The following is a 144,179-nucleotide window of genomic DNA, read 5'->3' on the forward strand; positions in this document are numbered from 1 at the left end:
CAGCAACCCTCCTTGTGTGTCATGACAAGTAAAATTGTCTCCAACACTGCCAAAATCCCCTGGGGGCCAAAACTGCCACCAGTTGAGAACTACTGATCTAAAGTAATTTTTCTCTGTTTTAAGCAAACAAACAAAAAAAAAAACAGTTGTGGTGGAGTAGATTCCAACTCATGGTGACCCCATGTGCTGCAGCATAGGACTGTGCTCCATAGGGTTTTCAGGGCTGTAACCTTTAGAAAGCCACACCTTTCTTCTGAGGCATTGCTGGGTGGCTTTGAACCAACAACCTTTCAACTAGCAGCCAAATGCTTATCCATCTGCACCCACACAGGGATGCCTATTCCCTATTTTAGTGCCTAAGTAATTAAAAATTAATATTTCCTGTACTCATATGCACAGAGAATCATGTAAGCACAAAGATAGGCCATCTATATCAGTCCAACGGGTCCTGAGACAGTGGATACAGACAATCAAAATTCTTAGGAATATAATTATTCCACTTAACAGAATTGACACTACAGATTCCAGGAGATGCTTACAGAATCTAGAAATTTTAAAAAAGTCAGTTTACCAGGGATGAAAGTCATCCGTGACCTTGATCTTCATCTTTCACTTCAGTCTCTCTTTTCCTTCATAAACTTCAAACATGATCACGGATTTCAAAGAAAGAATTATTTCTGAGGAGTTGGAAACATACACATAAATACTCTGCTGAAGCTTGAAGCTGAGAATTGCAAGATTCAGCAAAGTTGGCATCGCTTCTGGATAGTTGGCCCAGACCCAAGAACAAGGTGCTATTAGGCAGCATCTTATAAAGAATGGATCACCAGGCAGCAGCAAGCTGTCCTAGTGTTATTTTCCTGAATTCACATTCAGCTTGGCAAGCCTTCATCAGAGCTCTCCAAGCTAGTGAGCCTAATTTACGTCTCTCCTTCTTCCTTAGAATAGTGAATTGTATGACATCTTTGAAACCCAACATTAGGTACAGTCCCCAACTTGACCTAACCCTACTTTCCAACACTTTCTAACTTTCTAATCCGGAAATTCCCTGTTTAAATGTCTTTGCACATGCTGCCTTTTCGTCCAAACTCCATTTCCTGTTCATCTCTGTGGTCAAAATCCTGTCCTACCTTACTCAGTACAAACTCTGCCTTCTCCAAGGAACACTTACTGACTCCCTACCCGACACAAAAAACCATTGCAACTTCTGCTTTCTCATAGTACCAACCACAGACTGTGTTTGTGAAAATATCTCCATTTCCCACTGTATTTTAAATTCTATAGGGACAAATACCGTATTTTGTTAATATCAGCAAGTCCCATTGTTTCCAAAACCACAACAGATGCTCTATACATTAGTGTTGAATTGAATTGGAATGTCACCCTTTCAAGACGAAAAGGCACTACAGCAGCCACGTTTGATTCATTCATTTATTTCCTTCCCTCCTCGGGATTATAAACAGAAAAGAAATTTCCACCGTTGTTCAAAATGAAAGAAAGGAAGTATGATTAGTAGTTGGATTTTAGAGATGTTTGGAAGAAACGGAGAATGAGAAATAATAAACAAATAATCTCGGAGGTAAGGTTTTTTCTTATCTTCAATCAAAGCCACCACTTCACATGATGATGTCTTAAAATGAGTACTTCTTAGTTTATAAGGGTAATATAAATTAAGATAATATATATTAATACATAATAAGATAATTAACTTCTTATCACTATTTCATTCTCTTAAGTAGCTAGGCACTTGTGCAATAAGATTCTATGATTCCTCATCCCAGTCTATTACTTTGTATACTTCCTGTTATATTTTATTATGCATTTTGCCAATTTTAACACTCCATGTAGGTTATATCTAAAAAATATCACTGATTTTCCTATATGTTAATAAAAGCAATTGGGAAATTTTCCACCTGATGTAACTATAGGGTAAGCTATCCATACCTCCATAAAGTCTCTAAGCTTGTGGAAATGTGAGGGTTATTTTAATAGAGAAATAAATAAAGGAGAAGGGTTCCATAATATTTAGTTAGTATTGAGAGAAGTTACGGTATGAAAAAAATGAAAATAAGAGCGTAGTCGCATTGGAGACAGTAGATGAAACATTATAGAATGCTTAATTAATGCTATAACAAAGAGATATAGAGAGAAACCAGGTTTTAAAAGGGGAAGGATAAAAGTTAAAAAATCCCATCACAAAGATTAAAAATACTTTTTCAAACTGCAGGTAGAAAATATCAAAACTCTGACGGCACTGGGTTTATGATATAATACTACTAAAGAGGTGGTACTGGGATATTTAGCAGATAATGAATGAATAGCACACCCCATCTATTTGAATTTAGATTTCTAAAACATAAAATAACTTGTTAATGTTAAGGAAACATTAAAATTTATTTCTGGACCCCTTAGATTAAGGGTTAGATTAAGGGTGGCATCTCTGTAAGTAGTAGAAAGAAATATTAAACAATGTTTTAGTAAGTTAAATTCAGGCGAAGTCAAAACAACTTCACTTCTGATTAACCACCCTGAAAATGACTTTGATAACAATTGTAATTTCTTATTTTTCATCTGATCACTGAAGACACCAGTGACATGTTTTACCCAATGTGCAAAAAGCAGGGTGTAAATAAAAAAGGTGTTATGTATCTTTTTGCCATACTGCTGCTGCTTCAATTTCCTCCTTCTTTTCCTTTTTTTTTTTTTGAGCTACTGACTTTTGAAATTATTGGCTCTAATGGTCTCTATAAGGAGGCCTGGTGGTACAGTGGTTAAAGTGATTGACCACTAACCAAAGGGTCGGTGGTTCGAAAACACCAACAGCCCTGCAGAAGAAAAACGTGGCAGTCTGTTTCTGCAGAGATTTACAGTCTTGGAAACCCTGTGGGGTTGCTATGAGTCAGAATTGACTAGACAGCAATGGGTTTTATGCCTCATGCATGTATATTAATCCATATGTATACATACAATATTTTAAATGCCTCTTTGGTATTACTAGAACTTGTGTAATATTTTCCAAAAAGCCAATTGATAATCCTATCAGTGCGCTATGTGCAAAATGCATGATCTAGAGGATTTGAATAAAGTCTATATGTTTGCTTTTGGGTGAGAACGAAGGGTTCACTAAAAAATTTTAATGACCCATAGTATTTTTTTTTTTTGGAGACTGTATCACCAACGTGGTGAAATTTTTTAATAGATGGCAGTGGGTAATTAAGGATAATTTTGACAGAGACACAATATTTATGATTTTTGTTTGTTTGTTTTCCATTTTCTTGGGGACTACAATGAGTCCTGTTCTCTGCATTTCAAAGAATTTACTACCAAGTCATAAACCATTAACATACAATGCAAAATATATGATGTGACTATCAATTTAAAGGGGAAAACATCTTAGTAGCATACTTTTTCAAGTGATAAATTTCAGACACTAGAGAGGTAAGATATTAAATATGGTAAGATTGCTGACTTCACAAAATGTGAATTCACTCACAGGGTTTGGACTTTCAGTTCAAATCTGGGTTTAAGGCTTCCCAACTCTTCACTTTGGATAAACTGTTTTTTCTCCGAGCTTCAGATTCCTTAGCTCTGTAGTGTCTTGCAAGTTTGTTAAAGTTCTCTGTCATTTTGAAAGCTCTTTACAAACATAAATTATATGTATTAATTTAGGCTTATGAATTATTCTATCAGTTGGCCAGACTGATGCTGTAAACTCTTAGGGAAGCAAGTAAAATTTTCAAGTAAGCAACACTGAATGCCAAGTTTTTAAACAAATATCATGGTAATCTATATATGGCAAACAAAAGGAGGGTTCCAAATTTGGTTCTTTTTTGTTTTCAATCTTTAAAAAAACAATGAAATAATCTGAGTTATGTAACTTCAGGAAACTAGAATTTTAAAATATAAATCATAATAAAATGTATTTAATTAGAATTTTATAAATAATTTAATGTGGATAGGAAAAAGGGAGTAGGGAGCCATTACAAGTTGTTCCTCTACAAGTAAAATGTTCACTTTGTAAGACAATAAATAGAATATCCAGTTTCCACCAACAGGTGATAAGTCAACCTGAGTGATACACAATTTATAAAAGCTCACTGAAATATTCCCCCACTTGATTAACCTTTGCACATAAAATACCCATTGCTATATAAAATAATCTAACAAAACTAATTTTTTTTGTATGAAAGGGGGAAATTGCATGAAGCTGCAACCTCCCTTCCCCCACCTTTAAGAACACTGGGAATTCAATCACTACTGTAGAATGAGTTATCCAGAATTGTTAGTGTCTAAAATGAACAGAAAATGATACATTTCCTTGGTGAACGATGTGCAACCATCTTCAAAACCATGTAATAAAGAATTTGAAGATGGTCCATTAATTTGCTGATCTATATCTGTGTGCCATATTGATGCAATTGTGACCTTTAAGAATCCATTTGCTTCGCATTCTACAAAGAACTATTCTCTACGGCTGTCAAATAATTTTATCTCACAGGCACGCGTACTTAAAAAAAATGTAACTTGAGGGACTTTAATATTTCATTGACAGGAAGTAAGTCTGGAATATGTGTTCCATTCATGACTCCCTCCTAACTGAAAAACGGCCAGGTTAGGTCCTTTATTTAAAAACTCAGTATTACCTCAACATTGGTCAGATGCTTCTCGAATCAAAGGAAAGAAATAGCAGGGTCTACCGTCATTTGAAACCACTGAATAGCATGTTAGACAAATGGTTGTCGCTATATTTAAAAGCGAAATTATAGTGTCAATGCAACATAAAGCAAATTCCTATATTAGTGTATATCACCTAGGCACAAACTATGAGTTCTCTGAAGGCAAAATACAATCGGCATAGTTCTTTGTCATCCTTGTATAACACCTAACACCTAAGTGGTGCTCAAGGAATAAAACAAACACATCAGCAAATAAGTAAGCAAACAATTGAACAAGTAGGCCATTTAGTCTACTCCGATAAGCCCATTCCATAAAGATCTTAAAAGTGGGAATGCAATGTACCCTTCATGATTTATGCTGTGCTGTCAGAAGAAAAAGAAACAAAAACTTAACAGGCAGATTATGTTGTTTGGAATTTGAGAGAAGCCACTCAACAGTGAGGTTGCAGAAATATGGAATATGTGGGTAACTGAGAAAAAATGCAAACAACCAAATCCAATTTATAAAGAGTAATGTGGAAACCCTGGAGGCGTGCTGGTTAAGAGCTTGTCTGCAAACCAAAAGGTTGGCAGTTTGAATCCACCAGGCGCTTCTTGGAAACCCTATGGGGCAGTTCTATTCTGCCCTATAGGGTCACTATGAGTCAGAATCGACTCGAAGGCGGTGGGTTTTTACAGGTTTAAAGTGTACTAAAGCTTACCTATTTGTCTCTCCCACCAGATTGTGACCCAGGCATCATCGCTTGTTTATTGTTTACTCCTTGGGCATTATAGTTCAGGACGAACACAAAGGAGGAATTCAGTAGATGCTTGTTGAATGAGTAAAGAGGTTTACGATTTTAAAATGTCAATGGTAAACATATGTTTACTTTAAAATACCTGTATGAATGTTTGCTTTCACCAGTCATGCAGGATTATGAGTGCTCTTTTACACTGACTTTTAGGAAGTCCTTTGGGATGGTGTACCACAATATCTTCAAACCGGCTGTAAATATTAAAAGCTACTTTTTTTTTTTACCAGTATTATTTGACTATGAACCCATGGTAATTATTTGACTAGCCAACTTATCCAAATTATCAGAAAGACTGTTAACCCATTCCTGTTGAAAGACAGTGACATTATTTTTAATTTCTTTTTTTATCTCGTTTTTACTGATAAGCAGATAACTCGAAAAAAGCAGTTGTGAATTTTCAGTCTCTTTTCCAAAATACAGGCAGTCCCCAGGTTACGAAGGAGTTCTATTCCTAAATCTGTCTTTAAGTCCAATTTGTACGTAAGTCAGAACAGTAGGTGTGGTTCATATCTAACACGAGTTAGTCAAATGTTTGTCTTAGCATATAGTGTAGAGTGTACCCATCTATGCACAAAAAACATTAAAGAAACACTTCTAGATACACTAAAACATCTTTAACATAATAATACAGTAATTATAATAATGTTTCAATACACATTGCAAAGTAAATCCTATTTGTTACTATGAACCATTGTATGTACCTTGAATTTTTAATATAATTGGTTTTATGGGAGCTGGTTTGTAATTATGAGTTGTGGGTAAGTATGACGTTCGTAACCCGGGGACTGGCTATAATTATGATCAGGGTCCCTATGGTATGCAGCACCGTGTAACACATCACTTCTGCGTTAATGAATGCAAGGGAAGGCAACGCCACTATTAGTAATAGCTTTTTATTCGGAGTCCTCATATTCCAGATAGGTCACATTAAACACAGCCATTAAACAACAGCATTGAGATAAATCCATACAATGTATGCTGCTTTTGTTGTTGTCCTTGTTCAGCAATTGCTTGGTGCAGCTAAGAACTTTATGGAGTGATGGGACTGATGAATGGAAATAGCCAACCTGCAAAACACTGGGGCCAGGGAAGTCAGACTTTAATCAGGTCTCATTCAGTTATGTTTCAAATCAACACATCTTGATAGCCAAAACTCTCATTTGAATTAACGCTCTGATAAATGCTGTCTGTTGTCAAAAGAATATAATTAGGCAATAATGAGTGGGTGTTCCATATGCCAGACCTCAGTCTACCTGTTGACCATAGCAACTTCTACTCCGTTAAGCAACAAACAGCTTTTAACCTGGCTCTAATAAAGCATACTGCTCTATGACTACATGAATTTTGTTTATGGTGCCATTTTTTAATTAAATTGACCAGTGCCTAGAACCTTTAAAGAAAGTCATGTTTTACAAGATCTCAGTTAATTTTGGAAAATGAAACCAGTCAATTTCCCAACCAGGAATTCCATCAACTTATGGAGTACTGAGTCAATCTTTGCATATCATCTGCAATGTGGATAAGTATGTCAGGGTAAGAAATAACATGAAAGTATTCTTTGAAATCACACGATATGTCTCTTTAATGTTTACTTTGGTATAGGTATAACTATCAACGACTAGCACTACTTTTAAATGATGAAAAGATTTTTCATCATTAACATTTGATGAAAAGACTTTTTTGTTACTAAAAAAATTTTTTAAGGGTTCGTCAGTAAACAATTGCTGGAATTTTGGGTATCTGATTAAAATTTCCACAAATTGATTCTTTTTGTGTGTGTGTGATTGAACTCAGTTATTTAAAGACTTAAAAGACAAAGTACTATTAAATTACTCATTTTGGGTGTATGGGTTCTTTTTAGGGGATGTGATTTAAGACCAATATTTTCATTTAAGACAAATCAGGCTGAAACCACTACAAATCTCACTGTTTGATCATGCATCACCCACTGGGGCAAGTTGCTCCCTACAAGTGTGATTTTGGCATCTCATAAGACCTCCTTGGAAGCCAAGCACCAGAGGTCTGTGATAAAGGCAGTTGCCAGCCAAATGAATCAAAGCAAGATTCCCTCAACTCAACAATAAAAGCTTAAGAATCCTGACTGCTGAATTGCCACCATTTTGTAAATAAATAATAATCACTACTAAATACAGGTAATGTGTTAAACAGCTAACTCTAGTAAATCACCGGTAACAGAGAGCCTAAAGGTAAATCCCTCACACATTGGCACAACCAATTCTTAAAATCAGATGGTGTTTTAATGTCTTCAGACAGATAGAATAAACTGAACAACTGGTTACTCATCATTAAGGATGCTGTAAAAAATAAACCCTACTCTCTTAGTTCATTTCATTTACACGCTGCCTTAGATTTTACTAAGTGGCTATCCATCTAGTAAGAGAGAGGCAACACTTGGTAAGACTAAATGGAAATCAGTTTTCCACCAAATTTCAGCTATCAAACTAAATCAACCTGTAGTCTCCTGGCAAAAGTAACATCATATAATAACAGAGACAACACATGTCAGATACATAAATTGTCCAAAATATAGACAGTCAGTTAGGTTTCACATGTACAAGATCCCTTCTTTTCTACTTCAAACATTTACAAATAATAAAACCAAGAGTGGAGCTTTGGAAAGGCTGTTACTAGGAACCAAATACAGTTCTCAAGAGAGTAAGGCTGATGGGAGTTGTCCACTCTTCCCTCTCAAAGCAGTGTTGCAAGCGAGGTACAGTCTAAAATCTTGACTGCATTTGACAGAAATTATTTGCAGTAGATATTTTGGAGCTTTGAAATTACAAAACTTAATTCACTTCAATGTTTGTTTCTGTTTTTGCTTTTGTTTTTCATAGAAGGATTTTATGACATTTACACTGTTTCTACACTGACTTGGTGGCCAGAAAAGAAGGCACAGAATTTTCCACCAGTTTGCAAATAATGCATTTCCCTGCTCCGGTGCACAAACAGCCTTTATTTAACTCAGCACCACATTCTCTAGGTATGGGCTCGAAACCGTTTGTCATGAAGCTGTAAAATGCCAAAAAATTTTAAACGCTGAAGGAAAATGTCAATCAAGGCATTTCCCCATCTGCTGCTACTTCTGCAAGTGCTAATTTTATTTTTTCCAATTCCTGAAATTTGAGGTTTCCTAGCCTCATATGGAAGTAAGTTTGAAACTTGCTAAATGTCACAGAAAAGGTGCCACCAAAGGAAAGAAAAGAAGGTGTATTGTTCTCAAAGGACGCCAATAAAAAGAGGCAGAAGAGCATTGAGAAACAGGAAAAACCATTTTGTTAAGACCCAGACTTCTTGAAAAACACTACACAATGCAAGTAAACAGTGCTGGAACCACACATGCATTAAAGCATTTTTCATGTTCTTGAAATATAATGAGAACACACATCTTGAACCACTTAAGATACTCTTGCAAATTAATCCAGGGTTTATGATATCTACATAGGCAGAAGCTGTGTGTGCTGTGGAAAAAACAGGAGGAAGTTTCAGGTACTGGTACAAATGTAATTCTGGTGATTTAGCATGACTTTAATAAAAGCTTCTATAAGGACTTGCACATAACCATGACTGACGGATGTCTTTTTTGACCTTTCAGTTAGCTCCATCAGCTCACTCAAACACATTTTGAACAGATTATGTACTGTAGTACTTGGTAGACTATACATTAAACAAGAGACTTTGCTCTGAGGCACTGCTTCCCACACTCCATGGGGAAAAGGAAGCAGGAAAAAACAAAACTCATAGAGTTCGACAGCTACCGAGGCAACACTTGCCATTTACAATATAAGCCCAAAGATTTTTGCAACACAACTATATATTAATTTAATAAAATACACAATATAGCTCTTATACACTCAACAATTTGGCTCATATGCACAGAATCTGCAATAAATCAATAAAAATATGTCATTTGATGTAAACACATTGAGTCTTCTTACATTAGCACATTTAAATGGTCATGTGATTTGTATATGTCTAAGATAGTTTCACTTTCCTGAGCTATTTTAGTGTCCACAAATGAATTAAAAAACATTAATCATGGTAATTTTCTCTATTACCATTCAATGGTAACTGTGTTTCAAAAATTATTCTATGTCAAGTTTAAAACATAGCCATCATTTATACCTTTGTTGGACACTAAAATGCTAAGTAGGCATTTTAAACCTTTACAATTTCTTCTTCTCCTTTAATGAAGTGAATTAATCTATGTGTGTGCAGGACAAAATGGACTCTATCTTTTTACATTTAACTTTTATACGACATGAGGTGCCTTACAAATGACCGAGAATTTTTTTTTTCCTTTTTTTGACTAATGATACGGAATGTTCTTTGTGTTTCTATGTGTGGCAGGTAACTTTATACAGAAATGTTTACCAGGAATATGTGTTAATGTTTGGTGTAGCTTGGACTACTGCAAGGTCTTTTGGGACTTTCAGTAGAAGCCTGTGATGACTGCTAGAAACCCACCACAGATCACAAGTTTTGACCCTGCTTTGTATGGGGTTTATAGGTAAACAGTTAAGTCAGCATAAATCACGGAGGACAGTCTTAGAGTGATCAGAAATACTTCAATTCTCACACCGCATACCTTCCTAACAGATTGTCAAAAGGTAACTTGCCTCCTCATCCTCCTTTCTTCTTCTTTCTTTTTTCTTCTCATTTTTTTTTTTTTTTCTTTCCTCTTTAGGCATCGTTAACTCTGTCCTAAGATAAGTTTGGTCAAAACAAACCCATTGTTATCTCTGAAAAAGAAACAGCAGTGAAAACAACATACTTGTGGGCACTTCAGATGTTCACTAAAAGCCTTAAAGCAGCATTGGTCTTTCTTCATCCCTGTGAAACGGGTTGTCACCAGGAGGGATCATTTTTAAATCAACAGAAGAGACAAGAAAATGCCAATGCCTTTTTTTTTTTTCCCCTCACTTTCTTACAGCCACGGGGTCATTTCCCCGGCAGTCCTGCAAAAGTTTATCAATTTCTCTCACGACTTCCTCGGCGTCCACCGACTCTCTGCCCGGATCCCTGTTGGGGTGGTCGAGCTGCTCAAGAACAGCACCCATCTCACTGGAATCCCGGCTGGCTCTGGAATGCACATCCGCGAAGACCCTTGCCATCTGATCAGACGCCATCAAGGGAGGGTCTCTTGGTTGCTTACTGGGTGACAGATACTGACTGTCAGTGGGCAAGTACTGGCTGCTTGCTTCGGCCAGGGCTCCGGGTTTCGCTTCACAACCCTCCAGAGAGCCTTTTGTTGAGGTGCAAGGCTCAATGCATGCCTTGGTCGGGCTGCTGGATGCTGAGGGAACCTCTTGGAGGAGAGGGCTCAGGGCACGTTTGGCTTTTAAATAAGGTTTAACATTGGCAATGAGAATAGTGTGCTCTCGCTTGTCTTTTCCAAATGTACAAAAAGTCTTTTTCCCAGTGGGATTCACAGTTTCGTAAGTCTCAGTCTCCACATTAGCTTCCACTGTGGGTACAAAGAGATTTGTGCGGTAATCTGCATTTTCAGCCTGATTGGCTGCAGGGAACTGTGGCATCCAACACCTGTCAGAATGACCAAGCACTCGGCATTCATCTGTGCAATTAACACACTCTTCTTGTTCTGCAAAACAAAAGAGGAAACAGCAAATCCAATCATTAGGGTTTCCTTGAAATTTCTGCGGAGGCTGTGATCAGCTCTCAGTGGGCTTGCTTGACCTCTGGGCTCTTAATTAAAAAGGAAAAGAAAACAATAATTAAAACATTTCAGGATGGTTGCATAAACCTGCTGGTTGAGACAATGGTTTTATTTAAGTCTATTCTCCAGATACTAGCGAATTCCCTTAGCCCAGGAAGAAGTAAAAAGTGGCCACTGGAGACTCATTCTCAGCGGAATAGAGCACCACTGTAAACTAATCTCCTGGGGACATCGGTTAGCCTTTGTTCTTTATAAACCATCCTGGAAACAGCGAACTTCAGACAGGGTTACCGGGATTAATTTTTCAAATCAAATAACAGGGCACAAACTGGATTGCAAACTTTCTTAACAATTCCTAAATTGCTTTTTTTTTTTTTTTTTTTAACTCCCCATGTTTTATCCCTCTTTGGCTTGTAATTATTATTTTGGTGACAGTCATGAAATACAAGGTTTCCTTAAAAAGCCTGCTTTTCCTGCTGAGAATGGCAAATGAAATTTCCTATCAGAATGTATTATGAATAAGCTTGACAGAATGTGCACATTGCTATTTTATTAGATATGCGTCTGGATGAGGCAATCAGCTTTCTTCACTTCTGCTTTTTTGTTTTTGGTATAAGTAGGTGAAAATGGGTTTATTTCAACAGATATAGTTCAGAATGAATGACAAATCCTGATTTTCTATTTTAAAGGATAATGCTTTCTGTGAGAATTTTTACTTCTCTCCTTTGCCACTAGGCATATAGAGAATCTAAATAAAATGTTCTTTAATGATCCCTATTTCAAAGATGCTGAACAAGGACATATGAAAGAAAATTCCTTCATTATGACAGCAGCTGCATACTCCCATCGACCCCAATATTTTAAAGTGTAACTTTTTTAGCTACCTTTTCGAAGTTGTCCCTTTTGTGCATGAATGGCTGCTTCCCTTGTGTGTAATGATTCTTTTTAAATCCAGACCCATTTTTCAAGAGAGGATATTTACAATTTACCTCTATGTGATGGGAATAGAATTCCCCAGGCACTGAGGAACCCTGGGGGTTGCCTTTTAATTGATGCTAGGTGATCCCTACAAAATGTATAATGTCCTGTGCAGCCAAAAAAAAGTCCACATAAATTATATGGAAAATAGAAAATAACAAATACAACAAAAACAAATACAACAGCATTGATAAATTTATACAGTGACTTTACAAAGTCATACATAAATCTGAGTTTATGTTTAAAACACATAAGTCATTCCTCATCCAAACACACACACACACACACACATAAAATCTGTCGTAGGTCAAAGGGTTTTATCATAAAATAATTTCCTATGAGACTATAGTTGTTTTTTTTTTTTTTAAAGGAATCAACATGGTGTCTTGACAAAAGAAGAATATTGTGATATTTCATAGCATCTATCACTCACACTTGTGAAATGTGAGTGTTGAGGTAGCCTGCCTCAATTTTAATTTTGTTATGTTTTTAAAAATATGTGTTCCTATAAGCGAATGAAATACATTAAGTGTATTATAAATACAGGCAAGAACGCTGAATTGTAGTCTCAGATTGAACTATGCACTCACAGACTCAAATACCATCCATGACTTCAAAGGTTGTTGATGCTAGACAGATAGACAGACACAAAGAGCAGGAGCCGCAGAAAAGCTAGGCTTACAAAATTTTCTAGTGAGCCCATATGGATTTAAAGAAAGAAAGCTGAGGTTAAAGAAACAAAAAAAGAGTGCCAGGGAAGTTTAATACAAGGTATCTGTTTTTCTTACTTACCTTGAATGGGAATCAGAAATGTTATGTCTTTCTTTATGTCAGTAAATGTTAGAAAAAATGTAATATTTATCTTTTCAATCAATGACTTTTCTTCTTAAAAAGACTATAAAAAATTGTGCTTTCTATTTCACTTGGTAATGCATTGGCATAGTTTAGAGCTGTGATTTTTTAAAAAATTCATTTGTACCCCACAGACTCACTTTGAAATAAGCTGACAGAGTTTTATATTCCAATATTGACTGACCTTCCATTTCAACCATTTGGAGAGCCTACCGCTGAATGGATTCAATATGAATTGAAGGGGAGAAAGAGAATAATGCAGATGTATGTAAGTGTAAATCAACCTAGAACTTAAAATCACCAATGTAAAATATACTTCGCTGCTGAAAATTCTGATGCTTTTTACTTCTCTCCTTTTTGTAACAACCTAGGGAGCAAATTTTGAGTGTTGACTATGATACATTGTAAGTTGTTCACCTTGTGATTAGACTATAATTTTGAAGGCAGCCGTTCACAGACAGTGGAGAAAATCGAATAGACACTTGTGTCTGAGCTGCAGAAACTATGTGCACAAAGTGAACTATAACTGCCAAGGGTCAAATTGGAATTGATGAGAGAGTGGAATCATTTTTGTTAAATAAATAGATGAATTGGTAAGTATATAAAAGTGACATAGGTGATATACAATGGGTGACTAGCTAGAGAAAAAATTAGGCAAATTGAAGAAAACAAAAAAAAAGAAAAATTGGGAATAAGGAAAGCAAAAGGAATGAAGGATGGAAGAAAGAAAGAAAAGAAAGAAGGGAGGGAGGGAAGGAGGAAGAAAGGGCTGGCCCACAAACAAGGGTTTAAGAGAAGGAGAGTTGTATTAGTAGAAGTTCTGCCATTGGCAGCTTCTATTAAAAAAAAAAAAAAAAGCCCCCAAATAAGTATATACCCTAAGAATAACAGTGTTGAGTATTTTTTCAATTCCTGGAGCTGTAGGAACCCACCACCATCAAGTCGATGCCAACTCATAGTGACCCCGTATGATTTCTGAGGCTGTAAATTTCTAGGGAAGCAGACTGCCACATCTTTCTCCTGGGAAGCCTCTGGTGATTTCGAACCGCCAGCCTTTGGGTGAGCAGTCAATCGCTTTAACCACTGTGCAACCAGGGCTCTGAGGCAGGTAGTAAACTTTCTGCACCTTACCCACTCACTACAAACCCACTGCCGTCAAGTCGATCCTGACTTAGAGAGAACAAATTCCAGAATAGGTGCATTGAATTACAAGATATAGAAATGAAAAGGAAGCAAATTATCTAGAAGGCCACTATTTACATAAACTAGATATTTGTATCAGAAAACAACTTTGAAGACCCTGAGCAGAAGAAATCAAAGCAAAAACCAGTGACCATAGATTGACTTCTTTCTTTTAGATCAACCTAGGAGAACCAAGAAATTATTTACTCTGATTTTCATCTTTCCTTCAATAAAACATGATCAGCCTCTCACAGGATGCACCTCTTAGCACGAAATATGGTGAAATCCAAATGGCACATGGATGGGAGAAACTGAAAGGTAAGCACTGTTTATATTGCAGAGAAAAAAAAAAATTTAAAATTCAACAGCTGAAACTCTGGACAGTTCTGCTTATAGGAAAAGTTAATATTAATTCACCCCTGAAACATGCCGTGTAAAATTTCAGCATTTACTAGCCTTGCATGGACACAGGAATGCAAAGTTTATATATATTTTTTCTCCTCGGCATTCAGATGGGTGTAGGATGCATAGATATGACCACGGAGGGCTTTACTCTGAGTCCAGCTCCACACATGTCACGTACACACCAAGCGAGAATTCTGTAAGTCCGTTAACACCTCCAAATAAGAAATGGATTTGTGAATTCCGCTTCAAGTTGATTTTCTCATTTTTCAATTAATCTGAGTGTGTAACAGTAAAGTTTAAATGACACTTCTATAATATACCATTCTAAGTTCCTTACTTAAAGTCATTTAAAGCTTATAGCAATGTTATAAATACCATCTCCGCTCTGTAGAAAAGGCAACTGAGGCATGAAGCAATTAAGTGATTTGCTCAAGGCCATATACTCAGTGTTTGGCAAAGCAGGTTTTGAACTCAGACCACAATAGTTCCGCTATCCTATACTGATTCTCTGACCGATCAATTGCAAAAAAAAATGTGTATTTCATGATATAACTTTTCAACTTTTTTTCCTATTTGTCAAACGTCATTCTATAAATTTGAGCATACCCCCTTTGCAGAATGAGAAAATCATAATCTATGAATATTGGTAATAAAAGATAAACCATTTGCCTCCCTTTAAATTATCACTCGGGAAGACTTTATAAAATATTTTTGCCCCATTTCCTCCTCCTTCAATACACGGGAAGTCACAATCACTAAAGGTAGATCAATAGCAGTTGTCATGGCAAAAAGACATAAAATCATCTCCTCCCGGTCATATATGGGTACAATTTCTCTCACATAAACAAACAAAATAGAGTGTTGTGCTTTGCCGTCCTTAGTAAACGACTAGAATTTTGTTCTATACTTTCATCACAGATGCTGTCCTAAGATGCTCATGGTAGATATATTAAATAATAATACCCGAAGTATGGCAAAACAAAAAACCGTGAATGACTGAACTTATTAGGGAGAAAATAAGTTAACCTAAATATTACACTTCAGAGAATTTTCAGAATTCTGACCTTTAAGGGAATTATCTTCATGCTGCACTTGAGGTAAAACATTATATATTTTAATAGGTTGCTCTTCTTTCTACTTCTTCCCCTATTTTTTTTTTTTCTCTTGAAGGAAAATAGCTTGATTTTTTTTTCCCTTTCTGCTTATAAAAGAAGTATTTGTTAAGCATCTAAGTTTTTAAAAAAAATGTTTGATTCCCTGAAGGTCCATGGGACAATTAGATACCACATCTGACTATGACACAAGCCCCAAAGGAAAGTATCTAAACACGATAACCCTATTTGGAGCCCTTGTGGTGTAGTGGTCAAGAGACAGTCTGTTAACCAAAACGTCGGCAGTTAAAATCCTCCAGCTGCACTTGGAAACTCTATGGGGCAGTTCTACTCTGTCCTATAGGGTTGCTATGAGTCGAAATTGACTTGATGGCAGTGGGTTGGATTTTTGGTTTATAAAGTCACATCTGACTATTACACAGGCCCCAGAGGAAAGTATCTAAACACAATAACCCTATTTAGTTTGATGTATATGATATTTTTGAAACAGGTATAAATGAGTACAGTATTTTCAGTTTAGCTGTACCATTAACCAACCACTCAGCCACATGCACACACAGATGTGTGTAAGTGTTGTTTGTTTAACAGATGCCCAGTTAATCTTAGCTAATACTTGCTGATTTAAATAAGCATTTTGTTTTCAAATTTTAATCTTAAAAAAAAAAAAAAAAATCACCGCCGAGTTGATTCCAACTCATAGCGACCTTACAGGACAGAGTAGATCTGCCCCATAGAGTTAATTTTAATCTTATACAGGTAATTCTCAGCACTTCTCACCCATCACTGAAATGGCTATGCACTCCTAATGATATAATATTTTGGTGCCCTGGCAGCAGAGTGGTTAAGAGCTCAGCTGTTAACAAAAAGGGTGGGAGTTCAAATCCACCAGCTCCTCCTTGGAAACCCTATGGGGCAGTTCTGCTCTTTTCCATAGGGTCCCTATGAGTCAGAATCAACTTGACTGCAGTGGATTTGGGTTTTTTTAGTTTGGTGTATATATTTTACATATATATATAATTGCCAGTGGAAGACATCACGTTTGGCGAAGTAGAGGACCAAAGAGGATGTGGGAGATCCTCAGTGAGACGGACTGACATAATAACTGCAACAATGGACTCGAACACACCGGAGACAGCAAGGATGGGGCAGGACCAGGCACGACAAGGCAATGTTTCTTTCTGTTGTACAGAAAGTCACCATGACTTGGAGCTGAATCAATGGCAGCTAACAGCAACAACATATATATATATATGTTTATACGTAAAATTTACATATAAATATATATGTGTGTGCATATATGAATTTTCAGATATGTAAATCACACAGAGAATTGAGCTTTCTCCAGGACACAATGCATTCCTGAAAATTATACATCAAATTAACATAAGAGAAATAAATGTGAACCAATAATATGCAGAGGAAAGTTTTATACTCTTAATATGAGGTAGTATAAATATATATAAATTATGTATGTATACGTATACATCTTTTTAATTATAAGCCGCAATAAAATTGTTATCTTCTCTTTTACCATACCACCTCTGGTGTAAAATCTATGATTAGATCAACGTCTTTACTATTTCTGATTTCATAATTTTATACAATTTAAATTGATTGGGAGGCAAAGCTGCCTGAAATCTTCATATGCACATTGGCCGATATATCTGAAAGCTCTTTTTTTTTTAAACCTAGAGTAAGCAGTTTAATAATTTAGTCTTACAGATGTTAGCTAAGCAATTATTCTGTGCCAAAATATAGGAAATACGTCATTGTGGAAGAAACCCTGGTAGTGTAGTGGTTAAGGACTCTGGCTGCTAAGCAAAAGGTTGGCAGTTTGAATCCACCAGGTGCTCCTTGGAAACCCTAAGGGGCAGTTCTACTCTGTTCTATAGGATTCCTATGAGTCGGAATCAACTTGACAGCAATGGGTGGGTTATGTCATTGTGGAATTATTCTAAGTAATATATTTGTGTGGAAAATAAATAAGTAAAACATCAAATTATCTGCCCTTAAATTACTGGATTTTAGCAATCTTCTGCTAAGGTTACCATAATTTAATTTTTACAATGTGATTTTAATTCTGTGGTGTAGCTGTATTGTTAGGAGTGCATAGCCATTTCAGTGATGGGTGAGAAGTGCGAAGAACTACCAGGTATAAGACTAAAATCTGAAAGCAAAATGTTTTTTTTAAATCATCAAATATTAGCTAAGATGAAGTGGGCCTCTGTTGGGCATAGTTATCTTGGAAAAGTCCAAGGAAGTCCCTGTGGGCTATGCTTCCGCAGCATTCACAGAAAAGGGAACACGGCAAGGAACCAGCTCATAAAGTCTCTTCATAGAAAACCTACCTCTTTATTCTACTATGGCATGCTCTCAGGCAGGAATTTTACACAAAGCAGAAGTTTAAGCTTGTCTTCTCTGTCTCCAAAGAACTATATGGCACCACTCAAAGAGAGCTACTTGGCAACTAATTTGATACCACTAAGGGAAATGTTAGAAAACATAAAAGGATTTCCCCCTAAGGGGAGGATTTGCCTGCTGCCTAGGGAGCCCACATATTTGTAATCTGAAAACATGCATATAATTTCTAGCATAAGAGTTTCATATATGCATCTGGTATCTGCTTCTGATTTGATTTTTCTGTAATGAAGAAATAAATGTCTGTCATAGATATTTGAATACCAAGTCCATAACAGGGTATCAGGGAGGAAGTTCTAACGTGCTGTGCCCATGAAAAAAGGATATTTGAGAGGGAGTTTTTCCACTTCCTGACTGTCAACAAAATGGTTTGATTTCTGCTTCAAACAGGAATAGTGCTCTTCTATTTAGTGTTGTGGTGAATACTGTTTCTAACAGCATCTTAAAATTAGAGTTGTTTCTGAGTAGACAACTCTATAAATGGAAGTCCATTTTTTATTTGTTCTCATTTTTCTTTTTTATTTCTAATTTGCCTTCTTTCACCAATGTGAGCTTTCATAACACCTAATTAGCTGTCTGGAAAAGCAGAGAGCAGGCACCCATCTCTATTTATGGCCAGCACAAGTGTTCTGTAGACTAATTCTAGAAGATCTAAGCTAAGCGCCCATCACAGATCCTCCACCTGCCGGCAAACCATGGCAAGTCAAGACCTTTGACCAGCAATTTATGTGTAGGTTGGGTTTAGTTCTCTACTGAGAGGTTTTAATGGTGTCAAAATAGCTTGCTTTCACTGACTTTTTCTTTTTTCAATACACATGCTTACAAACACACACACACCTCTATGAGCAATAAAAGTTATAATTTATTCCAATATATTCTATGATATTAGATTTAAAAAATCAATAATAAAGTAGAATTCCAACAAAGTCCAACAAACTTCTAATAAGATGGATTTTTCCTTCGGGAAGTTGACATAGTTTGCAATACCTCGTGAACTGACGCTTCTCTAACATAAACAGCTCTGTCTTTTCTTGGTGATGTTGATTGTTATTCACTTACTTAACTTTACCATCCTATAAAGCCCTAACACTTGAGTGAGTCATTCCATATAAATGACAGTTTTACAGTCTATACTTATACAGATTGTTTCTATTTATGACTTCTTTGTCCCATTTACTAGTATTTTAAAAATAAACCCTCTGATTTCTGTCAATTATGACAGGAATAAAACTTTCACTTTCAATATTCTTTTTAAAGACAGTGCTGGAAAGCTGTCTCAAAAATATTTTTTCTCGTACCAGAAAAAAAAAAAAAAAAAGGTATTCTAAAGTTACAATTTCTATTACGTGCATTTTTTTTTTTTTCTTGCTTGTGTTCACATGACTGCCTGGCTTGATTTTAGCAATATTTTCAATATGCTGGTTGTAGCCTTAAATCAGGGAAGAAGTAAGGGAAAATATGACCAGATTAGTCATTTTATTCTATTTCATGATCTTTCACCTATTGTACTGTATTTTCTGTGATTCTTACTTGTGTATGGGGATCTATGTTGGTTTACTAACTATGCAACTGATTTACAGACATAGATGTAAATGTAGGATGTTGTTTGCTTCTTTTATTTCTTTTATGCATGGAGAAAATGTATTTGGTTACAATACCCTCACTCCTTGAGGGTGCTCATTTATATGTTGGCAATGATATAATGACGAGACGCTAGACTTAGGGCTCTAGGAACTCCAGGATTGTTTCCTAATAATCAGCCCAAGGGAATGATAACTTAGAGACACAGTTCACATAATAAAAATACTATGCAAGAAACATGAGCCTTTGCAGGTGGATGGACTGCTCACCTGGCTTCTAGATTTTTACTTTAGTTGTGAAATGTCATTCTGTCTGCTTTTGATAGGAAGAGAGCACATTTGCGAGAGGAAGTTATTATATAATACTATCAAATAGTTAAACCGTGACAGCTTAGAAGCACCAGTCCTATAGTGTGCACCTGCATTGCACAATGCTCCTGAAGGCATTGCCACGGTTGTATTCAGACACCAGAAACCATTGGCCTATATCATGTTCCAGTGAATCCAATCACAGCTGGGTATTTGGAGCTGCTTGAAGCATTTGCACTTGCTGCTCAGTGCACCTGCACGCCTTCAGGGATGGTTCTTAGTGTTTGTGACCCTTTGGACAGGGTAAAACATCTACCTGAGTGGAATTTTCTAGCATAGATATTAACAACACATAGCTAATGATTTGAGATGAAGAGAACGTAAAGTCAAATTAAATTGAAACCTACTAAAAAACGAAAGCAAAAGGGCGCAGAGAATTTGATGTGGAAGCATTAGAACCATAGAAAAATGAGAATCCAAAGTATGCATTGGGAATCCATGGTGCAAATATTATTGTGCTGCATGGCACACTGCTCTGAGATTAACATTCAAAATTTAGCTGTCCCCTCTGCAATCCCATCCTGGAGCCACCACCATCACCTGGAGCAGCAACAGATGCTTGGAAGTGAAGGTACACCTAAATGGGACATCTCCTTCCTAGTAGGTAGCCTGGGGAGAACTGGCTAATGGAGTTCAATACTGCACTAATGGAACAAGCTTTGTATTTTCTTTGACAAAGGGATTCTGATAGAACCTCTCAAGGAAAAAAAACAAAACAAAAAAAAGAAATACAACCAAAATGCTGCACCAGAGTAAAGACAGATCAAATTCTGTGGGAGTGTTAGACTCATATGGTTCGGAATTACTTTAAAGAAGTTGTATTCAATCCTTCATGGCGTCCTGGGTGGTATAAATGGTTAAGCACTAATTCCAAAAAATCAGCCATTGAAAACCCTGTGGAGCACAGTTGTGTTCTGACACGTGGGGTCATCATAAGTTGGAACTGACTCAACAGCCACTGGTGTTAGTACTGGTATGCCACATGAATATCAAGTAGCAGAAATATAGAGAAAAGTGTAGACTGTAATATTGTAAAAAGGCTTCATTTAAGAGATGGCACTTGATCTGGAATTCAAAAGATGATCAGGATTTCAACAGATAGTGGAGGGCTGGGGAGGATACTGCAGGTGAAGGGATTTAGAAAGAGAAAAAATACGATGCAGGAATGTGCACTCCACAGAGCTGTAAGAGACTAGCTTTACAGACCAAAACACATACATTGCAATGCCATAAAATAAAATAATAACGGAACACTAATACAGAGATTTGAGTAGTTTTTATGTCTCAGAAGGCTTTTGAATTATTCAGGTGCTTAATCAGAAAGGCATTGGACAACATACAAAACTGAAATGAGCTAAAGGGAAATATTTCCAAAACAGCATTATTTCTAGAGTTTTGGTAACAACCAGGATAACTGTCCACCAGAGCCAAATAGGGCCTGGCACGATTCACTGGCACATGCTAGCCAGAAAACTTGCCTTTCAGCTTGCATCTCACCACACTTGTCCTGAACTACACAGTGTCTTAGCGTATTTTGATTCAAAAAGCATTTTATATTACCAGTATAAATCCTGCATTTTATACTTTCACATTAGAAAAATATTTCTTATTTCTACTTCCACTTCATCTCTCTTCTCTATCTCTTTAATGTTTTATTATTATTATTAGCCAACCATAATATTGCGTAGGATCACATGCCTACAAGATTACAGGATGATGCTTTTAGGGAGCAGAAGAAGCAGGGTCTGGAAGAAAGGAGATTTTTACAGGGATCTAGGAGAGAGGTAATAAATACTACAAGGCAATGAGAAGGACCACAAATAAGGTAGATGCTGAATCTAGAAACTTTTCAAATATAATACTGGATAATAAGAATAAATAATTAGGGAAATTTACTGAAAAAATTTCTCTATTACACACAGAAAGCAATGTTCTTTGATGGTTACCAGGGATGCGACAGGAAGGGAGGGCAAATAATAAATGTCTCGATAGTAGACACTTATTATTTTGGTGATGGAAGAGACAATACCCAATATAAGTGAAGTCTGCACAACTTGACCAAGATAAATGATGACAATAATAAGTACATAAGGGACAGTTTTGGTAAATGCTGTAACATATATAATTTTGCAACAATAGTAATAACTACCAAAAAATAAGTTTGTGTTTCTATAAGTAGATATGTATGCATATATGTGTATAGGAAGGCATATGTGAGTATATGGGTGTGTATGTATAAGCGTATTTGTAGGCATATGTAGATACTTGTTTGTGTGTGCCATATATATATTTGTATATATAATCCACTGAGCCAATTCCGACTCGTAGAAACCCAAAAGGACAGAGTAGAACTCCCCCATAGGGTTTCCAAGGAGTGCCTGGTAGATTTGAACTGCCAAACTTTTGGTTAGCAGCAGTAGCACTTAACCACTACACCATCAGGGTTTCCAAATAAAGCACATAGACTGCACAAATAAGTATACTTCCTAGACATAACTAAACACTTCATGGGTTTGGTTTACTAGGTTTGAAGGCTTAGGACCATAGTCTCGGGGGACAATTCCGTCAATTACATAACATAGTTCATAAAGATATTGTTCTACATTCTAGTTTGGTGAGTAGCATCTGGGGTCTTACAAGCCTGTGAGCAATCATCTAAGATACAACTATTGGTCTGTACTTGACTGGTGCAAAAGAGAAAGAAGGAAATCAAAGCCTCAAAGAAGAAATTATTCTACAGAACTAATAGCTCACACAAGCCATGGCCTCATCTATCCTGAGACCAGAAGGACTACATGGTGCCTGGCTACCACCAATGACCATTCTGACTAGGGACATAATAGATGGTTCCAGACAGAATGGGAGAAAAAATGTACAACAAACCTCAAATTCCTAAAAATGACTAGGTTAACTGGACCGATAGAGATTAGAGGGCACCCTGAGACTATTCCCCTGAAATACTCTTTAAACTTGGAACTGAACACACTCCTGGAGGTCATCTTTCATGTAAATAATTGATTGGCTCATAAAATAAACAGTATCGCCCATGAGTACTATGCTCTTATAATTTTCTATGTGAGAATAAGCGTTCAATATTTACCATAAAGGGAAGATGAGAAGGTAAGGGGGCATGGGCAGAGAAGCTAGATAATGGAAACAGAACAACCTCGATGGAAATAATGAGAATGCTGACACATTGTGGAAAATATAATCAATGTCACTGAACAATATGTATAGAGATTGTTAAATGGGAACCTAATTTGCTGTGTAAACTTTCACCAAAAATACAATTTAAAAAAATTTGTTCTCCAAAAAAAGTATTTCTACTTTGGAAAATGGCAATGCCGTTATTTCTCCCTTGAATTACATGTTCTGATATTACTCCCTAGTCCTTATTATTATTAATCTGTTTGCCCCGTTGAAATTCTGAGGCCCCTTGAGGAAAAAGACAATAGGGTTTTTCTTTAGTGCCACATCTGTGAGTATGCAGAACACCCATAGTATACCATATTTTTTCACAAATAACGCTCCCACACAAAAAACATGGGGCATAGCGCACTTACCAAAACAGCACAGGGGGTGTGGTTGGCAAAAACATACAACACGTGAGTTATTTGTGTAAAAATGCTGTACATTTCTGCTTTTGAAGACAATGTTGTCATTAAAGTAAAAGATAATTAAATTTAAAAAGTACTGAATACTATTGGTAATGTACAATAGAAATGACAATTCCTTACACATCATTGCCTTCAGAACCACTCATTTGTGAGTTTATAATGTCAGTTTTCAGATTCATCTCAGGACTTAAACAAAGTTATGCATAATGGCTCCCTATTCCTGAGAGATAGACACTCTCTAGAGTAACATCAGATCCATCTGCTAAATACCATGTTTCTATAAAAACCCAAAGTTCACCATTTAATACTGGGGATACCATTTTTAGATAATAAATAAATTCTGCCTGACATATATTCCATTCAAACATGGAGGTCAGAATATTTTGTCCTTTGAGAATTTTTTAAACTGGTGACACTATCATTGAAATCAAAGCTTATATTTAAATAATCACCTCCTTATAATTTTAAATTACGGAAAACAGTTAACTATCCTGAAAATCTGCATTTTGGCTTCTATACATTTCTTCTTTCCTGGGTTTCTCATTTTGTCCTTTTTTCTTCTACTGCATTATTATGCCAAATGTGGCAGTTTCTCTTTTTTTACTTTAAGTTAGCTGCCTCTCTATCTTGCACCTTACCTGACGTCTATAATCAACATACGAATTAACTAATGAGTCCTTTTTAGTGTTTTGAAAGGGTTAATGCAGCTTCCAAAAGAGCCTGATTTATATGCAGTGAGAAACCTATGCTCTGGCACGCAATAGTTAGCAAAAGCTGTTTGGTTTACGAGGACAAATTTAAAATTCTAGCAACTTAAATAATACTGTGAATCTCAGACCCAAGACTATTTAAATATGCTACTACTCTTCATTTTTCAGGAGGATGCTTTCCTTATGCTTGTATTGCCTCTGTAAGCTAACCCCAGCTCTGATAATGACACCGTTTTTTGATGGCATGGATAAATACATCTAGAATTCAAGTCATTCTCCTAGCAAAGTGCTAATCCTGTAAGGAAGGTCAATGAAAACATGCCTATTAAGTCAAACTCTTTGCATGAAGCAAGCAAAATAGTCTTCTTACTGCTTCTTCTCTCACGCCTGCTATCTGATTTCTAGTGGGCTGTGTATCTGTTTAACAGTTTAAATCCTGTTGTTCTTCTGTTTCTAGCACTTGTTCCTTTTCAATTGCTAGAGATCAGTAAACAGAATCGGTGTCATCTTTAGCATTCTCAGAAAATAGAGTTAATTCAGATGCAGCTAATCCTCTAGTGCTTATTATTTAGTCATCAATGCCTGCCAACAGTATTTGGGAATCCCAGAAGATGATTTTTAAGAAAAAAGATTAATATTTTTATATTCTGAATTGCATTCTGGATGCCAAGAGCTATTCATTAAATTCATAGAACCTTGCTCTATAGATAGATCTAAAGTTTCAATTAAGTTATCTTAAATTAGATGGACATGGTTCCAAAAAAACAGATGTATGTCTTGATCAGATCAGCATTTTGAAAAATATAATATTTTTAAAGAAAGAATAATACAAAATATGTATTCTTTTAAGATTTAAAGGAATGGGGACTATATATTAAATCATAATTCTACTGAAATGATTCTTACAAAAATAACTTACATTATAAAAACTTAAAAATAAACAAAATAAAACTAAATGTCCTCAATGCATGCATGCCTGGGCATGCACGAATGATGATAAATATGCAAATACATATATTTTCACCAAAAATTTTAATTCTGGGGCTTACCCTCCTGTGAAAATGAAGTCTTTCGGAGAGAACTATTATAATTGATAGTGTTCCACAGAGAACTTTAGAATAAAATACAGGTGGTTTGAATCTAAATAATTTGAAGATAAACAATTTTTATTACCCACCTGCTGACACTATGGCTATTATTGCTGCTATTATTATAGACGGTTAAAACAAATAAAGGACATGGAAAGGAAAGATGATTGACATTTTTAAATAAAACTTGTTCTTGGAATTACTTCCCTAAAACCATTCTGTTCTTATTGCCTTTAGTGTGTTGTAAATTTATTGGAGGCTGATGTTTTTTATCTTCCGTGATTGGGTCATCCCAAGAATGAAAATTTAAGCAAAATCAATACGCTCAATATCCATGTTCTAGAGTAAATATACGGAAGTGTTTCTTGTAATAGGTTTTACTGGCAATGACAAGCCATTTGTCTAGTAACTGCTTTAATATTTTGTAATCATTAGAACACAGTGAAGCAATGAAGAAATTGGGAAAGCAGTCAGGAAATTCACATACAGAAAGATAGCAGATGTGACCCTCTGAATCCCCTGCTATATAATCAAACTGAGAGTCAAAAAGCTACTAGAGAAGGCTATTCCCAAATCAGGGCAAGGATAAAAATGTGTTTTTAAAGGATATGGACGTGGTTCCATACATAATGCAGTATATACATCAAATGTGTCTACAGTAGAGTCTTAAATACTCTCTTATCTTAGGGAGTGCTTTCTGTGATTCAGTTGATAAACACCACCACCCAGAATAAAGAACAGAGGATAAAAATGAAGTGCATTTCCCAGGAGTAATTTTAACAGAGAAATAATTATAAATATATGAGCACTTGTTATTTTATTTTCAGACTCACAATCTGACTCTAATCTAAATAAGAAATTCATATTGGCATGACTGGGAGAAGTCATTAGGACAGTCTCTTTGAACCGAGGCGTGCTGCATTTTAGTTTTTGCTTTTAAAAATATGTATGATTAATTATAGAAAGAAGTGATCCTTTGTGCTGTTAAAGCTATTTTGAAGTCACTGTTTAAAAATTTCCATGGTCATTACCAAAAAAGGATACGATCTGAACTACTCAATTTGCTATTCAAAGCCCTCCATAATCTGACATTAATATTCATTTTAATTTCTTTCTCCATTAAAAAAACCCATTACTCTTATAAAAATCCATCCTTCTAGATGAAAAACTAGTGCGGGGTCCTTAATGCCCACAGTGTATCCAGTGTACTTCCTCGTATGACTCCTTATTAATCCAATTTTTCTCTTTCAAACCTGCCTCTCTTTTACTTTTCTTTGGATGATCTTTTAATCCTAAACGTTCTGCTCTGCAAAGTTCACCATGACTATCAATAGCATTCATTCATTTGTTTAGTAATCAATCAGTCAGTAACTATTTAACAGCTACCTTTCAATGGTGCTTGTTAAACGCGCTTAGCACGTTTCAGAAAACGTGCTAAGCATTGACAATTGTTAGTTATTGTTAGATGCCATCGAGTGGTTCAGACTCATAGCGATCCTATGTACAACAGAAATAAGCAGTGCCCGGTCCTGTGCCATCCGCACAATCATTGCTATGTTTGAACCCATAGTTGGTAAGACACAGTTCTCACCTATTACTTGTTCTCAGTTTTGTAGTGATTTTTATCAGCTTTAATTATTTTAAAACTTCAACTCCAATAATGACAGTATTGCTTGAGTGATTATAGTTTTGTACCTGGCACTGAAATTGTCCTTACATCAAATAAGACAGGAGATTGGATGAGACTGCCTAATCAATATCTATATTGTTTTCCAAAGAAAAAATATAACAAAAAACGTAAGTGCAAACCTATTGTATCTTCTTTAAAAAGACACACACAAAAAGGTAGCTGTTCATGTCTATATAACCAGAAAATACATTTCTAGGCCGTTCTAGCATAAAAGAAAAAATAAACTTAAATTCTATCAAGTCAATGTTTATACATCTGCTTTCACAGCAAATCTCTTTGTAATCTCTAGGAAAATAGCAGCAATTTTCTAACTAAACCCTAAAATTCCTTTAGGTGAATTACGATTATATAAATCAATCGGAGACTATAGAACCTTCTACAGGCCACATAATTGGGATCAAAAAGTCTCTGCTCAAAATAGAGAACAAAGTTGATTTTTGAGAAAGCATCACACCAGCCTTAATTTTTTCACGTCCTGATGAGTTTGTTCTCTGGCCTAAAATTAGCCAGTATTAAAATCCCAGGTGCAATCAGAAATGGAATAAAATTTAACTATTTGATTTGATTAAAGTTTAATAAGACATTTATTTTGATGTTAATTTATTGAGATAAAAAATATATGATTACAAAGGAAAATTATCTAGCAAATTGTTATAAATGTGAGCACTATTCTAAGTCTTATTGCAAAATGGAAAAATTATTAGATTAGTAGTCTCTGGCAAATAGAAATTTTCTATCTAGGTTTCTTTTCTTTTTGGTCATGGTTGTTTTGTTGTTAAAAACAAATACGTCTGCACATAATTTTCTATAACACCGCAAATATAAATGATGCATGTGAGATTTAGCATTTATATACAAAACACATATTCTCACATATATAATTTATTGTATTGATCTACTTATTACCCATAAAACATGAAAAGGGTTGTATCTACATAAACCATATATTTGGGAAGCAACAGGGATTTCAGCCAAAAGAAAAATATATGGTTATTCTGATTATTTTATAACACCCATAAAAAAATGAGTATATGATATGTTTGTAAAGAAAATAATTATCTTACAATAAAATAATGAAAAACAGAAATACACAAATAGAAAAGGATTATATTAAGTTAGCTCTAACAACTCAGTTCTCAATTGAAGAGTTTTATTACAGCATATATGTCAATAGAAAGTATTGACAAACTTCACTATCTTGATACGTTAAATAAAGAAAATATAAAATTTTTGAAAAATCAGGATATTTCCAGTTTTGTCAGATAACTATCAACAAAAAATACAACTAAAAAGCAAGCATGCATATACTTATGCATATACCTTTTGTAAACATGATACACACACACACGCACGATGAAAATGAATGGAAGGTTCCCGTCTCACTTAATTAATGACAAAAATCTTCTAGGACCATTTAGTGGTTATGAAAATAAAGGCCTAATACACCTGACAACAGCTCCTGGTTTTCCTGGTGCTCGATCACAACTCCCTGGCAGCTCAGTGTTTCAAATTGGTAAATGGCCCTAGATAAGCACAGGTGCGTGTGTATTTACGTGCACATGTGTCAGTGAACGTCCTCATGTACATGTGCAGAAACAAAAACAAATGTCAGCCAGAGAGATATATCTTTCAGAACACAGGGAATATCATATAAAATTCACATTCTGAAAGCAAAACAACTTATGATTACATGTCATCTTTGAATTTAATTTTTACAGAGTTCAACAATAAAACTTTTTTAAAACTGATCAAAATTTTGAGTGTAAAGTCACAACTACTTAAGGACAACAGTGAAAAAATGTATACAAATGTGTACGTGTGTGTAATCAAACTGTCCACCTAACCCCCCCCAAAATGAAGGACAATTATAATTTTCCTAACTCTGGCATTATCTGTTTAAGGCGTTCATAGGTACTTTTTTCTCCAATTTCCATTCATTTCCACAACAAAAAATAATTCAGCTTATTCTCTTTTTCCGGCATAAATAAACGAACACCGATTAAATTAACAGTAATTCTTAGATTGCTATAACATACATGTGTATTTTTGAAGCACAGCAACAACTTGATATAATCATTTTCTCCATTGACTTGTGTTTCCCTGAAGTAGACATTAAACTGTCCAGAAACAAATGAAATCTCTCAAATACATTCAGATGATCCAGAGACTTGGCCTGTATATGATATAACGCGGTGAGTTAAATTTCACCTAAGGTTGATAATCCTTCTGCCTTTCACTTACTCGAGTTATCTCAAAGGTCAATGTGTTCTCACAGATTATTTAAACTATATCCCAAAATAGACATTAGAGTATACTGGCCAAATTTATCAAATTTAGAGAACTCTGGTGTTGAGCTCACCGACTATTGTGATTAATACGTATTTGATTCTGCTTTGCCTTTAGGAATCCATATTAGGGTAATGTGTGGAGATTTTAAAAGTAATTTTTAAAGATGTATTTAATGTATTACCACAAAATTACATTTATCTAAATGGAGGGTGGCCATCCAAAAGGAAAGAGGAATTTGGTGAATCCAGTTTCTCAGATGAAACATAGTCCTTCAGATTAAAACACCCACAATTTACACCAAAAGGAAATAATCAAGTCTACCTTCCCTGTACCAGCCCCCTTTCCATTACATCAATTTCTTCCTTAGATTTTTCTAAATTATCCTCAAAGAGAAATAAAGTGGTAGATTTTTTTTTATATTAAATATTTCAGAGTTGAGCTACTTAAACTCACTTAAGAATAATAAATCTGGAAGCCCCTGGTATAAATGAATATTTAGAGTCTCTTTTTCAATCCTTAACAATTCACAACTATTCCTGAAATACTGGTAGCATCAATGCAGATGTAACAGGGTAAATTATATTTTTTAATAATTCCCTCGACATTTAAGATCACCTGCCCTTGAAAACAAAATGCATTTAAAATCTTCAATGTTCTTACTTACTATGCTATTTCCCTTTGAAAAAATAAAGTCTCTAAGTTCTTCATGGCATCTGTTTGTATAGTCTTTCGAGTGTCATCATCTAACAAGTAAAATGCGGATCACAGAGAAGAAAGCTAGCAGACGAAGAAATTGCTCACCTGGAGGAAGCAGCTCAACAGACTGAAGTCTACTTGTGATGGTGTGTAGGGTGAGGATAGCAAAGGAAAGCAAAGTCGGGAATGCTTGAAAAATAAAACATTTTTAGTTAACAAATAGAAAAAGCCAAAGTGGGAAGAAAAAAAAAAGAGGGGGAGGGCCAATTGAATCATGAATTCTTCTCTCTACTGATATCAATTTTTATATTAAAATCTCCTAAGAATGATCAATCCCTAAAAAACATGGTTGTTTATATTTCCCCGAACATATAAGGTATAGTGTTATTGGAAGAAAATCAGTTTTTTGGGTATTTCAGTTTGAGTTAGAAACAACATAAAGTATGAATCCCTAAGTTAGTGGGGAAAGTACTCTGCTGATGATGATGCATTCATTTATCCTGAATAAAAGAAATAGCTTTCTGCAATAGTTCATAGAAGATGTAAATAAGCAATGAAAGTTTACAGAGCAAATAGGCTTCCCATTCAACAATTCATACACAGCTCGATTCATGACATTGGCTGCAGTCCCCTCAATGGTGTCAGCACTCTCTCCTCTTCCTCCTTGGGTTCCGTGTTTCCATTCTCCCAGCTCTCCTGCCCCTTCCTGCCTTCTGGACTATACTTTTAGGCAAATGCTGCCCTTTTTTTCTCCTACTGTTGATTGTTCTGAGGTGCACCTTCCTCACAGACATTATTGTACTCTTATAGGCCTGTCTATTGTTTGGCTGAGAGGTGTTCTCTGGGAGTGGGTTCAGTTCCAAGTCTGAAGAGTATCTAACCCCCATAGTCTAATAGTCTCTGTCAGACCAGTAAATTTGCACTTTTTTATGAATTTGAATTTTGTTCTACATTTTTCTTCCGCTCTGTCCAGGATCTTCTATGCTGCTCCTGGTCAGAGAGGTTGGTAGTGGTAGCTGGGAGCCATTTAATTCTTCTGGTCTCATACTAGTGGAGGCTGTGGTTCACGTGGTCCATTAGACCTTTGAACTGTTTCTTGAGTCTTTGGTTTTCTTCATTCTTCTTTGGTCCATACAGGAAGAGACCAATAGTTGGATCTTAAAAGCTTGCAGGCTTTTAAGACCCTAGTCGCTACTCACCAAGGTAGGATGTAGAACATTGTCTTTATGAACTATGTTATTCCAATTCACCTAGATGTCCCCCAAAGCCATCATCCTAAGCCCTCAAGTCCAGTGCTTCCGTCCCTTGAGATGTTTGGTTACAGCTAAGAAGTTTTCATGACCATGCCCCCGTGTGCTCTATCATATACATGAATATATTTGTAGTATATAAAAATACACATGTAGAAATGTTCACCCTCAAACTTAAACACACTTGTGGATGTACTCCCAGGTGCCATCCCACATATGTTCACCTTACATGTCTGCCTATGTATCTACTTATAAATTATTCTCTGTTATTACTGTTGCTACAGGATTGTATATATAATAGTGTTTATCATTGTTGCCTATTACTCTTACATAGCTTCTAGCGTCTTCCTTTTGCCCTGGTCATGTTGTGCTTTCTCCCTATTGCATTTTGCCGTTCCCTTTACTAAAGTTAATACATGTCTACTATCTAGTTAGTGATTTTCCTTCCTTTCCCCCTCCCAACCTTGACTTTTTATAATAATGGTCTCATGCAACATTTGTCCTTTTATAATTGATTCATTTCACTCAGCATAAAGTCCTCCATGTTTATCCATGTTTCCAGATGTTTTGCAGATTTATCATTATTTTTTAACATTGTGAAGTATTCCATTGTGTGTATGTACCACAGTTTGTTTATCCATACTTCCACTGATGGACACTTAGGTTGTTTCCATATTTTTGCTATTATGAATAATGCTGCAATGAACATGGGTATGCATATGTCCATTTGTGTCACAGCTCTTATTTCTCTAGGATATTTACCTAGAAGTGAGATTGCTGGATCGTATGGTATTTCTATTTCTAGCTTTTTAGGAAAGGGCCATAACATTTTCCACAGTGGTTGTACCATTTTATATTCTAATCTCCCCACAACCTTGCTAGCATTTGTTGTTTTTTCCTTTTTTAAATCATTGCTATTATTATGGGGTGAGATGGTAGCTCATTGTAGTTTTGATTTGCATCTCTCTAATGGAAACTCTGGTGGCATAGTGGTTAAGTGCTATGGCTGCTAACCAAAGTGTCGGCAGTTTGAATCCGCCAGGTGCTGCTTGGAAACTATGGGGCAGTTCTCCTCTGTCCTATAGTGTTGCTATGAGTCTGAATCAACTCGACGGCACTGGGTTTGGTTTTTTTGGTTCAACGGCTAATGATCAAAAGCATCTCTTCATGCATTTGTTGGCCTCCTGAATATTTTCTTTGGTGAAGTGTCTGTTCATGCCCTTTGCCCATTTTTTTTTTAATTAGATTGTTTGTTTTCTCATTGTTGAGGTGTTGAAGTTTTCTATAAATTTTAGAGATTAGTCCTTTGTTGGATATACTATTAATAATTTTTTTTTCCAAAGTCTATGGGTTCTCTTACTCTTTTAATCAAGTCTTTTGATGTGCATAAGTATTTAATTTTTAGAAAGTCCCAGTTGTCTAGTTTATCTTCTTCTGTTTGTTCATTTTTAATTATTCTTGATAGTCTTGATAGCCCACATTTTAGGCTCTTAGGCTTGCCCCTATTTTTTCTTCCATGATCTTTATAGTTTTAAGTTTTACATTTAGATCTTTGGTCCATCTTCATGTAGTTTTTGGGTGTGGCGTGAGGTAAGGATCCTGTTTCATTTTTCTGCAAATGGATATCCAGTTTTGCCCACCATTTGTTAAAGAGACTATCTCTCCCCTATTTAATAGATTTCAACCCTTTGTCAAAGATCAACTGTCCATAGCTGGATGGATTTACTTCTGAGTTCTTAATTCTGTTCTATTGGTTTTATGTTTCGGTTGTTGTACCAGTACCAAGCTGTTTTGCCTAACAGTAGGTTCTGAGATGAGGAAGTGTGAGGCTTCCTACTTTGTTCTTCTTCAATAACGCTCTAGCTGAGCAAAACAGTGGCTGGCAGTGTGAGTGTGGGTCTCTGTTTGTTGGTTGTGGTTGTAGGCGGCAGCTGAGGGTGAGATGGGCAGGACAACTACTCTTGAGTATATCTGACCCTGGATTCTAGTGGGAGGGTGGGTCCAGGCAGGCAAGTAACCATGTGCCTGTGTGGGGTGCTCCCTACTACTAGGCCAGCGTGGACAAGGGCCCGTGGGTGACCACGTGTGCATGCGATGCACTCCCCATGGCTTGGGCCCAGCAGGTGGGGGCCAGTGAGTGACAGGGTGTGGATAGGCCAGTCCCCTCGGCTTGGCCCAGATGGGTCGAGGTTAGTGGGTAACCTGATGCATGCACAGGGGTCTCCCTGCCAGTTGGTCTGGGTGGGTGGGGGCCAGCTGGCAACCAGGTGTAAGCATGGGGCTTCTCCACAGCCTGGGCCAGGAGGGTAGGGGCTGGCAATCAGTCATGTGCGAGGTGCTCCCCTCTGCTCGAGTCAGGTGGATGAGGTGAGGAAGGGTTGCAGGCAAGGCTGGAATTGTGGGGAGGGGAGACTCATGCCTCAATAGGTGGGGAGACAGGGGTAGGAGGTCCTTGTGCTGCTAGTCACCAGGGAGGAGGATGGTTGGGGAGCCTGCTCCTCTGGTCACTGGTTGATGGTACCAGGGCACCTTCTGGTGGCTGCAGCCAGCAATCAGACATGGTCCTGATACAGTGTACGGGTGCGGGGGTGCTACCCAGAGTCTACTCAGGTGAGGGATCTCTTGCTGACGCTCCAGGTGTACCACTTCACATGCACCACCCACCTTAATAGTCAGGAACCACCGCTGGTGAGCAGTCCTGCTTCCAGATCTCTTCACCCTCCCCTTCTGTGGGCTTCAAGATCTCTGGAGCTCTTGCCCTCCTTGTACTTTTTCCCCTTAGATCCTTTTATGTTCTGCTCACTTGGTTCACTCCAGACATGTCTACAAACTTTCTCTGTCTCCTAGTGGGAAAGCAGTGAAGTTGCCCTCCTGTGCTCCTCTCCCAGGATCACTGCTGGGTTTGCCTCAAGATGTGTACATTGTACCAGGCCAGCTGGCTGGGCACCTCTGTTCCATAGCTTTCCTCGTTCGCTGTTCACATTCATTTCTTTTTTCCAATCAGTGTTTGATCTGATTCTTTATCCTTTCATTTGATGCTCAGGGTTCCAGGACTGTCATCTGAATCTATTTCCCTTAGTTTCTGGGGTCTTTGCTATAGACGGGGTGCATGGTGCATCTGACTAGTCTGCCATCTTGGCCCATCAACAACTACCCCTTTACCTGATAAGACATTTATCTAATACAAAATTAAGAAACATAGTTAAGTATTTTCTTATGAACCCTCCAGCTTAGGTACATCATGGATTTGCAAAACTTGATTAACCTTTAAAATTAAAAAAAGAAAGAACATTTTGTTTTGCATTAATGTTATCAAAGTGTGCAATAATTATGAGATATCGATTCATGTCTAAAAGCCTTGCCAAAAAAATGCCTGCTGGTGAGCAAGAGGAGCTTTATTTTTAAAATAGTTTAATTTTCTTATTTCAGCCTTTAATCAACATCTGTTGTTTCCCCTTCCCCGGAAAGTAAATATGCAGGATTCCAATGTAAAACAGGTTGAATCGTTAATAACAGGCAGCTTAAATACTTTTTTGCACTGTTGCTTTGCAGATGTTTCTTTCATTTTTTTGTTTCCCCCTAGCTTTATGTTTAATTTGTGCATGTTTCTCTCCTATCCTTAAAGTATACTCCCACAACAGATGGAAACACCTGAAAAGAAGTCTGCCTCAGGCTCATGTTTAAACGATACTATTGTGATATTTAACAAAGCAAAGAGAAGACAAAACATACAGAGTATTTGTTGAGGGAAAGAAAAAATAATTAATCTGTATGTCACCTTGTTACAATGCTGTTCTTCTGAAGGGACACTGTCGTTCTCACCAGACATATGAGGAAAAGCTTTTAGTCTGCAATTTTCATTTATTTTTATTCTTACAAGACTCATTTGTCTTCTCTGCATTAGACACAATACTCTTAAATTTTCTATCCTACCAGCAATTGGATTTTTTTTCAATCCACTGACCATTTTAGTATGTAAAAGGTACTTTGCATGCACATATTAATCTGAACCCCATAATCAATATCTAACATATTTTAGATGTATACAAAATATCTCGTAGTTTTTAAATAGTACAATCAGAGTCACAAAGTGCAGAATGCTTTTGTTCAAATAAAATATATCCGATCCAAATTGGAAAGAAAACGGCTGACAAAAAATAAACTTCAAAATATAAAATACCCAGGTAGCATTAAAATGTTGTTGAAAACAACAATGGGGCAAATTGGAAAGTAGGTTAGGGAAACTTAAGACAAGATTAAAATGACTAAACTAATTTTTTATCTGATATGATGGCTCATAAATAAGCTAAACTTGGCAAAAGGGATAAGTACATATGCAAGTAAAACTGGTGTCACTGACTATAAGACTCGACTGAAAGCACCCAGTAAATGTGCGTGTGTGTGCATTTGCGTGTGTGTATTTGCATATTATACACACACGAATACATAAGAGTGTTCCAAATCATATTATTTTGAAATAGAACATTTTCTCAAAATGCCTGCAGATTAATAGCTCTTCAGTCTTTCATTCTAAAGACTGTTGAGGCTTCTCTTTTCAGTTTGTATTATGCTTGATTTTTACGCGTAGTAATCACATTTTTTGTACTATCTGCATGGGCGACTTTGCTTGTACTTTCCACATATACAGGTTATTACACAAAATGTTTAACTTTAGGTATGGGCATGGGTATTTGGATTAACGGTCAAGAATAATCTCTTATAAAGGGGAAGCATATCTGTGTATTTGTCAATATGGCGTCAAACATGTGTGTATTCTTAGAAACTTAAGGTGGATGGATGATTCCAATCCACAGACAGCATTATCGAAAAGCATACATTACTACATTTTTCTGCTTTTTGAGAGAAGGAATGCTTCAACATTAAAAATATTCCATTTTCATGCATTTATTGATAGATGTTTCACTACATTTTTCATCTAATTGAAAAAACAAAGCAGAAACACATTTTGCCAAAATATACTGTACATTAGCAATAGCTGTATGCATGATTAACAAAGACATTTTAAAGCCAATTTAGCACCCATACATATACACATGCACACGCTGTTCCTTTTGGGTGCTATGTCTAAATATATAAATATTAAATCACAATTTTTCTCTGATATTCTTCCTAGATGAAAGAAAACAGAAGTTGGGGGGGGAGGGTTGGGGAGATTAGATGTTAAATAATTTGTCAAATCTCTTAACTGGTCCATTATGAAACTGCCTAAGAAGATCGGAAAAAAAAAAAAAAAAAAAGCCTACATTATACAATACTATAATCAGTATAGGTTGTTGCTCATCCATGCACCCTTAGCAAATCAACAGCTTAAGACTGATCCAGCCAACTTAAATAACATTCAGCAAAGTGATTGAGCCTAATGGTGTGTAAAAATGTACAACAATATCTTAAACACAAATGAAAGAAAATAATCTCTTAGAGTTTTGTGATATTGTTCACAGCAGAATCTTTCCTTTCTGTTATTTCAGTTTATTTGAATGACAAATCAATGCAGGCTGTATTGCAGTATAGTAAATTACACCCTGCTCTTTTTCTTTCAAATACTGTCTTCCAAGTACTGTGCCTACATCTTAGGTTTCAGAGGTTCTTGGTGAGAATTTGAGTCACCTCGCCAGTCATTTCAATAGGGAACAGCTATGAAGTTAAACTTTTTTCTGATATTTGGCTATTAACAATTATGTCGACTTTGAAAAATGATGCAAGTTAGCTATCAAAAAAAATTATATTATCAGAACTATGAAAGGGAAAAAAAAGGCTTGGTACATTTTTGGTTGTCTATAATAATTTCTGTTGGATTCTAAACTGTTTTAGTGAATGGATTTTGTAATCTGTAATGCGTACCGAAAAGTCATGAAGGCATAATAAGTCATGTAATCATCATTATCCTTGACGATGGCTAACGAGAGAGGAAAATCATTTAAACCTTTTTATTTTGATGTCAAAACAAAACGGCAGGCTGACAGGTACAGGCTGGGTTGTGATTAAATTTCAGAGACTACAAACTTACATAGCTGAATTCTCATTCATTTTAGACTTGAAATCAGAGGACAGGTATCTAAGAGTATAAAAATATCCAACCAAGTCAGAAATAAATCCTACTGAAAATGTCTCTGTGAATTTCTCTAACTTAACAACAGTAACAATGATGGTAAAAAGGAAAAGATAAATCAACTGTCTTATTATGACAGAAAGCAAATATCACTAGTGGGCTATGCATGCAAAAATACTGAGCTAATACATATTCCGCAATTACAGAGTTGTGTTTGGACAGTTTATTCATTACTCTGACTCTGGGAATTCAAAACGTGTTTTTGAACATAAAAAGGTCAAGGAGAAATAGATTCTTAGTTTAGTTTACAAAAACCTGCTAAACTCATAAGGTGGCTGAACTAGAGTACTTGGAATATTAGTACTGGCTTTAATTTAAAGTCCTAGCAATAAGCACCAATAAAACATAATAAGAAGTGAAGAGGAACTGAGCTAGCTGCCTCCTTCTAGGACATAGAAGTGATTCTATAAAGATACATGAAATAGGAGTTTGTTTTTGCTCCCACCTCCAATCTCCCTTCCTTTTCATCTTCCCTCCAATTAACCCTCCATCTCACACCCCTCAATTTATTAAACTTTCTTTGAATATCGCCTTGGCTTATTTGCTACTCCCAAAAGTTCTCTATGTCCACAAATTGCCTATAGGCTTTTCCTGTCTAAAGAAAACTTTCTGTAATGTTAAGCTTTTCATATATGGCATATGTTGTGCCTAAAGGCAAGCCGATTAAATCATATCCAAATTCATGTGACTTGATAAACCCATAACCAGTAAACAAGTTTCTGTTGAATCAGTTCCAAATCCTGGCGACCCCATGCGTGTAAATAGGACTGAGCACCATAGGGTTTTCAGTGGCTGATTTTTCAGGGGTGTTCTGCCAGACCTTTCTTCTGAGGTGACTCGGGGTAGGCTTGAACTAGCAACCTGTTTATTAGCAGCTGAGGGTATTAGCTCTTCACACCACCATGGACAACAATTCCATAATTCTCTCAGAATTTACAGAAAAAAAAAAGACTCTTCCTTTGAACTTTGTTATGCTCTTTTTGACCAAAGACAGCCTGTCTTAAAAAAGGGGGAAACATTTATTAAAACCAGTTCACTCTCTGATTTGTGAACTCTTAGAAACAGGCATAATTGGGAATGCTGACAGGCTCCCAGGTGACAATGGCCACACTGCTTCTTTCCCCGCAAAAGCATTTGCTTCTCACGTTTTGATTTTTAAGTATCCATGATTTTACTGTTTTATAATTTTAATATTTGTGTGTGTGTTCTTGTGTGCATGCACTTGTTGGCCGTGTGCACATGTGCACGGATGTGTCTGGTTTGATTTTGTTTTTACACCACCAGTTCATTTTTATTAAAATTTCACAAATCAGAGAGTGAACTGGTTTTAATAAATGTTTCCCCCTTTTTTAAGACAGGCTGTCTTTGGCCAAAAAGAGCATAACAAAGTTCAAAGGAAGAGTCTTTTTTTTTCTGTAAATTCTGAGAGAATTATGGAATTGTTGTTCATGGTGGTGTGAAGAGCTAATACCCTCAGCTGCTAATAAACAGGTTGCTAGTTCAAGCCTACCCCGAGTCACCTCAGAAGAAAGGTCTGGCAGAACACTCCTGAAAAATCAGCCACTGAAAACCCTATAGTGCTCAGTCCTATTTACACACATGGGGTCGCCAGGATTTCTAAGAGTTACTCCCTTCTTCTCATGCTTCTGAACTCAGAGTCAGCAGCAGGGATTCAGAATGTGGCAAAAGCCATGAGGGCTGGAGGATGTTCTTCTGTGTATGTGGGTCATTTATAAATCAGAAGGTGCCTGTTTTGCCACGTGCAGCTATGCGCAGCACTGCTGAACGCTTCCAAGACTCAGAGAGAGCGCAGCAAAGGCAAACAGAGAGCGGCCATATCAGCCTTTGACTCTTAACTACCTGCTTTGTTTGGGGAATTGAAAATGTTAACCTCTAGCGCTCCACTCTTAACAAATCTACAAATTGTTTGGCAGTTAGAATACTTGGGGCAGGCAAGGATTAAATTTGTCATAAATTTAAATAAAGTCTCACTTAATCCCTGCTCTGTTATTACCTGTGTTCTGAGTCAACTCTCTTAATTTCTCTGTTCTTTCACTTTCTTATCTGCAGAGTGGGGATAATTAATATGGATAAAATATCATAGACTTCTCACAGGGGTTAAATGAGTACACGTGTGTAAAGCATTTAAAAGAGTCCATGTACAGCACTAACATTATAATGTGAGGGCAGGATTGGCAAATCAAGACAAAGTTAAATAAAATTTGAACACAAACTTAATTTGAATGTGGAGACTCTTGCATGTGAAAGTCATCCATATCGGAGCTCTTTGCTTTAGCATTGGGGTCCCCAGGTAGTGCACGCAGTTGACCAACCTGGCTGCTAACCAAAAGGCTGGAGTTTCAGGTCCACCCAGAGAAGCCTCAGAAGAAAGGCCTGGAGATCTATTTCTGAAAAATCAGCTATTGAAAACCTCATGGAGCAACGTTCTACCCTGACACATGTGGGGCCACCATGTTTAGGAGTTGCTTCCAGTGCATCTGGGCTGGTCGTTTAGCATCACAAAGCAAAACATACGCCTGTTGTTTTTAGTAGGCTATATATAATATTTGTCACCCCAAATTTAAGCATATAATAAGTCCATTCATCACAGAAATGATCTAGAGGTAAAGAGTAGTGTATTTATTATTTTGTCACCCCAAATTTAAGCATATAATGAGTCACTTACATAAAATTATCTTTTTAATTTACACTGAAGTGGAAAGGTCATAAATACACTACTCATTACCTCTAGATCATTTCTGTGATGAATGGAATCAGAATTTCATCAATTTCAATGCTTCTCTAACAGAGGAATCTGTGCAAGGGTACACAAAACCAAATATAAACATGGCACATTTCCCTGGAGGATAAAATCACTAAACAAATAATAAAATTGTAAAACAGAAAGCAAAATCATGGGTATTTAAAAATTAAAACATGAGAATCAAATACCTCTAGCTGCCATTGCAGGGCCCATAGGTACCATTTTCTCTCTCTGCCTTTAGAGATCTTTTAGTGGAAAAATCTGAGCAATACCGGAGAGGTAAAGGGATTTGACCTGGGGTCACCCTGCAATTTAGCAGCAGATGGGGGATTAAAATGTCTTTCTCATGTCTACCATACCAGTTGTTGTCTAGTCAACTCTGACTCGTGGCGACCCCAGGCGTGCCAGAGTAGAAATGTACGCCGTAGCATTTTCGATGGCTGATTTTTCTGAAGAGGATCTCCAGGTCCTTCTTCTGCAGCACCTGAGTGAACTCTAGCTCTCCAACCTTTCTGTTAGCAGCCCAGTGCATAAACCCTTTGCACCACGCAGGGACTCTAATGTCTACCACTGCCCATATCTTCAATTTATGCAACAAATAAAACAGAGAGAGGAAAGCAATAAAGGGAACACTGTGCCAACATGATAATTTAATAAACTATGGAAAGTGATGCTAGTTTTTGTTTCTCTGATTTTTTAATAAACTAATTCTGTTTTTGACAATTACTTTTCCACCATATCTTAATACTTTAAGGGACTAATGAGACAAATTTATTTATAGCCTGAATTTGTATTCATTGTTTACATGCGGCTTATTGATGCTCATAGAAATGGTGACACAGAAAAAAAGTACTTCATATTTTCCTCTTAATCGAACACTGTCCAAAGAACTCTCTTTTCAGAATTGTTTGTTCTGAACTTTTCTTAGCATCTAGTTCATGTATTCACGTGTATGACTGACTGCTCACATACTTAGTGACAGTTATATTAAAGTTTTTATTTTGTATTTTTCCAAAAGCATTTGAATATATCAACCTAACTCCAAACAAAGCAAACAAGATACTCCCACAATCCTGCCCTCCCTTAAATCAAACATATCCATCTAAGCACCTTTCCTTGTGACATTGTTCATAGGAATAAGCGATCTTTGTATCATTTGACTCTCACAGCAGATCTACTTATGTGAGACAATTTATATTTTAGGGATGAGAGGAATTTTAGAGATTATGCAATAAAACATCTTTATTTTTCAGATCAGAAAATTGAGACCCAGAAGGGTTAGTGACAAGAAAAAAATTAGTCTTCTGATCCCAAAGTCCAGTTCTTTTTCCAAACTACATGTAACTGTCTGTTTTCCTTTTTATATTGTTTTGTTCTCATCACACATAAGATGGTGACCACCTAATTCACTGTTCAAATCAGGCAATTTTGAAAGTGACAGCGGCCACTACTAGTAATTATGGCTGGACATCAGAAAAACAGATTTTCTGAGTAAACCTTGGCATATGAAAACCCTGCCTTGAGGCAGAGAAAGATCAACTCTAGCATCATTTGATTTGTTCTAAAAACTCATTTTTAAAATAAAACAAATAAAAATTTCATTTGGTTTCAATAACCTTAACCTTTTTTTTTTTTCTGGAATATAATATGAATTTTTATTCATTTTGAATTTGGATTGTTTACATATTTATTGACTGTTTTAAAAGAAGTTTTTTTTTTTTTCCATTTGTATAATAGAAAAAATGGGGTAGAGACTCTTTAGTGCTTTCATGAGAAACAATAGGTACTGCCATGAACAAAACTAGGAGGAAGATGGGAATCTCTAAATAAACTGTTAAGCTAATCAAAAGTCTTTATATCAAATTAAGGGATATAAGAACTATGCCTTGTAAGACATCTAAGAGCAGATAAAGCAGTTAAAAAAGAATTACACTGAAAACTAAAAGAAGGATAAAAAGTCATTCGAGCCAGAATGAAAATGTAAGTATGCAAAGAGACTATTTGAATTAATCATACAAAATAGGAGCGAGCAACGTAATGTGCTCATTTGATGAAGGGAGTCTGGTGGAGCTCACTTGAGTCGTCAAAGAATGACAGATCAATAATTAAAATTACAAAGATGTCTGAAAGTATAGTTTCTAAAAAAGTCAGGAAATTAATATAACCTCTTACTTTTTTTTTAATTTTGGGACAGAAAAAATAGAGATATAAATTATTTCACAGGGAAAAGAAAAACTTTGAACACGCAATTCAATGAAGCATAACTATAGACCTTGTAATATCTCTGTTGACACAACATCAATGCCTACTAGGGAATGAACATATTACAATAATACAAAGGGAAACCATTCAGATGTATCACGGCTGGTAATTATCTGGGACACTAAAAGATCCTGGCGAAAGTTAATCTAATAAATCTGCCATTATCTCTAATACTTCAAATCTGTGCCTTGAGCAAAACAGTTGTCAAAAGGGAGCTGTTTACATAAAACTGAATCAGAGTGGGGGGAAAAGATGTCAAGGCTAGTCTAATCACAACTTTTTCCTTTGAATTGTTGACATGAAATGGTTAGCTGGTATTTCATTTTGATTAAGCACAAGGTTCCAGAAAATCACTTTTTTTTTCCATGTGGATATGCTACAGAACATGAAGGTGACTGCTCACTTAAGGTCTCGAGCTCTGAAAGCCGGCTTTAGCAGTGTTCAAGGGCATTCTACAAGGCATCATCCCAGATTATTCTCACAGCTCTATGACCTGAATGAATCAGCTTCAGCATCAGAAAGACAATATGTTGGATTTTTTTTTTTTTTTTTGGCGGAGGGGTCGTTATTCAATGATTTCTGTGCAATAGTTTAAATGGATTTCATCATAAAGTGGCCATAATTGGTAATTTAAATTGTGAAAAACACAATATGCTGCTACTTGCTGTTTTCAATTACATGAGGAGGGATAATTGCTCAAACTTTGTAATCTGCCTCTGTTTCCCAGTAAGATTAAGAGGAAGCAATATGATCTTTGTTAACCTCAGAGATCAATATCTGAACTCTCATTTTACTCCAAAACTGTGTGGTTCTAGGCATGTACATTCTCCCTAAACTTTAACGTGCAATAAGGAAAGTCAGCTTGTTCCCAAGGTTATCTTCCAGTATAGTGCTTAAAATGAGCATTTGGATACATAATTTTTATTTCCTTAAAAATTAATCAGTTAATTAAAATATATTTTTTTCTTTATGAATGCAATCAATCCAGTCAGTTCAGAACACTTGATAAGCATGACACCACAAAATACATCAGAGCAAGGTAAAAAACCTTATTCCCTGAAACACTGTCTACCATATTTCACCAAAAAACACATTTTTTTCTATTCTATCAAGACCATAGATGTTCATTGTGATTGAATTCAGGTGTTTCACTGCTATGACTTGGTCATTCATGGAAAAAACTTGGGAAACTAAGGGATATTAAAATATGTTTTAATATATTTGGAAGAATGATAGAAACCCAGAGTAGAATTACAATCTATTTGATTTCATAAACAAAAATAATCTAAATTTCCTTTAATGTAAAATACTCCAGAGTAGGGGTTTTGTTTCTTACTCATTTCCCAACATTCTTTGTAAACAAAAAAAAGTCACTTTTGTTTTGAGCTGTAGGAATAGGATGTTAAACCTTCAGATTCTGTATTAATATTCTAAAAATCATAGAATATAATGAGTTCGCATTCATTATTTACATTATCTGATTATTTAAACAATATTCTAGAATACTCAACCTTTGTCTCTGCTGTATAAAAGTTCTACAGAATATATAAAACCAGTCATTCTTATCCAGGCGGTACCATTAATCAAGAGGTGTTTCATAGTTCTTCTGTCATAGTAACTCTGAACAGCAGATAACATGGGAACAGAAGCTACTCATGTTGGATATGAGACATTAGGCTTCTTAACATCATTTTCTTTATTTGCCCAGATGATTGCTTTTTTTTCTATATGAGTTGTCTACAGTAGAGGTTAAATACATTAAAGTCAATTTGAAACAATAGCTTTTAAAAATTATATAATCTCTTCAGGAAAAAAAGTAAGTCATCTTAGATTTCTAGCACAGAGCGTTCATGCAAAAATGTGATAAATTACCATTCTGCAACATGGCCAATCTGCATAAAACCATTTTATTTTATGAATAAATAAGAACGACTCTGTATAGCCATGAAGGATCAGAAAGAGTGAAATCCCAACCTCAATTCATGAGGTTTTCACTTAATGAAAACAAGTAATGCAGCTCAGTGAAGAGAGAGGTAATTGAAAACCGAAATCAAGCACCCAACTGGATAGAAGATTGTCTCCATAAATGATGGTACGCTCCCCTTAAAAAAGCACATGACCCCACTTTAAGGATTTCCTAATGGTTTCTTCAAATCTGCTGCAAAATCCAAAAAAAAAAAAAAAAAAAAATTATTTAAAACAAACCAAGTGGGCAATTATCTGATTGTTGAGAATGTCAATCAAATGTGGATGTAGGAGGAATATTTGACTCCTCTCTTCTAATAACACAGATAAAAACTTCAACAGTTTGATTGCCATTTAGAAAGAAAAAAGGGTTTTCTCCGTTGTGTTTCAGTTCATAATTCCTTTGTAAACTCTGTTGTTAATACTCAAAATGCATAAAATCTTACAACTTAAAAAAGAGAGCCCCTTCCTTTATCCAGAGCAAATGATAAAAGTAAATTTTAATTCCACTATTAATGCTTTGAAAACTATAGTATATTTTATTGGGTACAATTTACAATAGATAGCAAAGGGTTAATTAATTCTAACATATTTAAAAATAGTTCGATTTATTTTTACTCAGTTTATTTGTTTGCCAACAGGATATATTCTTATTTTATATTGTTAAAATAACCTATTTTGAAGTTAAATTGACATTTGCTGTCAATATTCTCTTTTTGTACATTTCTCCACTCATTTACTATAGCTTCCTTTCTTAAAATGGTAGGGCTAAATGCAATTAATTTATGTGAAATTGTAATTCTGCTTTTTTGAAGGATTGCAAAATAAAGCAAAATTTAGCTGTCTAAAACTAAAGATTTAAATAATTTATACCATCTGCAATTTTCTCTTAGTATTTTAGAATCAAGATAGCAAGTATTTTTATCAATTGTTAACTTCTGTAGGAAGTTAAAGTAACTGGTTTGGAAAACCAAGGAAAGAGTTACAAATAAAATATAAAAATCAACTGCCTACTTTTTCTTTTTTTGTGTGAAGAAAAACAACTCTCAATAATTTCATGTATGTATGGAGTTATAGAATTTACACATTGTATTCATACTTCACTTGAACTTAATCTCTAAAGAAGATGGGGGAGATGCCATTAGTCTTGGATTTCAAAAAAGGATCTTGAAATCCAAAGAATTTAAGGGACTTGCTCTACATCACAAACTGGCAAACTAAACCAGAACCCAGGATTTCTGCTCCATTGTCTGAGTTCGTATGAAATAGGAAGATATCACGGGTAGAGCAGAGGCTTAAGTTAGAAGAATGTTTGCTCAGTCTTAATCTCTTTTTCTGTGACATGAGGTAACACCTAAAAAAAAAAAAAAAAACCATTGCCTTTGAGTCGATTCTGATTCACAGTGACCCTACAGAGGTTTTTATCTGTAAGCACAGCGATGATATATATATGTAAGGTGTTTGCTCAAAGTAAAAGACTTAGTAAATGGCAGTCATGTATTCCATCATACTGGTCTGATTTTCCATTTCAGAATTAACTTTACTTCAGAAATGATTAAAATAATTGGCAGGCTATAATTTAAAAATGGGTTGATCTCCATTGAAACAATGGGAGTAAATAAATGTATTTCCCCTGGAGACAGACTTTCATAAAACAATTTTTCTCTCTCTCTTTCTCTCAATTTATCTGTAAAATCAATTTTAATTTGTATGATTTTATATGAAAATCCCTATCCAGCAGCATTTCAAAAGCAAGGAGTTGAACTAGTATTGCCAAAAGAGAGGTAATAATTTACATGCAGACTAAAAGTGATCGTGTCCCTTCTTTGTAAGGACTACTTAATTTTTAACATAAATTATCAACATGCATGGAGCCATTATTTTATACCAGGTACCCTACAATAGAGAAAACATAACTCAAACTTCTTTTCTTCACCATATATGTGATTTTAACTGCCTTGGAAAGGACAAACATACTTGATTTCATTTCTTGCAGGCAATGGGAAGCTTTTCTAAAAATTCTCTTCAACTGGAAAATTGAGACTTTCAGCTACTAGAACAAAAGTGTGTCCTACTTAGTAGGTTTATATTGAGCAGCAATCAAGTGGTTAAAAAATACAAAATACTAAAGTGGATAAAGCACAAAAGGCCAGTATCTTCTACTCTTCATCAGGGGATTATAGAAACATCCTGACCCAGCTCTTTGGACACATAGGAGTTGCCAACCCCATTCAGGTCCTTGATTAATATACTCTAGAATGATACATGTGGCAATGGCCTACATAGGATCTCTCTGAGGACAAGGGAAAAAATAGACTCTATTAAAATGGAACAATTATACTACCATATACTGCAACTGTGAGTTTTCAGTTTGCAGAAAAATAAAACAACAGGTTAAAAATTAAAAAATGAACATATGCTGGTCTCATGAGATGGAACTTCACTGAAAGATAGTGTAAAATAAAAGATACAATTTAACTTCATGTATTTTATATTAGAGACTGAATCTAGTGATAAGTGTGTTTATTCAACAGTACTGGAACTCACCCAACCTTTATTTTTAAGGCCAAAAATTTGCTTCTGAATTCTAAGTTAGATAATGTCTCCTAATACTTCCTGGACACTTATAGGATGAACCCCTGTATAGAAGAAGAAAACTGCACAAGAGGGTAGCCCTTCTTTCTCAGAAACCTTTTCATAGTTATTGCGACTTTGATTTTCACAATTGTTCTTTACAGTAAGTATGCAAGGTATTGCTGGCATCAATTTACAGATAAGAAGTTAACTGTTATAGTGTCGCAATTACAATGTGCTCCAAGAATTACTGCAGAGATAACCCTTTCCCTCAAGCATTTCCAACGAAAATCTCCTTTGGCATAGCAAAGGTAGAATGAGACTTGTGCACTTGGACCCGTTACCTTCTTCTAGCTGTCATATCTTGACAACTCAATCAAGGCAACATTTTCCACCTTAAAGAAGGAGTGATTTCATTTTCCATCTAGTTTGATCTAGGAAGAAAATGTAAAACTTGACTATGAAATATCCGAGACATACGTTGTCATCGATTATCTGGACTTCCCTGATGTGCCATTTATTATGTACTTAGCCTAAAGAACATTTCCCCAATGCTTCAATATGGTCTCTAAGATTTATGTATCTTGAAGTTTGTAAATAGGTAGCATTCTTACTAACTACTTTGACTTTGAATGAGCTCTGAATACATAGCTCGAATTGTTATATAGAAAGAATACAGAATATAAAATAACTAAAAAATTAACAGTTTGGAAAATTTAAGAAGTGACTTTATAATATTGTGCTGGGTGTTTTCTGACAACACATATACTCCCAGTAGACATTAATGAGAGATCATAAGGTGTGGGAAAAATAATATAAAAAGCCCTAAAAATAAAAATAATTTTAAAAAATACCATGATTGTGGAGAAGCATAAGAACCAGTATAAGAACATCTCTTATAAGTTATTTCTGCATAGCTGAAAATTAAAAAAAAAAAAAACACTATTGTTCAATTATTTTTTCCAGCTGTAGTCCTTTGAAATGATAAGATCCAAATGATGTGACTTCATTCATCATTGCCAAAAAAAAAATCTATAAGATCCACCAGCCCTCTTACCTACCTGAAATTCTCCTAAAAATATACTGAAACTTTCACTAATAAAATATGAAAGAAGGATGTGAAACTTTTGAAGAAATCTAAATCTCAAAATCAGAGTATTACTTGAGAGAAGATATTTTTTGTCCTAACTCCATGATATACCTATGAAAGTAAACAAACTTCTTAGGCTTTTTTTTTTCCTCTCTCTCTCTGTCTCTTTCTTTTTTCATCAAAAATGATTTCAATTCACTATGACATTGTATTTATGGGAAAAAATGTTAATCTGCATTACAGCATTATTCTTTACTGCTTCATTATGCCCTGACTTCCTCGGTACTTTAAAACTGTGGAAATATATTAAAGTGAGCCAGCTGAGTACATCCCTTGAGATGAGGAGTCAGGGACAGGGACCTCCAATCACAGCTGTGTCATGGATTTCTTTCTGACTTTGGGAAAGCTGAGAAACTTCAATGTATCCATTTCTTTAAAGGAAGAAATCCTTAAACCTCTAGTAAGTATATCTGTGCACTGATGACAGATACGGACATAAAATATTTTGATTATAAAACAAGTTCAAATAAATAAAAAATGCAAAGATGTGAGCATTTAGATCAACTGGCTGCTATTTATAGGCTAGTTTTTTTTTTTTTTTTTAGCTGAAAGGATAATTTTATAAATGAGATTTACTTTCATAAGCTGAGTTAGGAAAACTAAATAAGCAGATTTTCTTCTCCCTTTTGAAAGATAAAGTGTGAAAAAGAGACAAGAAATAAAGACAGGAGGAGAAAGAAAGGAGATGAATACTTCCTCTAGTATCTCAGAATGTTATCAAGCCCAGTGCTGCCAATTCTGACTCATAGCGACCCTATAGGACAGAGTAGGACTGCCCCCACAGAGTTTCTAAGGAGCCCCTGGTGGATTTGAACAGCTGACCTCTTGTTTAGCAGCAGTAGCTCTTAACCACTACGCCACCAGGGTTTCCACAGAATGTTAAAAACAAATTAATTTGCGTGTTTACCCTCCATTCTAGATTCTATTTGTTAGCCTAATATTGCTTCCTTTCATACGCCACTTTTAGAGATGTACTCATATGAGAGAATATGAAATGAGATAGCATTTTAACATTTCCAGATGTAGTTCTTTTATATTAAATAAAACATTCGAATCACTACAGAAGTAGCTGAAGTAGACTCTACAGAACATATTGTTATCTCCTTTTAATAAAGAGCCTTTAAAGTCTTATTTTCAAAGTAATATGGCCAAATGTCAGAGCAGTTAACCTCGAAAGAGATATTACAATATGTAAAATTCAAAGCAAATGAATACAAATATAATTAACTGTTGATAAGCCAACTTTGCAGCTAGTTACAGTAACATTCAATAGACAGATTTAAGTAAAAACTGCTGGTCTGCTGCATTTGTATGGCTGAGAGATGGAGAGTTATTTATTTCTCCATAAAATTACAAACAATTTGGTGATAAGCATAGAACTATTATTTAAGGTGTGAAAATGCTAAATATCAATATCTGGCTATCAGAAAATAGAGGATAAAAAGAACTGGTAAAGGACATTTTCTATCAGCCTGTACCGTGAAACATTATCAAGTTAAAATTATCTTCCTGAATTTTATAAGCCTTTTAACTCCTGTTCTCACCGGCATTTATTAAACCATAAGTCACCTTAAATTGGTTTACTTGTATTAAAATTTAATAAGCCCTAGTATACTTTCAAAATAGGAAAGACAGAGTCTGATACGCATTCAAAAGTACACTTGACTTTAATTCAGAAATAAAGCACTATTAGCAGTTGGCATATTATTCATATGTTTATTAATTAGGCAAAGGTGGAACATGTAAGGACAATACACTTTCACAGTGATAGGAACTGAAAACATTCTAGATATGCTGATTTATCTATGAATTAAATTTTCAATAATTCTCTTTCTCATGGATTCTCTTTCAACCCACCCACTTCCACTTCTAAATAGCCAAGGGAGATGTATAAAGCTATTTGTAAAGTTATTAAACTTAACTGATGTGTACACATACTACATCTCTGAATAACAAAATACCTTACATTCTTTTTAAAAATTAAAATGCAGATGTTAAAGCTTTAACCTTAATAAATAATCACGGCACTACCAAATAGAATGATATTTATTTTTACTTCTCAGTTTCTAGTCTCTCTATTGCCCTGATATTTCAGTTTACTGCACAATCACTGCTTATTCTATTTTTAGAATTCCCTCTTTATTAGTGTGAACATACATTCAGAATTTCCCTGGAATATGTTTCTATCCCAGCAAAATTATAAGTCTCCTTTTTTACCCTCAAAAATGACCCATTATTGATAATAAATTATATGGTCATCCTGTTAAATACCATAAGTATTTTTAAAATAAAGCTATCAATTAATGAGTAAATGGAGTTTGTTTCCTTTTTGGCTAGATCAATTAAATATATATTTATAATTTCATCATATTTAATTTTGGAAAACACTATCGTCTAATGAACTAGCAAATAGTCCCCCACAGATTGTTAATTTCTCATACTTCCAATGAGAACAAAAGAGGAAAAGATGTACATTGCAGACATTTTTTAAAGGGTGTAATTTTTTAACTCGAATGCCTGCAAAATGATTCTGCCAAAATGTTGATACTGCATTTAAAAATCACGAGGGACACTATTTTCAAAGGTTATATGGTTATACTGTCAAATGAAGGGCATACAGTACAGCTATAATTAGTGAACTTGCAGTGGTTAGATTATTTTCAAAATTGTACCTGGCACAAGGTAAGACTACACGATTTGTATCACAAAGAAATGAAATATAAAAGACTTGTATTGAGGGCTCATACTTTGTAGCATTTTTTCTACCCATGAAAATTTTCAATTATACCTGAAATTATATTCTCTGATCATGGCTACCAACTACACATATTATTTCATTTACTAAAAATTAATGATTTTGTTCATTTCACCACTCCCCTTTAGCTTCAGCTGTATAATTTGATAAAAGCAAGGTACATTCCTTCATGAACATTTTGGTAATAATTTCAGGTTTTTAAACTGTTGCTTCTAAAAACTGAACTCCCTTAAAAAAAATTACACATCATTAAATGATTGCTTTACATTCTAATTGGATAGAAAACCTATAAGTACAATCCCCTAAACTCTTTATTACATTATAATGAAATTATGGTAATTCTTAAAATCGATTTGTGAAACAGTTTTGACCACATAATGCCAACAATGTCATCAGAACTTTAACATGAATGTGCTTGGGGTGTTGGTCTAAAAATGAAAATAATCATTTTTACATGTGATTTGTGAAACCTAATTAAATATAACATATGACATCCCAATTATACTTTCTTCTTGAGAATAGTTTATTTTTAGACATCGGGCTGATTGTTCATGTGAACAATTCGAAGAATTTATAGCCTGTTAATTTTACTTGAAATTCCTATGGAGGTTTAGGTTTTATCAAGAGCTTTAAAAATACTGAGATTCTTTGGAACAGTCTCCATGAGTCAGAATCCACCTGACAGTAGCAGGTTTTTGGAACAGTAGTACTGCTCTTAGGATCGCATCTTAACTCTTTTGTTACAACATTTTTTCTCCTTAAGATTTTTAAAAATTTTATTGTGTTTTAGATGAATGTTTACAGCACAAATTAATTTTTCCTTCAAAAATTTATACACAAATTGTTTTGTGACATTGGTTGCAATTCCTGCAATGTGTCAGGACTCTCCCCCTTTCCTTTTCCACCCTGGGCTCCCTGTGTCCATTCATCCAGTTTTCCCATCCCTTCCTGCCTTCTCATCTTTGCTTTGGGGCAGGTGTTGCCCATTTGGTCTCCTCTACTTGATTGAACTAACAAGCACGTTCCTCACATGTGCTGTTGTTTGTTTTATAAAAACTCGTTGCCGTCGAGTCGATTCTGACTCACAGTGACCCTACAGAGTAGAACTGCCCCGTAGGGCTTCTAAGGAGTGCCTGGTAGATTCAAACTGCTGACCTTTTGGTTAGCAGCTATAGCTCTTAACCACTACGCCAACAGGGTTGCCATGTTTGTTTTATAGGTCTGTCTAATCTTTGGCTGAAAGGTGGACTTAGGGAGTGGCTTTAGTTCTGTTAGTAGGGTTTCTGGGGACCAGAGTCTCAAGCGTTCCTCTAGTCTCTGTCAGACCAGTAAGTCTGTTCTTTTTTGTTAATTTGAGTTTTGTTCTCATTTTTCTCCCATTCTGTCCAAAAACCAGGACCCTCTATTTTCATCCCCGTAAGAGTGGTTGAGTTGGTGGTGGTAGCCAGGCACCATCTTGTTCCTCTGGGCTTAGGCTGGTGGAGGCTGTGGTTCATGTGTCCATTAGTCCTTTGACGAACATTTTCCTTTTTTCTTTGGTTTTCTTCATTCTCATTTGCTCCAAACGGAATGTGATGAACGCATGTATTTTAGGTGGCTACTTGCAAGATTTTAAGACCCAAGATACTATTCACCAAAGTAGGATGTAGAACACTTTCTTTATGAACTATATTATGCAATTGATCTTGAGGTCCCCTGAGATGATGGTCCCCAGCCTTTAGCCTCTGCAACTCCATCCTTCAAGCTGTTTGGATGTGTCTAGGAAGCTTCTATGACTTTGCCTTGGTCAAGTTGTGCTGACTTCCCCTATATTGGGTGCTGTCTTTGCCTGCACCAAACTTATCAATTGCCTATCTAGTTAGTGATTTCCCCTCCCCAACCCTCCGCTCCCTCATGACATCAAAGATCTCTTTTTGTTGTTGTTGTTTCCTGTGTGTAAATCTTTTCTTGGGTTTTTATAATTGCATTCTCATACAACATTTGTCCTTTGGTGCTTGATTTATTTCATTCAGCATAGTGCTCTCCAAATCCACCCATGCTGTGAGATGTTTCCCAGATTCATCATTGTTCTTTAGTGTTGTGTAGCATTCATTGTGTGTATGTACCACAGTGTGTTTAACCATTCATCTGTTGGTGGGCACTTAGGTTGTTTCCATCTTTTTGCTATTGTGAATAACGCTGCAATGAACATGGGTGTGCATATGTCTATTTGTGTAATGGCTCTTATTTCTCTAGGATATATTCCTAGGAATGGGATTGCTGGATCACATGGTATTTCTATTTCTAGCTTTTTAAAGAAGCACCATATCTTTTTCTATAGTGCTTGTACCATTTTACATTCCTACCAGCAGTGCATAAGAGTTCCAATCTCCCTGCAACCTCTCTAACATTTTTATTTTCTGTTTTTTTGATTGATACTAGTAATGTCGGGGTGAGATAGTATCTCATTGTAGTTTTGATTTGCACTTCTCTGATGGCCAGTGATCACATTTCCTCATGTGTCTGTTAGCACCTGATTGTCTTCTTTGGTGAAGTGTCTGTTGCCCTTTTTCGTTAAAACTGAATCACCTTTTTGTCCTTGAGGTATTGACGTATGCTATAGATTTTAGAGATTAGATTCTTGTCAGATACATCATCGGCAATTTTTCCCCCCCAATCTGTAGGTTCTCTTTTTACTCTTCTGATGAATGTTTAAGTGTTTAATTTTTAGGAGCTCCCAGTTACCAAGTTTATATTTCTGGTGTTTGTGCATTGTTAGTTATGGTTCGTATTGTATTTGTGCCATGTATTAGAGCCCCTGGCTTTGTCCCTACTTTTTCTTCTAGGATCTTTATTTTTTTTAGGTTGTACATTTAGGTCTTTGATCTATTTTGAGTTAGTTTTTATGTATGGTAAGAGGTATAGGTCCCATTTCATTTTTTTATAGATGGACATCCAATTTTGCCAGCACCATGTGTTGAAGAGACTGTCTTTTCCCCATTTAATGGACTTTGGTCCTCTGTCAAAGATTAGCTGATCACAGATGGATTTAAAACTGTGTTCTCAATTCTGTTCCATTGGTCTATGTGTCTGTTGTTGTACAACTACCAGGCTTTTATGACTGTATAGTAGGTTCTAAGATCAGGTAGTATGAGGCCTCCTACTTTGTTCTTTTTCTTTAATAATGCTTTGCTTATCCGGGGCCTCTTTTTTTTTTTTTTTTTTTGGTGGCATAGAAGTGCATGCTTACAAATTAAGTGTGTTTAAATTTTTGGTTGGTAATATGGATTTTGAGAAACATCATCTGGCAATATAATCTGCCAATGAGGCGAGTGGTACTTTGGTGCCACCGATCAGTGGCATGACAGTATGCCACTGAGAACTAGGTAATTTACTGCTGGCTTCTTTCTGTTAGGTTACATGGTGAATCTCTGGTTTTCCAAATATGACACAGAAAAACCAAAACAAATCCATCAGGGCTCCCTAACTATCACAAAGGAAAGCCCTAGTTATGCTTGGGAGCATAATCTCACAGAAATAAAGGGGGAGAAAGCAAAAGTTTACAAAACTAACACATCCACAAAGCATCACCTAATAGAATGGTTAACCTACACAACAATGAGGCTCCAACTCTGGCCTGCTGAACTTCATGCATTTCCTAAGGACCCACCTCAATGCTAAATGTGTTAGAATCAGAATAACACCTTCCTCTGAGATCCAGAGGCAAAAAAAGTGGCTGGCATGTCATTTATGCCAATGGTAACAAAATAATCAGAAATAATATTGTAAGAGATATCTTCACCAGCACATTATTTATAGGAGTAATTATAATAGCACATTATTTATAAGAGTAATAATAAAAGACGTTGCACAGAAGTTTGGTATTTTACTATTAGAGAACACTATCAAGATTCTTTCATTAAGCAGATCACAATCATCATTATGATAGTTAACCAGAAATCTTTTCTATTTTCTAAGACTAGAGACCCTGGGTGGTGTGAATGGTTAAGCCACAATGTTGGCGTCTCCACAGATAGAACTGGTGATCTGTTTTCAAAAGGTGAGCTTTGAAAAACCTATGGAGCTATTCTGTTCTGCACACATGGGGTAGCCATGAGTCAGAATGGACTCCATGGCAACTATTATGGATTGAATTATGTCCACCAAAACCGTGTGTCAACTTAGCTAGGCCTGATTTCCAGTATTGTGTGATTGTCCACCATTTTGTCATTTGACGTGATTTTTCTATACGTTATAAATCCTGTTCCTACCATGTTAATGAGGCAGAATTAGAGGCAGTCATCTTAATGAGGTAGGACTCAATCTACAAGATTAGATTGTATCTTAAATCAATCTGTATTAAGATATAAAAGACAGAAGTGAGTAGAGAGACAAGGGGACCTATTAACACCAAGCAAGAAAAGCCAGGAGCATGGGCGCTCTTTGGACCCAGGGTCCCTGCACTGAGAAGCTCCTAGAGCAGGGGAAGATTGATGATAAGGACTCCCCCCAACCCCCCACAGCCAATAGAAAGAGGAAGCATTCCCCTGGAGCTGGCACTCTGAATTTGGACTTCTAGTCTCCTGGACTGTGAGTGAATGAATTTCTCTTTGTTAAAGCCATTTTCCTGTGGTATTTCTGTTACAGCAGCCCTAGAGAACGAAGACAGCAACTAACAACAACAGTCTGTCTACCACCTTCTCCCCTCTCTGTCTGACACCTTCTCCTATCTCAGCTTCAACCTCAACCTTCCTGCTGTATTTCAACCTGACAAACAAGTGGGAATTTGCACTGCTCATTCTCTTTGCTTGGAACTCTCTTTGCCCCAGAGAGCTACCTGGCTGTCCTCCCTCATTGCTTTAGCTGTTGAGTAGAATAACATATTCTCCATAAGGACTTTCCAGTCCTCACTTTCTATAATGTGTCCAACACACTGCAAACATTCTATAATAAAAACAAAAAAAAAGTTAAATGAATGAATTTTATTGCTCAGTGAATATTTTAAATTATTAATATTATCATCATCAATTTGATCAATTGAAGAATTGCTGAAAATTTGGGATGGCCCAAATGAATTTCCTCTCTAATGAATTCTTAGTTGTTAATACTATCTATCATGACCTTTACTGAACTGGTGGCTTTCAAGTAGAAGCAGCTAAATCAATCTTACTCCAGAAAAACTTTTCAGTTTCCAAATATCTACATGTATAAACCATTACAAGGTGATAAAGCACATTAGATATCATCTACAGATACTTTCATTTCTAGATAAGGCATTTATTTGAGGCCTTGACAAGTTAAGATCTTGGCCAAAGACATAAATATGGCACTCAGTATTACAACTGAGCCAGTATTAGAACAAAATCTACTAGCTCTTGATTACAGTGGTATAGGAAGTTTCAAGTCTTCTGCTTTGCATTTGACAATATCTTAAATCAAAATCAAACCCATTGCCATTGAGTCGATTCCGATTTATAGCGACCGTATAGGACAGAGAACTGCCCATTAGGGCTTCCAAGGAGCACCTGGTAGATTCGAACTGCCAACCTTTTGATTAGCAGCCATAGCTCTTAACCACTATACCACTATGGTTTCCAGTATCTTAAAGAACTCTGATATAATAAACAGCATTTCTGCAAATATCTTCAGAAATCTGGCTAACTCTTAAATGTCAGTATGCATTAAAAACAAGACAACAAAAAAAACCTTGAACTACTGAATTTAGAAGATAAGCCTCAAGTAAACTAGTCGCTAACCTTGCTTTTTTATGACCAAAACAAGTTTTTAAATGTATTAGCATGTGCTAATTAGCATAAAATGAAAATTTCATTATACTTGCTATATATACAAATGTAACTTTCCCTGAAGAATTTTTGAAATGCACTAAACACCTAATTATTTGAAAAGGAGAAGCCCATTGCCTCTAGAGATTTCACAGAAAAAGGCACGAGGAGGGGCTAAGCTTTCTCACCACAGAAAAAAATTCCAAAGATGTTTATATGCCATTGCACTGAATTATCTAAATGAGCAGCCTGTTTCTACACAGTTTATCTTGACTAAATACTTTCACAGGATTTCAACCATCCCAACAATATTTGCACCTGATACTCTAGCCAAACTCATTGCCATCAAATTAATTCTGACTCATAGCGACCCTGCAGGAGAGAGGAGAACTTCCCCCACAGGGTTTCCAAGGCTCTAATCTTTACAGGAGCAGATTGCCAACCTCTGGTGGGTTTGAGCCAGTGACCTTCTGGCTAGCAGCTAGTTCTTAACCACAGTGCCATCTTTTTGCATATGATAGTGGGAAGATAATTTATCATGTTTCAGGACTTCGCTTCCCTTAGTGAGCTCCCTCCACAGCTTCAGCCTTGGATAACAGTGACAGTGGAAATAAGAGGGCACTTCATCACAGGAGAGTTTGTCCTATCCATTCTCTTGTTTGGCCTAAAAAGCCATTATTACTAAAAGGTACTGATGGTTAAGTTGGTGGTCAAAGGTCTATCTTAATCATTTTAATCATAGCATGTTACACATTACTGAATCCAAATGAAAGGCCACGAACAGGTCAAACAATGCATGTATCTTTTTTATGTTTCCAGACAACTACTTCATAGTCACTCTTTTGATGATGCCATTTAAGATTTTTTTTTAATGAAGAGTTGGCTTCATTAATAAGGATTGTCTTAAAGAGCGGCCAGGCCTATGAAGTGCATATTTTAATCCAATTGAAATTTTATTTAAGACTTCAAACCTACAAAAAATATTCTAGGAGACTCCATTGACGTCAAGGGAATTGTTCCACGGATCTGGGGATAGGTTTCAATTCTCTCTGGAGTTACTGCTGGTGTTTGTGGGTAACTTTGCTATTTGATTATTTCAGCCATTTCTCCTTTTTAAAATTTCAAAAGTAATTTATTTTCCACTTGTGAAATATGGAGCATAAAACTGTTTCTAATAATCAAAAGTAGGAATGTGCAGATAAAATGAAAGATAACTACCTAAAATTTAATTTTATCAGCATTGTTTGGAACTGTAGCAATGTGCCATATTTAGACTTCTAGTATAACCGCTAATTAAATATTCTGAATACATATTAGAGATTACTGATTAAGTAATACTCTGGCAACTGGAAACATTCCTACTTTATTCCTAACTCTTGGCTTATTATTGAGAAGATGTGGCTTACTATGCGCTTAGGAGAAAATGTTAATTATTCAAATAAAAACACCATCATCACGACAAAAGGACTTGTAAGGCAGACCGTGGTGATATTATAGGCTCAACAATTTCAAATTTTCCTAGTTCACTACTCAAAGGGTTTCAAATTTTTTAGCCATGGAACATCCCTGGAGTAAATGATTAAAACTACATTTAGTCTTGGGAACACAAATATATGTTAATTTACTGCATTTATTTTAACATCATCGGCAACTGTAGTCTCTAAGCATAATATTAAATACTTTTTCCTCTTCCATGTCCAGTTTACTTATCAAGTGTTGTTAAATTATTTATTTGCAAACTGTTGCAAATCTTTGTCTTTCTTTCCGTTTACATTCACCACTACATGAATTCTGGTCTTTACATATTCCATGGCAGTTCTTAAATCAGGATGCGCCTATGCAGTCATAGAAAAAGTTTATGGCTGCATTAATTATGTTATGATCCTGCTTGGGTATTTTCAATGACTTGCTACTAATCATTCAAAATGCACAATCCTTAGATTGACATCCAAGATTCTGCACAATATATGGTCTCTTCAACTTTTTTTTCTTTTTGCTTTCCTAAAGTGTTAAGCACTTGGCTGTTAACTGAAACTTCCGCAGTTTGACCTACATAGCAGCTCAGTGGAAGAAAGATGTGCCAGTCTGCTTCTGTAAAGATTACAGCCTAGGAAACCCTATGGGGCAGTTCTACTCTGTCCTATAGGGTCTCTATGAGTCAGAATCAGCTGGATGGCAACAAGTTTGGTTTCTAAAGTGAGTTACAAATTTTTTTGAATAAACTTTTTAATTTTAGAATAGCTTTAGATTTACAGAAAAACTGTGAAGATAGTACAGAGTGTTTCCATATAACCCACACCCAGTTTCCCCTATTATTAACATCTTACATTAGTATGGTAGGTACATTTGTCCCAATTAATGATTCAATGTTGATAAATGGTCATTAACTAAAGTCCATACTTTATTCAGACTTCCTTAGCTTTTACTTAATGTCCTTTTTTCTGTTGCAGGATCTTATCCAGGATACATGTGTCCCCAATGTCTTCATCTATATAAAAAGGATAAAAATTCTATACTATGCTGCCTGCATGTAGAGGAGATAAAATTTCATCCTACCCAATTTTTATAGTGAAGTCTCATTCATTCATCAATTTTCACAAGGTGGAATAAATGTGTGCTTTTCAGAAGGTATGCCCCATAATCACAATACCAACCTAGATACTGTGCCAAGAGGTTTGCAGAACATAAAAGTCTTCTGAAGATCAGGAGCTATGTCTGTTCTGTGCATCACTTATTCCTGGCTGCCTTATCAGATGCGGCATAAATAACTTAGTCTCTTAGCATAAACTGATATTTAGGAAGATGGAATATAGTGTATATTACTTTGAAATATCAATAATGCTTGATACTTTAGTATAATTAGTACTAGATAGACTTTTACTTTGGCAAATATTTTCTTAACAGATGTACATACTAAGGCCATGAGCACAATATAAGGTGATTCTTATAGTAATTAAGGGAACAAACTACTTTTCGTCTGCCTCAAATACATTAGAAGCAAATTATAGATAACATACTCATTACTATCTTATCTATTCATCTTAGAAGATTTTAATAAGCATTTATATGACAATACATTATTGACTCAATTTGAATTTTGCTGTCATTGAATCAAAGAAAAGAAAAATCTGAATTCTTTTTTAAGTAATTCAAGATGTAGACAGACCTAATCAAAGTCAGAATTAATGATAAGGCCCTATTATTATAGTGAGTTTGAGTATTTTAACATTATTGAACTGCTACCAGAAAATAATTGTTTAGATACGATAAAAATGATAGCATATCACTCACACATTGATGGCATTGACAGATGGATCAAGAGAGGGCTTAAATTAACCAAAGATAAACCAATATAATAAATATACCTAAATGAAGGTACATATTGGTATTCATAAAATCAAAGTTCTACAACTAATTAAGCAATTATAACCTGGTCATAAAAATGTAACACTCATAATCTAAAGCAAATAATTTGTCCTATGTCTTTAAAATGTTGTTTACTTCACTCTTAACATTCTAATTTTTTAAAATAGTCATCAATAAATATTGTCATGTGAACCTGGAAATAATTAGCTTGATAAATAATGTATTTGAATACTCTTGTGGAAATGTCTATATGATAACACATTATCATATATTGTTTATACATTTTGTAATTTCAAGGACATATCCCTAATAATCTGGTATAATTTCCAAACACAACTAAAATACGTTTGAGAAGTTAATGATATTCCGGTGGATATAGACTAAGTGTAATTTAAAAAAATTTAAAAAGTTTTTACCATTCAAGCTGTGACTATAAATATATGCATATACATAAACCCATATATATATTTCATAATATATATGAAAGATGTATATTATATATGAAATATATAAAAATATAATTGTATATATAGGTATAAAGCAGACAATAGCTTCAGTAATCAAGTGTATAAAAGTTCAAAGTTATATGTCAATTGTAAAACAATTCTAGCAGAAACACAAATATCTTCTAGTAGAAGATTTATTTTCTAATCTCTGGGTTTCTATGTAGCCAAGTTTGAGAAAAATCTCAATATTTTTAAAGAAAGAAAAAGTAAGCAGAAACATGGTACTGATGTCTTCAGTAAAACTTAAGAACGAAATCTGGAAAACTCTGGCTTCTGGAGCATTGTTCCTTTAAGCTTTATTATTTTAAATGTATGCTCTCTTTAAAGCATAAACTCAAGGGGAGCAGATCTCACATAATCTCTCCTATCAAAGAGGTACTCTTAACCTCTGTCTTTAGAAACTATTCAACCAGTGAATACTTCGCTGCTATTCCTCTTTTTTAGTTTAGTCTTATTACCCCTTTTGACAAATCTTTCACTTCTATCATTATTTTCATCACAGCTCTATCACTCTAAGCGGATTTCCCTAAACTGATGGTTTTTAAAATCAGTGCACGTATATGGCCAACTGTAACAGTAATTAAATGAACATTACTATCTGTGTATTCAAATCTATTTATTTTTAAGCGTTTTTGTGTGTGTGTGTGTGGCTTCTTGGGCCCAATAATATGGAGTGCCACTTATAAGCACTACAGAATTTTTACTTGCCTCACTTAGGTTCTATATTACATTTACTCACAGGATAAGCTTTTATCTTGCTGATTTGTTTCCTATGTTTCGTAGTGTCAGTTTGAATCGCTTTTTGTTTTGAACGTTGCAGTTTGTCCACTTGCCCTTAATTTTTGTATATACTTTTATAGTCAGTCCCATATTAGTTCTAGACACTTAAAAGCCAACCCACAATTATCCATCTTTTTCCCTCATACCACGTTGCTGTTGTTAAGTGCCATCGAGTTGATTTTAACTCGTGATTCCATGTGACAGGGTAGAATTGCCACATAGGATTTTCTAGGGTGTAATTTTTTTAATCTTTATGGGAGCAGATTGGTATGCATATCTTTCTCCCCAAGAGCTTCTGGATGAGTCTGAACCACCAACGTTTTGGTTAGCAGCCAAGAGCTTAATGGGCTCCGGATACCACATTATATTCTTTTTTTTTTTTTATTGGCAGTCACATACAAGTAGACAAATCTCAAGTTTGTATAGTCCCGTCTCTCTTTTCACCCATTCCCACTGCACTGTTTGCTTTTTCCTCACATTGCTTAAACCAGCCAATAATTTTTAATGGCCCAACAATCTTGGCCCAAACTTCCTGGTGGAAGTTCTTAATATGGAAAAATTGAATAACTCTTTCTTACTGAAAAGTTAAGGACTTTATTTTCCATATTCTTCATCCCTATGATTTCCTTCTTATTTTCACTATCATCTAGACTGGCTAGAATTTCATTGTTTCTCACCTGGACTATTTCCACTGTGAAAAAATGAAAAGATCTCTGAAATTGGAGTCACAGACCTTTGGCTAAAATTTTGGCTCGGTCACATAAAAGGTGGGTGACCTTAGACTAATCATATCTTCTATGCAAAATGGAAATGACAATGCTTATCTCATAAAACTATTGAAAATCATCTGTGAATTCAATAAGATAATTCAGGTAAAAGTGCACGATCCAGTTCTTTGAAATCATTAAGTGTTCTTGGATCCTTTAACACTTGCCTAATGACTTCAAATTTTCTAAAATCTCCTTAACCTGTGATTTTAATTTTTTTTTTTAGTAAACACTGGAAATACATTGGAGAATAACAGAAGTGTCTTTTTCCCAAATGGAAGTTACAGATTACTAAGGGAGTCAGGTTAGATTAGTGGAAGAAACGTCTCAGCACTAGAAGCCTCATTCTTCAAAAGAAAAAAACTTTTTAAAAATCTTCAGACTGGTGTATAATATATAGTGAGGCAGCAGGTCAGTGACATGGATGGAGTGTGCAGGCCAACTTTAAATATTTAGATATTTTTTCAAGTAGTCTGTGGAAGCCCTTGAAGACTTAATTGAAGGAGTGAAACAAGTGGTTTTACATTTCGATCACTTTTTTGCTAATGTATGGTGATTAGATTATAAGGCAGCAAGACTAGAAGCAAGAAGGCCACTTGAGAGGGTGCTGTGGTGAGAAGGAGAGGAAGCCTGGGTAGAAGTGATAACCTGGAGGTAGGTGAACAGGAGACGTTTCAAGCAGAATTAGGTGGTGATGACAGCAGAACTTAATGACATGTTGGGATAAAAAGAGAAAGGAAGTAAGGGAGAATCATGTGTTTCTGGCTGGAGTGATTAGGTCGATGATGGTGCTGTTTACTGAGATTGGAGGAAAGGATCTGGTTGGGGAGAGCTTATGATAGAAGTGGCAAGAAAGTGCTGACGAATTTCAGATGAAAAATATGAGTTACATGGAATTTAATCAAGATTTTTTTTGATCCATTTTAATTGCCCAAAAACTTTGATCAAGTACCCAGAGAACTGCAGATACAGATGAAATACAGTACTTTTGACATTTTAGATGCTCAATAAAGTGGAATTAATTTTCTGTATATAACGTTGGTTTTCCTGCATAGTCAGGAAGTAATAGCTTTAACTGCAACCATAGGCTTAACAAATACAGCTTTAGAAAAAAAAAGTCAATTTAACATATTGCTCAAAATTAGCAAAAGTACCATTTTTTGGGAAATCTTAAGAGGCAATGGAGAGACGGAAAATACATTTGAAATTTTCTCATTAAATCCTGTTCTTAATCAGTGATTACACACTAATAAGATAGCCCTCATACGTAAAGGTAATTTTAGGAGTACATAGAAATTGTTATTTTTCAAACAATATTAATGTTTTATTATGGAGATTTTTGTGCTTTCTGTCCATTTTAAGGAAAACTTACTGGGGTTAACTGCAGAATCCGTAGCAATGAAGGAGAGGGTGTTTTGAGGGTTAAGGCAACTAGTCTATATAAGAACTAAAATAAAATATGAGTCTCAGTACTAAGTGCTAAGCTAATTAAAAATAACAATTAAAAAAAAATAAGCAATTAATCAGATGACTGTCGGTGGTACTGAAGTACCAGATACATATACATGCAGACAGAGAGAGACAAACAGTTGTTGTGTGCCATCGAGTCGATTCCAACTCACAGCAGCCCTATACAACAGAGTAGAATTGTTCCATAAGGTTTCCTAGGTTGTCGACGGCAATGGGTTTGGTTTTGGGAATCTTTATGGGAGCAGATCACCAGGTCTTTTCTTTTGCAGAGCTGCTGGGTGGGTTCGAACCTCTGACTTCTAATTAACAGCCAGGCACTTAATCATTGTGCCACCAGGACACACACTCTCTCTCTCTCTATCATACTATTTAATAGTATTTAATATTAAAAATTAAAAGGAAACCCTGGTGACCTAGTGGTTAACTCCTATGGCTGCTAACCAAAGGGTCGGCAGTTCAAATCCGCCAGGCGCTCTTTGGAAGCTCTAAGTGGCAGTTCTACTCTGTCCTATAGGGTCGCTATGAGTTGGAATCGACTTGATGGCACTGGGTTTGGTTTTTGGTTTAATATTAAAAATGAATGTATTTATATTTATATATTCCAAATATCATAAATATTTCTATATAATTATATTCCTTCAGAAACTTTAAAAAAGAAATATATAAAAAGGGTTTTGTTCATATCTTTGTTTTGTCTTTTGTTTTTGGCCAGGCATATTTTTCTGCCTGTGCTGGTTTTTCACAGTCACTAATTTTTCTGACAATCCAAGATTGACAGGAATCAAATTAGAAGGAATTTTTAAAAACATAAAAATTCTATACATTTAGGTAAAAAGAATCAGATTTAACTCTACTTTCAAAGATAATATATCCTATTTCAACTTAGAAATTCTAGTAAAACTGCCCTGAAAACTCTCTTTTGCACATTATTACTGAAGGCTGCAAATGAGTGAAAGGGACAAGAGTGCAAAGAGCACAGGGATGGCATCAGAAGGAAAACTACTGTACTGCCAAGGGCGTGAAGGTGAGCAAGTTACTTCAGTTGTCTGATGTTCTATTCTCCATTTGTTAAAGGAGATAGCAGCCATATCATCAGCTTATCATGAGGGCGAACTGGGTAAAGGCACTTGGTGTGGTGCTTAACATATAGTAGATGCTCAATAAATGTTTTCATATTTTTTCAACCTCCTATTACTACCAGCTGATCTTTTGCTGCCTAATTAAGTTCATTCAGTTGGTCATATATTTACAAACCCTTAAAAGTTTCATCAGTAATTATTATACTTAAAGTAAAAGTGTTAGCTGGGCTATAAAACATTAAAATTAAAAATTAAATTATTATTGATAAACACAAATAGGTGGCATTTTGAGTTCAGTATCTTTTTCTTCTGTTATATTTATTGCTCAGAATTATTAAAAACAATTTGGACTCAGCAATTAATTTATATGATATTATGATATACAAAATTTAGAAAATATTAAACACTCCCCTCTACTTCTGAAACTTGATAAATGATCAAGATGGCCAATGAGGTTATTTCTTTCCAACTCTTCTCTGGTCTATCATTATCATTTAAAACAAAAATCAAATCAGATGACCCCACTCAAAGTCTGTAATTGCCTATAGCATCAGATTCAAAATCCTTAGTATGCCATTCACATTCTTTAATAATCTAACCTTAACACATTCTGGCCGAACCTTAGTGGCACAGTAGTTAAGAGCTGTGGCTGCTAACCAAAAGGTGGGCAGTTCAAGTCCACCAGCTGCTCCTTGGGAACCCTATGGGGCAGTCCTACTCTGTCCCATAAGGTTGCTATGAGTCAGAATCGACTCGATGACAACAGGTTTGGTTTTTTTGATAACACATTTTGGGGCCCAATTTCTTTCCATTATAACCCTACACTCCATATTCCAATAAAAGTATTTCTAGCGATTTGCCATTCTTGGATTATGCTATGATTTTTCACATCTCTGTCTTTGATCATTCTATTCTTCCTCCCAGCTTTGAACACCCTCTTCACCCTGTATATGCAGTCTTATTCTACTTTCAAGACCTTATTTTAAAAAAAAGCTTATCTAATTTTGGAAGTGTATCTACCACTTCTGTCATGGATTGAATTATGGCCCCCCAAAATTCACGTCAATTTACCTAGGGGGTGATTCCCAGTAATGTGTGGTTGTCCTCCATTTTGTGATCTGATGTAACTATGTATTATAAATCTTAGCCCCTATGCCTGTGGTTCTGGAAGCCCTGGTGGCATAGTGGTTAAGTGCTATGGCTGCTAACCGAAAGGTCATCAGTTCAAATCCACAAGGCACTCCTTGGAAGCTCTATGGGGCCATTCTACCCTGTCCTATAGGGTCGCTATGGGTCAGAATTGACTTGACAGCAATGGGTTTGTTTTTTTGATTTATACCTGTGGTTCCGGTCACATTTGGGAGTGAGTTGTCAGTTATATTAATGAGGTATGATTAGGTTATGTTAACGAGGATTACAGTGGAATGAATGCACCACCCTTGCTTGAGTCACATCTTTTATCTTAAAAAAAAAAAAAAAAAACCCATTACCATTATATCGAGTCGATTCTGACTCATAGATAAAAGGAGAGAGAAAAGAGCAGAGAGGAGGGACCCACTACCACCAAGAAGAGAGACGGGAGCACAGCGGGGTTCCTGAGCTGAGAACCTTCTACACCCAGGGAAATACTGATGAGGACCTTCCCTGACAATGCACAGAGAGAGAAAGCCTTCCCCTAGAGCCAGTACCCTGATTTTGGACTTCTAGCCTTCTGAACTGTAAAAGAATAAATTTCTGTTTGTTAAAGCCATCTACTTGTATTTCTATTACAGCAGCACTAGATATCTAGGAAAACTTCAATTTTCATCTATTTTAAACAAATAAGCAGAATTAGTTTTATTTACACATGTATCACAGTATTTACCTATTATAGTTACAGCTAGAAGGATAGAGGGTTGTCATCTTCAAGAGACTGAACACCCTGAAGGCAAAGCATGTCATCTCCATGGGTACTGAAGCAATGTTTACTGAATTAATTCACTCAAGCATTAACTAATGGTAATGAGATCTGCATTTGAGCAAAGAAGCATAATACAGCACCAGAAGTAAACTGAAAAATTTGCACTTTTATACTGACTTAAGATTTAATCTATTATTTATTGTTTTCTAACAGTGTGAAGTAATGCTTAGGTATATCAGGAAGTCATTTTGTATGCATTCAATTTTTCTAAGATTTTCCTGCCATCCTTCCTTTAACCAGTTAACCTGTCACCCTGGTTAACCAGTCTGCCCAACTCAGAGTAGAACTGTGCTCCAAAATGTTTTCAAGGTCTGATTTTTTTCTAAGTATATCAGCAAGCCTTTCTTCTAAGACTCCTCTGGGTGGACTCAAACCTCCAACAGTTTGTTTAGGAGCCCAGTGTGTTAACTGTTTGTACCACCCAGGGGCTTCATCCTTCCCTTCCTGTTGCTGTTGACAGGGTAGAACTGCCTCTTAGGGGTTTCAAGGCTGTAATCTTTATGAAAGCAGACTGCCATATCTTTCTCTCACAGAGCAGCTGGTGGATTTGAACTGCCAACCTTTCAGCTAGCAGCTGAACACTTAACCCCTGAGCCACCATGTGCTCCTTATCCTACCCATAAATACCTTAAATGCCATTAGCTTATAAAGGTAAAGATCAGATGGCTTTATAAAGGATATTATGTATTATGTACAGTAATTAACACTAAGTAGGAAATGACTCAGGACAAAAAAACAAAACAAAGATGATTTCTTCCTCCAATATGAATTTGCAATACCTCAAAGAAAATAAAATCCAGGGGAGACAAATCTATCTCCACAAAATATATATTTGTTTCAAAAAGAAACCCTGTATTAGGAGTGGGGTAGCATTTGTTGTTGCTCTGAAATCATAAAAGTACTACTCAAAATGAGCTTATGCAATCATTAAACATTTATATGTGTCAAGATTACATTTTACCTTCCCAAAGTAAATATGTAACACATTAGAACTATTATGGGGTAATATACTACATTTTTTTTTTTTCTGAATTCATTCTAAAGCAAGACCTCAACTGAACATTTTTATGATGATTTAATAGAAAACTTGATTAAAAAATTTCTCTTGGTGATAGATAATATTTTTTATTATAGTACTACTTGAATAACCACACATTAAACCTGGTCATCAAAAAGCAACAGCCACAGCATGTAACTTAAGTGCAAAGCTATAATTCTTTATTCTTAATTTTGAAATTGAAAAAGCTAAAATCTGATTTTTGTTGTTGTTGTTGTTGTTACTCATTTGGTGGTAAAATTCTACTGGAACTGACCTTTGTCTCATTTAATGTGGGTATTCAGACATTTCACTACACAACTGCACGTGTTTGACTATGGCCGCTGCTACAGTTTTCACTGGGAATGCTGCATAACACAGTGAACTGGGGTTGCACAGTATTACTTTTCTAAAATCTGAAAAGTCTTAATCCTGGAAAACAACTGGTTCTGAGAATTGTGAACCTGTATATCACAGCATCTCAGTCAGAATCTACTTGATGGCAATGAGTTTTGGTTATATCATAACATCAGCTTTGTTCTTAGATTTAAAAGTACCAGTGAAGTTAATTTGAATATGTTAATATATTTGGGTTGATATATTACTGGCTCCTATTTCTTGCTTTTTAACAATTATAAATATGAAATAATGGCCACATCGGTTTTTAACAAATGCATACCTCAGAGTAGAATATCTTGGTAATTTCCTAAACTTTTCTGGCTTTTCATGAATCTGAGTGTCATTTATATAATACAAGTGCTTATGTGAAATAATGAGATTGACGAATGTTGTTTTCTACCTTACAGAGAAGATTGGAGCTCCCTATTATTATTTTCCCTTTACCTCCACATTGCTATTTACCTTTTCAAATGTATTTTTCATTATATTCCTTTGCAGAGAAAGAGAATCTCTTTACTTCAATGCTAGCCTCCTCACTATGCTCATATGAATATCATCTCTCTAGTTATGAGTCGGAATCGACGGCACTGGGTTTGTTTTTTTTTGGTCCAGTCCTAAATGCTCTCTTTTAATTGGATCATTTGTCAGTTTGTCGATATATTTGGTTTATACTTAGTTTAATTAGAATAGGTAAAGCATTTTCTACCCATAATACTATATTTCTTAAGCTACTGCTACCCCTAGCCTCTTTCTTTCTCTCCTTCTATTATACGCAAGTCTTCTTGAAATAGCAGGGAAATTGTTGCCTCCACTTCCTGATTATGCTTCCATGTTTATCCTTTTCCAGTCTCCCATTTCTCTTTTATTTATTTATTTATTTATATCACTCCATCATAACTCTCTGGTGGAAAACAAGAGTGACCTGTAAGTATTTCTCCAGGGCTCACTGGAGTTCCTCAGGGGATTAACATGTTTGTTCTTGTCCATCTTTGACTACTATGACACTATAGCTTTGTACTTCCTCCCCTTCCTTACTGGTCACTCCTTTCCTGTTTTGAGTGCTATCTTCTTCCTCCTTCCGTCCCTTCCCCTTTGAACAAATCGAACTATTCATTGTCCCCTAAACATTCTGTGCACTTCCAAATTCCATGATTGTGTTCATGCTATTTGTTATCTTTCTTCTATATTCTTGAAGTAAAAACCCTGTTCATCCCTTAAGTCTTAGCTCAAATTTGCATAAGGTCTTCATCGAACAATTATCAATACTCTATCCCTCTTCTGGTAAACTCTCAGAATGCTTCATTATATTTTTCTTTCTTACATTATTTTCTACATTTTATTATTTTTAATATATGTTTTATTTCTATTTCTTGAAAACAGTTTTAATGAGTCTTGAGAGGGTTAACTTAAGAATTATATCCTCATAGGAATGCAAACTCCATATGAACAAGAATATTTGTTTTACTTACTACTAAATTCCCAATCCGTGATGTGTAGCCTGATCCATACCAGAAACGCAATAAATATTTGTTGAATAAATACTCGATACAGCACCTAAGACAGTACCTTATACATAATAGGCATTATATGAAGAGTTAGTGAATTATATTAAAATTCCAGAACACATGTTTCTTCTTTCAAAATAATGACTTGAGAAGTTATACATTTACTACAGAATGATGTCAGATGACATATTTGGGACTGTCCTCAGAAAACTAGTTTGTAAGTTGTAAAATAAAACCAGTTCAGTACTATTTTGTTTTAAATAAAAACAGCTTTACTTAATGCATTGATTTAACTTTGCTGGAAATGAATTCTGAAAATTCTAGACTTAAAAACTGCAGCCAACTAACTCATCTAGAGGACCACCAGATATTGGATGACCATCCTGAAAACTTTTCTTGGCAGGTTGAACTATTACTGAACTCCTCCTCTTCCCAACTTCTAAATGTTATGTTCTGCAGGATTCTGTCCTGGACCCTTATTCTCTTTTCTCTCAATATTCTTTCTCATCAACTTACTTGGATTTAAGTATGATCTTATAAAAATGACTTCCAAATTTATACCTCCTGACCTTTTCCCTGATTTGTGAGCTGTAATTTCTACCTGCTCTTCTTCTGATACCTCCACACAGGGGTCTCAGACATTTAAAATTAACATTTCAAAATCCCAACTCTTCTCACTGCCCAAATGTTTTCCCTGCAGTGACCTCATCCTACCTTAATTACTAAATGTAACCATTGCCTATACTTAGTTACTCAAGTCATAATCTTAGGATTTTTTAGCACATAGAGTTTTATAATACTTCACTGCTTTCTGAAAGTTCTCTCCAAGATCTGCTAAACTGAAGTTTTTTCTATTCTCTTTGAATGATGAGGTTTCAAATGATCCCCTTTACTGAGCTGATTCTAGTATTCATATGAGAAACGGGCATTTAGAAAAAAATGCTAAAATTTCTAATTTTTTTGTGTAAATACATGTGATATGTATTACATCAAATACCTGGTAAAAGGCAACTTTAGTGAAGGGTAAGACAGTACACAATACTGGGGAAGCCAGCACAGCTTATACAAGGCAAAGTTATGGAAGCTCCATAGACACATCCAAACTCCCTCAGGGACTGAATTACTGGGCTGAGGGCTGTGGGGACCATGGTCTTGGCAAACATCTAGCTCAACTGGCATAACAGAGTTTATAAAGAAAATGTTATACATTCTACTTTGGTGAGTAGCATCTGGGGCCTTAAAATTCTGTGAGTGGCCATCTAAGATACTCCACTGGTCTCACCCCTTCAGGGGCAAGGGAGAAATTAAAACAACTAAAGATACAAGGAAAAGATTAGTCCAAAGAGCTAATGGCTACAGCTACCACGGCCTCCATCAGACTGAGTTCAGTAAACCTAGGCAGTGCCCGGCTACCACCATTGACTGCTCTGACAGGGATCACAACAGGGTCCTGGACAGAGCTGGAGAAAATTTCAGAACAAAATTCTAACTCACAACAAAAGGCCAGACTTACTGGCCTGACAGAGACTGCAGAAACCCCGAGAGTATGGCCCCTGGATCCACTGAGCTCAGTAATGAAGTCGCTCCTGAGGTTCACCCTTCATCCAAAGATTAGGCCCATAAAACAAAATGAGACTATAGGGGCACGCCAGCCCAGGAACAAGGACTAGAAGGCAGGAGGGGACAGGAAAGCTAGTAATAGGGAACCCATGGTCAAGAAGGGAGAGAGTTGACATGTCGTGGTGTTTTAACCAATGTCATAAAACAATATGTGTACTAACTGTTTAATGAGAAGCTAGTTTATTCTGTAAACCTTCATTGAAAGTACAATAAAAAGTAAAAAAAAAAAAAACCTACTGAAAGGCATTAAAAAATTCAATTAGTCATCGAAATTTTTTTTTCCTTTAGAACTCCTTATCCAAAAATCAATTTCAAGTGAAGCAGTAAGGTGTTCATTATAAATGTTTAAAAAAAAAAAATCTTTGATTTTTCACTTTGCCTCCATTCTTGCTACCTTTTCACTATTCTGGGACTCATTGACCCATCTCCTAAGTGTATCCCTGTCTCCGCAGCACTGCCATCAAAATCACCTATCAAAATGAAAGCCTGAACTGTTACTCCTCGAAAACCTCCAATGGCTCTCTTTCATCTGCAAGATAAAGTCTTAAAACCAAAACATGGTGTTTAAGCCATTCCATTACTGTGCGTCTCCCTATCTCACCACTCATGGCCGTTAGTCCTAGTCTCACACATCACTACTCATCCACAGCTAACAGCACTCAGGATGCAGTGTGCCATCTTGTCTGTGTTTCTGAGAGTGCCCTATCACCTTCCTTTTTGTTCTCTCACTCTGCTAAGTCAGTCAAATAATTTCTGAGGTATCAGCTCAGATGTCTCCTCCTCCAGGTATATTCTTCAAGACCCTCAAGTCTGGGTTTCATTAATACTCTGGCGGTATCTCTCACTGCACTGACCTCATACTTCACATGTCAAATTCTGTCACTACAATGTGAGCTCCTTGAGGGCTCAATCTGTGTCTCATCTTATCTTTGTATCCCTAGCACAGCCATTAAAAAAAAAAAAAAAAAGAATGAGTGACTGAATAAATGACTGAGTAAAAATCTCTTCTGGAGCTACCATTTCTTAGTGTGCTAAAGAAAGGGATTCCCTATAAGTACCACAGTTGTGTCAATGGCTATATCTGAAATGAGACATTGTATTGATCTTTTGGAGCTTTTAATCAATATACATCAAAGAATCAAGAATTAAGCTCTCAAGCACGGCTGCTGACATCTTCACATTCTTCAGGGAATGAATGATATTGCGACAAATCGGAAGTGCTATATGGAGATTTTGAAGTCTCTATTGTGTGTTAATAAGTCAGGATGGCCAAGCAGTGTAAGGCACTGCATTCAGGTTACAGCCTCCCTGGAGGGCTACGTTTGAATCCTACTCTTGTCAGTACTATTTTGAAGCCTATTTATCACTGTCATATTTGTTTTATAGATTTGTTAATCTCATTCTAAGGATGCTTGCAAATAAACACTCCCTACAGGAGCCCTGGTGGCACAGTGGTTGAGATCTTGACAGCTAACCAAAAGGTCGGCAGTTCAAATCCACCATCCCCTCCTTGGAAACCCTATGGAGCAGTTCTATTCTGTCCTGTAGGCTTGGTATGAGTCAGAATCAACTGGACTGCAAAGGGTTATTTGTGTTACAGGAAACTACATAGTAGGATGGAGTACTATAAATCTGGGAGATACTACCTACCTCTGACACTAACTTGAAAACTCTGTGGAAGTTAGTTAATCTGTTTACTTACCTATAAAAGGGGAGGGGGAGGGGCATTGGGGCTCAGTGATAAAATGCAGGAGACCTGGTTTAATTCCCGGCCAATGCACCTCATGTGCACCACACCCATCTGTCACTGGAGGCTTGCATGTTGCTATGATGCTGAATGGGTTTCAGTAGAGCTTCCAGGGTAGGAAAGACTAGAAAGAAGGGCCTAGCATTCCTCTCCAGAAAACCAGCCAATAAAGTTCCTATGAATCATCAATATGTTTCATTGTTCACAGGGTCACTATGAGTCAGAGTCTACTCGAAGGCAGACAACAGCAATCCAAGGTTTCTTCTTAACTTTTTTTTTTTTAAATTCTATGGTTTTCAAAACAATAGAGAACTCCCATATTAGAACACACTATCAAAATGAAATAAAATTTCTGAGGAATTTTAGACCAACTAAATTAACATAATTTTTTTTATAGTTCCTAATTAACAGATAAGCTGATAACTACTACGATTTTCAGTTTGAGGGCACACTCCTAATTTCATGAAAGTGTACTTAATAGTAGCATAGGACTTTATTTATAAAAATAAAAGAATAGTAATGTTGTAACAAAAAATATATAAAAAGCAAAATCTTCTAACTGTGTGGGAACGTTTGAGAGATACAAAAAGGCTGGGGAGGGTGCCCTTGTCCCCAGATATGAAGTAAAAGGAGACACAAACGTTTAGAAAATGCTGTGCCAACATTTTCTAATTGGAATGTTTTAGCAAAAATCACTGCCGTGCTTGCTAAAGACATGAGAGTCTCAAAATCATGTTGAGTCTATTGTAAATCAAGCAACACTTGTCAGGAGTCTTTACAATGAACAACAAATGTGAGGGTGATAAAATCTCTCTCTATTTTCATGGTGCCAGCTGTTGGATTTTACAGTAGATGTTGGCAACTGAGAAAAAGGAGATGTCATTGAAACTTTTAAAGTTAGGTGAACTATGGGACAGTTGCAAAGTTTGGTAACCAAAAATAAACTTATGCTGCTTACAGCTTAGGTAATATTTTATGCAGTAAAATACAAGATGAATTCCCAAAGCCCTACAAGACAGCACAGGAGGGCAGGGATAATGATATTAAGGTGAGCCTTGGTAGCACAGTGGTTAAGTGCTGGGCTGCTAACCGAAAGCTCGGTGGTTTGAACCGACCAGCTGCTCCGTGGAAGAAAGATATGGCAGTCTGCTTCTGTAAAGATTACAGCCTTGAAAATCTTACCGGGCAGCTCTACCCTGTCCTGTAGGATCGCTGCAGGTCAGAATCAACTAGATGGCAATGAGTTCTTTGGTTTAGAAAAAATCAGTCTAATAAATACTTACAGGGCTTGAAAATAATACAAAGTCATGGTGAATAATACAATGTCCTAAGTGCCACCTATGTGGCAGCAGTAACGTTTTCAAAACTTTTAATGATTTTTTTCCTAGTATTAAATATTCAACATTGCTTCCCCTACCCCACATATAGCAGTCATTTTTCCTTTTCTTCCAAAGACAAATTTATCATTAGTAAGTTTATAGAAGTCTTTCTTTTAAAAATTATTTTTAGAGATTTCCAGATGGCAGCTGAGCGGGTGGACAGTGATCTCCTTCACGCTCTTGCTTAAGCACAAACGGTTTTGCTGCTGCCTGTTCTGGGAGGGTCTGGGAAAGAGACTGACTGGCAGAGTGAAAAAGACAGTAACCATAATGCAGGGCAGACAACAGAACGGAAGCTTGAGAATATAAAAGTACTCTCCTAGTCGTCTCCTATTCAGGGTCAGTCTTAGGGAAAATGGCAAAGTAGGTCAAGTTTGTATTCAGCGTCCTAATCCTCTTGTTCAATAGTCTTCTCCCCAAATCCTGAATATGTGGCTCCACACTCTCCCCAGGTGGGCAATAGCCTCAACTTCCATTCTTTCTTAAATGGCTCCTTCACAGTTAAGCGCAGATTGTAGAAACCTTCTTAAACTGTTGCCTTTCCAGACATACTTAGAAATATGATGAAATTGCAGTCATTGTTGGAGTCTCTGAGTGGTGCAAGCAGTTAAGTGGTTGACCAATAACTAAAAGGTTTGAGGTTCAAATCCACCCAGAGGCATCTTTGAAGAAAAGGCTTGGAGGTATACTTTTAAAAAGTCACAGCCATAGAAAACCCAGTGGAGCAGAGTTCTACACTGACATACATAGGGTCTCCATGAATCAGATGGACTCAGAAACCGGTTTGGTTTCAGTTGGTTTGTTGTTTGAAGGGGAGTTGTTTTATTTTGTTTTGCAGTGAATTAGGGAGGGAAGCTGGAAGAACTGGGACTCAGAACCTTTACCAAATTCTGGTAGCATCTAACAGATGCTGCAGTTCTTTAAACTAGCCTAGCCCTGTTTTCTGTATGGAAGCCTACAAGCAAAATTCTGATTTAAAGGGGGAAAAAAAAAATGAAATCCATCAGTTTTAGCTTCTGTAGTTTTATAGAATGTCCTCTGAGAAGAGGGAAGGAAACTCTTAAGAATTTAGTTTTCAAACTGGAATTCACTAGTGCAAACCTGGGTTATTTGGTATTTCTATTATAATCTACTTTCCACTGAAAGTTAATTTTTATTAGACTTCAATCACGGATTCCATTGTGATATATTTTGAACCCAGAATATAATTTAAAAGTTAGATTTTTTTCCAGTAGAGAGAGGACACGGGAGACCCAAAATCGAAAAGGAAAAAAAAAAAGAAATTACAAGGCAATTAAATAAAATGAGAAAGGACGTGAATGAAGTGCAAAAGAGTCTGGATTCTAGTCACAGGGCAAGGAACTGAGAGCAGGCCATCCAGCAAGGGGGCTTACATTCCTGGAAGTTCCCTATCCACCCTGGCACAAGATGGCAAGATGACAACAGAGTTACAGTGTAGAACTCTATTCCACTAGCTTTAGGCTTCTAGAACTTGGTTCCAGTCAAGTACAAAAATATCAGGAGACTTATTTTCTACGGGAAATTGAGAACTAGCTCTTGATTATCTGTGAGGAGCTCAGAAAAGATGTCTGTCAGCATTTTTGAAGACTGCATATTTATTATTCCAGAATCCACAGAGACTGCTGAATTTTAGGGAGCGCCTGTTAGATCTTTTTAAGAAGAAAAAGGTATCACTGATAATCAAAATAATTTACAAGGCTTCTAAAAATAAATAAATAAAGGCTTCTAGTGGATAGAAATTCAAAGGCATAGTACTTCCTTAAAAATTAAAATGTAAATAATTTTCTGAGGTATAGGCAGTAATGGAATCCTGGGTGATATAAAAGGTTAATGTGCTTGGCTGATAATCAAAAAGTTGGTGGTTCAAGCCACCCAGAGATGCTTCAGAAGAAAGGCCTGGCTACCTACTTTTGAAAAATCAGCCACTGAAAACCCCATGGAGCACAGTTTTATTCTTAAACACATGGGGTCACCATAAGCTGGAATCAACTGGACAGCAACTGGTTAAGAAATAAACTACCCTCAAAAATTATGGAAGAGTTTTACTCTTCATGGAAATGTGTGATATGTATTTATATTAGCATGCTGTGTTCAGTTATTCTTTTTCCAAAATATAAAATCATTAAAATAAGATCAAATGTATTTTCGTTGATTTTCTGATAAATAATAACTTTTTAGATAGAACTATGTATTTACTTTTTTTATTAAGTAAAATGTAATTATGATACCAAAAAAAATTCAAAATATTTAGATTGTTTATCTGTCCGTCTATGTATCTGTCTATCTAGATGTTTGATGAGTAATGAAGGGATTATGGAAAAAATCTAATTAATAGAGAAGCAGGGCACAAAAATGGAATTAAACAGAAAGAAAATAAGTACATTATTTGAATTTATTTTCATATTAAGAGAAACTGATGTAGCCACTTTCTGCTAGAGAGCTTATTAAAATCCTTATAAACCCACTGCTGTCAAGTTGATTCCAACTCATAGCAACCATATAGGACAGAGTAGAACTGCCCCATAGGGTTTCCAAAGAGCAGCTCGTGGATCCCAACTATCCACCTTTTGGCTAGCAGCTGAGCTCTTAACCACTGTGCCACCAGGGCTCCAAAATTCTTATAGTTTTGGCAAATACTTATCTCCAGCTATAGTCCAGTGCATCACACCTTTACTACTGAATTCTTTCAAATATTTTTGCTAAAATAATGGGCAATACATACTAATGCTGTAAATCTAGGACAATTAAACTAGCAAAAATACACAAATAGAACAAATGGAAAAAAAATAGCTGCACAAAAAATAAGAGAGGAAAAAATAGGAACCTATGAGCTAATAAAATGATACCTCAAAAAAATGCTAGGTCATTCCAAAAGAAAGCCATTATTAAGACAGGAAGTTCTATTGAAAATGGGATGATTATTTTTGGAATTTATTTTTTATTTCTAAATGTAGAAAATATTTCAATATAGAAATAGAAAATTATTTTTCTAGAATAAGATAAAAATAACTAAAAACAAAATATAAAATAAAAATACTAATTATATTCGAAGACAATCTGTGTAAGATGCTGCTACCAAAAAAAAAAAAAAACTGGTAAAAAAGTTTCTTTTTTGTTTCACTCTTAGTTTTTCCTAAAATAAACTGACTTTTGTCTTTAGGAGATTTTTAAGGATATCAAAATTTAGGATTTAATATTTGAAATTAACATGACATAATTGTTTGAATATTACTGTCATCATATTTTACCTATAAAGAGAAAAATAATTATTCTTTATATATGAGTGAAACAAATTAATTGAGGCATTGCCTCTCATATTTCTTTTCAAAGAGATTAACAGACTATATTGACAAGGACAATGGCTGATTGCTTCTTCGACATTTTCAACTTATGTCTGAATAAGTTGATCATTATCTGTATACTATAAAGGATTGGTCAGGCAAGCAGACTCACATGTTATTTTCATCCTAATGCTGGGTTCACTATTTACTGGTTGCATCACATTAAAAAAGTTACTTGTCTATTAAATGTGAGGGTAACAATACTTACCTCTTTATGAATGCTGTGAGAACTAAATAGGAAAATAAATTTTAAGAACTGAACAAAGTATGAGTAGACATTTACTCAATGCATATGACCTATTTTAATGTTCTCTCCTTCAGTTCACATAGATTGGGTCCTGCTTTCATTTAGTCTTAAATGTTTATTTGGTATCTGGGCATAGGAATGGATCAACATGATTTGACCAAATTTTTCACACTGGGAGACAAAGTTGCATAGAAACGACACAGGTTTTGCCCATAGCTAGACCTTAGACTGGAAACCCTGGTGGCATAGTGGTTAAGTGCTACGGCTGCTAACCAAAAAAGTTGGCGGTTTAACTCCACTAGGTACTCCTTGGAAACTCTATGGGGCAGTTCTACTCTGTCCAATAGGGCCGCTATGAGCCAGAATCGACTGGACGGCAACAGGTTTAGACCTTAGATTGGACTCCAACCTGCTGTATGGTTAATAAATTTCCCATGAGCTCAGCTTTCTTATATGAACAATAAAAATTATCTAAGTTTTTGGAGCTGTTTTGCATTTTTAATAAGTTAACATTTTAAAAAACCTAGCACAATTTAGAGTAAGCAGTAAGCACTCAATAAACCTTAGTTGCCTGCCTCTGAATCTAGATAGGTAGGTAGGTGTGTATGTGGGAAAGAGATAGAGAATGGTGAGAGAGAGAGAATGATAGATCTAAGATGGATGAGAGACAGAGAGATATCATACGGCTTCATGAAGGCAGGCTCTAAGTCAAACTTGTTTTTTACATTCATTTAGAACCTAATGTTTCCTCACATAATGAAAACACACAACAGATGTTGATTAAATGAATGAATGAATGATCAACCAATGAAATAGTATTTCAGCTAATCTTTAAAGATCATATTTTAAAGTGGAACTCAGTCTCCATCCTACATTATTCATAGATTACCTAGGTGTGACCTCCAGATTCATAATAATTTTCCCATATTCATTAGTGGAGAAAATTGAAAACCATTTGCTTCACAAGAGACTTTTCCATTGGCATTCTCGCGCTTGGACTAGATAGCCAATTATTCCATCTGTAATATTAATTAACATGATTGCTAAATTTAGTCTTCTTTTAAAAACAATAGTTATCTTTCTAAGACATTACCTTTTGGTATCAAAATTGAAAAACAGCTTTTCAGCATAAATCATATTTTCAGAAATAAACGAAACCACTTGTTTTTTTCTAGTGGTCATTGTTCATTATCGTCAAAAACATGGCTCAGTTAAATGGATTGAAATGGAAGAGTTAATGTGTACATCAACATTTTTCTTTTGAGTTTTTTTTTATTAATAAAGTTCTTCATAAACTTAATAAGACAATAAATGCAAACCCTTTACTTTATGAAGCCTTACAAAGAGAATCCAATAAATGATCTATTGATCCCTGTATGTATCATGTATAAAAATTGGTCCATCTCATCATGGATGTTCACATATTAAAATTCAATAACACATTATTTAAAACGTGTCTAAAATACTCATATATCACAAAGCTACAACCCACCAAGAACCTTTAAGTCACTTTGAGGAAACATACAAATTATTAGGAATTCTGAATATTAGGTAAGTATTCAAATTGTTTCTACTAAAAATAATTTTTAAAAAAAGGCATTGCACTGTTACAAAGAAAGTAGCTATTGTAAAAGGTCAGAAAATATCTTTCTGGCATTGATTACTAAGAAAATGAGGCTTTTTGTGAGGTCAACATTAAAATAAATCCAGAATAATTATACTCAATACAGAAATATAATAATATATGCATATGTATCTGTATCTAATCATTATGTATATTTCAATATATATTTGTTCTCTACAGAAATATGTGTGTGTATATATGTATGCACCAAAATTTCAACATTATTTGAAAAGTTTGTAAGCCTTATATCTGCTGATGTACGTAAAACAAAACAATTGCATTGTAGGCAGAAATCTACTTTCTACGAATTACTAATCAATAAATGACTTAGAAGCTAATTTCTCATTCAAAAGAAACTGAAATAATAAAAATGAAATATAATTTAAATGCTATTAATATTTCTGAAGACTGCTATTACATTAACATTTGTAATTCCAAAATTAGGTTTATACAACACTGCTTTTCAATTTTTAGAATAGAACATAAAAAAACCAATTCACACTCCTAAAGTCTTATACATAAGAGTAGCTTGATTCTTTTGGGTGACTTGTTACCAACTATTTGCTTTTTTTGAAATAAAAGAAACATCATAAGGCAAATCAAACAAATGAAGATAAACTTTTAGAAAAAAATTAGATATTTACTGGAAAGTATTTCTATATCATCCCTAACAGGGTAAACAAGTTCATATTTATTTGATACCAATGAAAACTAAGATGTAAATTAAAAGAAGCAGACAAAACTTTAGCTTGGTTATTTTCTGACTCTCAAATCCAAACCAAAAACAGACAAACGCCAACCCAGTGCCATCAAGTCGATTCCGACCCTGTAGGACAGAGTAGAACTGCCCCACAGAGTTTCCAAGGAGTGCCTGGCGGATTCGAACTGCCGACCATTTGGTTAGCAGCTGTAGCACTTAACCACTGTGCACGCCAAGAGCCATAAAATTCCAATCAAGTTACCATTTCACCCAAATGATAAATTTACTAATTTTTATAGTAGAAATTAATATTTAAAAAATGCGCATCTCTAACTGATAAACTCAAAATGGGAAAAGTTAAGAAACGTTTACAAAGATAAGAATAATCAAGTGACCTTGGTCAAGCTCTCATTTAAGGAAGATTAAAGACTAATAACCATGGCCTCCCTTGTTCTGTTGTTACCGAGATATTGAATAGGTGTTTTTCCTCTGGGACTGTCTCGGAATTTCCTGTTTCTTTTGATATATTATCAATGGACCATTCTGCCGTGATAAACCGCAACTCTAGTACTAATAGGTTTATAATGATTGCTTAAACTTTTACACTTGGTAAGCATTGGAAGACTTCACTCACCTTGTTCAAGAGGTTGGCTTTTAGTTGAAGTCGTTTTCATCTTGAGTGCCTCCCTAACAGACATGTCACAGCAGGAGCCTTTGTTAGTGTCTTGGTCACTGTCAGCCTGATCACTGTCCCCGTGCCCACTGTCTCTCAGGCTGGCTCTTTCTGGGTCCTTAAACGTGGAGCTACTGAAATACATATAAAGAAAAAGAAGAGAAAGTGTTGTCTCTACAAGTCTGAATCCGAAGTGTAGTCTCTTGGAAAGCAATTTTGACAGGAATGCAAATGGGGAAGCTGAGAAAGTTATTTAATAGGCCTTACCTTTGAACAAACTGCTGCCTGCTGCCCATGTAATTGGGCTCTGCGGGAAAATTGTCTGTCTGTGAAAGAGAAGGAAAAAAATACGTATAGTTGTACACTGGACAAATCTCCTGCAGAGCAACAAGATTTCCTAGTGGAAAAATGATTAATAATTCAAAAATTCCCTTAATCTTCAGATTTGTACATTTTAATTAAATTGGAAATTGCTGATGTGTAATTATGTACTCAGAACTATTAAATGAGTCCGGTCCTCAAATTACCTGTTAAAGTAAACAATAAGCCTGTCATAGGTGGCATTCTCTGTTAGTATTGGGATGGATAACATGGTGTTGTTTCATTACTTAGATATTAAGATCGAATGTTTACGGGAGGAGTGGAAAAATGACCTAAGTTCTCCATATTAAAAGTGTGAATTATTTAATAATACTCATTTTTAAACTTAATTACATCATCTGCTGGGATTCAATGTCCTTCTTGAAGTAATATAATTTAAAGTCATATACTCCTCAATGAAGAGGTATGAGGCCTCTCCTCCAATCCTGTCGGTAACAAATACAAGCATGACACATATGGTTGAACTCATTTGTATAATTCATATCATCCACATTCCAACTATGGAAACTGTATCCAAACGCTACAATGGAAATGGGTGTTTATCCTTGGTTGTTAAAAATAAAGTAAAATAAAAATAAGCAAAAAAAAAAGTTACTTAAAACATCAAGAGTAAAGATATTGAAAAACCAGGCTTGTTTTTGTGGTTGTTTTTACTGCTTCCAAACTGATTTGGAGGTTTGCCAAGAAGAACTGAATTCTCCTTGTACCATGGAACAGAGTCTTTTAGAAAAAAGAGACTGGATCTTTCATAGATCTCCCTATACTGTACATTCATACACATTACTTCTTCTCGCAGCTGACTCAATGACAAAGCTTCTCCTGTTTTCTGCATCACTTCATATCACACCATTATGCTCTGAAGCAGCTATGGGTTTAGACAAGATCTCACAGCATGCAAGTATCACTGACACAGGGACCATGCAATTCAGGAAGCAGAGGGCCCAAGGTAAGGCTTAATACAGCACAATATGTGCTTTTTTTTAATACATATATCAGACTAATTAAAAAAAAAAGGACTTTTTATAGAATATTCTATGACTATTTGACTTTGTGAACTATTTTTTTAAAAAAATGAAAAGTTAAGAGTAGTAACTTTAAATATTATTTGAGTTTCAATGTCCACTAGAACTTTTGGGGAAGAAAAAACCCTTGCAAATTTCTTAATCTGTAATCTTCTCTTTGTTCAAGTGTCCTTTATCAATCTACATGCAAAGATGAAGGTGAACAGAAAAGGTTTCTGGATTCATTTCTCACTCCTAACGTCCCTTCACTGAGAGTTCGTAGAAAACGTTATTTTTTAATTCCCAGTTTCACTGGAAGCTGGAGCACCTCAATCTTTGTGTCCCTAATAACAAATTATCAGCTTTTAAAGATATACTAATCTTCTAGTAACAAAACCAGTGGTTACCAGTATCAGTGGGCAAAATACCTGCAAAACAATTTTGCCAATTTTTAAAAACAGAGTTACTTAGAAATTTAACATCTTAACAAAATAGAGTGCATCCTTTTGAATTGGACAAAAACATTTATCCAACTCTTCCTTGCTGTCAGTTAAAGGTAAGCATTGGCATCTTAGAACAAGTCAGGACAACAGAAGACTGTATACTAAGGAGGCAGTACAACATAAAAGGAAAATAGAAAAAAGTTATACAACATAAGAGCCATTATAAGATGTGTTAGGATTATAATGGTTTTAATTAGGTGGAGCTTCATAGGATGTAGATTCCTCTTCAGTTAGATATGGGGAAGTACTGGGAAAATTCTGCTTTCCTGTTCTTATAGTAACAGTATCTAAAAATGTTACATATTACTAAATTTATAAGCAGTTCTAATACAATGAAAACTGAAAAAGGAACTAAATTAATTTTCATGAGGAATTAAAAGCTATTTTTAAATTGTGTGTGTGTTTGTGTTAGAGTGTTTGATGAACAACACGCAGTAGTGTTGCTACTAAATATTAATTTGATGAAGATAGAAAAACAAGAGAAAGGGAGAAAAGGAGGAATTTTGAAAGGGAAAGAAAGAAAGAAATAAAGGCAGAGGGGAAAAAGAAAATAAAGAGAAGGAGGGAAAGAAAGGAAAAATCTAAGGGAGAAGGAAGCACAGTAGAAGGGAACTAAAAAAGGTTAAAAAAAAGTTTTATCATTCTGGACTTTCAAAAAGTACAATTTTAAAACTTTGCAACTGAATCAGTAGAAGAGCATTAGATATTTATTAATAATATCTGTACTTAATCTATTAAAATAGATAGGAATGTGAGAGATTGTATGTGTATATAATTATCATAATGAAATAGCCATTTGGCCTTTGACAAATATATAACAAATTTACTATTAAAAAGCACACTAGTTTTAACACAGAAAGTAACATTTTCATTATCTAGGCTCCAAGGGTGTCTGAAAACGCATTTAAAATAATCTGAATGTAAAATACCAGCATTTGTATTTGCATAGAAAAATGAAAAATAGGAGGGAAAGAGCCACAAGTTAACTTACATTAGAAGTAGAAGGGCATTTAGATATTTTCAACCATTGTGCTCTCAAAATGTATTCCTAGCTTGAACATGTATGAATCTTAAATTTTAGATCTTGGAAGAAAGCAAAAGTTGAGGTCAGACACTTGCAACCTTTTAGATCTCTGCAAAGTGATTAAATACGGTATTTGCAACTGTTAAAAATTCATCCTCCTCCATGAAAGCTGATCACTTGAATATTTTCATCTCAAATTCATCTTAAACAGGGTGACGATTAACAGTTGATTTGCAAATACATAATTTTTTATCATAAAATGTATACTCCAAATTTGTTAGTTGTTACATACTAGTTCTCAAGTATACACTGCAGAAACTTTAGGATGTGATCTTTTTCATCTACTTAAAACTCAGGAATAAAAAAGAAATAAAAGTTTTTTGTTTTTTAATGTGAATATTTACTCATTAAAAAAAAAAAAATTAACTAACTTGAAATACCCAATGTCCCCTTGTGGTTCTGTTGTTGCTACTTCGTGAGTTGAATACAACAAAAATTTAGAATTTCTTTCCTTTCTTTTGTCCAGAAAACACAAACAAACCAATAAACAATCAAGCAAACAATTTTAAGTGGATAAAGTCTGCAGGATTTGAATGGTTTCTTTGATTATTTGCCTTTATGTACTTCTGTACTAGTAATCAGCAAACTGTAGTATATTTATAAATGATAAATGAATTCAAATGAATAGTGAAAACAGAATGTTTTACTATTAAAATAGTAAAAATAGAAAACATAAACATTTGACAAAATTCAACATCTATTCATGATTAAATTCTCAGCATACTAGGAATATAAGGGAAATCTTTTCAACCATATAAAGAGCATCTAAAAAAAAAAAGTATAGCTAACATTGTACTTAATGGGAAAAGACTGAAAGCTTTTCTCCTAAGGTCATGAACCAGGCAAATATAAAAGATGCCCACACTCACCACTCCTATTCAACACTGAACGGAGAGCCTTAAGTTCCTCAGGCAAGAAAAATAAATAAAAGGCATACAGATTGAAAAGGAAGAAGAAAAATAATTATTATTATTCATAGACAACAATTATTTATGCAGAAAACACCAAAGAATCAAGACAATCAAAAATAAAACAAAAACCCCTCCTAGAACTAATAAATAAGTTTATAAGATTGCTACATTCAAGGTCATCATACAAAAAGTAATTTCTGTATTCTAGCACTGAACTACTAGAAACTGAAATTTCAAAAGCAACAAAATTTATAACCCACCACTGCCGTCAGGTCGATTCCAACTCATAGTGACCCTATAGGACAGCCCCAACGAGTTTCCAAGGAGCGCCCGATGGATTTGAACTGCCGATCTCTTGGTTAGCAGCCATAGCACTTAACCACTGAGCCACCAGGGTTTCCAAAATCTATAGATCACCCCAAATCAGGTATTTAGCTATAAATCTAAAAATAATAATAACGTACAGAATCTGTATGCTGAAGATTATAAAAGCTTATGGAAGAAATCAAAGAAGACCTAAATAAATAGAGACATATACTGTGTTTGTGAATTAGAATATGCAACATAATAAAGATGTCAATGCTCACCAAATGATCTATAATTTATCAAGATTTCATTAAAATTCCCAGCAGAATATTTTGTAGGCACAGGCAAGAAGATTCTAAAATTTATATGGGGAGTCAAAGTAACTAGAATAGTCAGAACGAATCTGAAAAAGAAAAACAAATGTGGAGGAATTACACTACACTATTTTAAGACTTCCTGTAAAGCTACAGTCATCAAGAGTGTAGTATTTCTGAAGGAATAGACACAGATCAATGGAACAGGAGGGGCTGGTCAGAAGTGGACCTATACAAATACAGCCAATTTATTTTGGACAAAGTTGCAAAGGCAATTCAATGGATAATTCAACAGAAAACAACCTGGACCGACACTTCACACCTTATACAAAACATAGCTCCGAATGAATCATAGATCTAAATGTAAAACTATAAAACTTCAGAAGAAAACATAGCAGAAAATCTTCGTGACCTGGAATTAGGCAAAGAGTTCTTAGACATGATACCAAAACCGTGATCTAAAAAAGTAAAGAAAATGGACTTTGTTAAGCTAAAAACCTTTTCTTTGTGGAAGACATTATTAAGAGAACTAAAATAAATAAATAATCAAGTTATGGACTGAGGGAAAATATCTGTAACACTTTATGCAGCATATGTAGAGAACTTTCAAAACTAACTAGTAAGAAAACAAACAACAACAACAATAAACAATTTTAAAATGGGCAAAGACTTCAACAGTCACTTCACCAGACAGGCTCAACTCATAGCAAATATGCACATGAAAACATATTCAGTATAATTAGCAATTAGGAAATAAAAATTAAAACTGTGATGAAATATGACTACACACCTATTGGGATGGTTAAAATAAAAAATACTGAAAATACCAAGTGCCGATGAGGTTGTGGAGCAACTAGAATTCTCATGCATTTAGGTGAAAATGCAGAATGGTGCAGTCACTCTGGAAGAGTTGGGCAAATGTCTTATAAAGTTAAACTTACACGTACCATACAAAATAACATCCCAATCCTAGATATTTGCTACAAAGATAGGAAAACGTATGCTCACACAAAAACTTGTATGCAAATGTTTATAGACCTCTCTTTGTCAAAAATGGGAATCAGCTCAGATGCCCTTCAACAGATAAATGAATAAACGAACTGTGGTATACAGATACAATGAAACACTACTCAGCCATAAAAACAAACCAACTATTGACTTCACTTGAACAAATCTCAAAAGCATTATGCAGAGTGGAATAAATCAGTCTCAAAAGGTGCATAATGTATAAAAGAATTCCATTTATAAGACAATCTCAAAATGGCAAAATTGTTATGACAGAGAACAGACCAACGGGTGCCGGGGATTAAAGGTGGGGGAAAACAACAACTACAAGTGTTAGCATAAGGAAACTTTTGGGGCGATGGGTCTATTGCATATCCTCATTGTGGTAGTGGTTTATGAAGCTATTCACGTGGAAATTCAGAAAATTACATTCTCAAAAAGGTCAATTTTACTGTATGGTAATTTTCAAAAAATACACCTGAGTTCATTAGCATCTCAAAGATGTCGAGAATTCTTCTGTCTCAGAGAATTATAAAACTACAAGTTCTTTGATTAAATATTCTCAATAAAGAGTGCTTAAACTTTGTCCTTAAAAATTACATCAAGCCAAATTCCTAAAGTCTATGCAAAAAGCCCACATTCACTTGGACAGGCTACAAATTCATTTGGTATACAAAGATCTATTCAACTACACAGGTAGGCCCAAGCAACAGCTCTGTAAAATAGTCACCTTAAGTATGAATTATTTACCTAGACTTTCACTTCTTTCAACGACTTTTCTTGTATGCAGCTTCCATTTATCTAGCCGTAAAATAAATACTTTAAATGAAGATTCCAGCCTGTATTTATAGGAAAGGTGTAGCTTCTTTTTTCAAGGAAAGGAATAAACATGGCTATATCATGAAGAACTGTGATCCATCGTCAGAAAAGCTGAGTTTAAATTTAGAAAAGTGCCTCTTAAAATTGGTTCTAGGCTTGGAAGTAAGTTAATATATGTTGGTAGAGACTCAAAAGATATGTTATATAAAATGATTAGCATCTAGTACCAAAATGTATGCAAAATATTGTCAAAATAAGTTTTCAACTTCATAAATTTGAAATACTTTCCACAATTTAGAGTCGTATCTTTTATATGAGATAAAGTATAGAAACTTCTTAGTTATATGATATTATTTTCATTATAACTTTTTCAATTTTTAAAATCCTATATGCAGCACTGTAATGACTATAAAAGATTCTCTGGGTGACACAAACAGTTAAGTACTTGGCTATTAACCAAAAGGTTGGGGGTTTGAATCTACCTAGAGGCACCTTGGAAGAACAGCGCGGTGATCTACTTCAAAAAAATCAGCCATTGAAAACCCTATGGAGCACAGCTCTGCTCTGACACACATGGGGTCACCATGAGTCAGAATTGATTCAACAGCAACCGGTTTGTTTTCTGGAATGATCAGGAAATAATGGTAACTGGTTGGAAGTCTGGCAAATTTTAAAACAATACTTCGATTTCTATCATCTGAGTCAGCTGTGGGATGAGAAAAATAAAGACTTCATCATCTTGAGTCCCATTCCGATGAATTTCTAAGAGAAAATATTAGAACACTAATATGCAAATGTAGTCCTGGAAAAGGCAGAGAGAAGAACCAAGTGAGCATTAGGGAACTGAATTCTATTGTCAGTTTTTCACCACCATACATTTTATTTAAGTAAATGTTGCTGGAATTTAATCTGCCAATCTGCACAATCACACTCCAATAATTAAATATATGAACAATTACCTTGATGTTAATTTGTCAACATTATCTTTTATTACTCATTACAGAGTCAGAATTTTTTCTATGGAAGGCTCTGGAACTTCTGGGATGACTGGTAGAGGGACACGGAAGATAGAGGATTATAAACTGCTGATGTTCTTAAGATCATCTGGCCTTTCTCTGTTTCTTTTCCAAGAAGGAGACCTTTGGGACAGATGCCACCATTCAGCCTAATGGGTAAATCCTTTTATTCCACAAACATGCTTTTTGTTCAGATCATAGGATGTGCAATAAAATTCTGTACTCAACAATGCAAAATTCATAATATCTGAAATCTAATCAGGAATTACGAGTCAGGCAATGAATCAAGAAAATGTAACCAATACCTAGGAGAAAAGTCAATCAATAGAAACAGACCCAGGAATGAGAGGGATGATGAAATTGGCTGTAAGTAAGCTCAAACCAAACAAACCAAACCCATTGCCATCAAGTCGATTCCGACTCATAGAGACCCTATAGGACAGAGTAGAACCATCCCATAGAGTTTCCAAGGAGTGCCTGGCAGATTTGAACTGCCAACCCTTTGGTTAGTAGCTGTAGCACTTAACCACTACAGCACCAAGGTTTCGAGAGTGTTAAAGCACGACTCTGGGAGTGAATGACTTCTTAAATTTTGTACCCTACTTGCCTCCTTTGCCTTGCTCTAATCTTGGGCCTGGAGAAGAGAAATGGAGGATATTAACAAAAAAGAAAAGAAAAGAAAAAAAAACCCAAATGGAGCTTCTAAAAATGAAAAGCACAATATCTGCAATAAAAATATACTTGATAGGACTGATAGCACTTAGACATTCAAGATCAAAAGATGCAGTACTTTGCAGAAATATTAAATTTATTTTTTGTGTTCATCTGTATGAGCATTATATTTTGTGTCAACGCCGTCTTTACACATTTGTAAGACATTAGAGGCTAAAGAACAAGCCCAGTGGCACAGTGGTTAAGTGCTCGGCTGCTAACCAAAAAGTCTGCAGTTTGAACCCACCAGACATTCTGAGGGAGAAAGACATGGCAGTCTGCTTCCATAAAGATTACAAACTTGGAAATCCTACGGGGCAGTTTTACTCTGTCCTCTAGGGTCACTATGAATTAGAATTGACTAGATGGCAACGGGTTAGACGGTAAAGTCAGGTATGTCAAATGCGAAAAGGATCTCCCTTTGACTGCAATAAAAATATGGAGGAAATTTGAGCTCTAGAAGAATTGATGTAGAATAGGAATTATTAAAAAAAATTAAAAAGTATGTCTTTGAAGCCATCATAAAGAGAGCAAATTAGGTCTCAAACTAATTTAGGGTTGGATGTATAGCGAAGAAAAGCAGTGTTTCTTCTAAAAATACACAATTTTAAGTATGGGGTTAAATCATAACATTATAGGTACGATTATATTTAGACATTCAGTACTTTCCTAATCCAGGTATAAAGGGGAGTGGAATTTTGAAAAATCCCTGTGAGTTAGGGACAGGAGGTTGATTGCATACATTGATGCCATTGGGAGGAAAACCAAACAAAATGGACTGAACTTTTTCCTTAATTCAAAGGCACTCTTTTCACAGTGATAACAAGCTTTCTCTTTGCAGCAGACTTAACACAAGGGAGTATTAAGAGGCGAATAATTCACTTTAAGCCTTTTCATACCACCATTGCTTCTGGTAGCTTTGCCTTCCACAGAATATATGGTGTGGTTCTTTATACGTTGCTGAAATAGGCAACAGCATTTTAAGCCACCGCTTACAAAGTTATCTGACAGCACCTATGGCTTTGGAATTTTTAAAGAGCATGAAGTATGGCAATAACTGTATGTATCAGTGATTTTCAAAATAATACATTTTATACAAGTAGAGTGTGGTTGACATTTGTGTTTTGCTACTAAAGGTATAATAAAAACATGAGAAGGCCGTACCACATTTAGAAATAAACAGCATTCCTTTAAATTAAAAATGGGAGGGCACTGTAAGCAAGAATTTTAAGTCTACTTCCCAAATATGATGGCATGGGTTATTGTATTAAAACCCCTTATAAATGTTTCCTTCTTCCTAAATGACATTGATAATTTTGACAATAACTTCTGTGTCAGTACTTAATTATGCAATTTACGAATCTTGAAGAAATTCATGTTTGATAAGAACAAAGTTGAGATATTTAAAAGGTAAGATGAGTGCTATTTAAAAACAAACAAAACAAAACTCATTTGCCGTTGATTCGATTCCAACCGATAGTGACCCTATAGGACAGACTAGAACTGCACCGTAAGGTTTCCAAGACTGTAATCCTTAAGGGAGCAGACTGCCACATCTTTTTCCTGTAGACCACCTGCTATATTCATATCGCCAACCTTTCGGTTAGCAGCTGAGTGCTTAACCACCGTGTTACAAGGTCTCCTTGAGTGCTATTTGGTATCTACAGTTGCACAAAAAATAAGGAACACTACACATGCCCTTTATGTATTTGTTGAGTCTGAGATCCCAGGGGCCACTGAGATGTCCCTGAATGCTAACTGTGCTTTCTTCATGGCAATACCATACTGTTAATGCCATAAGTTGATCCCTTAAGGAAATATAACAGAACTTAAAGGCTGCTAACTCCAGCTTCTCCAACTCAGCCATTGTCTTCAGTGCAGCCAACCTCTCCTTCTCGGCCCTGCCCAATACCCATTCTTCCCTTTTCATCCAGTGGGAGCAGAAGGGATGAGTTTGGAGGTGTCTTCTTTTCTGCCTTTTGCTATCTCTCAGTCAGAATTTTAGTCTTAGGAGATTCTCCTCGGCTTTCCTCCTACCACGTTCTTTTTTCCTCTCTATTAAGAATTTGAAGAATTTTGCTCGTTGGAGGGATTATCTAAAACTGGATTCCCTGCAGTGGGTCTCCATAAATAAGAGCTTCAACATTTACATATAGCCAATGAAAATTCATTATAATTCTGAGACAGTTTCTTCTAGTACTTTGAACAAATGGAGTTAGAGAAATGCAAGGAAGAAAAATTGGCAACACATTATTTTACTTATTGTCACTATGAATGCTGAGTCTTTTGACAGATACATTTCCTTAAAAATCTTAATTTGTTTTAGGAAAATTACAAATTACAACATTTAGGACTCAAAATCAGTTTTTTGTCCAATTTATTCAGCTATTGTGGACATGCTTTAAAACTCTACTGTACTGAATATAAATGTATATATATATACAGAGAGAGAGAGTGGTTATGCATATTCTGTGCTGGGAAATTTTGAGTATGCTGTCTCATATTTTGGTCTTTAAAAAAAACAGCATTATTGATTTTTTTATTCATTTGGAAACCCTGGTGGCGTAATGTTAAGAGCTAAGGCTGCTAACCAAAATGTTGGCAGTTTGAATCCACCAGGCACTCCTTGGAAACCCTGTGGGGCAGTTCTATGCTGTTCTGTAGGGTCAATATGAGTCGGAATCAACTCGACGGCAACAAGTTTGTTTGCTTAATTCATTCACCTACACTGCCTCCGGGTAACAGTAGAATTACTGTTCATATTTTTTTTAACAGAAAAATTGCAACTGACTTTCACAGAGTTGCCCATCATATACAAATTAATAGCAGAAAAATAACACTTGCCAGAGACTGCCAGCACCAGTCAGTTGCTGTGATAATGGAGAATGATAATGAATCACCCCAATAATTACAGAAGTGAGTGAAGGAGAAACTAATGAAAATTGCCTTGGGGGAAAAAAAAATAAGTTGGAATTGACTGAACAGCAACAGGTAAGTGAAAAAACGTTATTATCACCCTAATATGAAGATGGCTTTTTAGAAGAGTCTGCACTTTACCTTTCTAAACTATCATATTAAATTATTTTAATATTCTAGGCATCATGTTTTATGGAATGAACGTTTTCATTTGACCAATTATATAAAAAGGTAGTAATGGCCATTTACTATAAAATATTCAAACGCTTGCAGTATGCTTAACCAAATAATTATTTATCATCAGTACAAACCACTGCCATTGGGTCTATTCCAACTCAGAGCAACCCTATAGGACAGAGTAGTACAGCCCCACAGGGTTTCCGAGGCTGTAATATTTACAGAAGCAGAAAGCCACATCTTTCTCATGTGGAGTGGCTGGTCAGTTCGAATCACTGTCCTTTTGGTTAGCAGTGGTGCACTTAAGCCCTGCACAACCAGGGCCCCTTATCGCCATTACAGTCTTATAAAATAGGCACTTAAGAGAACTTACCTTTTAACATGTGAAAGAAGTTTAAGATATTACATTTAATCATTAATTATGCACAATTCACAGGCAGATGAATAACTAACTTAAAAGTTGAACCAAAAATATACCCACTAAACACTGTATCAGTTTATTTTGTCCCAATACACTAAAATTAAAAATACTATGAACGGGGAAATTTCAGTAAACACAATTCCCAGTCTTGTTCTTCAAAATATCAAATTATCAATCAGAAATAAAGTCAACTATCATTTAGATAATGAGATACATTTTATAAATAAATTATCAGTAAGAGCGGTTTCCTGTCTGGTTTTTGCCTCAACCTTTCAAGTTTTGATAGGTGCACCCCAATTCCTAACGGAAGGGGGAAAAAATAGAGAGAATTCAAACTGAAACAGAACAATGCAACACCTTTCCAATGTTTTTCCTTCCTTTAACTCTAGATAGAGAACTTTTAATTATTTATAATTATAAGCAAACAAATAGTAAACCAGAAAATCAACCAATATATCTTACTTACAATAATTAGCAAATACTTTTCAGGGATTTTGAAGTCCTCAAACTTTTGCCTGGATTTCAAATATCATTTTCTAATCCTCTCCAAATACAGAAAAGCACTATAAAAATTTAAATTTCCAAAGAAATTAACACATTGGATTTGGATTTCTGGTTGATATATATATATATAATTTGAAAAAAACATTATGGAAATTTATAAAATATATACACATAATTTAAAGACTTGTCTCCAGAAATAACTATTGCAAAAGAAAAGGCATTCTAAAAACTGTGGAAAGAAATTATTAATCAAATTTATGAGTATTAGATTACTAGAATATTCATCATTTTCTCTCTGAAATACAAGAATACGAATCACATTTAAAATGTATGATTCAGTAGAAGTAGTCTACTTTAGGTGGGCGTTCATACCTGGAATTAAAATAAAGCAAGTATCTTCACCAATGTTAACATATTTTTAATTAAACATTAGCAAAAAACGAAATGAAATATCTTTACTCTTTATCAGACTGTCACTTAATATCTAATTCAAGCATCTCCAGTTCTTTCTTTGCTGAAAGACTTCAATTCCAAGAATTTTTCTCCCCTAAAGAAGCAATCTTATGTAATAACAATCACTTCATGAGACAATAGGTGTGTATTTCTCCATACACTATCTAGCTTAGAAAGAACAGAGGATCATTTTGATTTTGTTAACAACTGTTTATAATCTACATGGTACAATTTTTTACACATGCATAAATGGAAAACAATTAACAAGTATTGTTAATATTTAGCCGAGCCTTAGAACAGTGTTTAGTCAATTCTAGCCCGCAGTCTGCTGCCTGGTTTTGAAAATAAAGTTTTATAATAACTCAGCCATGCTCATTCATTTATGTGTTCTTTGGCTGCTTTTGTCCTTCAATGGCAGGGTTGCGTAGCGTGACAGAGACGGTATGCTTTTAGCAGAAAAAGTTGCTGACTTTTGGCTTAGAAAGAGGGTATGTGACTTCTAAAACAATTTACATTTTTTATTCTGCTCATTCCTATAGATAAAATATTAATGAGGATTGCTTACTTATGCACTATGCTTAATTAGGTGCTAATTTAGAAAAAAAAGATACACACACACACACAAAGATATTTTCATCTTCTGTAGGACAAAGACTCCCCTCACAGGGTGGGTACACTTCATTTGGAAAGTGCCAGATTAGAAAGCTGTTTCTACTTTTTTAAGTGGATTTCAGTGTTAGCTGTATCTGTTGCATGTTTATATTCAATTTCAAACTACTTAAAACTGTTGAGACACTCAGTGCCATCATGGGAACACCTGAGAACAAAACGCACTTATGCACATGAAGGTTCCTGAAGTGTATTACAAATTTCTCTAGAGTGTACTTACGATAAAAGTAAGTAACCCGTTCTTTCCCACAAAGACATCGCTCTTCAGTTCTCGGTTACTTCAAAGAATTCACTCTTAAACTCACAACATCTTCTTTTTATTGCTGTGGTTCCTTAGTTATTTCATAGGGTGACCTTGCCACAGTGTTCTAATACTTCCAAACCTATTATTACCTTTCAATCTCACAGAGCCATAATAATTATCTTTTTTTTTTCAGATAGGGCAACTGAGGTTTGTGGAATTCCGGAAGAAATACATGAGTAAGTAACCTGGTCAAGTTTCTTTTGACTCAAAATCTTACCCTCTTTCAAATAAAAAATCTGCAAGTAATACAGGTGTATTACGCATTCTACTCTATCACTGTCACGTTTGTTTTACAGATTTATTATTCGTATTCTAATAACACTTGTAAACAAACACTCCCTTATAGTTTTTTTAATAGTTTCTAAAGAGCCTTGGTGGCACAGTAGTTAAGAGCTCGGCTGCCAACCAAAAGGTCTGCAGTTCAAACCCACCAGCTGCTCCTTGGAAACCCTATGGGGCAGTTCTACTCTGTCCTATAGTGTCACTATGAATCAGAGTTGACTCGATGGCAACAAGTTTACAGTTTCTAATACCAGGTCATGGCCCCTGGAATGACTTTGCTTCTATAACTGTTTAGGTCTAAATTAGATTTAACACAAATAAAAACAATGAAGTCTACTGGACAATCTTAATTAGAATAAAAGAATAAAAGCCCATTCTATGATCTAATCTGAGAATCTTGGGCTTTTTCTAGACTCTCCAAAATTTGGGGAAATATTTCCACTATTCTAGACCAAACTAGAGAACCTTTTGAAATGACTACTGGTCTCTTATTTGGAAGACCCTGTGGCAGCAGGTTGTACACAGACTCCAGCAGTGTTTTTGATGTTTAATATGTTGAAGCCCGGTGGCACAGTGGTTAAGCGCTCAGTTGCTAACAAAAATGTCAACGGTTCAAACCCACCAGCCACTCCATGGGAAAAAAGAGCTGGTAATCTGCTCCTATACAGATGACAGCCTAGGAGACCAGAAAACCATATGGAGCAGTTCTACTTTGTCATATAGGGTCGCTATGAGTCAGAGTCAACTCAACAGCACACAACAACAACAAAATGTGGAGGCATTGAAGAATTCTTTAAATAGAACTGTGGTCTGGGAACTAAGTTGCAGTACTACATAACAACAGTTGTTCACACTAAAAGATGTTCTTGAGCTTTATAGATACCTTAATATGATAAATGCATTTCAACCATGAGTGACCACATGGTGCAGGAATTAGAACCTAATCTCATTAAGTCGAGTGACGCTAGTCCTCTATTCCTAGATGTTCTGTACATATTTGTTATAATTTCTATAATTGGATTTTCTCATTATAAAAGTATAAATGAGATCAGAGCTATGGAATGTCTCTCAGACCTCTAAATTTACAGTACCCATTGTCCTACAACAGGTCTATCATTGACTCTTCTCTTCAACTCCTACTTGGTGTAAGCTTTTCTTCCTCCATGGATTTCTTCCATAAAATGCACAGTTCTTAAAAAAGGCAGAATCACATCTTTCCACTTCAGAGTTTACCTCGGTAGTTTGAGGAGTTTGAGATATCTGGAAGCCAATTATTACAAGCTATTCCACCAAAAGTTGGATATACTTTTTAACTATTTAACATGAAGGTAACTGATCCTGGTTTAAAAGAAAAAAAAAAAATTTTTTTTTTTTTTTTAGATGGGTCAAAATCTCAACTTTTAATAAAATGAATTACCATTTGGGTAAAATTACTTTTTTATGTAATAACTATTCAGGAATGAGATTCTACTCATATAATCACTACCATATAGTGAACTGTTTTTAAGAGAATATATCTGCATATCACTACCTCAAGTTTAACTGATCCAGAATATGTCATTTGTTCTTAATACCAATAATACTTATATGTTAATATTTATCCAGCATTAAGTATTTATTATATTCCTTATATATACAATCATATTTCATCTTTAATCCTTATAACAGCCATATGAGTTACAAATATTATACCTGATAAGACAACATTAAAAAAAAATAACAGTTAAGCAAATTGCCCTGGACTAAAAAGCTAATTATTATTATTTTTCTTAACCAGAAACCTTGGGAATAGAATCTCAGTGTAGAAAATCTGAATATCTATCAGAGAATGACTGACCAAATAAATTATTATATATCTGCTAATTGGTCCAGAATCCCAATTAGTGTTCACTGTCAAGATAATATGGTACTAACTACATTTATTGACATAGAAAAACTACATGATATATTTATATAATTTAAGGTAAAAAGCAATTTAAAATTAGTATGTTTGCTAAATACCAGTTTCTGTTAAAAAGCTTTGAGCTTGTATTTGTGTGTGTGTGTGTGTGTGTACATGCATGCAGTTCCATGAGGGCCTGGAAGGATATGAAGGTTCACAATCTCTTATTCAAAATTATTGTGCCCATATATGTGCACAGACATCCCTAACTTTTTCATATTTTAGAAGGATAATTTGATGTATATCTTCTTTACTATCCCTCCCAGTATGGACTGGTGCAACACCTCAAAGATAAACATACTAATATTTCTGCAAAGAAAATGTTAATATCTATGCTAGGTGGAATAAGTAAAGCCTATAAATAGCCTTAATCAATTCTGGTCTCAGTCCTTTGCATTTTGGAATTGGAGAGAAGGAATTATGGAGTAGCACAAGAAAAGGTTTACAGTAGATACCTGTGTAGTTACAACTTTTTAGGAGTCCTTGGCTGGTACAGTAATTCACTCGGCTGCTAACGGAAAGTTTTGTGGTTCGAGTCCACCCAGATGTGCATCATAAGAAAGATCTGGGGATCTACTTCTAAAAATCAGCCATTGTAAACCTTATAGAGTGCAGTTCTACTTTGACAAACATGAGCCGTCATGATTTGGAATGAACTTGAGGGCAGCTGGTAACGGGTAGTAACTTTTTTAATGCACCTTTCTCTATTTACAGTCCAAAAGTATATAATGAGCTCTTACCATATATCAGGCACTCTTTTAAGGTGTGGGCTTTTATTATAATTTTTGTAGTGAGCAATTATTCCTCTTAAAATTAAGGGGTAAAAATAAGCACTTCATTAAAAAAAAAAAACAAACTCAAGGACAAATAATGTACTGGAAAACAACTTGAAATTTTTTTAATACAAAGACATTCATTTTTACATGTCAAAGTTTTGTAGTTGTTGCTATCATTTTTCCCCAGAGTAAAAGCCTCTTCTTGTAGGGAAAACTATTGGAGTTGCTAAAAATCAAACAAGAGAGAGGAGACTGCCCCTGTGGTGAAATGTATAGTTGCTCCTTCCCTGGAGGAGGCTACAAAATTTCCAGTCCAATGATTGAGTAGTTGAAACCCAGAAAGCACCAAGCTAGCTGTTCCCCAATCTCAGCTATACAGGTCTAGAGGCACAAAGTCTCAGAAAAGTAGCATCACCTTTGAAGTATCCATCACTGATCAGAAAAAATGGAGTCCAAAAATCTCATTTATTTCTGTCTTGAATGTACTCGAAGAATTCTTATTTGCAGATTACCTTATTCTATGGATTTTAGAAATATTATCTTCTCACTATTACTACAAGGAGCTCTGGTGGGTCAATGATTAAGTGTGTATCTGCTCACCAAAAGACTGGCAGTTCAAACCTACCAGCTACTCTGTGGGAGAAAAGATCTGGCAATCTGCTTTTTTTAACGATTAGAGCCAAGGAAACACTATAGGGCAGTTCTACTCTGTCACATAGGGTCGCTATGGTTGGATTCTACCTGATGGCAGCTAACAACAACAAAAAAAAACTACTGGTACATTAGACACATTTTTGTATAAATGCAAAATACAAAGCAAATAATATCGCCTCAAAAGAAACGAAAAAGTTCAGAGTTGTTCTCTTCCCTAACTGCCTGATTTCTCCTTCCTTTTTTCCAAACTGGGAAATCATGTCACCATATATAGTTAGAAAAATGGAATTTCCCCCTTTCTGAAGGCTCATGAGTTTATTCAAATATAGTCGGGTAGCTTATAAACGCTATACACGAAATACAAAAAAGACAAAGTATAAAGCTCTTCCCTAGTCTACTTTGATTTACAGATCCTGATACCCTTTTTCTTGAGAGGACAGGACATCACAAATATGAAATGATGCACCCAGTAGCAGAGTGCATAAACAGCTCAAGCTGAAAGCATAACAATAAGCTCTCAGTCTACTATTGCAGAACCAATAAATAAGCATAATGAAAATCGTGACACATTATTACATTACTCTGCATCGCCTCTATTCATTAAAAAAAAAAAAAGATGAGTGCATTTAAAATAATTTCACATGTCAAATGATTGTAAGACTTGCAGTTGAGATGATGCTGAAAGGTATTCTTGTAAAGAGAAGATACATGGTCTCATGTGGCTTAGATCAAGATTATGATAGAAGCACCAGAGATCTGAGCAATAACTACACATTTTTGGTAGTAGCATAGTCTCCAGACATTGACATCATTCACCCATGCCATGTGTTTTCCAGTGTTTTGGAGTCAATAAAAATCCCATTAAACAGCTTTAGAAAAAACTTTCCTGTCAATTAGCCCTTGGATGGATTCTCCTTTTCCTGTTTCCCTGTTGATTTAATATACTAGATTGTATTAACAGCACTGGCTTGTAAATAAAGAAGACCTAAATCCTATTAATGGAGATATGCTGCCAAAATAATCAGCTTCATACTTAACAAGTGCTCAAGTATTTGGAAAAGCTGCGAAATGGGATTATAAGGTTAAGCTTTGTACATCTGGGTCGTCACTATACAAATATTTCAGGAATTTGATCTCACAGGCGGAAAACACCTGTCTAATCCTGACTCTTTCCCCAGTTACATGAACTTCAGTGAGAGTAGTACACAAATGCTGCCAAGAAATCATGATCAATTTACATAATGTACTTCTTATGTTAGGCGAATCATTTTATCATACTTCCCCCGTCTAAGTGCAGACATAAAAAAAATCATACTTCAGGAAGGTTTGGTGGTCTCGTTCCTATGTTGAGGAAAGTGGTTGAGAGTGCTAAAATTTTTTCAAACTCAGAGGAAACACCAGAAATTCCAAATAAGTGCATTATTTTTTTCCTTATTTGTAGTATGTAATTTTAGTGTAATTGGATTTCATAAGTATAATTTTAGTGTAATATGGATCTACAGAATAATTAATGAGCGCTAGTAGTTTGGGCATTAAAAAACAGTAAAAAGTTCAGCAGTTCCTCTAGTTAATAGAAACATTAATGAAGTTGAACATTAGTTGGTTTTAACTAGATCCAGGATTAAATAACTACATTGACTCTTTTGGTCAAATATACAACAGCTCATTAGATCTCATTTTATTATTTTAATTCTATTGAAAAAGTCATTGGATTAAAAATCTACTGACTGTGACTCTTATCAAACTAACTTCATATGTCTAACTTGAAAATAGATTTTGAAAGACTGGTCCAAAATGGCAGCTAAAGGTCAAGGAATCAAATTTCCAATTATACTTCCTGGGAGCAGATGGGTGCAATGAAACTAGTGATTGGATTTTAAATGCTTTCACGCACCTTTTATCTGTTTCCCAACATGTTGATTCTACTTTAAAGGTCTAACAAGATAACAGGTTTATTATAATTGACCAAATGTAATGATATCTCCACTTTCCAATTACCTGTATCATATTACCTGGGAATACTGAACCACGGCTCCTTTCTTTATCCCACTCCCACTACCTTTCCATCCTCATCCATACTTCCACCCAACAAAATCCAAACTACAGTGTCATTAAATAACAGATCTGAATTCTCTAGTTAAATAACGAGTATATAACATAAATAACAAGTTTAAGTTCACTGAGGCGCAATGGAAAATCTCAAATGAAAATAATTTAAAGGACTTTGATGACTAAATTTAATTACTTTAAAGTTCCTTCTCATATCATGAATTTTATATTTTAGTGTATTTTCTGACCTGTACTCCCCCCCCCAAAAAGAAAAAAATCCTTTGCCATCGAGTTGATTCTGACTCATAGAACCCTATATAGGCATAAACATATGAAGGTTTACTAAGAAATGAAAAAAAATTAACACTCTATTTTCAGGAATGGCAGACGGAAGCTTTTATCTACACTACATTTCAATAGAGCACACTCTTTTGCCTTAAGAAAAGAAGGAATCATGTGGAGAAATTTATTTCAATACTTTTATAGAATCAAAGCAATCAGCATTTTACCTCTTAAAACACAGTATATACTCAAGTCTAGATTAAAGGAAATCCAAGAAGTTTTTTGAAAAGCTGAAAGATAAAGTTCACCGTCTATTAATTACATTTTAAATGACAATCATAATACCTTTCAATCCAAATCATCTCAAATGCAACCCACTCATGTATGTCTCTACTCTAAAATTAACTACAAGAATCCCAGGTCCAACTGTACATACAGTTAAACATTTCTTGGGTGATAAATGCCATGGCCTCATCTACAATTATGTCTGGATATTTTTGTATAGATTTACCATGAGTGTAAATACACAAGGTTCTTAAGGAACCCCTGTAAACAGTATATTTTCTGATTGGATGTCACAGCAAAGAGACCACCTGGTGAGGATGACACGAAAAGAAAGAACAATGAAGTTACCAGACATAAATAATAATTCCTTTCTTCTTATTTGGCTGAACATCATGCGTTTTAGCTGATACTTTTGACATCTTTAAACTACCTTTTTGAACTTTTGAAACAAGATATGTGTTTAGACTACTTGGTATTATGTGAAGACTACAAAAACCTTGAAAACTGGTGCACTTTCAAAATGTTATACAGAAATGACTTTTCCAGAAGATGTCTAAGCTGCATTCTTTAGAAGAAAGCACAAATGATGGTCCAGAAAAAGTGGCACATTCATAGGAATGAGGAGTAAAATGCAGACAGATTATGGAATAGTATAGAGCCAGCTTCTGATCCGTTCATCTGAGAGAATCTCTGCTCCCAGCACAGGGGCTTCTTCCAGCAACACGAAACCAAGACATACTCTGGCATTCTGTCTGCATTAAGCACCCCTGATTGCTGCCGTGCCTTATTTCGCAAAGTGCCGAATATTCCAGCCTGGATTTACAGATGGAGCTGAATGACAATGTTTAGACATATGAAGATATCCCTCTACTGAGAACTTGTTAGTCTTGGGATGAGAGTATATAATATTTAAAACTATTAGTTTAGAGTACCAGAAAGTGTTTCTCTTGTCCGTGACTGTTAATGAATCCTAAACTTTTAAATTTACATTTCTATTCTAATTTTAGTCTCCTTATTTGCGTATCCTAGCTACTCTGGCAAAGGGGGATGATTAAACTTTTAATACCGTTTGAAACTCATAATGCTTTGAAAGCTTTATTCTATCAAACCTCTCGTTTAATATGTAATAGCTAATTAAAATCATAATTCAGATAAATAGCAATTAAGTCTCAGGATGCCTTAAAGTAATAAATAATCTCAATTAAAGCTTTTAAAAGTTATCTTGTTATTGGTTAATTTAATTAACGAATGAGGATTGAAAACCTGAAGGTTGTTGATATATTTCAAATAACAATGCTGAAATGGACAACACAGTGTTTATATGAATGCTTAGCTTGTGTTTCTTCAATACGTGCATGAAAATTTCATACCATCAACACAAGGTTTATTCTGATAATTTTGAGAAAAAAATTGTAAACTGCATTACTATTATTGGCATTTAATAATTACCAGGGGTGATTTACTTTTCCCACTATCGAATGGGAAATGGTAGGTACCAAAATGATTAAGTCATATGTCAACAAATGAAAATAGATGCAATTCCCAAATAACTGTTTATGGTTCATCCAAAATATTATTTCATTAGAAAATATTGCACTGAAAGTATTTACATTTTATGAGACGTATCCATAAATATAAATATCTTAAAATGAATTAAAAGGTATACAAAATGGACACATTAGTTTCTTAATAATTTCTTAAGGGTAAAATTGAAAACCTTAACAAATAGACATAATATTTGAATTGCATATTTTCAATACCATAATAAGGAATAGGACAAAAGATAAAAGATATTATGCTAAAACAAACTTTTCTTAATATATTGTATATATGATATATATATACATATATATATATACACCAAAAAAACACACATATATAAATACTGCAAAAGCTTGCTGCTTAAAATTGTGAACCTTGATAGCCTGTTTTCTCCTGTGAATTTGTAATATAATCAATAGAAGCACACAGAAATTTTCATTGCATTTATTAAAAAGGTGACAAACACAAAAAAAGAATTATCAAAATATGCCACATTCAAATAAATTATTTATGAGCAGGTCATTATTTCACCAAGTCTATATAAATATCTTAGGCTTTGGCCTTTCTGGTTTTAAATTCAAGTTCCAGCATATATCTGCGTAGTAATCTTGGGGAATCACTTAACTGTTAGAATCACAATTTATTCACAGGATTTGATATTTAAGCATCTACTATATATCAAACATTGTACTAGCTTCTGTCAGATACAATGACAAGAGGGATGGGGTCCCAGGCCTCAAGAGTTCAGTTGTCTAGACTGCTTTGAGATACAATGACTTCACCTTACCAACAGAAAGTTATAACACCTATCCCGAGGTTTAAAATTGTTTGGACTTAATATAATTCATTATTTTGTGTGTAGATCAATTAGAGCTTTATTAAGATCAGAGTACACATATCATAATCAAAAAAAGGAATGGCTGAATATGGGTACGGTGCTAAATCACCTTTTAGCCATCCAGTCTTAATATGTGGCTCTCTAAAGCCCTTAGGTATCAAGTAGTTTTAGGATCAAGCACAGAATAAAACGGACCTCCATGGTTTCTGGTGGATTAGTCTTTTTTTTTTTCTTTTTTATTTTATAGTTCAAAAGGCCACACATTTCTTTTTACCTGCTAGTCCTAGTCTTGCTTTCTCAATACTGCCAAATGGTCTTACTTCAAACTTAAGTAATGGAGGAGAGCGATGGAAAACATTCTCCAGTCCTTTGGTGAGATGGTCCCTGTCAACTTTTCGCCTGGGGCAAAATTTAATGGCTGATTTGTGGATCTTTATTTCTAGAGATTTCCTAGAAACACCGACATAACCTTTAACCAGAACAAACTGAGCCACTCTAATTTGACACCAAACCTAAAAATGCACAATGAACGGAAAGATCCTGGCTTGAATTAATCTGCCATTTTCACACATCTGCCCAAGGGAGGTATTGTAATTGCAAATATTTACTCTAAGACTGCTGAGACTCCTAGTAATTATGTTTCTTTTTCATTTTTTTTTTAATAGAAATAGCCACAGGTGGTAGCAAATTGGGTTTTGAGAGGGGGAACTGGGCATGCATTCTAACACGAATATGTAGTTGTCTTGATTATAAAATATCTTTGAAAGCCTACTGCTTAAAAAAGAAAGTCTCCTTAAATGTATTTCTCATCTATTTTAGTTTGTCACCACTTAGGCTATTGCTTTATTTGCTGGTATTGGTACAGAAGGTCACACTACATGGAACAGGCTTTGCCAACACCTCTTAAAAATTCCTGTGAGTGGAATTTGTTTAATAGTATTGTTCCCTTATTTCCCATCTTATTATCATCTAGGGAAAACTAGTAGCTTTCCTAGATAGTCAGAATCTGGAAAGTTAGCTAACAATGATTTTTTAATGCACTAAACGTACAAGGTTACAGATTTTTTTTTTAACCTATGCATTCACATTAAAATTTTTGCAGCTTTTATGTATAAATCTGCTCCCAATAACCCTGATTCTTAATCTACACTTAAGTTCATGCAGTAGCATGAACAAATTTTCATTGTTTTCTATAATGACAAAAGCATTCAATGCATACAATACTAAGAGTCAATACATAGCTAGAAACTTTCATTTTAATCAGGAATTTTTGACTTAATAGACTGAGATTAAAATCAGAGATTCGGCATTAGCTTAAAACAAAAAGAAAAAAAATGTATTATTGTGACACAAGGCTATTTAAAACTAAAAATAATAACAAAAATAAAACAACAATCAAGTGTCTTGCATGGAAATTATGTGAAGACAAATTTATATGTAATTCTTAACTGTGCCTTAATGAAAATGATAATAAAATTTGAAGTGATTTTTCTTTTATTTCATGTATTCTTAATGCGATAAATTAATTTGGGCTGTATTATTTTGAAATATAAGCAAAACTGCAAAAACAAAATAGAAAGCAAGAATTTTTTGTCCCAAGAAGACAGTGAAGTAGAATGATCTTAGACAATATTCTGTTTCTGCTGATCAAAATACAGAAATTCAAGTAAATTATTTTTAAGATTGTTGGGAAAACTTGTATGACTAATATTTATGTACATATGTATCATTAAGCAACTGTCACATTTGAGATATAAATTATGCCCCTTTGAAGCTAATTCCCTCCTTTTTCAAAATATTAGAAGTTTACCATTTATTCTCAGCAAATTTTGCTAAGATTTTAAGTACTTTATTTCTCAAGCATTCTAATTGCTTACTGTCATCTCATCTACCAACATGATAAGATCAGTAAAAAAAAAAGCACATACCGGCCACTTCACAGACGTGGTTAGCTAATTCTTCTCGTGATAATCAAAGGTGAATTGCCTTTATAAATTTCCATTCTGTGTATGAAATTGCTCTGTTGTTGTGAAGGAACAGCAGAATCTATCCAATATACACTCATAAAATAATCTCACCATACTCATAAATTTTGCCGTGTGAAAAATAAAATGAACAGCTTTTAAAAGGTATTTGAGGCCATGACTAAAAAAGAAATGGTATACCTTAAGGGTGAGAACTATACTTTTAGGCTTTCCAAACTTCTATGAGTGTTCATACTGAAAATAAATTTCAGAACTTATCTAAGATATGACAGTCTAAAATTGATCTATAACAATGAGAAGTATATTTTGACCCCCATAACCATTTCTGCCTACATTAAATACCTGTTGCATTCTGTTTTATGAAAGGAAGTTATTGGCATTTAATATATGTCCTCATTATTATATGTCTATATTTCAATTTGAGTTTCATTGAATAGCAGGACATGAAAATTTTATGTATAAGCATAATCAGATGATTCTTAGCAATGATTAGTAAGGATTCAGATAGAAGTAAACCAATTCATGATTTGTATTTAAATCATGTTTTGTTTGTTTGTTTCTTCATTATCACCTGGAAGAGCTGAAGAAAATGTATCTAAAGCTCCACAGTTGTTGGAAAAAACCAGTTATTTAAAGTAGCCACATTTTAAGCTAAATTTGTTATTTTAAAACATATGGAAACCCTGGTGACCTAGTGGTTAACTCCTATGGCTGCTAACCAAAGGGTCAGCAGTTCAAATCCACCAGGTGCTTCTTGGAAACTCTATGAGGCAGTTCCACTCTGTACTATAGGGTCACTATGAGTTGGAATCAATTTGACAGCAATGGTTTTTGTTTTTGTTTTGGCTATCAAAATAGCATTAGAATTTATCAACATATATATATCAACAAATATATATTATCAACATATATATTACGTCTTAATAAGATTTACAAATATATAGCCAGTGTCCCTTAAAAACACTCTATGTCTACGAACAATCATGAATATACAGCTTTGAATACTTCAAACTGATTTTTATTACTCTAGCCTTCAATTTCTACAAAGGCTGTATTTAGCTGATAAAGAGAGTAAACAAATAATTGTCCTTTAAGTTGCCCCTTTAATGTGTACACTAATTAAAAATCAATCAAAACCATTACAAGTATAAAAATATTAAATGTTCAGGCACAGAATATTCCAAAACTAAACAGAAGCTTACAAGATTATATTTATCTTTACTTTGCCCATTTTTCTTTCAACATAAACGTTTCATGCTTTTTTTTTTTTGATAGAAACATAAAGAAAATGAGATAACACAGGTCTCTAAATATTTCAAAATGAAGGAATAAACTTCATTTCTAATACCATTAAATTATTTTAAAATATTCTGTTCCTGTAATCAAACCAAAGCCTCTTTATGTAGATTAGTTACATCTAAAGTCTCATTTATCCAACCTGTATTTATCCTTTGATCACAAAGCTTGTTAACTTAAATGGTCTTTTATTGTTATGATTCGTTTTCCCATAATTATGCCATTTAACTGCCTTATTTTTTTGAATAAATATATGCAAACGCGCCAATCATATTCAGCAATGTTACGTTAGATGCTCAATGAACTGTAAGAGCCATTTCACTACAATAAAACTGCCTGGATTAGATCCAGAGCAAGGCCTACAAATACCAGTAATCGGGATGTCACTAAGACCAGAACAGACAAATAGAAGTGTGTCACATACATATCAATAAATTCTCTCAAATGCTGCATGTCTCTCACTGGAAGAACTTGGTGTCCACAAGTAAGAGATGCAATCTGCACAGCCACAATTTTGCATCTGTATTTTGCTACAGGTTTTTGTTTTTTGCTTTATCTTAAAAAATATTGAACTTATACTTTTACAGTACCAGAGGAAGCATGACCATGTTTCTGCTTAGTCACAGCAGGGAATGTTGATGTCATTAAGGACTTCTTTATTATAGATCATTTGTTTCAGTAGACCAAAGGATAGCAATACATCACTGTCAATGCTAGTGACTATGACTAACTGTAAAATACTGCAAGCCACTGAAGGAAATTTTTATCAACATCTCCTTTACTAATAGATTGACAATAGATTAGTGTAGGTCTGATGAACTTTAAAAGTGTTTTGTAGTCACACCGTCTTCAAAATGACAGACAAAATGAACCTTATGCTATCCTCTAACGAATGTGTAGTCATTGGTTGAAGGAATTCAATACAAAAAAAAACTCTTCCCTAATGGCCTCGCTAAAATATGACTTTAAGATAATTCCCTATGGGATTTATTAAACAGAAGTATTACTGGGGGGAATATATTCTGAAGCAATGACTAATATCATAATTAGCAGGTGCATTTGTAAGAATTTACCCACTATTGAGTGTATTGCAAGGCTTGTCAGCATTAGGGAGTTAATAGGGAGTTAAGTTTGACTTCCTAACTGGCACGGGCCCAGTTCTGGTGGCTTCTCCTTCCTTCTCTTGTGGTTTCATCATCAGGCTCAGAGTGTATATTCCTACAATACCTCTAACCATCCTCCATCCTCCCTCCCAAAAGGATAGAAACTTTGATGATACTTTTTTGTTTGTTTGTTTCAATTTTCTCTATCTACATAAACTCAACTTTATTGTTCATTGAGTCGCTTAAAGAAGCTTTAAAATTGTCTGAAGCTTTCAAATAGTAAAAGCCTCAAGTTTACCCGTATTTTCAAAGGCAAGTAAAAGCTTGGGTTCATCCTTAAAAAGAGAACTATCTTTAAAATGAAACCTAAAAAATGGACTAATATTTTTCCTTGAGAGAGTATTTACATACATTATATTGAGAATATCATAAAAGCAAACCCCATGCCTTCAAGTTGATTTTGACTCATAGGCAGAGTAGGACTGCCCCATAGGGTTTTTCCAAGGCTGTAATCTTTTTGGAAGCAAACTGCTACGTCTTTCCCCTGCAGAGCACCTGGTGGGTTCGAACCACCCACCTCTCGGTTAGCAGCTGAGTGCTAAACCACTGCACCACCAGGGTTCCCTATACTAAGATCGGAGACATATATACAGGTATACACATACTTTAATTTTGCCAAAAAGTTTTATTTTTCACATTTTCATAAATATATGCAGAGCCAACCTTCAATGCAATAAATGCACGTAGAACAATATTAATCTTAAAAAACATAAAATATTTATCATAATTTACACCTATTATTTTTATAGTTGTATTTCTATTGGATTATATTACACTAGCAGCACTAACAGTGAAAAGTTAGTTAATTACCTGACAATGGTATTAAAGCATGATAAAGTATAAATACTGTATTTTTAAAGAGTATTAACTAACTGAAAGCTTTGAAGATTTTTTTCCCTTAAAATATGGATAATTCTTAGTCCTTTAAGTAGATAGGGTATTTGGGATTATTTTTTTAAAAATTAATTTATTTTGGCCTCATATATAAACCTGCAACAATACACAGTAAAAAATGTAAATAATATACATTATATGCAGTCAACTTTATGGAGAAAACTTTCTAGAAAATATGCACTTTTTTTGCGTGGTTTCAACAATACAATCAAAGGTGAAAGATAATATTTTGAAGTATGTAATTATTTTTCTTGACTTAAGCTATATGTTCAAGTAGTTTCAATAACAATTTTAGAGCATACTTCTCTATGATCTAAGCTCTTTTGTGATCATGCAAAGCCTTAAATAACATGAAGATGCCAAGAATAAAACTCCAAAATCTTATGTGTAAACTTAAATATATTTATTAAAATTATAGAACTTGCTAAGTAAAATTAAATATAATCCCATTCTCAGATGTTTTAAAGACCAATGAAATATCATTTCAGTGCCAGGATGTTAAAGTACTACCTAGCTGACATTTTGGCAATTTTACCAGAAATTAAAAGCTAATGGATAAAAACATTATTATGTTATGAATAGTTACCATAACAACTAATAATTCTCTGTTTCCTAGCTCATATAGTTAATAATTGTATTTTTTATGTATTCATTTATTGTGAAATAGTAAATTGCACACAGATTTATGGTGGAGTTGAGATTTTCTTAGATGAACATAAAATTAAGAATGAAGTAACAACTATAATAACAATAATCTGGATTTAAAATCTCCTAAGGTTTTTTTTTTTTTTTTTTTTTTTAAAAATCAAAGCACCTGAATGGCTGATTATTTTTAAAATTAAGCTTATTTAGTTTACTTGTGCTACTTTTAATAATGACACAATAGAAATAAATGATTTAATGATTGTGCCCTCATGTTCATTTAAAGTAGAAATCAATCCTCCTTAATCTCTCCTCTTTAAGATCTTTAAAAAAATTAAAAAATACCTTTAGGAAAAAATACAAATGGACAAAACACTCCTAGAAGCACCACAATAAGAGAAATTCCCTTCCGTTCAGCCCACCAAACCCCCATAAATAGAGATGTATATATAGTGTATGTAAACTAATGTATATGACTAAGCAAATTGTGTCATTTTATGAATAAAGGTGCAACAAAATATTTCCAAAATCATAAATGAAGAAATAAACAGTTCAAACACTTAGCATCTGTTACTAAAATCATGAGTATACAGGAGTATAAAGTTTTGAAGATCATGACTTTGGGAACTCATCTACGTCCCTACAGTCAAGATTCTCTTATATTAGAGAGGTAGGAAGAGAGGTTGACAATGGATAACGTTGATACTAAAAGATAGACTTTCTCCTTTCACCTCTTCACTCTTCAATACTAAGTTCACTGTTTACATTATGATACTTTGGTCCTCTAGGCCTCATTCTCATTTTTATGTATCTGGATTGGTTCTGGGCATTCACTTTGTGCTTACTTTCCTTTTATTGATAAGGCCATACACAAATATCAAAAAGATGTTATATTTTCCTAGCACAAAGGCTCTAAAGTCAACCCTAATGTGGATCTTTTGAAATTGAACTGTAAAACACTGAGTTGGAATGTATTCCCTTTAAAATTTCATTTTAGTACTTATTTTGTTGGTTCAATATACTTTATTCTATGAGTTCATACTAAAATAACTTGTAGTAGTGGTATTAAAAAAAACCTGAAAACAGAGATGTCCTAACCAAATTGCAAATGCCCTCAGTAGTGAGAAGCCCCAGCCTTCTCCCTTCTTTCAGAGAGGACTTTTACTGAAAACACCTGTTGGTAAGTTATCCTGAGACTTAACAAATAATTGTCGATATCCCAGCAATGACCAGTTATTCTTCAGAAGTAGTCATGACCTCTATTTGATTTCAACTTTAATATTGACACATGAAATAATTCCATGTAAATTTCTCCTATGTGAAGGTCTTTTATAAGATTTGTGTAATCATCCATTTGCCCTACCTATCACAAAATCTGTGCTCATAATCTTTGAAGTCAGTTTTATAGCTTCAAAATGAATAAAATATTTAATCGTAACTATTTTTTATATTGTGATTTACACTATCATGAATATTTTTATCACTGTTCTATTTTTTAAACACCTTGTAGACAAACTTGAACTTGACTAAGGGAAGAAAAAAAACCTGAAATAGTTTTTTTTCACAAACCACTTTTTCAACACCAGCTAATGTGAAAATTCTGCTCCTGTATTCAGTAAAAATACTCCTGACCTAAGAAGAGCCTGCACACATCTTAACCTTAACATTTTAGACCCTAAGAACAGGCAAAATCTTGTGATATGTAAACAAGTCTTAACTTGACCTGTAAAGTGATCCTTTTAAATCATGCAGTTACTAAATTTCATGTCACCACTTTGTATCAGTGTGTCTCAATGCAATTATGAAATTATTTTCATTTAATCAATATAAATATATTATGCATCTTCTAAACAGCACACAAGATGCTGGAAAATAAAGAGGAATCATACCTCATACCTGCAAGTCCAAGTGCACTTATGGATCAAAATTCTGACTCAGAAATACATGGGAAGTTAATAGTGTGTGTTCTCAGAAGGCTGTGCCAACTATACACACTAACTAGTGCACTTGGAACAAGATTATAGTATACCTGAATGCTTTAATTTAAGCATGTTTAAGCACATCTCTTCAGCATAAAGCATTTTTAGCCCAATAGTTTAAAAAAAAAAAAAGTCACTATGGTTAATTTACTTTGTTCTCCAAAAGGTATTGCAATAAACATGATACATTTAAAAGGAAATTAACACATTAGGAATTCACAAGGTATCCCTACAGAATTGACAAATTTCAATAGGTAATAAAGCCTAATATAACAGTTTATGCCGAGGACATTACCAGGGCAGAAACAACATGGGAAAGTGAGCCACTATGAACAATAATTTTAGAGATTTAAGACAAAAACTCATTCTGTGTCTCCACAGCACGAATTAAAATTCTAGAAGAAAGAGAATTGGGTAGGGGGCTCCACAAACTTTGTCGCTTGTTTTCTATTAAAAATGAAAAAAAAATTATATGTGTCATTTGCTTTGGCTTAAGTTTTAGTCCTAATGATAGGAATCACCGAGATCACAATGATGTTTGATCACCATCATCATCCTTCAAGTAATGGCCATCCCCAAGGGCTGCATGGTGACCACACAGTATGTGTATTCCTGTCTCCCAAGACATTCTAGGTACTTCAATCCAAGGTTATTCCTAATTAGTCTGGCCGAGGAATCAGACTTGACGAGAATTCTACTGCACCAATCTCATTTTTCACTAAAACCTAAATAAAAATTCAACTTATAGCATGTGAGTTGGGAGACTGAACTTTACCTCTCTGACATCTTTGCAATTGTTGAAGACAAAAACATAAGAAAGGCATATAACGTATTTATATTTATAAAAATGACTACAGAAGGTACCCATAAATTCATATTTTAACATCTCTACAGAGATATTGAATATCATAAACACCAGTTTTACAGTCACAGAAAGATTTTCATAGAAACCACACTTTTTTTTTTTAAGGGAGGAATTTCTTCTTTTATTTTTATAGAAGTTAAAAACTCCTGATTCTTAGTCTACAGTAAACACTGAAAAAAGTGAGTGTTTAACCATCGGGGTTTAATAGTACAGCTGATACTTCAGTATTTAGTAATCTCAAGTACGAGATTCTATCTTACAAGGGTATTATATTATTAAAGGAAAATACGGTTTGCCACTTTTTAGGGCTTGATGCCCTTATCAAATCTTAGAAAATATAAGATTATGAGATATTATTACTCCTTTTTAAAAATAAAAGATATTACTGAGCCAAGTGTCATGGAAAGGTATTTGCTTTTCAAAGCAAGAAATTATAAATTATTTTCATTTGCCTCAAACTAATCTTCTTTCCTAAACATCACTTTTAGTTAAGCTCAAATTTGAATTTCAAGTACTGCTCATGCAGAGTAATTTGCAGCAAGACACATTCATAATAAGCAAGAATTAAGGTTTGTGTGTGTGTGTGTGTGTGTCATACAACTCAATTGTGGATAAAAGACACCAGACAGGGACTAGACACAGTACAGTCATCTGATACTATTAGAATCTATGTCCATGCTCAGTCCGTGACTTAATTTTTGAAATATATCAATAATTTTGAATTAACCTATCTAACATAAAGTTAATATAACTCAGATATATTGAAAATACACAGTACACCAACTAAATGTATCCTGGAATTCTTTTTGGCTCATCAAGTGCCCTTACTGCTAGTTGGTCTCTTAATTTCAATAGTATAAGATGAGTCTGTGACCCTTCTGGTACACTCTGTTCATTCCTTAATGGCTCGAAGAAGCAGACAGAGAAAACCACAGGGACAAAACAAATACAAACTCTTCATAGATAGTTACCAGTTATTATCCAGAGCCTCCATTCATTCAAACTTTTAAAATAGCTTCAGAGCATCACTGACATTTCAAAAGTTTAAGCCATACTAATGCATTACCCTGCAATTTCAGCTGAAGAGCAAATGAGATTCATGTCCTTTAAAACGCTTTTTAAATACAAAACTGACTTTTACGCATGAAAACTTAGTTCACTTTGAGGCTCTGAAACTCTGACAGGTTGTGACTGTGCTTTAAGAAGATAACTTTTTAAGTATTTCTATATAACTTTGTTGCATTTTGGTATCAAAAAAAATTAAGTGACTTAAAAAAATTTCAGCCTAGTTAACAAAAACAAAAATGTGTTCTGTTTTGGAAATCTTTTGTTATGGAATGAAATGTAGACTAATGAAAAAATAAAAGTTAAAAAAAAAGCTATGAGCACTGAACACTGCCAGCATTTTTTAAACCTATAAAAATAAACTTCAAAAATGCAACAGAAGCAAGACATTTACATATTGTAGATTTTCGACTATTTACATGGGAAGGGTTATGTATAGAATATGAGGTACAAGCAGTGTCAAAAGTAAAAACCATTTTCATTAAATAGAATTTCCCTATCACTGCTACTGGCAGTGTGGCTTGACCTGTCCCAAAGGTTTCAGGACAGCTCCAAAACCAACACTAAAATGAAGTCCCAGTTATGCTAAAAGTCTCCTACCTGAATTATGGACATCCGAGTGGTGGGGGTCTCGCTCGCATTAGTCCCTTGTCCGGTGAAGCTGGTGTGGCAGCCCGCGTGCCCCTGTGGGACAGTCAGGTTGTTGGAAGCCGGTTTGAGATACATCACCTCGGACCGGGGTGAGCTGAGGGGCAGGCGGGTCTGGTAGTCGAAGTACATAGGGGAGGTGGCCAGGGAGGGGCTGCTCACCACGTTCATGACGTTCATGGCGTTCCTCTCTTCCACCTCGCTCTGCACCAGCATGATGTCATTTTTATTGATCTTCTTCTTCTTGCCCTTGCCCCCGCCCAGCTGCGGGTGGCTGTACTCGGCGATGCGGCAGTTGTAAGTGCGGATTTCCTTGTTCTCCCGCTTGCATTTGACCGCGATGGTGATCATGGCCGCTAGGAGGATGATGGAGATAGTGCTCAGAGTCACGATGAGCGGCAGCGACATGTCCCAGTGGTGCTGCTCGCCATTCACCCGGGGCACCCCTTCGGGCAGGGAGCCGCTCACTGAGCGGATGATGAGCTTTGCCACCGCGGACAGGGTGGGCTTGCCGTGGTCGGTTACCTTCACCACCAGCTCCACCACGGGGGTCACGTCTTCCCAGAAGGGGTGCAGCGTGCGGATCTCGCCACTGGACGGGTCGATCTCGAACAGGTGGTCGTCGTTGCCGTCCACGATTTCGTAGGTGAGGCGCCCGCTCTCGCCAAAGTCGCTGTCGAGGGCGCGCACAGTGCTCACCAGGTAGCCCAGGCCAGCGTTGCGAGGCACCTGCAGCTCGGCCGTGTCGTTCTGCAGAGTGGGCAGCACGATGACCGGCGCGTTGTCGTTCACATCCAGCACTGTCACTCTTACAGTGGCGTTGCTCTCCAAGTGCGCGGGTGCCCCTGAGTCCTTAGCCAGCACCTTGAACTCAAAAGCCTTGGTCTGCTCATAGTTGAAGGAGCGCAGGGCGTAGATGGCCCCGTTGGTGGGGTTCACGGACACGTAGGTGTAAATGGACACGTCGCCGATGTGCGAGGGCAGTATGGAGTAGGACACTGTGCCGTTTTGCCCCAGGTCGGGGTCCTGGGCGAGCACGGAGCCCAAGTACTCTCCTGGGATGTTGTTCTCGTGCACCTGCAGGACGTAGAGACTCTTAGTGAAACGAGGCGGGTTGTCATTCTCGTCCAGTATCTTGACTGCGAACGACTTGGTGGAGTTGAGCGGGGGCGAACCCCCATCCCGCGCCACGATCGTCACATTGTATTCGTCCTGCGTCTCGCGGTCCAGCGGGCGGTCAGTCACCACCGTGTAGAAGTTGTCATAATTCTCCTCAAGCTTGAAGGGTACAGATCCCCCGGGCCCGCCCAGACCACCGCCGCCCGTGCCCCCTCCGCCCAGGACACGGCACTGCAGCTGCCCGTTCTTGCCTGAGTCGCGGTCGGTGACCCGCACCAGGGCGATGACTGTGCCGGGAGGGGCGGCCTCGCTCAGCGCCCCCTGGCGCACGGAGACGAAACCGATGGACGGCGCGTTGTCGTTGCGGTCGATGAGCTTGACAGTGACCTTGCAGTGGGCCGGGATGGGGTTGGGCCCCAGGTCTCGGGCCTGCACGTCGATTTCCAGCATCCCGTTTTCTTCATAGTCCAGGTTGCCCTTGACACGGATCAGGCCGGTCTTGGGGTCGATGGAGAAGAGCTCCCGCACGCGGTCGGGCACATAGCTGCTGAAAGAGTAGAGCACTTCGCCGTTGGGGCCCTCGTCGGCGTCGGTGGCGTTCAGGTCGATGACCACGGTGCCCAGAGGGGCGTTCTCGGGCAGCTCCACCATGTAGGAAGGCGCCTCAAAGACTGGACTGTTGTCGTTGGAGTCGATCACTTTCACATTGATCTGCATGGTGGCGGAGCGCGGGGGCTCACCTCCATCCAGGGCCGTCAGCACGAGCGTGTGGTGGTTCTGCTGCTCGCGGTCCAGCGCCTTCTGGATGACCAACTCCGGGAACTTGGTGCCATCGCCGCGGGACTTGACATCCACCGCGAAAAGGCCGTGGTCATCGCGGGTGAGCAAGTAGGTGCGGAGTCCGTTCTCGCCGGCGTCGGGGTCGTGGGCACTGGTGAGCGGGAAGCGAGTGCCTGGGGCCGCGTTCTCCGAGATGTCCATTTCTATCTGGTCCGAGGGGAAAGAAGGCGCATTGTCGTTGATGTCCTGGATTTCCACCTTGATCATACAAATCTCCTTGTCGTTGGCGAACACCTCGAGGGACAGCTGGCACTTGGCGTTGTGGCGGCACAGGGACTCGCGGTCGATACGCTGCTTGGTGTAGAGAAGCCCACTGTCTACGTCCACGTCCAGCAGGTGCGGCGCCGAGTTTTCCAGCACCCGGTAACTGCCCGACTTGCCGCGCCCGCCGCCGCCGCGCTCCGCGGGCGGAAGCCCTGGCTGGAGCCGAGCATCTTTGCCGATGTTGCCTATCACCGTGCCGGCGCCTTGCTCCTCCGGCACGGAGTAGTTGAGGTTTTTGAGCGTCAGGGCAGGGGCCCAGAGAAGGAAGCAGCAACAGATGGAAAGGTACATTCCAGACCGGTGGGGTGAGGGCAGAAGCAGCCGGACTGGAGGGGCGAGCCGGTGGGTGCGCGCCAGCCTGCGGCCGGGGCGCAGCGCGCGCGTGCGACTCGAGCCGCGAGCTTGTGGGTCCTTGCTTCCCTCCGCGCTACGGCTGCGGCACCGGGCTGGCTCTCCTGATTCTGCTCAAGTTCCCGAACCTGTTGATCTACAGCATCCGCACTGTTCGAGAAGCAGGGGCGCGGGGAACTGCAGGAACGCGGAGCGAGCCGGCGGCTCCCTGCGGCTGGGGGCTAGCCCGGGGCTTTGTCTCTGTCGCCGGACTTCGGGCGGCGCAAACTTGAGCGACGAGGCTGGCGATAAGAAGGAAATCGCGTCTGGGAGGGATGAGAATGAGCTAAGGAATCCGTAGGTGTTCCTCGCTCCCGCTAGGGCGCTGCAAATCCAGTCCCGCCCGCAGCCTCCGGAATACTCTTCACTTCGGGTGGGGGCGGGAGCGGGGAGGTGTGTCTCCAGGCAAATCGGAAAGTGAAATCCTTAGTTGTTACTCGCCTCCCTGGATGAAATTGATGGGGACCGGGAGCCGCGAAGACAGAGTCGCTGATAGATTTGGAAGCTTCCCCGGCGCCCTGTGCAGTGTCTCCTCGCTGCGCGGGCTGGGCTGTTTTCACGCAGTGTTTTGCTGCATTTAGAGACCTAATCTAGCATTTCTGGCCGAGGCAGCGGCGGCAGCGGCGGACTGCATCTCCCAGCCAAGCGTATTTGTCTCTCTCCCTCCTGAGCAGCCAAAGGGAGGGGAGGAAATGCAGCGCAAAGAACTAGTGTCCCGATTTGTAGTTTCCTCCCTCCACCAGGCTCCTCCCTCTCTTCCTCGGAAAAGGCTCTCCCCTGAAATCCAGCAAGCCACAGTCTGATCAGCGTTTGCGGGGTGAGTCTATCGGGAGGGGGGAAATATATACGTAGATCTCCGCCCCTGCTCGTGGAGCACACGATCTGTGATTTCCCTACGCCAAACCAGTAGCCGCTACTACCATCCCATCCTCTCCCCCGCGAGCAAGGACTTCTCTCTCTGCAGTTTAATTCCAGTTTGCTTTGCTTCTCAGGCGAAAAGAAATCAACAGGCAACTCATGGTTGGACGTGCTGATCTGAAGGGGGAGGGGGAGGCGGAATCAAAAAGAAGGGAGAGCCACCCTCCGAGTCCTCGCACACACACTCTCCCTGTCTCTCGCTAGAAGGGAAACAGTCTCTGCATTCACAGGGCTGGGCTGTCAAGTGCCTCCCTTTTCTTTCTATTCAGCATCTCCTGCCAATGGCCCTGCCTTCCCAGTCCTCTTCATCTAGAAGGGAAAACCTTGGCCAGGAATAAGAGTGGGGAATATTTGAACCGGAAAAAAGTGCAGTGTTTTTTTTTCTTTAGTTTTTTTTTTTTTTTTTTTAATAGTAGGACGAGTGGGCTGGATGAAAGAAATACACATCAAGCTTTGGCGTGATGCATTCTGCAGTCTCGCTCTCGCACAGTCTCGCTTGGGCAGCTCGGGGAGGCCGGGGCTAGGAGCTGCGGCCGCGGCGGTCCAGCCAGGGGCGCCCACCTCGGGGAGCTCCTTCCAAGGGGCTCTAGGGCACAGGTCTGTCTACACGTTATTTTGGGTTCTCCAGGCGCCTGGACATATGGGAATGACACATCCAGAAATGCAGGTGTTCCGAGCTACCCGATGAGTCAGAAGCTGAGGAACGAATCGCATTCACTCTCCACTCCTGGTCCTCCCTTCACAGACATTAGTTGCAGCTTCTTCCTAACGCTTTCTCTGACTCACTCTCGAGAAAGAAAAAACAGATTCATGTTTTGGAGAAAAAAGAAAAAGCGAGAGAAAGGGAGGGAGGGAAGGAGGGAGGTGAAGCTGAATCCAGCAGCACTTTTACTCTACCTCTTTCTGCCGGATGCCGGGGGTTCTGGAAAACAAGGCGTCTGCTTTTGCTAGGTCTATGTATATATATATTTTTTAATTTCCTCTTCGTTAGGCGTGAGGCACCCCAAAATCTTTCAGAGTATTGGAAAAATAAGTAGGTTTCCGGTGACTGTTCACAGCTTAGTCCCGCATTACAGTTCAAGATTTTTCTCTCAGTGTTCTCTATTCACAAAGTCCAGCCCCGATGTGCATAGTTAATTGTGCAGTCTGCTGTGGACAAGCTTTTTTTTTTTTTCCTCCTTTTTGTCACGGGTGGTCTCTCTCAGTCTGGTGCCTGTCAGGATCAGCCCACAGTCCGCGAAAGACGTGCTGATTTCAAAGCAAATAAATCCGTCTCCTCAAGCAAAACAGCGGAGGAAATGAAAGATGAAAATTCAACAGTTGGAGCAGCGTCTCCCCAGCCGCGCTCCGCCGCTACCGCATCCGCCAGGCTTGCTGTCCCTGCTCTCTCCCCAGCGCCTCTAGCTGACTGACTCTATTCACCTCACGCCGCCGCTTAAACATTGATACTGATTCCCTGCCAGCCAATCCCAGCGAAGAGCCAGGCCCTGCCTCCTCGGCCTGTGCCCAATGGGAGGCGGAGAAGAGGCTGGCGGGGGTGGGGCCAGGAGCCCCAGCGCCTCGGAGTCATTGATTAGATCAGTTCGTTGGGAGACGAGCGCTGGTTGCCAAGCCGAGCGCTCAGCGGTGGCGGCTCTGCCCACGGCCTCGCCGCAGGGTCTCCCGAGCCTTTAACTAACAGGAGTGCCTACTCCACCGTCTTCCCTCGGAAAGGAGAGAATTAAAAAAAAAAAAAAAAGTTTGACAGCGATTTAATTTTTTACACACAGGAACGGGAATCGCAGGGTGCTTACAGAATAAGATAGCTGTGGTCTTTCTGATGGGTTTCTGTACACACACACACACACACACACACGCACACACACACGCACACACACACGCAGGCCTAGTAGGAACCACCCAGACGGCGTTACCGTACACATACCCATGCCAAGAAAGGTGCAGACCGCCTGGCTTCTCGTGGACCCGTCTGAAAGAGGTGCAAATGTGTGTATGTGTGTTTCGCGGGGTGTGATGTGTATTTTGGTGAATGAGTGAATGCATGGATGTGAAAACGCGCGCGCCCCTGCTTCTGTCCGCGATGGTGCAAACACGCCGTGAACCACAGCAATCAATATGTAACTTTCTTCATCCTTGGAGAGAAATCAGCTGTCCCCAGGCATCCGTACAAGGAAAGTCACTTGATTATGAAAGTGTTTCAGAAGAAAAGCTAAAGCTCGGTGAAAGAGAGGCCGTGTCTCCCTAGAGGAAAAGCTCCTCTCTTTTAAGAAGAAACTCTCACGGTCAGTACAAGCTTTGTAGCTTGTCAAAACTCAAACCTGGCTAAATAATGCTCAGGGGTCTCCTCTTTTCAGAAACCCCATCTCAGCGTACATCCATCAAAAATACGTTCTGCCTCTTTAGTTGTTATTAAAATTTCACACGGCATTTGAATTTTATCTCAAGACCAAACAACCATTGATAACCACATTTGGCCAAAGCTCCTTTGCGCAGAAGAGGAACCATAAAACCTAAAGGAGATCAGTGGTAATTCTGGCTTATCGATGGTGGTAATGCATTCGTGTTTTGAAACACCGTCTCTCTTTCTCTATCACTCACACCCACCTACCCACACACACAGACTCCTGATGCATTTATTTCTTCAACTTCAAATTCTAATCTCAGGGATTCCTTCTTCTCAAAAAAGTCTCACCAACATCTACAACACTGGACTGGTTTGCTCCTGATCCAGCCATGCTGGGAAAGAGTTAAGAACAAAAAAGAAAATTGAAGTATTGAAATAGAAAAGGTGAGTGTTTTGATTGCTAGACTATTGATCACAATTCATAAATACTGAAGTTAAGCTGCCATTTATAAATTGTGAATGACTAACTTATAAGTCTGTAACATGAATCATTCAAGATTCAAAGAAAATGAAATCCAGACCAATTACAAGGAAGTTCTGAAGATTGTCGTTGGGTTAATTGCTTAAAGATTCAAGGAAAGGAGCTGTTTCTTTCCCAGAGGATTCAATGAGATAACCTATAGTCTGAATTTGCAGCCTGACCTGGATCCAAAATTTGCCACTCCTTTAAAAGTTTCTCTTTAACAGCCCAAAAATTCAAAGAGGAGTGTTTTACAGCCAGACCTTGAAATCCTAAAACATCTTTGAATTTTCTAAATAGGTAGTTTGTTATGCATATACTGATCCCATTGCTAAGCAGAGAGCTTGAGCTTTGTAGAAACCAGCGTTGTTTTACTGAGTGGAGCCTAGCCATGCTGCCTTGTGAAATCCCAGCTTTCCATTCTATGGGGTTAGTGCCCCTTGGTAGCTAAGGTTTTGAATCTTTAAAAAGCAGCAACTAATTTAAACAAAGAGTAGTGAATATACATTCATTTATAAATCATTACTTTTAAAAAATGACAAATCCGTGGCTTTTCTGCATTACATACTATTTCAAGGAAAGTCATAAAATATCCTGATCTGCATGAAGTGTATGTATAAAGGATATATTCCCCCACCGTTTCCTGTACTTGTTTTATTTTATTTGTCTATTTACAGCAACTGCAAATTATTATTGTATTTCATTTTAGCCTATCTTTCCGTCATGAAGAATTGATCAATATGTAAAAATGTGATTTGAACCATGGTTGACTTAATAAGTTTACTATGCAACTTTTTAGAAAGCATAACACTAACACTCTTAAAACAGCCAATCACAAGGCCCATGTGATGCACTTTGTATAGAGATGGAAAGAGCAGGACAGTCCATCATTTCTCTCAGGTGGACAATTTACTGTCCCAATAAGGGAAGGAAGCACAATGGAAATGAATCTGAACTGTTTCAGTGTGTCATTTTTTTCTTACCTGCAATTATGTTATTTAATATTTTGAATAAGATTTTAAAATATAAATGGCAAAGATATTTAAAAAGGCACAAACAAGGGAATAAAAGGAATTGTAAGGAGAGGGAAGTATGGGTTATTATTTTAACTAGATGTGCTGTTATGCAAAGTAGGGAGTATGAGAAGCACAGAGTGTCTAAGAAGTGACATTTTTGTGAAGTCATACTCAGACATATACATGCCTTCCACCCCTACAAGGAACTATGTTATATCTCCCCCTAGTGTATGCAAAAGGAATTACTGTGCGTATGTTAAATACCCCAGGGTGTCAAGTCAGAGAGCAAAAGAGAACTGTATTTATATCATATTTACCTTTTATTTATTTGTAGTATTGAGCTCTGTTGTCAAAGACTGACACGTACCTAAAATAATTACTTTCTTATTTACATGTGTCATTCCTATTTTATTTTTTTTTAAGGTAACGGAATCAACTGATAGCTCCAATTGTTTGGCTTCCCTTTAACCAGGTAAAATTTTAAAAGTACAATCACTCTTAATGTTTAATTACATTATAAGATTAATGTTTTTTCTTCCATTTTTTCCATTTATGATATAGTTAATTGAAGGATGTCTTTTTTACCTAGGCTAAAAATATGGAACTCAATGAAAAAAAAATGCACAGCATAAATGTGACTAAACAATTAAAAAATCCTATTGGTTTTTATACCATAGAAGACAATGGACACAGGACATCAGGTTGAGGAATCCAGAAGGCTATAGTGTTGCACATAATTAAGGATCTATCGAATCTGCAATAGGCTGAATGATAATCGTTGCTGATAATTACCAATGATAGTCTCAAGTTTAAACTGAAATTATATTCCTTTTTACATGCATATATCGAATATCTGAAGATTATTCTGTGAATTAATCAAAATATATATGCATACATATTCATTGGCAAATGATATTTAGACAGATTTATATGAATGTAATATTTTTAATTTTTAAGATATTATATTTGTTTAGATGAGTTTTACAGGTAAACTGTTTGTTATGTTGAATGGCTTCAGCCAGAAAAGTGTTAAGGTCTATATTTTATAGATCAAGAAAGACTGATTAATACTTCTACATTTTTCAATAATTGAATTAATAATAGCATTTTTACTAAGGAATAATGTCAAAGGTGCTTTCTTATGGAATATTTTATGTTATTTAAGTCATTTAATTTTGCCTCAGAGAAACTCTTTAAAATATGTATTTACAGATTGCTTTAGTTCTGAATATTTATGTACGTAGTCATAAGAGCAGCAGTTAAAACATTCTTCAGGAACTTGTCCTGGTTGCTGTGTTCTTGAGTTCAGTAAAATACAGTTTCTAGAATTTTTTTTTTTTTTTTGATGCTGATGTTTTCAACACTGTCAGTGATTATGAAAATATTTTTTCTCTACTTTCGCCTTCTCCATCATTTTTACCATTATTTAACTATCTGCATTCATGTATTTCTATTTATTCACAGACTACTTTCAAAAAAAAATTTAATAGCTAAATTATTTTAGCTATCATAATTATCAGGTTTCCATTATATCACATTTAAGTTTTCAAATGAATGATAGCATTTCATTTCCTCTAGTCTTGTTCTCTTAGTTTTCCTGTTCTTTTAGAGATATTTGTGATCAGCTCTCATACGCAGCCACTGGTTGTTTGCTGACTTTTTAAAAAGGTTTACCTTTTAACAGATGAGAAATTAATACGAGCAACAAGACAGTCACTAAAATGTCTTTCTCTTGAGTGATAAATAATAATTAAAATAAAGAAATGGAATTAAATGTAATCTTTAAATTTCAGGAGGAATGCTTTAGAATTTTAATTTTTTGGGGGGTCAATTTAATTCTTACATAACAAAGTAAGAAAAAGTATAAAACACCTCTATAAATAAACAGTATTTTAGATTTAATATCAAGCTTTTCATAATTTGTACTAAAAATCATTAAATCTTACTATTAGAAAAAATATACGGATTAGATCAGGAAATCGTATCTTTATTTTTTTAATATAATACCTATATGTTTATGACATATACATATATACTTATGTATGTACAACCTTCCCTAGTATAGGAAGTGTGTTCCCAAAGAACAGTCAAAAGGAAATAAGACTAATTAACCCTACAATTACATGTATGTAAATATACAAGTCATATCTGCAAGGAATTAATTTATAATTCACACAATAATTGACCCAAATCCACAACTGATTTCTATGTATTTTATATACATTATGAAGTCTGTAAGTCACAAGGAAATACTGATGAGTTAGTCAATGACAATTAACTCTGGAACAGTGACACATCAGGACACATACTCTGAAGTACTGAGACTTAAATTTCAAATCTAATTTAGGATTTTTTTAAGTTTTAAAACTGGAGGTTATTTAGAGGGGTTTAAGGAAATTGTATTTGGCTTTTTTAGTGTAAAGATAGACTTGAGAGAGAGGCCATATATGAGAGAGACCATATAAAAACAGGAATTATCTGATCAAATCAGATAGCTGTTATAATGGGATATATTGGTTACTTAAATGGGGTGTTGTATTGCTTTGTTTTTCAGTGAAAATTGTAATTCTGAGACAAATTATCTCGATCTTGATAAATTTCAAATGACCTATTTGAATAAATCCTCTCCTGACTTAGCCAGCAATAAAGGGGTTCAATTAATTGTGCAACCCCAACTTTCCTACCTCCTAAGAAGTTACATGCTAGCTCCCCCTTCTGGTCATTTCCACAATAAAGAGATGCTTTTAGGCATTTACTTTGAAACTTCTCTTTATAAGATTATTATTATTTTCAATCTCTATATTAATTTTCAAACCAAACGTTTATGAACAAAATAGTTCATTTATAGATACGATTACTGTATTGTTAAAATAAAGTGGCTGAGGCTGGATGGAAAAAAAATACAATTATTCATGCATGGTACAGCAATACCATTATTTCTTAGAGTTAAGCATGTTAAGACAATTCGAAACCTGGAAGACCAGCCCTTGGAGGGAACCCGGGAAATGTGATTCAGTAGGTGGCACTCTTTCCTCAGAGTCAGTTTTGCAATGATGACCTGAAAAGATGTTTCAAAAAGCTGTGTCACTGGAGGTCCTGCCTTTCAGGTGAAGCAAATACCAAAAACTTATAATCACTTATGGTTATAACAGGTCACACATTTCTTTCCATTATTCTGAGGTATTAAACAGCCCATTATGTATCTGTCTTACAGAGATCAATAAGAATATACAGGCACTACACTGAGCTCTTCAGAAAGCAAATAAGTGCTTTACAAATCCTCTGCATTTTAATTATCATCGTAATCATTAACCCTCCCAAGTCTCAGTGACAAGGTCTTACTTGGATAATTATGTTCTGCTTATGTAAATTCCTCTTTTCAGTGAGTTAAGCATATTATTTTCTCTTATCTTTTAAAAATTCTGAGCAGCTCAATTGAAAGCCAAGAGCTATTAAACAGCTATTGTCTCTCACCCTCAAAATAGCACTGTTTTGCTTTACGCAAAGCACCTTTGTTTAGGCCCCCCCATGCACACACACCCCAAACATACACAAACAAGTACAAAGCTCAAAAATAATTTCTGGTCTTACTGGAGTGATGTTTTTGAAAGCACATTAAAAGTTAAATAAAAGCAGCCCCTAGAAATAAACATCTTTAAAAATCCTTGTGGACTGATTGATTTTTAGAGCTACTGAAATCTAAGTTTTTCTAAATTCAGATTCATAACGAGGGAGCACGGCTTTCTGAGTCAGTATCACCTGTTTCTGGAAAAGAGGAAGGGAAAACATACAGAAAAAGCCATGGTCATCTACAAATTGCCAACACTAAAATAAAAATATAATGACTTACAATATTTTAATTAAACACTGAAGGACTTATGTCCAACTTAGGTAATAAATGAGTGAGGTATCGATTTCTTATCAAAAGTGGTTATTGTATATGTTTTTTTTGATATGTGATCACTATATATACTTTATTTAACAAAAATAATTTGGATTCTTGAGTGCTTATTTGAATATTGGCCACCTCTTATCAGAAAAACACAGATTAAACTCAGAAACATATTTGCCGTGATAATTAGATGATTTGGGATGATCTATTTCCTCCCTTTCTGAATGATGTGATCAAAGTAGAGAAGTCACAAAAAGGAGGAAGGATTTAAAACTTATTACAATGATCAGCCATTTTATAAATATAAATTAGCCATATTCTGAAAGTATATCAATAAAGAATCCATTGCTGTTGAGTCCATTCCAACTCACAGCAACCCTGTAGGACAGAGTAGAACTGCCCCATAGGGGTTCCATGGATGTAATCTTTACGGAAGCAGACTGCCAGCATCTTTCTTCTACGCAGTGGCTGGTGGGTTCAAACTACTGATCTTTTGCTTAGCAACCGAGCCCTTAACCTGGCCCCCAAAAAGAACAGTGGTAATTAAACTCTTTTGTGAAAAGGATCCTTTCAAGAACCCGTTAAATGCTAGAGAACACCTTTCTGATTCATTGGGCAGTGATCTATAAATTCAGTTTACACAAATCTAAAATATATGATTAGCACAGGCATTTTGTGCAAATATTAAAGTGATCATATTTTGAACTGTTACCAAAAACCAGCTTTTCTCTGCTAATATTAAGATTTTAAGAGAAGTGAGATGAATTTGTGTAAACGCATTTCACTATATGAGATACGGGTTAATAACTGAAACATCTATTTCTTAAAGGAAAAGTCTTCCTATACCTATGACCAGAAGCTTCATTTGTGATAGGAAACTTTATAGATTACAACTACTGTGATACAAGTGAAGGTTACAACCAGTGGGGAAGAAAAGTTTGCCCAGGATCGAGCCTTTTCAGTTCACTATTCAAGTTCAGCAGTAACAAGTACTTTAAGAAATCGAGGCCTTTCTCACTCTCCATAGTGAAAGATTGACATGTAATTCTGTCTAGTTAGAGGTAAAGGGCACTGCTGATAGGAACAGGGAAGAGCAGTCAGAAAAGGGCATAAAAATAGTGAGGATTTAAACATTTGTTATATGGCTCTCTTATTTCAACATACATAAATTAACAACATTCTAAAAGTAGTAATTAGGCTCTTGTGCCACGGATTCTTTCAAGAATCTGCTGAGTGCTATTGAGCCTCTTTCCGATATATTTGCACATAAAGACATACATTTAAAAATTCAGCATACTTTTCCAGGCGATGTTCAAGAAGAAACCAACCTATGGGACCCCTCTTGATCCATGGACTTCAGATTAGAAGAATGTGGACAACTTTGTGAAGCATAGGGCATCACCCCAAGTGACTTAGGGTTAAAAATGGAAACATTTAAGAAAGGAAATATAAGTACTTGATTTCAAAGTGTGCATACATCAAAGGAAAGTTATTTTTAACTACTTAAAATTAAGCAGTCTCAAATCTTGCCCTCGTTTCAAATTGAGTTGGTGCACTGAGTAGTTGCTACCCACTCTTCTTTGGCCTTCTAACTGTAATAAAAGAAACGGAAATTTTTACATCATTGATGGAAAGAGTAATGATGGTATATTTGAATAATTAAGAGTGATTTATAGATACAGTTGACATGAGACCAGATTGAAGGAAGTATCTGAAATCTTAAATCTTCAGTATCAGCTTCCCTGCAGAGGCTTGACTTGTAGGCACCTCATTGTGGCTAAACCATTGGAAGAGATGACAGTTCTATAGAAGCCCAGAAGCTCTTTAGCATTTGATCTCAATTTAAGCCTTTTTATAAATAACACAGATTCTTCCCGTTATGACTTCTTTTATTGTACAAACTTATTCTATCCCCTCCGTGGACCTCCCTCAAGATGAAATTATCTAGGCTTTATCTTGCTTCTAATTACTAACTACTTCATTTACATTTGTGCCTTAAAATGTTATTTTCATAAGTTGGGTGTCCCCAGTGCTAGGGGAGCCACGGGTAATGCAGATGTATTTTGGTCTTTAATAAAGCCTTACTCTACTCAAAGTACTTCTACTTTCTTAGTTCTCTCCACACCTGCACAAGAGTAATGCACGATTTTCATCTGTTTATTTCATTTCTCATAAGATTTTCTGGACAATACACTTTTCTTCTTGACCTTGCTGAATTAATTGCTTTTATTTCAATTCACTCAATTCAATGCCATTCTCTCCTGAAGTGTAGAGCTCTACTCTAAATTTCTTATCCTATCAATACTACAAAGGTAATAATGAACTTATAGCTCTTACAGATCAACAAGAAAAATGAGATCATCCCTAAAGGGGGAAAAAAAAAAAAAAACTGGACAAATGATATTATAGAACAACCTACAAAAGAAGAAATATTATTCATTCACTGACTTAACTTTTAGATCCTGGATTATAATAAAGAACAAGACAAAGAAAGTTCTGCTTCCAAGAACCATGGTCATTGGTGAAATTCAGTTCTTTGTGACTCTAGGAGTGAGGTTTCTATTTTCTTGCTGGTTGTCAGACCAACCCCTTAAGGCTGCATTCTTCATCACATTGCCTCCACCATTTTCAAACCAGCAATGGCAGCTCAAGTCCTACACAAGCTTTGAATCTCTTTGACTTTTCTTTCTCTTTTACTTCCACCTGGAGAAAGTTCTCTGTTTTTAAGGGTTTATGTTATTAGGCTGGGGCCACTCAGACAATCCAGGACTATCTCGCTACATTGAAGCCTGTAGCTTTAATTATATCTGCAAAGTCCTTTTTTCTTGTAATGTAACAAATTCACAGATTCCAGAGATTAGGATGTGGACCTTTTTGGGGGCCCATCTGCTCACCACAAAGAAACTGGATAAATATATTATAGAACAGCTATATGATGACATTCTATTCAAATGTTAAAATAATATGTTATAAGAATAACTAATAACATGGACAAATTCACAAACTGAGGTTAAGCATCATTTTATAAAAGCAGTATATAACATTAGATAAACTGTCTTAAAACATATATTTAAACACTTGTACATACAAAATAAGTGGGGAGATAAACATCAAAATATTAAGCATTCATAACTGGTTGGTAAAGTGCTGGATAACTTTATAATATCTTCTATTTTATAAATTGTATAATTTGAGCACATATTAATTTATGTCAAAGAAAATATATAAATAACTTAATCATACAATTTCCCTTCACCAATGTATTTAATTTCAATTACTTCACTCTCTTTCATGTAAATATTAATTTCCATGTTTGCCTTTGTTATTCCCTTCACCAGGAGAGTACTCTACTTTTCCATAGTGATCACCCAGCTTTCCAAAATCTTAGAGTTCTACAACAAATAATTGATTTCTCCTGTTTCTTCATTGCCGCATTAGTAATAAATAGTTTACCCCCAAGTAGAATATCAGCATCCTTGGTGTAAATCCATTAGGCCCATGATTAACATTCTTTTTTATTTTGGTGCATGGATGGAAAATCACTTAATGCTAAAGAGAGGAATTAATTTATTTTATTTTATAGGTAAATAAAATAAGAATCCATACCATCAATTTGGTGTATTTTAACTTAACATCTCTACAAGAACACATTTACTAGTAATTCCAGCTTTTACTTATGTGACTTGTTTCAATATTGTATATGTAAGCTCCAATATCTGGTTGATTTCTTTATTAAATCATTAGATTGTTGTTGTTGTTAGTTGCCATCCATCAGCAAAATGTTGCCTGGTCCTGCACCATCTTCATGATCATTGGTATATTTGAGTCTATTATTGTGATTCCTGTGTCAGTTCATCTCACTGGGGATTCCCTTCACTTTCAGTGATAGTCTACCAAATATGATGTCCTTTTCCAGTGATTCATATTTCCTGACAATGTGTCCAAACTAAGCAAGATAAAGTCTCACCAGCCTAGATTCTAAGGAGCATTCTAGTTGTATTTCTTCTAATACTGATGTGTTGTTTCAGCAGTCCACAGTATATTCAGTATTCTTCACCAACACTACAATTAGAATACATAAATTCTCCTGTGTTCCTTTTTTGTAGTCCAGTTTTTGCAAGCATGCAAGGTGATTGAAAAGATCAGGACTTGGGTAAGGCAGACCTTAGTCATCAAAGTGACATTTTTCTTTTTAAAATTTTGAAGAGGTCTTTTGAAATAGATTTGCTCAATGAAATATGTTACATTAGATGCATATTAGTAAAATATTTTTGTTTATAAAAATGTGGGCTAATTCATGAAACACCGTTGTCTCCATTTCTGTCCAACGAAAGCACTTATCATTCACCTTGATGGGTATACGCTATCTGCTACTCGAGAACTAAGCAAAGCTAACTGTTTACTGGACTTAGTGTAGCATTTTCAATAGAAGCAACACACTCAACCGAGATTCATAGATGAAATCATAGTATATAATAAATGCATGGGATAATTGACAGTATCGTTGTTGCTGGGTACCGTCAAGTCAATTTTCTGCTCATACTGACCCCATGTATAGAGTAGAAATGCTCTATAGGATTTATTAGCCTGTAATCTTTTTTTAATCTTTACAGGAGTAGATCCATGGGTCTTTCTCCCGTGGAGCCACTGGGTGGGTTCTAACCTCCAACCTTTCAGTTAGCGGCTGAGCACTTAACCTTTATGCCGCCAGAGCTCCTATTGACAGTATTAATTGTGCCTAAAGATTGCTGATAGTCTTGTGGTGGGGTAGGACTGGAGTGTTCAGGATAGTATGTTTTATGTACATTGCAATTGTTATTGGAAGACCTTGTTTTTCATCTGGCCCATTAGACAGGTCAGTTAACTTCTTAGAGACTTAATTTTCTCATCTCAAAAATACTAATGAAATATCTGATATCCCTGCTTTCTCAATTTATGAAGACCAGATGATATTTGGGAAAGATTTTACTAACTCTAAAAAACAGTTTTCAGTATTATTATACCATTAGTTGACTGTAACTAAATTATGAAAAAAATGGGTATAGTAAACATTTAAGAATTACAAATTAGTTTTCATAAGAAGATACAGCAATTGTGTTTATTTTGAATTACTCATCACTTGAAAACTCTACAAGTTGCTTGTTCTCAAATGTTCTAACTGTTTAGAAATGTGCTCCCAGGATGACATTCTATTTGATTAAGCTATTAAACATTTTACATGTTCGAGATTAACTTTCTTTTGATTTATATATGTTTTTGTAAACAGCTCATTAGGCCATATTTTTACTTTTGTTAACTTTTTTCATTTGTTCACTCCTGAATTTGTGGCAGCGTAAACACAACTGTAAAGAGCACAGATAAGCTCTCAAAATGTTACATGGCATTTTACCCAAACATCTGTCAAGTAAAAGGTTAGAATTTTCACTTCTAAAAGAAAAACATATACCAATTAGCTGCAATATTCTGCTGCCAACTGCGTGATTTTTTGGTGGAAATTGACATGCTTGTTGATTATAGAGGGGGCATTTCTATATGTGCCTTTCTCTGCTGAATTTCTGTCTACAAGCTGGTTCAAAATGGTAGCTGCTACATATAATTTTGATAATTATGTGATACATATACATTTAACTTCAACATGCAATTTTCTTGACTATTAGACATATTGCCAAAAATTAGCAGTTAAATAAATTAATAATAATCTCACATATTCCAAAAATACCAGTAAATACAGCTTTGCTGAGTTTGTAAAGAAAATCTGATATTGGAAGTCCTATGTTTAACCAAACACTTGTGGTTATTACAATGTTTTAGATGTCACTAAAATTCTCATGGTTATCTATGTCAAAAAACTGCTCAATAGCAAAATTTCTCCGTTTTCTTAATAGGACAGGTTTTATTTATTTTGATCATTCTTAAAATGTTATTTGTGTAATATTTTAAATTTGTGTTTTGAATACAAAATGTTATTAACGTATTATGTCAAATGTGATTCAGTTGTAGTTTTATAATAGCAGCCGTACCCTACCATATAAATGAGACTGTAATAATTGCCCTTTTATTCAAATTCTTTTCACCCAATAATGACAAATCAAGCCCATCTTCCCATTCTATAAGACAGAGTAGAACTGTCCCATAGGGTTTCCAAGGCTGTAAGTCTTTATGGAAACAGACAGCCACATCTTTCTCCCGAAGAGCCTCTGGTGGTTTCAAACTGCCAACCTTATGGTTAGCAGACAATCGCTTTACCCACTGCACCACTAGGGCTCCTCATCTTTCCACACCAGAACATTACTCTTTTAAATAGCTGTGTAGTGTTCATCGTGTGTATATGTTATCATCTACATAGTCAGTTCTTTCTTAATAGGTACATAGTCTGCTTCTGATGTTTTATTTTGAAAATGTTGAAAGTAACACAATTATTAATATATTTTCATTTACTTATGCAAGTATTTTCACAGGAGATTAATTTCATAGAAATTAATTAACAATGTCAAAAAAATGTACATTTTAGTACTGTATAGATAAATTTACTAAAAAGTGGGGGGCTGTATTCTTCTAAAGAGACATAATTGTAAAACTGATTCTAGACAAGATTATGTATTGAGTGAAAAAAATGCTTCAAAGGGCAGTATTGAATATAATGACAAAATCAAAATATAGATAGTAGAATAGACAAAAAAGAAAAAAAGAATCAACCTTATATTTCCTGATGCCAGCAAATGTACTGGGGTTATGTAAGGCAATATACTCAATTTAAGGAAAAATACATTAAAATATGTAGGGGTAAATGCTATGATAGATGAAACATATTTTCAAATGATTCAGAAAACAGAAATGTGTGTACGTGTATACAGAGATGCATATGTGTATACATATATGCTTATATAGATGCATGTGCTTATACATATGTGTTTTCTATGTAAGGGAGAGAGAGAAAAGCAAACATGGCAACATTTACAAAAAAAATGTAGTAAAAGCTTTAGAGATTCTCTTTGTACTATTCTTATTCTTGCAACTTTTCAGAGGGTTCAAAATTATTTCCAAGTGAAAAGTTATAAAAATCAATATACATTGCTAATTACTTTCAAAAAAGCAGGATCAACTGTTCTTGTTTTTCTTCTTCCTTTTTCTTTAAATAATATCTACTGCTTTCTACCCTCTTTCCTTCCAGTCTCCTTATTTCCTTCCTTCTCTCCTCCCTACCTCCATGCTTTTTAACCCTCCTTTTTTCCTTACCTCCCTCCCTCCCCTCCTACCTTTCTTCTTTCCTTTCTTCCATTGTCAAAAATCCATTAGGCAAAGTCAAATGATATTGGCAGCCTTGGATTAGGCAGACCTGAGTTGGAATAGGGTCCCCATGGAAGGCTGACAGTTTTGCACTCTCAGAGAAGGGTAGTACAGATGTAAAAGTGGGGTGAGATGGAACGGACTCTATAGTTTTCCAGTGTATTCTTGATAATCGACACATATATGTAGGTACAGAAATAAATATGGGTGTGTGTGGTACATACATATGTACATATATACATTTTTTTTCTGAGTTTTTCCACTGAAGGAGCCTAGGATGACTGGCACCTCAGTAGCAATGAATTCACCTAGGCCCCACTGTTTTTCACATACCAAGAGTTTTCACATCTACTCTTTACTGAAAAGAACCAGGAATCCTTAGAGAAATTGTTGATTTCAGAGATGAAGCAGGGAAAAAACAATATGAGTCAGAAGGTCTTGTTTTGTAAGAAAATAAGGTGCAATAAATAAATAAATAAATAAAGATGGGGTAGAAGAAAAGGAAAACAAAACAAAACTATATAACTCAATTTGAAAGGACTTTAGGAGGCCAAACTGACAAATTTGAGTATCCAAATAATGATAATAGTGGAGTATAACCCACTGAATAAATAGGATACTGCAAGTACACACTGATACAAACAAAAAGGAAGAAGAGAAAGCTCTATTTAGATTAGAAAGCCAACTAATGAGTATGAAGGAAATGATGGTGTTGGAAAATCTCGGTTTGACGATCATCCGTGTGATAGTTCATTCAGGCCAGAAACATCAATGGACGCTAAAAGTAGTGTCTGAAAGTGGAATACAAATGGCATAGGCTCAAGTAGTTCATCCCCAAGGTAGTTACTAATAAAAAACCAAGCCAAACCAAACCCAGTGCCGTCGAGTCGATTCCAACTCATAGCGACCCTATATATAAAGGAGTATAAAGTAACTATATAGTGGAAAAACCTAGTTGACCTATCATCACCAAATGATTAAAGTTAACACAACCAGTAAAGGGACAAATAACTATTGTATACTAGCCAATAGGATGCAATGGAAAGAAAGGACATTGTAATACCTCTGCTGAACCTATGCAAGTAAACACTGGTAGTCAGAGTAATGGCCTCCCAAAAATGTCTACATCCTAATCCCCATAACCTCTAAATTTTTTAGGCTACGTGGCAAATGTGAATTAAGGTTTAGATGTAAATTGAGATTACTAATCAGAGGACCTTGAGATGGCTTATCTGGGTGGGCCCAATATAATCACAAGGGTCCTTAGAAATGGGAAAAGGAAGCAGAGAGATGGTAGCAAGAAGGACTTAGCCCAATGTTGCTGGCTTCACAAATGGAGAAACGGGGTAACAAGCCAAGGAATGTAGGCAGTCTTTAGAAGCTCAAAAAGGCAAAAAACAAACCAAACCCACTGTCACCAAGTTGATTCCAACTCATAGTAACCTTACAGGACAGAGTAGAACTGCACCACAAGGCTTCCAAGGAGCTCCTGCTGGATTCCAACTACCGACCTTTAGTTAGCAGCTTGAGCTCTAAACCACTGCACCACCAGGGCTTCATCAATAAGGCAAGGCAATGTACTTTCCCTTACATCTTCCAGAAGGTAAAAAAGCCCTGCCAACAACTTGATTGTAGCCCAGTGAGGCCCATTTAGGACTTCTAATATCCAGAGCTATAAGATACTAAATTTGCACTGTTTTAAGCCACTAAGTTTGTGATACTTTATTACAGCAGGAACAAGAAACTAATATAGGGACAGTTTATAAAATGACTATAGTCTTCCAATATGCCAAGATTGGTGAACTCAAGGAGAAATTGAGGCACTGTTTCCAATTGAATATCAGACACATGTAACATCTGGGTGCAATGGTGTACTAGACTGGATGTTTTCCCCAAAAGGGTATTACTGGGAAAACTGGGGATATTGGTTCAAAGGTACAGGTAGTTCTTTGCAATATTCTTGCAATTATTCTGCCAGTTTGAAACTGTCGAAATAAAATTTTCACAAAAATATAAAATTAGATCTTTTCTACAATATGTGCAGTATCTATTTTTGCATATATTTCCATTAATGGCTATTACCAAATATTTTTCTTCTTTTTCAAACTGATAAATGAAAAATCATATGTTGATCATGGGCAATTTGTGCATCTATATTTAAAAGGAATGTATTTCTGAAAATTAATTTTTTGTTGAGATCTTTAGGAAGCTTTACCCGTGTTTAGTAAAAAGCTTGTCTACATAAGACTAAATGCCTGGGTAAATCAAATACAACCTAAATTAAACGCTTTGCTTATAACCCAATAAACTTATTTAATTAATGTTGAGTTTTTTTCTTTTTTTTTAATCCTGAAATGAAAATGGAAAACACTTTTAAGGTTTCAAGAAGATGAGTTCGTTTCATTTAACTTAAATATCAAATCAGCCACCAACTCGTGGCAACACCAAGTACAACCAAACAAAATGCTGCCTGGTCCTGCGCCATCTCCATGATCTATTGTGGATCAGACCACTTTGATCCATAGGGTTTCCACTGGTTGATTTTTAGAACTAGATCACCAGGCCTTCTTTTCTAGTCCTTCTTAGTCTGGAAGCTCTGCTGAAATTTATTCAGCATCATAGCAAAACCAGCCAAACCCATTTCCATCCAGTTGATTCCAACTCATAGTGACCCTATAGGACCAAGTAGAACTGCTCCATAGAATTTCTAAAGCGTGGCTGGTGGATCTGAACTGCTGACCTATTGTTAGTAGCCGTAGCATGCTACAGCTCTTCATCACCGCGCCACCAGGTCTCATAGCAACATTCAGTTCACCGCTGACAGATGGTGCCTGCACATAAGCTGCACTGGAAGTGTGCTTAATTACTTTTTAAAGCAAAAAACTAAGTATTTCTACTCTTTAACCTTGAACCGAAGCTAACTCCTGAGGTCACCTTGTAGCTAAATAACCGATTGGCTCACAAAATGATGACTATCACCTGTGAGTACTGTGCTCCTATAAAAATCACCTGTATGAGACCAAATGCTCAACAGTTACTTTGAAGATGAGAGTTTAAGGGGGCAGGGAAACTAGATAAATGGAAGTGTAACAACTAGAACAGAAATGATGAGAATGCTCACGCATTATGAAGAAGGTAACCAATGTCACTGAAGAATTTGTGTAGAAATTGTTGAATGGGAACCTAAACTGCTTTGTAAATCTTCACCAAAAACACAAATAAGTTAAAAAAAAAAAAAAAAATCAGATTATGGGGCAAAAAAAACCCTAAGTATTTCTTTTCCAATAGAAATTTTGGGGTAAACGTCAATTTTTAGTTTCTATTGGCCTATATTTTTGTTTATGTTCTTATATTTAGAGGTGAAGATAATGAAGGATATAATATTAACTTGAATTTTTATTCTATCATGCATCTTACAAAACATTTATATGTTTATTATGTTTTAATCAGAGAATATCCCTGTGAGGAAAGCATGTCTCCTTTTTCAAAGAGTAAACTGAAAATCAGAACAATCAAATAGCTTTCCCAGGTAACAGAGCTTTTCTGTAGCAGAGACAGCACTGACTTCAGGAAGTATGACTGAGCTAATATTATCAAAAGATCCAAGCTTTTTAAAATCTTATTTTATTTTATATTTTTACTTACTAATAAAGTAAAAAACCCAAGCATAAAAATGACATGGCAGGATTAGACCTCCTCTAACTTCACAAGGAGGAAGGAGAATCAAGATCAACAGCCCAAGGCTGATTCCTATGAGGTGGAGGTCAGACATGCCTCCTCTCTCTGCTGTCCTTGCCAATCCTGATACCAACCGTCCCTCCCATGGCACTCTCTACTTCTCTGTTGAGTTCAATAATTCATTGCAATGCCACACAGACAGTAGTCACCATTATGGGATTTATTAGGAAAGTAACAGGTTACAATTCAGGTTCAGGAATGCTCAAGGTACAGTTCTTCCGTCAGGACAGACTTTTCTCAGCTGTCTCTCTCTGGCCCCTCGGCCTTTGCCTTGCTCCAGCAAATGTTACAAAACTCTTTCAGCTCTGCCAATAAGTGCCCCAAGGCACCCTACTCGACAACAAAGCCTTGCCTGGAGGTGTTCAGCTCTAGTTCCGTTGGTCAGCAAACCTAGCTCCACTAAGTGCCCAGGGTCACCTTACTCTGCCAGCAAGCCTCCTGTCTGAAGACGCTCAGTTTTCTTGCTTCAGGGGCTAAGAAGCCCACCAGGCTGCCTCCTGCCATTCTCCTGGTTCTGCTGCCTTTGGTGCTGCTGTTTCCCTGCCTCTGCTTCTCGCTGTCTTGCTGACTTTGGTGTTAAAGCTCTCTCTCTCTGTCTCCTGGGTCTAGGAGGGTCTCAGCCCAGTCCTCCCAGGTCCAAAGGACATACTCCACTCCTGGCTTTTCTTTCTTGGTGGTGGTAAGATCCTGACTCCACTCTGGAATTGGCTCTCTTTTAAGCATAGTGGGTTGACAACACTGACCAATTCTGTTGGTGGGCCAGAATTACCTTATTTTCACAGTCTCACCCAAGAGATTGGGTTATAAGACCATGGCAAAAAGACCACAAAATGCTTTTCTTTGCACTGCTGTGAGCATACTTGAAGTGGCAGCTGAGCTTTGCATTTCAGAGTGAAGGTTGCAAAGCTATATGCAAATCCTGGTTACACCATTTTCCAGCTGAGTTATTTTAGGGGGTTTACTTAACCTATCTGTGCCTTGATATTCTTATGTATTCACTGAGCTAATGGATGTAAAACTTTGACTCAGGTCTAGACAAGCCATAAGTGCCAGATAAATGTTTTTGTTGTTACTGTAATTATGATGTAAAATAAAAGTAAATGGTATTGGCCTAATGCAATAAATCAACACCATTTGGGCTAAGAAAAACAAAAGCTCCTGAGGATATTTCAGTATTAAATCATCAAATGAATATAAAGCACACAGCCCAGAACCTGGAATATGTATTCAATACAGTTCGGTTTTCTTCATCACCTCATTATCATCATCATCATCGTGTTAAAAAAAAAAAAAAGGTGCATGACATGGCCTAATGCGATGTCAAATCAATACAACTGGGAAAATTCCACTGCAGTGTTTTTACATATGAAATGAGTAGATTCCTTCTCTACACTCTATACTGCAAGACAGAAAAATAGAAACAAACAAGAAAACAAAAACAAAGCACTAATTATTTTCATAGTTGATGTTATTTTATAAACCTGTCATCATTTGAATGGTTTTTTTATAATTAAGGAAACCTTGGTGGCACAATGATTAAGAGCTATGGCTGCTAGCCAGAAGATTGGCAGTTCAAATCCACCAGGTGCTCCTTGGAAACCACACGGGGCAGTTCTACTCTGTCCTGTAGGGTCACTATGAGTTGGAATTGACTGGACCGCAACGGGTTTGGGTTTTTTGGGGACTTATAAGTCCAGACATACATTTCGGTGTCTTGGCCAGACCTGGATTTGTATAGTGGCTCTGCAAATGCTAGATGTTTGACCTTAGGCAAGTTACTTCAACATTTCTATGCTTCCATTTCCTTATCTATAAAATGGGAATAATAGTAGTATCAACCTCATGGTGTTGTTATGAAGATTAAATTAATCTGTCTATGACAAGTGTTTGCAATGTATGGCCCAGTTCAGTGCTGATATCATAGAAATCACGATTGGAAGAAACCTATTATTTTTAAATCCTGATATTTAAAGGTGTAATTACTAATTAGAGGCACTCACTGAAACCTAAAATGAATAGCAAAGAAACCAACAGACTATTAGTAAAATCATGCCTGCCTCTTCACAAAATATTCCTTTTAAGTAAAAAGTAAAATAGATCATATTATCATAGAAATTGTCTCCAGAATTAGAGGCTTTATTGCATTATTGTGTATAAAAGGTTTAGAGTAGTTCGTTAAGTTTTCAAGGAAAAGAGTCATCAAAATTCAATAAGAATTTATATTTGTATTTTCATTTTAGATAGATGTTATCAAGTTTGACATCATATGTTAAATACTTGACAGGCTTAATTTTGGAATCATTTTATGATGTGTCTTTTAACTTGCCTTATTGTTTCAATTATCCTTATGAAGTTAATTCCATTTTTTACTAAAGTGTCAGATCCACAAATTTTAGCAAACTACTCATACGAGTCATGCATATACATGACTTGATGCTGCAGTTTAAGATGTGTTATGTTAATTAATCAAGTACTTAATTCTATTTTAGGAGAAAGGCTCAAGAAAGCATTTTTACTTCTTTAGTCATTAGCTTGATCTTAGAATTAAAAATAATTTATGAGATACCAAATTGTTATAAGCAGAAGTGCTTGCTTTAAAAAAAAAGTAGTTAGCCTGCATATGGTTTTAATCAATATAATGAAAAATAGTTACTTACATATTCTTGTATTGTTATAGACATTCTGTACGATAAATAGGCTAAATAAGTTTTCTATTTGTTGCATAGATGGTGAATGATTTGGTTGTTAGGTTTAAATAAATTGTACATATTAAATGTCAGGCACTGGACAGTAGTAGGTACTGAATGAATGCCTTCGATCTTCCTTTCTCTAGCTCTTTTTAAATCCCTCTATTCTTCATTCATTTGGAAACAAGAGCAATGGTTAAAATGATGGATAGTTTAGATTAGAAGAGTACATAAGATCCACACAGAGTTGTCTGGATACGGATAAAAATCAACGACGCCATAGGTTGGACTGCAACAATAAAACACTTTCTACAGAAAAGATCAATGTGTCATCCAATAATATTAAAACTGCAATTAGTATTATGTTATTGGGTTACATGTGGTTTGTATCCTTGCCATCAAAATGTAGGACAATAATGGCAGTAAGTACCTTCAGAAATATGCCAACAAGATTTTTTTGGCTTTGTGTCCAGTTAGGGCTATGCTTAAAGACCTGATTAAAATAATAGTATTTATGACCAAATGAGAATCTTATAATTAAATCTAACACTATGATCAGAAAATAAAATAGTTGTAATGGAAGTTAATACAGGCGGTCCCCAACTTACAACACATTTGAGTTAGGAGAACCGCACTTAAAATGGTCTTTTTTTTTCTTTTTCACAGCTTATTGTTAGTAATATGTACTCCACACAATGTTTCAGTGCCTAATTTGCTGATGTCATCATATCTGTAGGTTTATATGTAATGTTTCCAAGCCCCAAGGACAAATAAAGATCAGATTTGTAAAGATACTGATAACGAAAGGCAACAATATGAAACCTAAAAAAAAAAAAAAAGAGGTATTCGACCTATGTCAGAATCGGCTTATGACGGAGTTGTCAGAATGGAACCTGTCGCAAATCTGGGACTACCTGTCTATAGAAGAAAACTGAACTGATAATCAGTGATTTCAATATGCAATAAAAGTAAGAAAATATGCCTCGGAACATGAGTTTTTCTTTCTTTTTTTTAAAGATTTGCAAATTAAAAAAATCACATAGATGTTGAAGTATTTCTACATAAAAGCACAAAATTCTATAATAAGTACAGCCAATATTATATTTTTTTCTCATAGCTCTTCTCTTGATTTTACAAGAATGAGATTACTGTCTTTAATTTCAATTTCAAAAATAGAGCTGGTCTAAAATATACTCAATAGTAGATTTTGAATAAATCGTAAGCGAATTTATCGGACTTTGTTTTTTAGCTTGCATACCATTTAACGAAAAACAAGGCTTCTAGTTACTGTGGCAAAAAGACAAAAAACAACGAATATAAAAATACCACTTAAGAATCATTTTCAACTTTTTTAGCAAACCGTAGTCATTGTATATAATTTGCAGGTGTCATTTTAGAGAGACAATAGATTATGTACCCAATTACACTCCTTTTTCAGACAACAGTTTGCAATCTGGGGAATGTGTGATGAGGTTTAATCAAAGATTAGAACTTTTTAATTAAATAGGGCCTTTTGTGACTCGTCATTTGACATTAATTACTGTTTTAGTTAGATTCCTTTTGATTTGTAAAGGGCCCTGAGCAATGCAAAAATTATATCGCACCACAGAAATTGTTGATAATTAAAACAAAAGCTTGTCTTCGTCAGCCCATCACACACCTTAAAAAGAAACATTATTTTAAATGTTAAATGGCTGCCTTAGATAAACAGACTAGAGGGTTTTAAAGGAAAAATAACAGATGGCGTGTCAAGCCAGTTGCTTTGGATGGGCAGTTTGAAAGTCATTAATTGTAATGATTTATAAGCTGTTTTGAAATGCTCAGCCACACTTTTAGGGGCTAACTAACTGGTAAGAGGTGTATGTGCAGATTTAAAGACTTGACACCGCTCTGGGAATTATAAACCTAACTCACACCACTGCCATGAATAGGGGTCATCAATCAAACTTAATGCTAAAACAGAAACTAACCTAAAACTTCAAATAATATTTTTATTTCTGAACTCATTGAGAGAGAAATCAAAGTTGAAACTACTTTTAAAAGATGATCTCTCTAAAGCCAGACAGAATACTGATAGCAATGTCACCATTCATTTCTCCGTGATTTGGAGTATATTATGCAGGGATTATTCAGATTAGTAAGTGCTTGACTAATAACCAAAGTTTGACAGTTGGGACCCACCCAGAGGTGCTTCAGAAACAAGGCCTGGCGATCTGCTTCCAAAAGGTCACAGCCTTGAAAACGCTATGGAGCCCAGTTCTGCTATGTAACAGATGGGGCCCCCTTGAGTAGGATTTGACTTGAAGGCAAATGGTTGGGTTTGGGTTTTATTCAAATTAAAATAATTTAAATATTGATGAAATAATTAGTCTTAAAATAATTAAAAAAAAAAAAAAAACAGCAACTGCAGAACTTATGCAGGTAAAGACAATACAAAATAATGATAATGGGCTGTGTTTTCCTGAGGTGACAGTGAGTTGACCTGACCTGATGTCTACACTGAGCGGCAGACAGAGTTGGAACAGAAACACAAATTTCCCCAGCTGCCTTGGAATGGAGAGCATTCAATTTCACTACGATTTACCTTAGGTTAGGATATGGTCCGTGGACAAAGTAAAACTAATTGGCCTGAAAACAGATGTCACCCATGCCCTTGGCTTCGTTAGCAGCATGCCCTACCCACCTGAGTTAAACAGACATGCTAGTAGTAAATGGAACTTTAAAAAAATATATGGTTGTATGAAGAAAGATACTCAGGCCTGACGATGGAACAGTTTCCGATTAAATTTGTCTTTATTAGACCGTGTGTAAAAACTAGTTAGCTAAAATGTGTTTGATACAACTATACTGACAAGTCTTCAAAGCATAAAATAATCCCTTATAACAGTAAAAGCTACTTAAATAATATCAATAATTGAGGCCACTTCAATCTTCATTAAAATAAAAATCCTAAATATGAATTTGTAAGAGAAGATAATCTATGTTGCTTCTAGGTGCATTTCTAGTTAGACTTTTTTTTGGCATACATTGCAAGTTTACATTTTATGCTATTTTCATAGCATAAACAGCTTGAGGGTGATGAGGAGACCTTATTGACCCCCCTCCTCTCTTCTCCAGCCCTGGGATTAAAAAGTCTGGCACTACAGGAAAAGACAGCAGCATTGCCAAATTTTGCAAGATAATAACTAGGAAAACGGGCTATGGCATGATGATGTACTCAAAACATCACTAAAACAGATCTTATATACTGGGCTTCTGAAAAAGCTGTAGATTTCAAGGAGTGCAAAATTCAGAGGCTAGAAGAAACATTTAGAGGTTGTCTTCCTCTCCTTCCAAATAGTATTTGTAATGGATTGAATTGTGTCCCCCAAAAATACACGTCAACTTGATTAGGCCACGTGTGGTTGACCTACATTTTGTAATTTTCCTATGTATTATAAATCATAAACTCCAGCTGTGGTTAAAGAGGATTAGGGTGGGATGTAACACCCTTGCTTAGGCCACATACGTGATCCAATGTGAAAGGATTTTCCCTGGGATGTGACCTGTACCACCTTTTATCTTTCAAGACATAAAAGGAAAGGGAAGAAAGCAGAGAGTTGGGGGCCTCATACCATCAAGAAAGCAGCACCAGGAGCAGAGCATGTCCTTTGGACAGGGAGTCCCTGCACCTGAGAAGCTCCTTGACCTGGGGAAAGATTGAGGACAAGGACCTTCCTCCAGAGCCGACAGAGAGAAAAAGCCTTCCCCTGGAGCCGACACCCTGAATTTGGACTTGTAACCTACTAAAAACTGTGAGAAAATAAAGTTTCTCTTTGTTAAAGCCATCCGCTTGTGGTATTTCTGTTATGGCAGCACTAGATGATTAAGACAGTGTTATATAATAAATGGAAACCCTCGTGGCGTAGTGGTTAAGGGCTATGGCTGCTAACCAAAAGGTTGGCAGTTCAAATCCACCAGGGGCTCGTTGGAAGCTCTATGGGGCAGTTCTACTATTCCTATAGGGTCACTATGAGTTGGAATTGACTCGGTGGCAACGGGTTTTGGTTTAGTTTTGGTATATAGTAAACGGTAATAATTATCGATTTTTTTTGCCAGCTATTTACCAGTTTAAATGTAGCATGTCATTTATTACTTCAAAAACACTTTGATATATGATCATTCCCTTCTTACAAAGGAGAAAATTCAGAAGGTTAAAAAACATTCCAAGATGACCAGTTAGTAATGGCTAAAAACCCTTTGCCTTTGAGTCTATTCCAATATGTAGCAACCCTACAGGACAGGGTAGAATGGCCACATAGGATTTCCAAAACTATAATCTTTCTGGAAGCAGACTGCCACATCTTTCTCCCCTAGAGGGGCTGGTGGGTTTGAACGGCCAACCTTTGGGTTTGCAGAAGAGTGCTTTAGCCACTGTACCACTAGGGTTCCCAGTAATGGCCTAGTCAGTATTTAAATCAGGGTCTTATTTGGAAAACGATTATAAGGTTAGATAATAAGATTAGGAAAGGATTAGCTTTAAATGCTCCATTTGGTATTTTAATGAGTGGGTTCCATTTTTCTTACATATTAAGGTGTCACAGAAGATGTGGAAAACTAGGTAGAAATACATTAAACAAGAAGGAGAAATGCAGGGTTAAAACAGATTTCGACACTGGAAATGTGCCAGGTCCCATGAATATAGACCAGGAGAAGGTTGTATGGAGCTTGCACTGAGGCTCCAAGTATTAAATCACAGCCTGTTCCACCCAGCCGCTGCCTCAGTACTTCCCTGCTGGCTTCAGCCCTAGGACTCCACATTGTTTTTGCCTAGTATCAGACTCAAGGAAGGAATACAGGTGGCACGGTGGTTAAGAGCTTGACTGACAACCTAAAGGCTGGCAGTTCGAGTCTACCAGCCACTCAGCAGGAAAAAGCTGTAGTCTGCTTCTATAAAGATTAAAAAAAAAAAAATTTTTTTTTTTTTTTTTAAAGATTACAGCCTTGGAAATCCTATGGGACAGTTCTACTCTGCCATATTGAGTCAGAATTAACTTGATGGCAACCAATTTGGCTCGTTTTTTCTTTGGCATCAGAATCAAAGATATACTCTTTCAGTCTCTTTTTTTTTTTTTTCACTCTCATTAACATAAGAAATGAAGCCTCTGGGTTCTGGGTTTTTAGCCCTCCTTTTGTTGTTTTTTTTTGGTGGTGGTGGTGGTTGCATCTCGAATCAATTCAGACTCCTGGGGTCCCCATTTGTGCAGAGCAGAACTGCTCCATAGAGTTTTCAAGGCTGTGATCTTTCGGAAGCCGATCACTAGGACTGTCTTTGAGGTGCCTCTGGGTGGGCTCAAACTGCTAGCCTTTCCAGCTAGTAGTCAAACGCTTAACCATTTGAGCTGCTGATCTGCCTGTAGCCCTTCTTTTACCCTTCAAGCACTCGTGGGTGCGCGTGTGCCCACACACACACACACACACACACACACACAAATTTCCCGTCTCAATTTGTTTAAATAT

General features: G+C 35.9%; 1 protein-coding gene across 1 annotated transcript; it reads right to left on the reverse strand.

Annotated features, from left to right (window-relative positions):
* Window positions 1-10,140: 10,140 nt before the first annotated feature.
* Window positions 10,141-118,594, reverse strand: PCDH17 (protocadherin 17). The gene is made up of 4 exons (XM_003412594.4): window positions 113,618-118,594; window positions 81,251-81,309; window positions 80,945-81,117; window positions 10,141-11,090 (listed from the first exon to the last, which is right to left on the reverse strand). Exons 1-4 carry the CDS (start codon window positions 116,177-116,179, stop codon window positions 10,408-10,410), a joined length of 3,477 nt encoding a protein of 1,158 aa, XP_003412642.1. The 5' UTR covers window positions 116,180-118,594; the 3' UTR covers window positions 10,141-10,407.
* Between the last annotated feature and the right edge of the window lie 25,585 nt (window positions 118,595-144,179).

The sequence above is a fragment of the Loxodonta africana genome, chromosome 17, assembly GCF_030014295.1.
Source record: "Loxodonta africana isolate mLoxAfr1 chromosome 17, mLoxAfr1.hap2, whole genome shotgun sequence".
NCBI lineage: Eukaryota > Metazoa > Chordata > Mammalia > Proboscidea > Elephantidae > Loxodonta > Loxodonta africana.

Bases quoted from the DNA above. Each gene is read 5' to 3' on its own strand.
- PCDH17 (XM_003412594.4), bottom strand. From the start codon at position 116,179: ATGTACCTTTCCATCTGTTGCTGCTTCCTTCTCTGGGCCCCTGCCCTG. The intron at 81,118-81,250 runs GTAAGGCCTATT...TATGTATTTCAG, and splicing joins AGGCAGCAGTTTGTTCAAAG to TAGCTCCACGTTTAAGGACC. The intron at 11,091-80,944 runs GTGAGTGAAGTC...TTTGTTTTGCAG, and splicing joins AAGCCAACCTCTTGAACAAG to AACAAGAAGAGTGTGTTAAT.